Source organism: Haliotis rufescens, unplaced genomic scaffold (genome assembly GCF_023055435.1).
Source record: "Haliotis rufescens isolate VD_foot unplaced genomic scaffold, xgHalRufe1.0.p SCAF_30, whole genome shotgun sequence".
NCBI classification, from domain to species: Eukaryota; Metazoa; Mollusca; class Gastropoda; order Lepetellida; family Haliotidae; genus Haliotis; species Haliotis rufescens.
The window spans coordinates 3,964,441-4,086,336 of NW_025964002.1; the positions used below are offsets into that span (position 1 = coordinate 3,964,441).

The 121,896-nt window shown below is 39.9% G+C and overlaps 2 protein-coding genes, 2 long non-coding RNA genes and 1 other non-coding gene across 32 annotated transcripts; 3 read left to right on the forward strand and 2 right to left on the reverse strand.

The window, feature by feature from the left end:
- Window positions 1–22,363: 22,363 nt before the first annotated feature.
- On the reverse strand, window positions 22,364–22,447 carry Trnal-cag. Its single transcript has one exon. It is a non-coding gene; the product is annotated as a tRNA-Leu (tRNA).
- A 417-nt stretch (window positions 22,448–22,864) lies between these two features.
- On the forward strand, window positions 22,865–34,670 carry LOC124147256 (bifunctional coenzyme A synthase-like). The gene is made up of 2 exons (XM_046517918.2): window positions 22,865–23,092; window positions 30,938–34,670. The coding sequence occupies exon 2, from the start codon at window positions 30,946–30,948 to the stop codon at window positions 32,554–32,556; it is 1,611 nt and encodes a 536-aa protein (XP_046373874.2). The 5' UTR covers window positions 22,865–23,092; window positions 30,938–30,945; the 3' UTR covers window positions 32,557–34,670.
- A 1,996-nt stretch (window positions 34,671–36,666) lies between these two features.
- Window positions 36,667–45,894, forward strand: LOC124111618. Of its 22 annotated transcripts, none has more exons than XR_007217730.1 (6): window positions 36,667–36,726; window positions 37,617–37,831; window positions 38,073–38,165; window positions 40,945–40,981; window positions 43,617–43,751; window positions 45,665–45,894. It is a non-coding gene; the product is annotated as an uncharacterized LOC124111618 (long non-coding RNA). The 22 variants fall into 22 exon arrangements; XR_007217738.1 differs by having other exon boundaries at window positions 37,620–37,831; XR_007217736.1 differs by lacking the exon at window positions 36,667–36,726 and adding an exon at window positions 36,753–36,783.
- Window positions 45,895–48,871: 2,977 nt separating this feature from the next.
- Window positions 48,872–58,085, reverse strand: LOC124138724. 5 transcript variants are annotated; one of them, XR_007217748.1, is made up of 6 exons: window positions 58,023–58,085; window positions 57,325–57,375; window positions 56,865–56,931; window positions 56,064–56,144; window positions 52,821–52,887; window positions 48,872–49,359 (listed from the first exon to the last, which is right to left on the reverse strand). It is a non-coding gene; the product is annotated as an uncharacterized LOC124138724 (long non-coding RNA). The 5 variants fall into 5 exon arrangements; XR_006861692.2 differs by lacking the exon at window positions 58,023–58,085 and adding an exon at window positions 57,859–58,016; XR_007217747.1 differs by lacking the exon at window positions 58,023–58,085 and adding an exon at window positions 57,496–57,845 and having other exon boundaries at window positions 57,312–57,375.
- Window positions 58,086–59,568: 1,483 nt separating this feature from the next.
- LOC124147257 (ankyrin repeat domain-containing protein SOWAHB-like) lies at window positions 59,569–103,370 on the forward strand. Of its 3 annotated transcripts, none has more exons than XM_048380427.1 (19): window positions 59,569–59,616; window positions 64,309–64,419; window positions 68,725–68,786; window positions 70,029–70,301; window positions 72,009–72,167; window positions 74,013–74,072; window positions 74,613–74,714; window positions 75,562–75,573; window positions 79,568–79,570; window positions 79,831–79,833; window positions 80,749–80,838; window positions 82,806–82,808; window positions 83,755–83,757; window positions 84,910–84,982; window positions 85,782–85,862; window positions 97,370–97,405; window positions 100,290–100,522; window positions 100,815–100,915; window positions 101,756–103,370. In XM_048380427.1, the coding sequence occupies exons 2-19, from the start codon at window positions 64,416–64,418 to the stop codon at window positions 101,835–101,837; spliced, it is 1,380 nt and encodes a 459-aa protein (XP_048236384.1). In that variant the 5' UTR covers window positions 59,569–59,616; window positions 64,309–64,415; the 3' UTR covers window positions 101,838–103,370. The 3 variants fall into 3 exon arrangements, with proteins under 3 accessions (XP_048236384.1, XP_048236383.1, XP_048236382.1); XM_048380426.1 differs by lacking the exon at window positions 59,569–59,616 and adding an exon at window positions 63,776–63,874; XM_048380425.1 differs by lacking the exons at window positions 59,569–59,616; window positions 64,309–64,419 and adding an exon at window positions 65,266–65,409.
- Window positions 103,371–121,896: the final 18,526 nt, after the last annotated feature.

Below are 121,896 nucleotides of genomic sequence, written 5' to 3' on the forward strand. Positions count from 1 at the left end.
ACATCATCTTGCTCCTTGATCCTTGAGCGCAGCAATATGGCAGCAGAGGTTATAACCCCCTTGTCTTCTGATGACTGACTCTGCTTGGAATGAATATCATCTGTAAGTTTTATATTCTCCTTGGCAAGTTCATAGATACTCAGGTTGTCTGGTATAACAAGAAGTTTGCCTTTATCATCTGGAAATATGTGAATTGCTTGACAGAACTCAGCTTCAAGTTTTCTCCGAATGTGCTTCTTTGTAGATTCCCTGATGTTACTTATTCCAGCCATCTTCATGTGATCCACCAGGACTGTTGTGAGGTCTACCATTTTAACAGTCTTTGGGTTTGAAAACAGGGTGTTTCTGATATAGCTAAACAGATGAAAATATGCATCAGCTTCTGCTTCCTGGTACTGGATGTCATGTTCATCAACTTCTGGAATAGAACAGGGAGTGCAGTCAGGTGCCCTTGTGTACTTTTTATAACATGAGCGATGGTAGTGAGCCTCTGCTGCAACAATATCACGTGCTACAAAACTTAGTACTGCTACATCTTGTTTTTTTATGGCCATGTCCCGTACTCTCCTATCTGCACGGAGATCAACACACTGTATAAGGAGTTCTCGACTTTTCTGGCCCTTCTTATACTTAACCTTCCGGCAAAATAAGCATTGCTTTTCATAAACCCTTGATGAAGTTGGTGATTGCCTGTTCGATCTCCGGTTTTCAACACAAGCATGGCTACCTTCTTCTGTTTTGCTTGACTGTAGTGACTGTAATTCCCGTTTTATTGTAAATCTACAACGACATTTCCGATGGTAGAAAATGTTTGGTATCTCAGATGTACTCTTTGCAAACTCCAGAAGTGGTTTGTGATTTCGTATTTGTGCTGCTTTCAGCAGAGCTTCCCACGATTCAAAGCTATTAGGTTGAACCAAGTGGCTTTCCATATCTTCACCTTCATAGTGAATGATGCAGGATGTACTACTCCTGGGCTTTTTGTATGGCGGTTCATCGGTGACAATGTCTTCCATATTGCAGTCACTACAGCTATCAGCACTTGTCCCATCTTCATATTTGTCCATTAGAAGTAGTAGTAATACTAATGGCAACTTGGTGTTTAATTCATGGTTGAAGAATGAATTTGTAATCTGTAAGATAATGAAACAAAACATTACAAAATATGTTTAATGTATACTGTATAATTGTGAATAGATCATGAATGACTAATAATTTTAAATAAATTTAACATGTAAGGATACTAGTATGTGAACTGAAACAATCTTCATTATTTGCAGTTGGTTTTTTTAGATTTTCTGTTTCTTAATTCAAAAGTAGGCATCATTCATTTTTAGGTATGAGAATAATTTTAATTTTCTCATTTTGGGAATTTTATCATATCATAAAAGAAATAATCAATTACATTCAAATTAACATGTGTTTTAATATTTTACATCTAAGGATACTTGCATGTGAATTGAAACAACCTTCATTAATTGCAGTTGTTATCTGTAGATTTTCTATTTATCAATTTCTAAATTCAAAAGTAGGCATCTTTCATTTTTAGGTCTGTGAATGAGAAAATTTAATTTTCTCATTTTGGGAATTTTATCATCATATCATATACAAATATAATCAATTACATTCAAATTAACATGTGTTTTAACATTTTATTGGAAAATGTAATAATTATGCAGAAAAAAAATAATTTTCCAACAATAGTTCAAATAAAGGTTAAAATAAGATAGTAATGATAATTAGTTGTAAGTAAGTGCCATGTACCATTACATCATTATTACATCAATATTACATCATCATTACCAAATTCAGAGATGCTATTGATGCCATTAACTTTTTTATTGAATTGTTTCATAACATTAGTTAAGAGTCAACACTTCTACAGTGTACCCTACAACTTTGATGAAATAAAAATTACAATTTTATGACATGTTGTCTGACAGTCATTGATAAAAAAAACGTTTGGCACCACTTGGTGCCATTTACTTATATACTGTGTCTGCAAAGCAGTTTTTGGCTCCCTTTTTTATTGGTAAGATGTATAGTAGTATATGCAACAGCCAAAACAGCAACTTACCCCTGATAGGTTGAAATATGATCACTTATGTTCATTAATTACTGTTGCTATGGTCAAATCACCAAGACAGGAAGTAAACAAAGAAGTGAATTAAATACTACTCACCGGACAACATATTGTACTGGCCATTCTTCTGTGCCAACTTTGGAGACCTTCACAAGAACTTAAAAAAACATGCAAAGCTACTCGATTTCAAATGCTATCATATTTATTCTACATATAGATAGCATTACCTTCAATTTTAAACCGGTCACAATTTGCCCCCTGTTTGGTACCGAAATTTTGCCGGGCTGATAGACTATGATGCCCGTATGTTGTTACTACCACAAGTCTATCTTATTTCCGATTTATTGATAAAAGCCATATTCTCAAAGCTAACTGAAGTTATGTAGGCAGTTTTAATCATTTTAGAGTGAGTGAGTCTAATGCCGCTTTGAACGTTTTTACAGTTATATCACGGCATGACAGTTCAAAGGTGGAGTGATGTAGAGTTTATGAATGCCGTAGACCTGTGCCAATGTGGCAAAGCCCATTGGGATGGCCCCTTGCAGGCCAGGCCAGGCTCGGTGATTTTGTTGACGCATGTCATCGTATCCCAGTTGCGTAGATCGATGTTCATGATGTCAATCACTGGATTGTCTGGTCCAGACTCGATTATTTACAGACCGCCGTCATATAGCTGGAATGTTGCTGAGTGTAGCGTTAAACAACAAACAAACAAACAAACTCGGGTTTGGTGCCAACCATATATCTTAGCCTAAGCCAACTTTGTCAATTAGAGTGAGTGAGTTGGGTTTAACGCCGCTTTTAACATTATTCCAGTTATATCACGGCGTGTCAGCTTAATGTGGGAGGAAAGCCCGAAGTGATGCAGGTCTCAGACGTTTACCACTTCGGTGAAACACACGAGCACGGGTATGGTGCTGACAAACCTAGAAACATAATTGGGGCGAACCGGGATTCGAACCCACAATCATAGGTTTCTGGCGTGTCCAAGGGACGCAAATCTGCACAGCGAATCGCGGCGCTTTAGACGACTGGGTCACCCGTGCCCCCTTGCCAATTAGAAAGATGTCAGGTTAAGATAATGTTATACAGTTGAACCCCTGTTATCTCGAACAAAGCAGGACCGTGTTGTACCTTCGAGATATCGGGAAATTCGAGATAATGAGGCATGTTGATCCAGACAGATTAAGTAACAGTATTATAGATCTATAGCAACACAGTTGCATACACATGAAATTAAGAACACAACACGTGCTTGCTGGGACAGATTATGTACAGTGTACATGCACCTCATTAGCCACAGCAACAATCACTTTTCACTTTGTTCATACTTGGATGGCCGCCTCCGTGGTCTTGTGGTAGAGCGTCCGCCCGGAGAGCGGAAGGTCCGGGGTTCGATCCCCGGCCGCGTCATACCAAAAGACGTTAAAAGATGGTACTTGTTGTTACCCTGTCTGGCGCTCGACATTAAGGGGCTCAAACAAGGACTGGTCGGCTCGGAGTCAGTATACTGTGTCTGAGTGGGGTATTCATGTTAAACTGCGGCATGGTATCTCAGTGAGCTAGCACTATAAATCGGCATCAGTCCGGACTAGTACAAGCAGCCACACACACACATACACGTGCATGCACGTCGCTATATAAGTGCAATAATCTTGGACGCGACGTAAAACCCAATTTCACCTCACCTCATACTTGGAAAGAACAGTCGATGCAGGCTGCGTAGTCTGACTGACCGACCCCAAGGCATAAATTTAATAAAATATCGAACCCGGGTCTTCGGCGTGACGAGCGAACGCTTTAGCCATTAGGCCACCCCCCACCGCCCTTATTCCTGTCACTCTATGTTAGCCTGTATTAAATGGAGTAGTATTTATTCCCGTAGTGCAACATCCTCGGGTTCGGACGCGTGAAGCCAAGTTGTGATATTGTTCCGAAGCTATGTCGACCTCAGCTGACCCTCTGTAGCGCGTATACTAGACTTGCACAAGTCTCTAAGGCAATCATTAGTTCTTTAAATCATATTTTATAAATAAATAAGAACAAGTTGTCCCTATAAGAGACTGGGGTCCTAACTGTCCACAAATCTAGACTTGCCTATTAGGAGGATAGAATTACAACACATCCATGGACTTTTCTTTCAGTGCAGCCTTGGAGCAAGTCTGAGCTTATATTCGTGACTTGACCTCAGCGTCAGTCCGTTCACTCCTCCTCTGATATATTCTTCAAAGCACACATTGACACGATGGTGCACGCCATCCCCATGCTACATAAATATATTTTTAAATCCCAAATCTACGTTTTTCATCGGGAACGTGATATTTCACAAAAGGTTGTCATGGCGGTTTTCCCCATGTCTTACTGTTCATTTCTATTTGATATGATACCAGATAAACACCAAACTACAAAAAACTTTTTTTCAATTAAACAAGAAATATGTAGGTTATGATTTTACTCCGATAACCGTGACCTCGCGGGATGAAGTATTCTTCAAAGTTACAACCGTGTTGCGTTTGATTGCGTGGAAGAAAACAGATTACACAAAGTCCAATAAAAACCTGTTCACTTCAAGGGAGAAGGGTAACATTACAAGGCGAGCGGGGACAGCAAGCTAACTGCACTTCATGACTGAGGTAATGTCAAAACAAAACCGGAGAAAACACATGCTTGAATAGGGATTTCCCGACATATTTCTGTAGATTTGGGCAGCTGGCGTTCCGAGCTCGATGGGACACAAGCTACGCTCCACACAAGATAAATAAGCTTGATCTGCGTCTGTGTAGGAGGACAGAAGACGCAGTGAAAGTATCTGCTGGTGAGGTGCTGTTGTGTGGGCAAGAGGTATTGAGAACCTTCTCTCCCAGACGAGGGACACGGGTGGCCCAGTCTTCTAAGGCGCCACAACTTGCTGTGCAGAGTTACATCTGTCGTATTACATCCGTACTAGATTCACTCACTCACTCACTCACTCACACTTATCCACACACACACACTCGCTCATTTACTCACTCACTCACTCATTCATCCACTCACACTCATCCACTCACTCACTCACTCACTCACTCACTCATCCACTCACTCATCCACTCTCACTCACTCACCCACTCACTCACTCATCCACTCACTCGTCCACTCACTCACTCACTCGGTCACTCGCACTCATCCATACACACACACTCACTCATTCATCCAATCACTCACACGCTCATCCACTCACTCACTTACTCATCCACTCACTCATCCACTCTCACTCACTCATCCACTCTCACTCACTCACCCACCCACTCACTCACTCACTCATTCATCCACTCACTCATCCTCTCACTCATCAACTCACTCACTCACTCTTCCACTCACTCACACACTCATCCACTCACTCACTCACTCACTCACTCATCCACTCACACACACTCATCCACTCTCACTCACTCACTCACTCACTCATCAACTCACTCACTCATCCACTCACTCACACACTCATCCACTCACTCACACACACACGCTCGCTCACTCACTGGGATGATCGATGCTCATGATGTCAATCACTGGATTGTCTGGTCCATTATTTACAGACCGCCGTCATGCACCTATAGAACATTGCTAAGAGAGGCGTTAAACAAACAAACACAATTTATACATAACTGTTTTAGGAGACCACATGTTACTCTATGAAAACATGAACGTTTTTGTTCCACTGGCAGGGAAGAGAAGTACGCGTGCTGGTGGAGTCGACTCCGACAACGTTGTACTGACCTAACCAACATCAGCTGTGCCAGTCAGCATCTTCATCTTGATCCAACGCACGCGATCCATATCGGCAACTGTGTGTCTATACCCTGATCTGATTCACCGTGGTTTGCGAGCTCCACGGACATATTGATGCCCGGATTTCAGCCCAGAACCGATGAAGCAACGAAATCCGCCCTTTCCGTTTAAAAATCTCTAACGATAACTCCTTTCTAAGGTTGGATTCTGCCCTCTACCTGCTAAATTGTGGCGGATAATTTCTTTACGGTGTGACAATGGCCGCGATGAACTGACGAGATAGGAAACCTTCAGATTGGACCGGCTCTCATCGTCAAAATATGTCAATCCCAAGTAATCGTTTTGCCACAAGTCGATAGTATACGTAACGCGATACAGTCAAACAGGTTATTTTTCAAGAGTTTAAGATAAAATTCTTGCGATTGAGCCTTATGAGATAAGATTAGGAACCCTCCGCGGCAGGTCCGCTACGCCGAGGCCAAGCGGTGCTGTGAGAAAGTTGCGATTTCTGTTTTTAACCAAAGCACGCTGGGCCGACGCTGCAGACCATGTCAACAGGCTCTAGCACACGTGCATGTCAAATTTTATGAAAAATGAAAAAAAACATATGATTTGTGATGATATGATTTTGAAATATTAGTAGCAAACTTCATGCGACATTTTTGTATGGGTATTGGAATAAAAAAAACGGCCGTGCGTCGATCTCCGCTGGAGTTTATGTCACGATCTTAACATTGCCGCCGGTTTATGTCTTCAGTGTGCAGTTTTTTGTACAGTCTAATTTCCGAAATGACGGCATATGCACTGCATGTATATGGTGTAGTGTATTAGTATTTGATGAAGGTCAGACATAATATGTGCACCTAAAACTTGTTGCCAAGGAAAGTTGGTTGGTTGGTTTGTTGTTTAACGCCGTACTCAGCAATATTCCAGCTATATGACGGCGGTCTGTAAATAATCGAGTTTGGACCAGACAATCCAGTGATTAATATCATGAGCATCGATCCACTCAATTGGTATCGATGACATGCATCAACCAAGTCAGCGAGCCTGACCACCCGATCCTGTTAGTCGCCTTTTACGACAAGCATAGTCACTTTTTACGGCAAGCATGGGTTGCTGAAGACCTATTCTACCCCGGATCTTCACGGGTCTGTTGCCAAGGAAAGATATGTCCTTGAGAGTTTCTGAGTTCGTTGTTTAATGCCGCACTCAGCGATAGTCCAGCTATATGAAGATTGGACCAGGGATTAACATCATGAGCATCGATCCATGCAATTGAGATACCTCTCGAATAGTGTGTACAATATATTAAAACCTGAATAAATAAAAACTGCCGAGCAACAGAAAATATATATATACATGGTACATGGGATTTAAAATTACAAATTTAACACGAAGAAAAAAAATTAAAATCTCTCTCTCTCTCTCTCTCTCTCTCTCTCTCTCTCTCTCTCTGTCTCTCTCTCTCTCTCTGTGTCTCTCTCTCTCTCTCTCTCTCTCTCTTGTTAGGATTGTTAGGAGATAGGGTGGGGGAGATATTGTTCATGGAGTGGTAGTGGAGATATTGTTGTTCGTGGAGGGGTAGGTGAGATATTGTTGTTCATGGAGGGGTAGGAGAGATATTGTTGTTCATGGAGGGGTGGGGGAGATATTGTTCATGGAGGGGTGGAGGGATATTGTTGTTCGTGGAGGGGTAGGAGAGATATTGTTGTTCATGGAGGGGTTGGGGGATATTGTTGTTCGTGTAGGGGTAGGAGACATATTGTTGTTCATGGAGGGGTGGGGGATATTGTTGTTCGTGTACGACGTGTGTAGTGCATGTAGTTGAGGGAATTATTGTAACGAAGCACTTTAATAAAGGAATATTGAAACCGTCTCTCGATTTAAATCCAGTTTAAGAACAGATAAATCTACAGTTCCATCATATTTCTCATCTGGTCTAAGGACAATAAACACAATACATACAAAATGAAGACATGGTGATAGTGAATTAAAAAATGGCTTATCTGGAAAAGGTTTGTACGAGCAACAGAAAATATATATATACATCGTACATTGGATTTAAAATTACAAATTTAACACGAAGAAAAAAAAATTAAAATCTCTCTCTCTCTCTCTCTCTCTCTCTCTCTCTCTCTCTCTCTCTCTCTCTCTCTCTCTCTCTCTCTCTCTCTCTCTCTCTCTTGTTAGGATTGTTAGGAGCCTTTCTGTGACGCACAAAAACAAGTTAACATTCTCACCCATTTCACTGGACCCTCCCAGAAGATATTTGCAACCCTTTCCCTTAACCACGTGTTCTCTAACGATGACTCTTACCCTGTCTCCATGGCCAGCTCGCCTCTACAACCAATTACTGATGGCCCCCTATACACCCACTGCATGCACTAGATACCACAGATGACATATATATTTGATTTCGCCCTATAATGTCAGAGGTCAAACAAATTGATCACTCGCGATATTTGACCACTCGCTGGAAAAACAATGACCAAAACTCTTTGATGTTCATGGATCTTAGAACAAGAGTCTGGTATTGTTTGTATTGGAGATAAGTGGTCGAGTGGTTCCCCAGATAGCAGTGCGTCTGTCCTCACGTGGGGGTAATGGGGAAACCATGGAAGTGGCAGGGGACGCTATAGAGGTAGGGGGTGGGGAGGGGAGGGGAGGGGAGGGGAGGGGAGAGAGAGAGCAGGGAGAGGGGCAGTTGAGGGAAGACGGAAAACGTGAGGTCCTATATGACTATAAAAGCCTTGGTAAATTGAAGACGTAAAACTTTCATGCTCATCACCTTAATTGTTGTCAAAATGTTTCAGTACCCCTCCCCTCCAGACCACGTTGTCATGTTGAGCCTACCAATGCCAATCAAAAACTTTACTTTGAAAAATGTTCGGGGGTTGGCAGGGGAGGATATATTACTATCTGTGGAGGGATGGGCGCGGATGGGTGGGGAGGTATTGTTGTTCGTGGAGAGGTGGATATTGTTGTTCGTGGAGGGGTAGGGGAGATATTGTTTTTAGTGGGGGAGTAGGGGCAAATTGTTGTGCAAGGAGGGGTGGGGGAGATATTGTTGTTCGTGGAGAGAGATATATTGTTGTTCATGGAGGGGTAGGGGGTATTGTTGTTCATGGAGGGACGGGGGAGATGTTGTTCATGGAGAGGTGGGGGGAGATATTGTTTTTAGTGGGGGAGTAGGGGACAAATTCATGTGCAAGGAGGGGTGGGGGAGATATTGTTGTTCGTGGAGAGAGATATATTGTTGTTCATGGAGGGGTAGGGGGTATTGTTGTTCATGGAGGGGTGGGGGAGATATTCTTTTTTATGGAGGGGCCGGGGAGATATTGTTGTTCATAGAGGGGTTGGGGAGATATTGTTGTTCATGGAGGGGTGGGGGAGATATTGTTGTTCATGGAGGGGTGGGGGAGATATTGTTGTTCATAGAGGGGCCGGGGAGATATTGTTGTTCATAGAGGGGTGGGGGAGATATTGTTGTTCATGGAGGGGTAGGGGAGATATTGTTGTTCATGGAGGGGTGGGGGAGATATTGTTGTTCATGGAGGGGTAGGGAATATATTGTTGTTCATGGAGGGGTGGGGGATATATTGTTGTTCATGGAGGGGTGGGGGAGATATTGTTGTTCGTGGAGGGGTGGGGGAGATATTGTTGTTCATGGAGGGGTAGGGGAGATATTGTTGTTCGTAGAGGGGTGGGGGAGATATTGTTGTTCGTAGAGGGGTGGGGGAGATATTGTTGTTCATAGAGGGGCTGGGGAGATATTGTTGTTCGTGGAGGGGTAGGGGAGATATTGTTGTTCATGGAGGGGCCGGGGAGATAGTATTGTTCATGGAGGGGCGGGGGAGATATTGTTGTTCATAGAGGGGTGGGGGAGATATTGTTCATGGAGAGGTGGGGGAGATATTGTTGTTCATAGAGGGGCCGGGGAGATATTGTTGTTCATGGAGGGGTAGGGGACATATTGTTGTTCATGGAGGGGTGGGGGAGATATTGTTGTTCATGGAGGGGAGGGGGAGATATTGTTGTTCATGGAGGGGCCGGGGAGATATTGTTGTTCATGGAGGGGTAGGGGAGATATTGTTGTTCATGGAGGGGTAGGGGAGATATTGTTGTTCATGGAGGGGCCGGGGAGATATTGTTGTTCATGGAGGGGCCGGGGAGATATTGTTGTTCATGGAGGGGCCGGGGAGATATTGTTGTTCATGGAGGGGCCGGGGAGATATTGTTGTTCATGGAGGGTGGGGGAGATATTGTTGTTCATGGAGGGGTAGGGGAGATATTGTTGTTCATGGAGGGGTGGGGGAGATATTGTTGTTCGTGGAGAGAGATATTGCTGTTCATGGAGGGGTAGGGAGATATTGTTGTTCATGGAGGGGTGGGGGAGATATTGTTGTTAATGGAGGGGCCGGGGAGATATTGTTGTTCATGGAGGGGCCGGGGAGATATTGTTGTTCATGGAGGGTGGGGGAGATATTGTTGTTCATGGAGGGGTAGGGGACATATTGTTGTTCATGGAGGGGTAGGGGAGATATTGTTGTTCATGGAGGGGAGGGGGAGATATTGTTGTTCATGGAGGGGCCGGGGAGATATTGTTGTTCATGGAGGGTCCGGGGAGATATTGTTGTTCATGGAGGGTGGGGGAGATATTGTTGTTCATGGAGGGGTAGGGGACATATTGTTGTTCATGGAGGGGTAGGGGAGATATTGTTGTTCATGGAGGGGTGGGGGAGATTTTGTTGTTCATGGAGGGGTGGGGGAGATATTGTTGTTCATGGAGGGCCCGGGGAGATATTGTTGTTCATGGAGGGGTAGGGGAGATATTGTTGTTCGTGTACGACGTGTGTAGTGCATGTAGTTATTGTAACGAAGCACTTTGATAAAGGAATGTTGAAACCGCCTCTCGATTTAAATTCAGTTTAAGAACAGATAAATCTACAGTTCCATAACATTTCTCATCTGGTCTAAGGAAAATAAACACAATACATACAAAATGAAGACATGGTGATTGTGAATTAAAAAATGGCTTGTTTGGAAAAGGTTTGTACGAGGATCCAAAATACCGATGTGGCAGCCCATGTGTAAATTCATATAATTTTTTCAGTGAATGTCCATTTCTTAAATCAGCTGGAACTCACTATTATTATTTGTGAAAGATATTTACGATGTAAATATTGACCTGATGCTAGTTGGCATTGCAATTCAACCTAATCATGTGAAGGAAAACATCTCTAGGAATATATATACCTATATAAAGAAAACAAAAAAGGTTTGAGCGAGCAGTGTGAATGTACATACGTTTCTCTTTTTCTTATATTTCTTTTCTGTCATTTAATTTATCAATTGTAAGTAAGTATCCATGTAAATCTAAGGGAGAGGGCGTTCTAAGTTGTAATAACTTGTGCCCCATCCTGTTCACGAGAATAATATACGTTTAAGCTAACTATAAGATTGGTGGGTGGGGAAACAGGGGGGTGGGAGGGGCGAAAACAAAAGGGTGGGGTGGGAACAAAAGGGTGTGGTAAGTTGAGGGGTCTGGATGTATATTGTGGAGGTGGTTGTGCAGCCAGATGACATAAGGACTGAAATGTGCTTCCTAAACGAACGGGGAATATGTGAAACAAAGGACATCGGGATATAGAAATAATTTCACGGGGCTGTTCACTTAACAGCCGAGGCCACTGAACCACTGTGATCATTCTTCAACAGAAGGTGATCGGAAGAACTGATGGCGAGGTGCTGGGTGAAAGAATATGATAGAAAATTGGTCGACAGTTGAAACGAGGTTAGGAGGGGGCGTTAATGAACCCTGAAAGTGTGTGTGTGTGTGTGTGGGGGGTGGGGGTGGTAAAGTAGGTGTAAATAAGGTTAGAGTTACAGCCACGGACAGGCACCGACCACTGTCAGCTGGAAGATGAATGACGGACATCAGTAAGCCGTGACACTGTTTGATCAGCCGGCAACCATTACAAGTTTAAGACTATACGTCTTGACGCGGAAGTAAACAGGCTGTCCTGAAAGGAGTTAAATTTTACAAACAAACAACTCTATTCCGGTACTGGATTGGTTTCTTAATGTTATATCCTTACTGACCAAAATACAATAAATAGAATAGAATAGAATAGAATAGAATTTTTATTGTACTGAACACCCTCACAGGGCAGGGTACAGACTATCTACATATGAACATGTATATAATTATAGATATGACAGGTATATGTATATGATGTACATTATGTATAGAGGTATTATTTCATTTACATCATATAAACAGTTATGTGTATTAGGTTATTGCTGGCAGCGTACACTTAATTGTAATGAATATAATAGAATTTTCTTATGGCCTCAGCTTGAACATGTGGTATATAGTCCGGGCAACAAGACTTGACCATTCTTTTGGTGGATTCATAAAGTGTTTTAAGAGGTTGGTTTTATCGGTTACCTATGACTATTAGGTGGAAATTATCATTTGTATGGAATGGGGTTTAAAACGTTATTTTTGTTGACTTACAACGAACCATGATATTTTTTGCATCTCTTGATTAACATACAAAAAAGTGTTTGTTTAAAGTAAATGTAGAACGTCCATCGTGATGCGGATACATTGATGAGAGGTTTGCAGCAAGACATGTGTCTATAAGCGCATCGTTTTCACGACATCTTTCAAGTAAAATGTTGAACTTCCCTTGTAATTCAAGCACTTTTACAACATGGCTCCAGCGATTTCACAGTGAAATGTAGTCTTACTGACTAGCCACCATTCATCTTGACCCTCTAATGGTGGGCATAAGTTGGACAACAGGTGTTGCCACGTGAACACCCTGGCCAGACAAACACATGGTCTGAATCTGCCTAATGACCGTAGCCGACCACTTGACTGGGCCCTGTCTACAGTGATATACGTTTTGAACGCGCCATGGATGGCACACATAGCAGCTAGAAAGCTCGTTACATTCATCACCCGATACAAGAAGGGGGATATATAGTGGTCTAAGTGGTGTATGGTGGAGAAACTCGACACAGTCGGTGAGAGTTATGACAGGTTATTCGAGTCAGGCGGGGTGTGAAGAAAGTCAAAATTTGGCACTCCGAAATGATCCAGCCCGAAATGTATATGACTTCCTAAAAACCCATATACATAACAATAACACACAATAACATACACACATTTAATTATACAGCTGGTTCAACTCGTTTAAAAGATCAAATATTGTTTAACCTTTTTCCGCCATACTGGCCAACGCAGACAATACAACAAAATCTTAAAGCCTGTTCAGGGAAATGTTAAAAAAGAGACACGTTTAATTAACAATCGCCCTCTCAAAATTAAATATCGTCTAATGTCTTGCTTTTGACTTTCAGAACTATGTCTTTTGTATACAGAGCGAGTGAAGCGGTTGTATTCGTCACACAAATCATGTGTGAGTTAAGCCAAGCAGAGTTATCTCTCTTTCATTAACCTTACAATCGTTGCAAACTTGACCATAAATTGCAAGATAAATGTTTTCAAAGCTTGAAATTTGCAGTTTTCTATCTTTTATTATAAACAGAATTTATTATTCGTATCAATAAAGAGATAGTCACCCTAGAATCAGTTGACATACCTTAAATATTTTCACAACCACAAGATTTTATACTTCATACTACATAGATCTACATGTGTCGGAGAAAAGGGTTAAAGTTTGTTGGACACGTTTTCACATGTTCACAGATAAGTTCCGTTTTTTGTACGGATTCAAAACATAGTTGACCAAATGTATCATCCCAATTTTTAAATTGAGTGACGCATACACCGATTTTATGTGTATACAATCTTTTCAAATTACAGGGAGAATATTCATGCTATCGCCACCCCAGGGGTAAGCGGCCCATAGGGAGAAAACAGATAATCGGTCAGATAGAGGAGATAACTCTTCAGTTGCAGATCTGACTCACCGCTATCAAAAGACGATATGGGGCTGCCCCATGTTGAGTTATAGCGATATAACGCCGACATTGGCTCATGACTGAGTCAGCACGTGTGTCGTTTATGACAGAGAGGACTTTAAGCTGTTCTGTCTCCATCTTTATCAAGTAATAATTTTTACAAATATTTTACAAGTTTAATGTATTTTGAGTGCGTGGATTGGGTCTTACACGCAGCTTTCTACAGTATTTGTGTCAACAACGCGTCAACTTTACGTGATCGCGTATGGTGTCTCCAGTGCCCCATGCGTGTCAAACATCCTTGTTAGACCATATTTACTCATAAACATCATGTGAGAGGAAAGCCCAAAATGATGCATGCCGTTGACGTCTACCAATTGTGTGCAATCAAGAGCCGGAATATTATGACGACAGACTCACATCATGATCAACACAAATCAGCGGATCATGACCAGACTAAGGGATGTAACTCTGCACTGCAAATTCCGGCGCTGGGACAAGCGTTCCCCTTAATGAAATGCGTTAATAAATACAAATAAAAGTAGAACATTAGAACAATGGTGCGGCTTTAGACAATATCAGTTCGAAGACATTTCTTCCGAATGCGGACCGCCTCCGTGGTCTAGTGGTGGAGCGTCCTCCCGGAGAGCGGAAGGTCCGGGGTTCGATCCCCGACCGCGTCATACCAAAACACGTTAAAAGATGGTACTTGTTGTTACCCTGTCTGGCGCTCGGCATTAAGGGACTAAAACAAGGACTGGTCGGCTCGGAGTCAGTATACTGTGTCTGAGTGGAGTATTCATGTTAAACTGCGGCATGGTATCTCAGTGAGCTAGCACTATAAATCGGCATCAGTCCGGATTAGTACAAACAGCCACACAAACACACACACGTACATGCACGTCGCTATATAAGTGCAATAATCTTGGACGCGACGTTAAACCCCATTTCACCTCACTTCACCTCTTCAGGATGCTGGGGGCCAAGGGACGCACGAGAACTGTTCCCCAAACACATGTCAACTATCACATATGTCCAAGGGACGTGCACGTTCAATGCAGTTCATTCTGAAGTGTGCTATGACTCCTGCACGCGTTTAGTCTTGTGTAACATGTGGAACGACTTGCGTTTACATCATGGCGTCTCCTCTATATAAAGCTTAGTCTAAATTTGTCGCTAAAAAAGCACGAGACTAAGTTGGAATGGACAGATTTTTTTCGTTTGGCCGCAGGACCCTTTCAGACATTATAAATCTACTTGAAAAGAAATTGGATTTTAAATTGTTTCAGATTCAGATTAGGTCATGGAAAACGAATCTATAAATAGAACATACATGTGGCGCTTGTTGTGATAGTCAGCGTCATTTTAGTTTATTGATTGGAACTAGAATTAGTAATTGCAGTCCTAGTAAGATTTGCATTGTGTCATTTAAACATCTAGCTTCCTCGTATTCCATGTGACACATGTTGTCCCACTTTCCCTTTTGCGTTGATCGATGCTCATGATGTCAATCACTGGATTGTCTGGTCCTGATTCGATTATTCACCGATCGCCGTCATATATCTGGAATATTGCTGAATGCGGCGTTAAACAACAAACAAACAAATATCCATGAAACTTCATATATTCAAAATGCTTGGTGTATTGTGGCCCACTGGAAACTCTTAGAGCCCGAATTAACCCCAGAATCGGGTGGTCTTGCCGTGACAAATCTTGTATTAAGTCACAGGTGGGTCCGGTCCAGAGACGCTTATTTACAGACCGCCGTGGAATAGAATTATGGAATAGTGGTGACTGCGGCGTCAAATAACATTCACTCACTCCTTGACTGAATCTATAACACACCGCAGTGTACGGAGTTGGGCACACCTGACGTAAAAGGTGATACGTCGGGTCAAAGATGTGTGTGTTTGTTTGTTTGTTGTTTAACGCCGCACTCGGCAATATTCCCGCCATATGACAGCGGTCTGTAAATAATCGAGTCTGGACCAGACAATCCAGTGATTGATGTCATGAGCATCGATCCACGCAATTGGGATCAATGACATGCATCAACCAAGTCAGCGAGCCTGAACACCCGATCCCGTTAGACGCCTCTTACGACAAGCATGTTGCTGAAGACCTATCCTAACCCAGAACTTCACGGGTAGATGTGATGTTGAAGGGAGGTACCCCTGGCAGTGGCACATAAATCCGAGTATACTCAAAGTATTTAAAACAACTTTGATCACAATGGGTACTTTTAGTTTTTAAACACTGGTTTCATTGTATTGCAGACACAAGTACGTAGAGTGATGGGGGGGGGGGGGGTGGGGGGTGGGGGGGGCTTCGTGTAGGAAGACGGCGGACTGTGAGTACTATGACACCATGTGGCCTCGATTATTACTGTGGGTGTGCTATGACACCAGGTGGTCTAGCTGATGGACTGCCAGAACAGACACCGGGTGGTTTAGCCGATGGACTGCCAGAACAGACACCGGGTGGTTTAGCTGATGGACTGCCGGAACTAGGACACCGGGTGGTTTAGCCGATTGACTGTCAGAACTAGGACACCGGGTGGTTTAGCCGATGGACTGTCGGAGCTAGGACACCGGGTGGTTTAGCTGATGGACTGTCAGAACTAGGACACCAGGTGGTCTACCTGGTGGACCGTCAGAACTATGACACCAGGTGGTTTAGCCGATGGACTGTCGGAGCTAGGACACCGGGTGGTTTAGCTGATGGACTGTCAGAACTAGGACACCAGGTGGTCTACCTGATGGACCGTCAGAACCAGGACACCAGGTGGTCTAGCTGATGGGCTGTCAGAACTAGGACATCGGTTGGTTTAGCCGATTGACTGTCAGAACTATGACACCAGGTGGTCTAGCTGATTGACTGTCAGAATCAGGACACCGGGTGGTTTAGCCGATTGACTGTTAGAACTAGTACACTAGGTGATTTAGCTGATTGGCTGGAAGAACTATGACACCAGGTGGTCTAGCTGATGGACCGTCAGAACCAGGACACCAGGTGGTCTAGCTGATGGACCGTCAGAACCAGGACACCAGGTGGTCTAGCTGATGGACCGTCATAATCAGGACACCAGGTGGTCTAGCTGATTGACCGTCAGAATCAGGACACCAGGTGGTCTAGCTGATGGACCGTCAGAACCAGGACACCAGGTGGTCTAGCTGATTGGCTGGAAGAACTATGACACCAGGTGGTCTAGCTGATGGACTGTCAGAACCAGGACACCAGGTGGTCTAGCTGATTGACTGTCAGAACCAGGACACCAGGTGGTCTAGCTGATGGACTGTCAGAATCAGGACACCACGTTAGGTGGTTGGGCGTTGTAACAAACGTGGTATGGTTTCAGCAATACATGGCAGGAACATGGTCAAAGTCACTCACAATTCAATAACTCACTGGCCCTTTGACAGTGAGTGAGTTTTATTGAACGCCGCTGTAGCCAGTATTTAATTTGTGCATGGTGTGTTAATGTACAGCACAAAACATCGAATTGATGCAGGTTTGAAATGTTTACCACTTTAATGAATCCATAAAATCAAATATCGTTTTGACTGACTATGGATCATTATGAGGGTTAATCCAGGATTCGAACCAACGTTAATTGGTTCCTGGCACGTCCAAGGGACGCAACTCCGCGTAGTGAACTACGAGGTGGTAGGGTGAAATGGGGTTCAAAATTATTGCACTTCTGGACTTTCGCGACTGACCTCAGTTTATTTCAATGATAGTTTGCTAAATTAACAAAAATCAATTACATGCGTAAAATTAATATGATGAAGCAAACAGTGCGTCCATCACGCTAGGTGACACAAACACCGGCTGTGTTGATATATAGATGAAAATATTTTTTTTGTATTGCACAGATGTTGGCTATTAGTGCTGTGTTTGATTATCACACATCCACATGTTGGCGTGGTACTGGGAGGTGAGGATGTTTTATACAGTGAACTACGGTACGTACTATCGTGTTGGCAATATTGTGATAAGTTGTGCTTTTAGCTTCAGTAGTACGGTGGCGAATATGTTAAGGATTAAGATCTTGTGGTACATACTGTGAGATATCTCGACAGTATACACCCAACGAGACATTTCCTAAATTTTCATCTCGGTTAAATCGCCAACTCGAATTGTAATGTATTGCAATATAGCGAAGCATTGAAGTGTATTGCTTAAGTCGGTATGTGTGCAGGATGTAGTGTGTCAAAAGCTTCCGTGTTCAACGTGCATCGCTTACCGAGTTGGTTTGACTGTAGCGACGACACGGAAGCACTGTATTGTACGTGCGAAATGCCACTCGTCATGAACCGATATCGGTTTGTTTATCACGTGACTACGACACAATATCAATCCGATAGCTTGTCAGACAGGGAAGATAAAATACGAACATTGGACATCTCGGGAGATATTTCCTTGCCGAGATTTCAGCTCTTGACAACAAGGTCGCCATCTTGAAATTCAACATTTGTCTTTCAAAAGGATATCAAAGATGTCGTCTGCTCTGAGAGCGGCCTTGACGAAGTTGGGACAGCCCTTGAAGACCCAGGTGTGGCAGAAAGCAACAATTGTCTCAGGTCCCCCGAATGTCCGAGTGTCGTTTGCTGAGAAGGTGACCTTGGGGGGCGTCATGGTCGCTGCCATCCTGGCCCCTGGCGCGTATATTCTGACGACCGTCAAGGACAACCCAGGACGAGAGATCCACTAGGCGTAGTGACACGGAGGTACCCGAGGACAGCGCTGGTCATGGAGGGTTTAGTCGGGGAGCATCTGTGTGACGGATTGACAAGAATGTTGCACCAGCATCCGTGACAAAAAATTCTAGATCAACTGTTTGGATAATCGCAAGGTTGACTGTCCGAGTGTATAATTATATAAACACGTTGGGCAATGACGTGTTTCATTAATGGTCGTTTAAACAGGATAATTATTAGACACGTGACCTGTGGATGCTCAGACGCTCGTTCGTTATCATGAAATCTGTATACCTGACATTTTTGTACCCAATGGTTTCATCATTGTGATTGCCGAAATCATGAACCTGACTTTCATTGACCAAAGTCACTCACCAACACGTCACTCCTGTGACCTCCGCTAGAATTTGTTGTCTTGTTAGGACGCATCTGTGTCGTTATGTGAATAAAACTCACACTGGATCAACCCTGTTTTTCTTTGGATGTTTCCATGTTGCCTCTCCATATCTCTCATTTGATAATTAAGTTGATGAAGTAATATTATACACAGTACATACAGAGGTGAATGACCTTTGTGTTATCTAATGGGCTAATCTAGATGCCGCGACACGCCTGCAACTGGTGGATACCTCGAATTCTATTTGAAACCATATTTTTTCTTCATATTTGTACATAGATGACTGTTTCTGTTGCGACTGATTGTTTATCAAACCTAGCCACGGAGATGCAACGTAGGGAAAGCTAATGTATTTGTAACGTTATTTCTGATGAATTTCCACATGTTTTAATGCAAATATTTATTTTTATTTTGAATTTCAAATCTTGAAGTGTTTTGACATATGTTTTCCTATTCCCATAGTGATAAGCACATATACCTCAGATATCTGCGCTGTGCACTATCGGTTGATGTGACGGGTACATCTGCAACCACATATTATGAGGTGTGGGGACATACTTTATCAAAAAGAAAAATTTACATTTATTTGCAATAAATATTCACTTGAAGGCGGCTAAAAAAGAAGATGATTATTCTAAGTAATATATGTCGTATTCATCAGATCGTGAGTACAGTAGATACCCGGTAGATACTGAGTACATTACTCCTATGTACTATATGTACTATTTAGCCATATCCCCAGGTCCGTAAGTGTGTAACATTATGAATAACACCAAGTGACCAAGCGTAATCACTTAGGCGTGCTAAAATATCAATACACTATGAAAAGTAAATTATGTTAATCCTTGAATGTGTAAATGCGATAACTAAAAACACATCGAAATGGCTAGTGATAGCATAATTACATATTAACATTTTGATAGAAGAAGAAGCCTTATACAAAATAAAACAAGGGTCGTGTTTGTTAAATCAACCTAAAACCTGTTCGTGCTTATATATATATATATATATATATATATATATATATATATATATATATATATATATATATATATTTATATATATATAAAATAAAATAATAAAGTCCACGTAAGTCCATCATCTTCTTTATATCAGTTTCAGACATAGTACTTTCGCTGTCTCATGACAGCTCTTCAGTGTAACTGACAATGACATATAATATGACGTCATACTTATATATATATATATATATATATATATATATGGAAACGCTTGAAGTTGCGATGTACTGTGGTTTAGTTTCATTCTCTGCGTCTTCTATGTCCTGTTGTGGTCGCTAATGACCATTATCTATCTAAACAGGAATGAGCAGAGAGTTTGGTTTAAACTCGTGTGTATACCCCGCCTCGGTGAGTATTTTGTGGCGAGTCGGCTCAATCACGGACTCCAGTCAGATCGTAATGTAAATCAATAGCTCATAGTTGGGGACACAAACGCATTCATAGAGGTGCGAGACGCACAATGCTGGAAACTCCGACATCAGGGTTTGTGATTACAGACCAAGGATCATAATCAGGGATTCGAACCAATGACAAGCGCATCTTGGTAGCTAAGGGAGGCTACTCATGCCAAAAGTGTGTGTGAGTTGGTCTTAACGACGCTTTGACAAATATTTCAGATTTATTCTCAAGAATCTGGGAGACATACTAAATTGTCAGAAGCTCCCCGAAAACAAGGTTTCGGTATTTAGAGTTATCTCCCTTACATCACCGTCTGGGATTATGTTAAACTGTACTTTAGATAAAGATCTGAACAGAACGCAAACGCTTCATACTTAAAGATAAAAACAAACAATATTGTTATGTATGGCAATAAAGCACCACTGTACAAGTATGTAGCAAACTGTCATGTAGGGTTGGTATTTTGAAATAATTAAAAAAGTTCACAGCATTTTAAGAAATGTGTATTTCATATTAAGATTGCAGGAGAGCTTTTACATCAAAATTATAATGTTCATCACATGTGATGTTTCTTAAAGCAGACATGATATTGAATTAACATTTCATCACGTTTCTGTCACCATCCCATACATTGTGGGCAGTGTAAATACTTATTTAGATGTTCACTGTTCGCTGTAGGTTTGTTGTGGTGTTCATTCTCGTATAAAACCCATATGTACCTACATGTGTTGTGCATCTTCCATGTCGCATGCAACCTCATGTGTTATGTCACATTGATAATAAGCTAACAACTTTCGATCTGAATCTTCAACTTATAAAATATAAGATATCCATCGGCACTTGTGTATTGTGCGACAAAGTCTTTTTTTTAATTTTTTTTTTTTTAAATAACAATGTATTTAAAAAATTAATTCCATGTAGAATTATTTTTAAAGTGGCAGTAAAGACAAGATATTTTATTGATGACAAATTCTTTATTCTATTATGATGCGACGTTTCGGTATAGATAATATAATAAAGAAGTTGTCATCCATAAGATATCTTAACTTTGCTTTTACTTACCAACTCCTAAAATGCCAATGAAACGGTTCATATTCCTCGAATGCTGAATACGCGCCAGTACAGGTCATGTATTGGATATATTATCGTTTACATAGATATTTTCAATTGGAAATCAAAAATGTGATCAAATCAACTGAGAGGTATAGTTTTTTTCTCTCTCAGTTTATGCTCCAGCTCAGTTTAGTGAAGAGATTGGCTGGGATTGTATCACGGATCATTGGTCATACTTGGATCATAATCGGTTGCTATTTTTTCACACACAAAAAATGGATGTTGGCGAGCCTTACAATGATTTTTATAATAAAATTCTTATTCATCAGGGGGGTCGGGTGGGCGGGGTGGATTTGCAGACATGATATTTGAATACGACAAGAGATACCGTAAATCTTATAATTTGATATTACAGTTGATTGGGTACAATTGATTATGAACACAGGAGTGCAGGTTGGCCGATTAATCGTTACTTTATTTTATCGCATCGGAGCATCGACAACTTATACTATAGGTCTAGTACCAGCTGGAATACGTCAATATGTTCACCTGTTATTTTTAAAAAAAAACACCATCCTAATGAGGCGGTGGGGTAGCCATGGATTTAAAACGTCATCTCAGCACACTGAAATCCTGGGTTCGACAGACGGTACTGTAATGTGCACCCCTCGTTTTTCAAAATCCTGGATCGCCTCTGGTATGTATACACTAAATCCACTCACTCACTCACTCCCACTGTTAAACTAGTATATGTTAATATATAAGGGATGTCAAAAATCTCTGGGAGTATTTCAGCGATAACAATTGCGACTAGTACCATAGCCTTTGCCAAACTGCCGAATGGTTATGGTATCATAAGCGATTAGAAATTTTTAAAGCGTTTTGCTATATGTTATCATTATAAGGACTAGTGGACCAAAATTGTTAGTTTCTATCGCTATATTTTGAATAAACGAGTTCGTATAATCCAGATTGCCATACACATTAAACGAAAAGAAAAAGTTTGTGTCAGAAGTGGGATTCGAACCCACGCCTGGAGAACCAGACTGCGACCTGAACGCAGCGCCTTAGACCGCTCGGCCATCCTGACATGAAAGACCTAGAGAGAATTTTACAATTTCAATAACAGAAATGTCAATCGATGTGCTCAAGTGCGTGTTTTTCAGTGTATATTTTTAAGGATATGTAGATTCTTGATTTATTTCTTGTGTAAGCTTGATATCGACACAAACTACTCCATAATACCAGTTTACGTGACCATTAAACTCCGGACAGCGTTACTACGGTAGGGGGTATTGCTCAATAGATACATGAACCCAAACTGGCGTAGCATGCGCTGCTGTTGAGCGTACATAAACATGTGCGTTTGACTGGAACCCAGTCATTGTCATTGGATTCTACTTATTGAGAAAGGGGATTGCGCATCCTATCCCAGGTACCAGTTAAAGTACCACCCGGACTCGCCCGTTCACATTTCTATGGACGCGAGAAATAAAGTTCCTGTACTCTGTAAAGTTGAATATTACACTGATACACGTGTGTCTTCTCCTGATCCTACCCTCTCCGCCAATTCTAAGAAAAGGTGACGAATAGGAATCATTTTAGAAAAGTGTTTTACAACCACCAACGAAATCATCCGGATTTTAAGAAAACCATTTCCTGTTCATTATGTGAACTTTGAACGCTAGGGCTTGAGCTGAATCTTGCCGAAGTGGATTTATCTGCAGATAAAAAGGTATACAATATATCTAGGTCTTTCCTCCTTGGGGTATCTCATCGTAATTTGTTTCACAATGATAACGATGTTACACTAAATGACATTCACTTCAAACACAGAAACGAATCCGTTTTCAAACGACAGACCCTGAAAGTTTCAGTGAAACAATCAACTGACCTAATAAATGCTTGCAGTGATTTAGTAAGCTGCGCCAGGTGGGTGCAGGCTAAAAAACGTCGTCTTGGTAGGGGTGTCACGATAAATCGAAATATCGATATATTGCTATTGGTAAGCACTTAAAGTCAATAAATCGATTGTATATCCGTTTCCGATCAATAATATCGATTTCACTTCAGAATATCGATAGTTTCGACTGTATTTCCAATATTAATAAAATACGATAAAAACGATTTATGTAGTTGTATTTATACTTTATTAATTGGTAACATTGATTCTACTTTTGTCACCATACTATCATCACTATAGGCTTACATATATAGGTATATGATTTCATCTATTAATTTTATTATTGTCATTCTGTTTTAACCATATTTCAGCGTAGCATCACATGATACTGGGTGTTGATTTTACCTGACTGTCTTCTCACATACAACATATGTCCTGCATCAGTTTGACATTGAGCTAAATTGAAAACTGTTGAATGAGATGTTTTTGGAATATGTTTAATTTCGTCTCCCAATCGGCAAGTAAAGTGGAGTACAGTCTAATTTCTAATGTAAACATGTTTAAAAGCAATTAAGATGTTGCAATTATATGTGTTTGCATGTGAATCTGTGAATTTAATTTCATCAATTGTTTTTTTTTTAGAAAAAAAAACAGATTGAAAAATTAATAATCGGTACCATTTTAACTCATTCATTTTTAGCTGAGGTGCTGTTTAAGCTTTCAGTGTTTCACTCCGCATTGCTAGGCAAATGAGGTTTCCCATACTAAATCCTGCTTGTTCCCTTTCAATTAGGACAGACACTTGAGTGCCAGCCTCATGTCACTGGTTGTTAAGATGTCACTGTCACTAAATGGTTTAAGTTTTTTTATTCCCTTCTCAGCAAAAAGTAGGGATCTGCAAAATTCATGTTTCCCTCTCCAGCACACTGAAATTGAAGAAACCTTCAACCTGTATACAGTATGCAGTATACAGTCAGTGCATTAACATTTTATCAGAGATCACTATTTATCACAACAATAACTTTCGTCATAAGATGCTTCTTAATTGATAAACATCATAAGATACTAAACTGTTCTTTATTTGATCATGTAGTAGTATAGGTATTGATGGTTCTGCCACAACCCCACTGGAGCCGGATTTATATACCTATACCACCACTACAGGTGGCATTTTTTATGCCAAAATGATTATGCGATTCAACGATAGTCATGAGATTGACTCTAGCTCACCACCACCTGGAGTCTATGATATAAATTTTTATAGGTAATGGTGATTCTGCCGCAACCCCACTGGAGCCGGATTTATATACCTACTACAGGGGGAATTTTTTATGCCAAAATGATTATGTTCAACGATCGCATGATAAATTGGCTCTAGCTCACCACTACCTGGAGCCAATCAATGCTACTATGATACTACATTTATACAAAAATATTCTCTACTATTTTACAAGTAGGCCAGATTATATACTCTTCTTGGTAATTGATGATCGTATTTGTTTGGTTTACTGATATAATATATTGTACTCGGGTTCGAAATAAAAAATACTGATAGTTAGCCACTAAACAATCCAATGACATATATACATGTATGTTTTATTTAAACCATCCTTTGAGAAATGACAAATTTTAATTCTAGCATGAAAATAACATTCTCTACAGACAAGAAGATAGGGATACATCATACAATGTTATACATATTATTATGAAATATGAAACCAGGTTTCTTTTGATAAATCTATGAAGAATTTGACTCAGTTCTCACAGATCATCAAAGTCGGACAGTTTTGCCATTTCACTTTTTGTCTTATTGTCAAACTGTATCATCGTCATCAGTTCCACAAAGAAATTTGTACCTGTGAAGATCCGGGGTAGAATAGGTCTTCAGTAACCCATGCTTGCCATAAAAGGTGACTATGCTTGTTGTAAAAGGCGACTAACGGGATCGGGTGGTCAGGCTCACTGACTTGGTTGATGCATGTCATCGATCCCAATTGCGTGGATCGATGCTCATGATATTAATCACTCGATTGTCTTGTCAAGACTCGATTATTTACAGACCGCCGTCATATAGCTGGAATATTGCTGAGTGCGGCGTTAAACAACCAACCAACCAACCAACAAAGAAATTTGGTCAGGAATAAGGCAATCATTCACATAACATTCAGTGATTTTGACTCAAAATGTGTCAATGAATTGGACCCAATATATGTAACAAGTCAATGGCAAAAGTTAATAAGTCAGTATTGTGGGGCATGCAGCAGATGTGATGCCTTTAAAAATAAAAACATAAAAATGTGCAAAATGTATTTGTTCAAACAGCATGTTTAAAAATGATGGCAGCTTCTGTGGATCTGTCAGTGTGGGTTACTGCCCTAGAAATTCAAAGTTAAATCGATACTTTTAAGAAATCGGGCATAGCTTCTGGGCACCCGGCTGCCTCCTGGGTCTGGGGGCAATTCTGCCTTAAACTTCATCCTCCATCCCCCAGACACAAGGACAACTGTCACAAATGTGCAATGTCTAACCCATGTTGAAGCATATTGAAAAAAAACTTACCGCATATTAACTTACCTTTTGTTGAAAAAACAAGACAACATTGCCAACATAAGACAATAATACAAATAAAGTATCATTGTGTTATGAACAATAATAAAGGCATGACGCCGAAAAGTTTGATCGAAAATAGGACAATATTGTGTTGTACATTTTCAGAATGACACAAAACTTTATGAGAGCATTTCATTGGTCATTGAAATGATACTGTAAGTAGGAATAACTTTCTAATCATGAAGTCATGAAAGCTTGTGATGCATTTCTCAGCATTTCTATCGGTCAAAAGTTCAACAATTTAAACAAACCACCTGACATTTGAAATATTATCGGTCTGTGACCGACGGCCATCTGAAACCCTGTAACACAGGACTTAATTGAGTTTTCATCCCAAATACTGAATTGCTATAGACTATGTTGGCCACTATTTGCATTCAAGAGCTATGGGTACCCAAACCCTAACACAACTAACCCTAAGGATTGAATGGTCACGTTTAAATATGTATTTTCAGACCTCATTTTCTTGTGTTATAGCTAGTTTTTGTGATTCTTTTGGTTGGCGAACAGACTCTATAATCCCACCCAAAATATACTCACCTCCAAAAGGAACATGAAAACCATACCTGTTGGTTAATAGATGAAGACGTACTCATTCAAGAGATTAGAATGGTTTGATACTCAAAAAACATATTGAACCGACGCTCATGAACGCATCACATGTGACATCACAGATCCATGACTCCAGATGCACCATTTGTCTCGTGCAGGATTAGTGTGTAAAGTTTGGAAACACGTGCATCATATCATGATAAGAATAAAGACACTCTATGGTAACACTTGATTGATTGTTAGTTTTGTCATTTAGTGGTACACATTAGAAACATCTCTTCTTGATGTACATACTTCTCTATAGGGGTGACTATTGAGGCATTTTTGACTATTGCGATACTATTGCGATAGTTAAAACAACTATTGCAATACTATTGCGATAGTGGCCCTACTATTGCAATACTATTGCGATAGTTTTCACTTGCAATTATAGCAGGCTTTAGCAGCATATATTTCAGCATTTTGACTGACACCATCAAAATAATTATAACTTTCTGATACTATTTGTAAAGAAAACAAGAAATGAGAAGAAAACAAGTTCAAATTGACCTCTCAAAAACATTTTAATACAAAATTTCACTTCATGTAACTTGTAAAGTCTAAGGTTACTGCAGTGTTTTAGCACCAATGTGAATGAATGTGATTGAATGACTAGTATTTGACTATACAAACTGTCAAACTAATTGTCACATTGGCAATCACTGAATGACTAAATGCGATTCAACATATCAATTAGGAAACAAAGTTGACAAAAACTGATATGTGGCGTCCGCCATCTTGTCAATGTTGCCTAGCGACGAGTAGCTAAGGGACGTAATTCTAAATCAAGCAGATAAAGTAGTGCAATCCAAAGGAAAGCACAACAGAGGTTAGATGATCATAGGAGGTGTTTCTATGTTTTTTAAGAAAGTAAATGTACCAAACAAATTAACTATCGAAACTATCGATAGTTAGACAAACTATCGCCAATAGTATCGATTGTTTCAAGTTGCAATCGATAGTGTACTATCGTGAGACAAGCAATCGCAATCAATCGATAGTTTTAATGTATCGTTACACCACTACTTCTCTACGTGTTTCTATTGTTCGCTTTTCTTTTGGCGGTAAGTATACTTGTAATCGTGATCATATGTTTTATTTGGGATGACACTTTCCCAGTTAAGTACAGATTCTTGTACTTTTGGGGTTGAATCCCATACAGGATTCGAACCCCAAAAAGTATGAGAATCTGTACATTACCAATTACTAAGAAAGTTTTATCCCAAATATAACATTTGTTACATTTGACCACTTTCTAAATGGCATTGTGTGTTCATAGCTTTTGGCCGTGGTAGCTGTGCCAATTAACACTTGTCAGAGGGGTACACAAGGTACATGATCTAGACTACCAATTGTCGGACATTCATTTTTGTGGAATCCTTGGTGGCTGAGTGGGTTAAACCGCTGACTTTATGTGCTGGCGATTAGGTGCCTCACCCTGGCAGTGTGGGTTCAAATCCCAGATGGGACTCAACCCCAAAAAGTATGAGAATCTGTACTTTACTAAGAAAGTTTTATCCCAAATATAACATTTGTTACATTTGACCACTTTCTAAATGGCATTGTGTGTTTATAGCTTTCGGCCATGGGAGCTGTGCCAATTTACACTTGTCAGAGTTGGTACATAAACATAAATAAAAATCTTTCTTCCTTGAAATAATATCATGGAGACTAAAAGTTAAATTCAAGCATGATTATTGTGATTATGATGAAACAATGTTTTTATCTTGGTTCAGAATAACCCTAGGCTGTATATATATTTCATCCATATTTTTCATCATATGATATTATCATTATTATTTATGTAAAAGTAATTTCGATGATAAAAACTGTCAATTAATCAGCCGTTTGAGTGCTGTTCAGGTGGAGGGTGAGGGTAGCAGGATACCCTGTGGAGTATGTTTGTATCCTTAGCAGTCACCTGGTTAACAAATAACATTATTAACAATGGTGACGGTTTGAATGTTTTTGTGGGTTGTGTGTGTTGATTCCTGTTCATAGATATCAATAGAGGCCTCACCCAGGCCTAGTTGTGCAATTCACTGTGTAGAGTTGCATCCCTATCCATTGATCCTGAGCTTGAATTTCTAGTCTCTATCCTTGGTTTGTTACCTTGTTGGTTTCGCCAGAGTGAAATGCCTCTGCTACATACACTTATGTGTTCTTGTCATCATCATCATCATCATCATCACCATAATCGGGGCGGTCGGGTAGCCTAGAGGTTAAAGCGTTCGCTCGTCACGCCAAAGACCCGGGTTCGAATCCCGACATGGGTACAATGTGTGAAGCCCATTTCTGGTGTCCCCCGCCGTGATATTGCTGGAATATTGCTAAAAGCGGCGTAAAACCATACTCACTCACTCACTCACTCATCACCATAATCAACCAGGTATCATTCCAATTATAATGCATGTTTATAATTCACCCAAGCCACTTAAAGCGTGCTCAAAGCGCTACATTATTACACTGTCAATGGATCAGTGTGTCCTCCATTTTCATTCTTATCTCCCTGCAGAGACAACAACCCAAGCTGCCTATGAGGCGCTAGAAGGTTAACCATGTTAGCAGCCACATTACATCTCTTCCTACTAGGTACCCTTTCACTGCTCTGTGAACAGAGGCACATTTACAAACACAGTCCATCACTTGCCTGAAGACACACATGCTACATGTGCTGTGGGGCAGGATCGATGCCCCCAAAACTCTCGGGAGTATAGCTGCCATACACAGTCACCCATCCATCTACTTTCCGCCACCGTCTTTGGTTAGCTTCACCTGATTATTAGCAGGGCACGATTTAGCTATAATAAAAAATGCACCAGTGCAACATATTATTGAAAAATGCAACCAAATATTTATGTCTTAGTGACATGTCAGACAATCCAGTGATTGACATCATGAGCATCAATCCACACGATTGGGATACTATTATGGTTCTGTTCTGATGTACAAAACCTTCCAAATGGCGTGCTGGTTTTCTTGTAAATAGCCTGAGTCAAAGGAGACAATTACAATTTTATTTGTAAGAAACGTGAACAATGAACAATATCCTAACTTTAGCTGTGGATACCGCAGAGAGTCAGTACAACCCTCCGAGCTGTGGGAGAGGGGTCTGACCACCTTAATATGACCAGTTTATACGTTTCAACTGTGATAAATTTATGGGACCAGGGTGTAACCTGGTTTTATCTGGTGCATCTAGCTGTTCCTTGAACCGAGCCCTGATAACTGTATGCTGAAGTAAACATCTAAGGCATTGCTGACATGCTGTGATATAACGGGAATATGAACAATATGTAAGACACGAAACATTATTTTATAACTTCTTTATTGAATTGTTTGACAGGCATTTCTTAGAGTAAGTGAGTGAGTATGGTTTTACGCTGCTTTTAGCAATATTCCAGCGATATCACGGCGGGGGACACCTTAAATGGGCTTCACACATTGTTCCCATGTCAGAAATCGAACCCGGGTCTTCGGCGTGACGAGCAAACGCTTTAACCACTAGGCTACCCGACCGCCCCGCATTACTTAGAAGAGGACAATGTAGACACAATTTATAGAACTTCTTTATTTACTGTAAAGGCGACATTTCGATATAGATCCTTATACTGTTGTCAAGCAAGGCTGGGTGTGATAACAAAGAGCTGACTAGATTAACAATCCAGATGGCCAATGAGGTTTCTGGTTATGGAGGGGCGGTCGGGTAGCCTAGTGGTTAAAGCGTTCGCTCGTCACGCCGAAGACCCGGGTTCGATTCCTGACATGGGTACAATGTGTGAAGCCCATTTATGGTGTCCCCCGCCGTGATATTGCTGGAATATTGCTAAAAGCGGCGTAAAATCATACTCACTCACTCACTCTGGTTGTGTAAGAGGTCCTGAAATGTTGTTACAAGCAATATAGTTGTTATCCCAAACGATCTTGTGTTCTTCCAGCTTCTAAATATCCATCGGGACGGTCGGGTAGCCTAGTGGTTAAAGCGTTAGCTCGTCACGCCGAAGACCCGGGTTCGATTCCCGACATGGGTACAATGTGTGAAGCCCATTTCTGGATTCCCCCGCCGTGATATTGCTGGAATATTGCTGAAAGCGGCGTTAAACCATACACACTCACTCACTAAATATCCATCAAAAGCCGTGTTAAATCCAAAGACCATGTGGATAGAGCATAGATGCCAAGAGAGCTGAATCTCGTTCGATCTCTGGCCTCATCATACCAAAAATATAAAATATGGTACTTGTTATTATCCTGCTCACAAGAACATGTCGGCTCGGAGTCAGTATACTGTATCTGAGTGGGGTATTCATGTTGAACTACAGTATGGTATCTCAGTAGGCTAGCACCATAAAACAGGCAATAGTTCATACACAAGCACACATACACATCGCTTTATCCATGTAATAATCTGTATCTCACCTCACCAGTAAACCAAACGTCGTTCACTCATGATACGCCTCATCTTTCTACTTTCAGACCGAAGCATGGTGTCAAGTGGTCTGCTTATCCTGACACAGCCCCTCACAGCTCTGCGAGGACAGATTCCCTCGCTACTCCAACGCGTGTCCCAAGTGGTGTCCGATACACTCTACGTTCACCTCCAGCCAATCAAGACAAGGAACTCCAACACCAAGTTCCTTCTCTCCCCAGTCCCTGTTACCTCAGAGATAAGGAAAGTTGTGAAGGACATCTATTCCATTGGTTCCACAGTCTGCCGACAGTTAGACATCCGGGTCCTGCTGAGTCATATCACAAACCATGATCTGAAGTTAGCAAAATATCCTTTACTGAGGGAATACAGCCTAGTTATCCTAGACAACACCCCAACATCAAATGAGTTGTCTGAGGACAAAGGATTTCTGTTGGAACAGGTCAAGTCATTGTTTTTGACAGATGCAGATGTGGACTTCCATATACTTGACCCACAAATTAGTTCTAGTTCCAGTTCTGATCTCTCGGATGATCCTGTTCTTACAACATATAAAAATGTTGTATTAGGCGGAACCTTTGATAGACTGCATGTTGGTCACAAGATTCTACTGAGTGAAGGCTGCATGTTTGCTAACAAGAAGCTAACTGTAGGTATCTCTGAAGGTAAGATGAACGACAAGAAGGTTGTTGCAGAGCTTATGGAACCCCTGTCTGTGCGGACTTCAGCCGTGGAAGATTTCATAAAGGACATAAAACCGACAATTGAACCTGATGCGGTGACCATATTTGATGCCTATGGACCAACTGTCACGGACCCTGACTTTCAGTGCATCATTCTGAGTGATGAGACCCGGAAGGGTGGTGCTATGGTTAATACCGAGCGAGAGAAACAAGGGATGAACAGACTTGAACAGGTAGTGATTGATCTCGTGGCCGACAACAGCCACACCCCGGATGAAGATGATAAAGTCAGCTCCTCCTCTTTAAGGAAACGTCTTCTTGGAGCTCTGCTGAAACCTGTTGTCAACTCCAACGTGCCCAAATCACCGTACAGGATTGGCCTGACTGGGGGAACAGCTAGTGGGAAATCCTCCATCTGTAGAAGACTTGAAGGATTAGGAGCAGGAGTAGTGGATTGTGATAAACTTGGACACAAAGCTTATAAACCTGGGACACTTGCCTATGATAAGATCAAACAAACCTTTGGGGAAGATATTGTGGGCTCAGATGGGGAGATTGATCGGAAGAAGCTGGGCGGTATTGTGTTTTCAGACCGGAGTAAACTTGATGAATTAAACAAAATTGTTTGGCCAGAAATTATGAAACTAGCCGAGGCAGAAATTAGTAGGTTTCAGGAGAGCGGGAAGGAGGTTGTGATCTTAGATGCAGCTGTGTTGCTGGAGGCTGGATGGAACAGCAGGGTGCATGAGGTCTGGTCAGCGTTTGTACCTCGCGTTGAAGCCACCAAGAGGTTGATGGAGAGGAATAGCTTGTCGGAAGAAGAAGCAGTAAAGAGACTTGATGCCCAGCTGACCAATCAGGACCGCCTTGCACAAGCTAATGTGACCCTGTGTACGATGTGGGAGTATGACTGCACACAGAGACAGTGTGAGAAGGCATGGAGACTGCTCCAAGACAGGATCAGCAGAGGGGCAAAGCTCTAGTTGATATCACAACAGGATTACAATAGTGTCACCAGCCCATTTCCAGATTTAAACGCAGGGGTTAATCCAAATGGGTTTGTACAGAAATAGAAATATACGGTAAATTACAACACAAGATCAATGAATGATTTTAATAATAATTTAATGAATAATTTTATAGAAGCTCAAAGTTTTAATTTTACAGTGAGTGAATAGGTGACATCACCAATAAGGCAACAAGCCCCCAAAAATGTCACATGTACACGTTTGTATCATTTCGTTCTGATACTTTGATATTGATGCACCAAACTTTATATGTAGACAAATTGAAGACTGACTGGGTCATCATGAAGAGTACAAATAAATAAATTTTCACATATTTTTCTAAGGTTCACTCACTTATCAGCTGATTTGTTTTCCTGATCTAGCATTACTCCAGAACTGACACCCAAGGTGTTTCCGATGTAATTGTAATCACTACCAACCTTTTTTTCAGGAGTGCATTCTTTTTTTATTTTTAATGGGTTGCATGTTGGTTTTTTCAGTGATTGAATTTTGATTTTTGTGCTGCATGGGATGCAGGATTCTGATAACAAACTACAATATTTACACAGAGAAGTACCCAGTGTGATAAACTGTGATGTGTGTGGACAATACTTGCTGCTATTTACTTTCTCCTTAGGTCACAGGGTAGGCTCATCACTAGATTCGTCAGTGTATGCATGATGAGCATCCTCCAGTTAGTGTTATCTTTTCTATTATCATGATAATGATAATTCTCTCGACCCATTCACCATCATACCTCTTATTTTCAAATGACACAACTCTAAGAGTATATGTCCAGTCACATTACATCCTAATCCTTCTTCATGATTGAAACCAGTGGGATACCACTTGTACTTGAGGCCACTGTCAGGTGCCATGTCCAAAACAACATCAACACCCAGGGGGATGGGTCTTTACTCTATCTTTTTACTCAGGAAAATATTTTCCTTTTTTTTTCAGAAGAGGCATTTTGTAGGATAAAACGTTTTATGAAATTTTAGTTAATAAGTTAGATGAAACACTTCCCCTCAGGTTTTTATGAGATTTAAGAACATAATCCAAGGGATATAACCCCGGGGCGTTATCCCCAGGGTTTTATCCGGAGGATGAGGGTTTTAAATCTCATAAAAACCTGAGGGGAAGTGTTTTGTCTAACTTATAAACCGAAGAAAAACTTTAAAAAATCAATATTTTTATGTTTCAAACATACTTTCCAAGATCCTTAAGAAACGGGCGTAAAATATCTGTTGCTAGCGTGCGGTTACTTGGAAAGGAATTATTAAAAGCATTATGATTTATCAGCGCCTCTCTAGCTTATTGTAACACTCAATGGGCTACAGATACGTAGGTTGCGTGTTCGATCCGCGGGAATATAACGAAAAAAAATAGATTTGATGTTACATTTCATAACATTGTGTTAAAATCCAAAATAATTGTCTTTCTAGAAACCTGCATATGCATATGTTACAATATAAGCGGAAGTTGTATTAATAAAATCCCGGTGATATTTTAACATATTATATAGCAAATATCCCCCGGATAGTATAACATCCATATACATGAGATTTAACCCCTCTGGAGGAAAATAGGATGACGTCACTGGAGATTTATGATTCAAGCTAAAGAATGATAGATCATGTGCTAAGAGGGATTTACAAACGAAGCTATGTTGGTTAATGGGTCCAGGGGATTTAATCTATTAGAATGGAGATGTTATTCCCTGGACGATCAAGGATGAGCTGAAAACAATCTTGTTCACAGACTGCTTTTTCTCTTTGCCCGATTCATAGTTTATTTTTTATCAGGGACAGATGTTTGTTTATGTGTGTTGATTGTTGATCATGTTAATTGTTACAGATATTTTAGTGATATTAATGTTGGCTACTGCACGTGTGTGAGTGAAACAATGTGACACAACCCAGGTAAATTGTTTGTTTGTTGTCCTGGTGTAAGGCTTATTATGAATCTTGGTTGACAGTGATATTGAGCTGTGTGTATATGTCATAATGTTTGTATAATGGATAATAAAAACAGTTGCCACAAGTATCCAGAGTGGATGGTGGGTAAAATGAAATAAACTGAAATGTAAACTGTGTGTTTTCTTTTTTCCCCCGTTTCTAGGGGACATGGGTTGTCATGGAGTTGCGTACATTAGGCTCACCAGAAACCTGTGGTATTGGTTTCGAATCTGGGTTTTAAGAAACCTGTGCTCGTGGGTTTCCTCAAATGGTAAATGTCTAATACCTTCATCACGTCAAGTCTACCATGAAATAGGAAATTACCCGATTCTGATTGGTTAATCTGGTGTTAATCATGTTCAACCATGAAAGTGAAATGTGATCTATGCCTCAGATTAACCAACCACAATCGAATAGTTTCCTTGGAAACAACCACAGGACGAAACCGCGCTAAATTTAACCTTTTTACAAAAAAGACCGCGGGTGCGAATACATCAATAGCCTATGCATAAATAATGGCCGCCGACAACCCATCAGGCTGCATACGTTCTATATTGCAAAATTATCGGATGTCTTTGACGTCCTTGACCTTAACCCCGACTGCTGCGATGAGGTTACAAGGCTTAACGAAGGCATATAGTCTGCAGACAAATGATAACGTTTATAGTGAGTTGGGATAATTGCCGTTTTGAACATTATGCAAGTTATGTAACGTTATATATATATATATATATATATAGTTATATATAGTTATATATAGTTATAGTTATATATATATATATGTTGATCAATATTTCAATACTCTAACTTAACTGAAAATACAAAAAAACACAATGAATATTGACCCGTTTCACCAAAAAATCCTTATTTGAAGCATATTTACCGATACCCTAAAAGCTCTTTTAATAGAACATAATTATGTACCTTTTCAATGTCGTCATTATACTTCATTTCCCAAATTATAAACCATACAATGAAATTGGTGCAACTTGACATCAGAAATTCATTCATTCATTCAATAAATGGAATAAAAGGCGGCGACTATGCTTGTCGTAAGAGGCGAGTAACGGGATCGGGTGGTCGAGCTCCCTGACTTGGTTGATGCATGTCATCGTATCCCAATATTGCGTAGATCGATGCTCATAGTGTCAATCACTGGTCGCTCGTCACACCGAAGACCCGGGTTCGATTCCCGACATGGGTACAATGAGTGAAACCCATTTCTGGTGTCCCTCGCCGTGATATTGCTGGAATATTGCTAAAAGCGGCGTAAAACCATACTCACTCACTCAATCAATCACTGGATTGTCTGGTCCAGACTCGATTATTTACAGTCCGCCGCCAGGTAGCCGGAATACTGCTAAGTGTGGCGTTAAACAACAAACAAACATTTAATAAATAGTCCTTACTTTAGATGTTTTTGCTGCAAGTGCTTTCAATCCATGCCGTTCGCTTTTATAACTCTGATCAAACTTTGAACCCAAGTATTAATAAGTTACATATTTTACCCTGGATCAATATAATATCCAGTTTACATTTTTAGATATAATGCCATCGTTTCTGATACAAACATGTTGTATTTATGATTAAAAGTGGAATGAACTCGGAGATGTATTCATGAATTTGTATGGTCAAGTCTGTTTCTACTGATTTTCACTACTTTTGATTTACTTATCTCGTGTACATATCAGTGAGACCTTCCCAAATTATGTTATTTGTCTGATATTATGTAACTCTCAACAGAAAATAAGCTAACCAACACCTACATCATCCACGAAGCTCGATAAATAATGAATATGTATATACAAGGAGTCGGTGTCTTAGATGTAAGGGCTAAGGACGACAATTGGGCTTGACCAATGAGATTTAAGCTCATAATCCACTGCTTATTTGGGCCATTGCCCTGTGTTATCTAAGCGATATCGCAACAAAGCGATAGTTCGACACGACATTGCGATACGTCGATATTGTGATATGGTGCCGCCAAACGGCGACATGGAGTAGACACCCTCTATCTAACCGTAGCTCAGTTGTAATTCTAAGACAAATTATTCCATCCTAGCCGCAAGATGTGTGTTTGTTATTCAATTAGACTAACAAGAAACGCGTCATCTAGTCCAGACCACCCGATCCAGGAAATATTACCTACTACTAGCACAGAGTTGTTAGCAACTATGACCTGCTACTAGTAGGTACAAAGACGGTCTCTACGTCTCTGGAGACTAACATTTACTGCTACTACTAGGTAACGGCAAAGGCGCATGTCTAAAATGATTTTCATTGGTCAACGAGTCTACGTCGATGGTATGCAAGCCAGGCTCTGTCTCAACAGAAAAATAAATAGATTACCGCAGAGCAACTTCAGCCTGTAACCAGCTAGCTTTCTAGATGTAGAAGTAGCTTCGTAATGGTGAAATGCGCCATGCAAACCTTTCAACCACCATTCCAGTATGTTCCCAGTCACCTGGAATTACAAATAGAATCTACATTATCATGAAGAAAATTATACGGTAACCATTGATAATATTACATCACCAGCTGGTCACATGACCTCGTCATGCATCATCATCCGCCGCCATTTTGTGTAAGGTCACGTCATTTGTTCCACTCAACTTAGGCCTAGTTTAGGCTAGTTAATTGTGTCTTTTCTCTAAATAGAGCACAACAAACGTGGGTGTTTTCATACCAATAAATACTCTTCAATATTCCTACCATTGCCACAAATGGGAACGTAATGTCGTGCGTGTTTTCTACAGGTAGCCTTGCATTCTTTGCGTCCCTAGAAACAACGTCGACGTGCACAAGCAAGGTCACGCATCATAAATGCCGTTTATTCTAAAACAAAGAGTGCTTTACCGAAACAGTATGTCCTACAGTACTACCTATCGTATATTGTATTGGAGTTGTTGCCTGGTATCAAGCGCCCATGTTTTGACGCGAATCACTTGCATCCAAAGACGATTGGGTCACGTTCCTTTTCAGAATCGCTCGTTTCTTTTAGTCCAACTGGTAGTAATTACTAGTAATAAGTACTTACATATATATACTATTATATGTCGTATTTTGTTTACATTTCAGCAGTATGCATCGGAGGCAGAAAATTTATTCAAGCTCTGAAGTCCCAAACAACTGAAAATGCTCCAAAACACCATCACGTGACCCTGGTATTCTCAAAGTGCTGGTGAAAGTGTTTGTTTTGTAGGCCTAAATGTTTGTTGATAGTAGAGAGGCGGACTGATAGACTTTATAACAAGTCATGATCAACATTCCCCAACTGTTAGTTAATTACACTGGTCAGTCTACATCTGTATTGTTTCTTTGCAACCTGTCAACAAACTCAAATTTATCCATTTATACCTGAATAATTGTGTTGTCATATTTTAAGATGATGACTAGGCCTACAGCATCTAACTAACTGTAATCCTCTGATAACTAAATGTCTGAAGGCAAAATACCATTTTATTGATGAATATATCTCCATTTAACTCATACAGATTAGTGTAGGGTGTAATGTTGGAATGTTTTTGTTGACAGTAGCAGGCACTACATCTGCCTATGAGCAATGGACAGAACTGAGAATACCTTATCATGAACCGTAGTGAACACTGCTGGAAACATCCTGTTTTAGTAAGTATAATTGAATCCCCAATTATAATGTCATTGTACATACAAAAAATGACATAGTGTTGTTTTTAAATAGTGATCTGTTTGGTAGTGTTTTATATATTGTATATTTTTCTTTTCACTTTGTCTACTGGCCTGCATTTGTCCTTGTCATTTTCCTGTTATTTCTGATACATTCCAAAATAAGATTTGTCTGTACAGTACCAGCACACTTTAATAAGGACTAAGAGCAAATGTGCCTAGTTCTCAGTGTTCTAGACAATTTGTGTTGTACCCAAATAGAGGGAATATTGTTACTGTAGTTCTTGTCATTGTCTTGGCAGCAAGTGCCACATGTTCATGGGCACTACTTCAGCATGTTTAGTTGTACACATTTACCAGTGAAGATCAGGGTCAGAAAAGGTCTTCAGCAAACCATGCTTGCTTTAAGAGGCGACTATCCTTGTCATAACGTGGTTGAGGGGTCAGGCTCAGAGACCATGTTGATGCATGTCATCGTATCCCATTTGCATGGATTGATGCTCATGATGTCAATTACTGGATTGTCAGGTCCAGATTTGATTATTTACAGGCAGCTGTCAAAGCATGAATATTGCTTAGTACAGCATTAAACAACAAACAAACAAAGTTATACAGTTCAATTTTTTAAAGTATCTTATACTCTAGTATTATAATGTGCTATTTTTATTGATTATTATGAATACAGACTGTTTGTATCAGTTTGTAAGAGACACAAACCAAGGTTCCCACAACTATCTGCACATGCTTTGTCGTAACACAATTAATACGGTATCTTCAGGTTATGTATGTTTGTAAAATGTGCTAGAAAGTGTCCACTTTAGTTGTAAAATCAGTATCTTCCTCACAACAGAGCTAATGTGCACTACCTTGTTGTGGTATTTTTTGTTGAACTCGTCTCTGTCTTTCTCAAGTTATGTTTGTGCAAGGTGCCTACCTGGTGTATTGATAATATTACCTGACAAGAGTCAAGTTTGCTCATCATATTCTGAAATAAGTGTCTCCAATCTAATAGAAATGGGAAAAGTAATACAAGCGAGTCACCATCATTTTAACCGGTGCTAGGGATGTCAGCATAAAGTATATGTTTTTTTATTAATATTATAAATATTAAAACTCTTTGCACCTGGATTGGAAGAATTGAACATTATAAGAAAACTTCTATGTTCCTTTTCAGCTGACAGGCTGTTTGTGGAAGATGTAAGGTCAAGTGCTAGGGCCCCCTGTTTATTTTAGACCTACATTGTAAATGTTGTGCACTGGACCATGGAGCCTGGTCACTACAGGGTTTACCCAAGCCTCTTAAAACTGGGGACAAATTCAATTTCTAATCTTAAAAATATCATCTTGATTCTCTAATCATACTGTTAAAATTATGTTTTACATACTTATCTAATCTCTGTGGAATTCCTAATCCAATTAAATAGTAATGTCCAATATTTTTAAATATATTTGCAGATAACAAATTGCTGTAGACTAATAAGGCAACTGCCATATTATATTCTGACTCTTTACTGGACTCAGCAGACTCTGCACTGTATACTACTGAACACAATGAAGTATCAACGTCTTTTCATTTCGGAATTCAAGTAGCAAGCGGTAGCCTGTTGTCTGGTACTTTAAAGTATACTATAATGCATGTACTAATTCTTTATACTGTAAACACATAACATGTTTTGCTTGAGCAATTCTTCCTGAAAAGACCCCAAATTTGAAACGCAAGTCTAGTAAAATTGTGCTCGATGTAGTAAGTCCAATTAATAATAGTCAATATGACAACACTAAAATCCTGTTCGGGCTAGTTGACCCATCATTTTGGGGCACAGACTGCTCATGTAATTCAATATATGGTGACAATGTTGCACGAGGTTCTGTTGTGTGTATTTCAATAACTTGCACATTTATGAACTTTAACTTTAATGTAATCCTTGAATCCATTGATGCTTTATTTTTACATTTCTTTAATAACCTACAATTGTTATGAAGCTGTCATTTTTTGTGTGGTTCCAGGAATAAAGTCACCAGAAATGTATTCAAAAATTTTATCTGAGTTTGAGCATAACGAACATGGCAGATATGTTTCAAATGTTGTTTTCTTCCACTACTCAGACATGTAAGTTATTGTACAATAAGTCATCTATAGTGTAAAAACATGTTGATTCTTTTGTTTGCATATTTAGCTATTCCAGAACTGTTAGATGATATTAAATTGCTGTAGAAGGTATTTATTTCCATCTACATGTATAATGTCATTATGGTATACCAGTGTGTATGACAATTGTTTTGAAATTCATCAATATCTTCAAATATGATCTATTGTATCCAGTGAATGATATGTAAGAAAGAAGGAAGTTAGGCAGCACCCAAGCAGAGAGCGTACCATTAGACACATGTGATCAAAGGGGTTCCAATTCAACACATTGCCCTTACGTATGATGGTCACTGTCAAACGTTTTTCATGGATCTCTGTGTTTGAAAACCAACTCATCCTGATAATAGGTTTCTGATTATATTGCCTATTCACTTACACAAGATACACAATTTTGAGTAATAAACAGCTGAATGTAGAAATCTGTTAATGTTGACAGGAAGAGAACAATCATTACCTTAGGGTTATGTTAAATATCATTAACATGATTAAGGCTTTAATGACTTATTGATAAATAAGAAATATACGCAGCAAATTCTGTCATTGTCATTGTAGTATTTGTCTATACTATTACTTAAACGCTACATTAATAGCCATAATCACATTCAATTACAGGGATCGTTTTCTTCACATACAAGCCCCACCAGTGCAGGTAAAAACATTGCTGGGTCCACTTGCACAGAACAATCTTAGCACTTCAATTATTGTAAATCCTTAAGATCACGATCTTAGGCTTCGGCTACAATCGCTGTCCAATTGATCAAAGGGATTGTAGGCTATGATCATTGTAAGCTACAAGCGAAACTTACAATTGGTCCAAACCAATCTTAAGTAGCTAAGATCGTTGTGGTCCCTGAATAAACTTGACAAAATGGCGTGCAGGACCTCATCTAATTCACATAAATATTCTGCCTTATGTTCAAATATTGCCTCGTTATTTTGTTAACTTTATGATTCAAATCAACACTTTAATTTAAGATTTAACGTCAGAAATATCGTTAATTGCAATAGTGAACCACTTAACTATCGAATCAATAGCTAAAAGTAAAAGTACTATACCCACCGGACTCAATGCTGAAAGAAGTGTGAAACAACATACCTTTTCACTAATCAAGGGAAGGATAAAAAGTTGTATGCAAGCGATTAGTAACGTCCGTGACCTTTTCGATAACTCAAGGGCAGCTAATCATAGTTTATACTCTCTATGAGAGTGGTTTCCCTTTGTGTAAGCATGTAGCGTAGAATCTACCTTGCCCAGTGTATTAATGTTGTAGAATCGCTGAGCTCCCCATGTTATTCTTTTCGGTCCCATTCGTGTCAGTTATTTTGACTTAAGTTCATCATTAAATTAATTTACAAATTAATATTAGATGAAGTCAAACATGTTTAAATCTAAAATCGAGTTGGCAGGGGACGAGGGATTTTAAAATCTGAATTAAAAAGAAAAGAAACAAGCAAATACACATGATGAGACATTTGAAATTTGTGTAAAATATCCCATAAATAGCAAAAGTAAAATTTACACCTTTTAAAGATAATTATCAATGTAATTAATACCAAGTGAATATATATTAAACAACTGCTTTCTCGAAACATTATTCATTATTATTATTTCCCATGCATTCTTGAAATCCTGCGTCTTCCTGTGTTTTGAAAAAGTACTCATAACATCCTTTGTCACAGCAACGAAATGAAAGCATGAAGGATATATTTAGTATTTTACGAAAAGCTCCCCCGTGTTATGTTATAAGGAAATATTTTTAGTATTATTGTCCCCCGCCGCGCGGAGCGGTGGATATAGTATTCACGACCATCCGTACGTCTGTACGTCCGTCCGTACGTCCCACTTGTTTGTTGCCGCGATATCTCAAGAACTAAACACTGGATTGTCTTCATATTTGGAACTATGGTGTATATACAGACTCCGCAGACACCAGTCGGTTTTGGTGACCTTGACCCCATTTTCAAGGTCACAGCAGGCAAATCTGCTTTTAGAGTTGGAAAACGGTGTTGCCGCTATATCTCAAGAACTAAACACTGGATTGTCTTCATATTTGGAACTATGGTGTATATACAGACTCCGCAGACACCAGTCGGTTTTGGTGACCTTGACCCCATTTTCAAGGTCACAGCAGGCAAATCTGCTTTTGGAGTTGGAAAACGGTGTTGCCTCAATATCTCAAGAACTAATCGCTGGATTGTTTTCATATTTGGTACTATGGTGTATATACAGGCGGGGGACATTTCGTCACTTTGTGACAAATACTTGTTTATTTTAATTTCATAATGATTGTGTCACTAAATAATATATTTATTCGTATTTCAATACTTTTGATAAAAAAACATGAGTAGGTATTTCTCAAGTTGCAACAGATAACTGTTGAATTCCTAAATCATGACACTATTAATGCCAACAAAAATATATGCCATCATTCTAGTAATCGTTTCCTTCAAATAATTGGCACATTTCTTGAAACTGTGCAAGGTGCCATGGAGGGAGGTACATGTTGTGACGTGAACAGTTCCACTTATTGTATACGCAGCAAGTTATGCGCGTTTGCAGACAACTGTAGACAGGAGTCGAGTTTAAGATATTCGTACCTCCACCGTTGAAGATTTCAATCTTAGATGAGCCGTCTTACAATCGCGTTAAGATGGGTTTGTGCAAGTGGAATAGGACAGTTGTATGGTGATTGTAAAATTGATTGTAGCCGCCTAAGATTGATTGTAGCTAAGATTGTTCTGTGCAAGTAGGCCTAGGTGTCGGTAACTTTTAGGTGAGGTTAGGTTGCACCCAGTGCAGGTAACATTTCCAACCATAAGTGGAAAACTGAATTCTTTTAGAACTGGCTGCAAGTCTTTTCGAATCCAGGAAACAAAGGTTCATGAAAATAGTGAAATACACAGGTGGTCTGAATGCATTGAACTTGCAGGACTCATTCTTCACATTTACCAATAGAACAGTCACTCATGAGGTTACAATCACAACAGACACTTTGAGACTTCTGTTTAAGGTTGTTTACTCGATATCATGACATGAAAAGGCATGTACAGATTCACCTCAAAATAAATACTTGAGCACATTCTCAAGGGGTTTTTTCTTTGAATTTATTTAAAATTCAAAATAACAGAAAATTTTGGTGGTGCAACCTGCTTAGTTCACTTTGTTGCACCTGGTGCAGGTGGTAAGACAGAATGAAATTGTACCCTGAATTATAGACCAAGGCCCCAATGACGGTATGACTATGGACTAGCATTGATTATCATCGTCATATTTTTTATTTCAGTTGGCACACAACAGCATCCCTCCTGATCAAGTGAAAAGGAATCCTATGACACCGCTTGATCTTTGTCTGACATGGAAATCTGCAAATCAAATAAGGTGGAAGAATAACATCTGGTTAAAAAATTTATGTGGAAAAGTAAGTTTTTCAACATTTTGGGTAAGATTAAACTTCCAAATTTCATCAGGGGTTTGAAAATTAAAGGATGATAAATTCCTCATGGCTTGTTATGTGTTATTTATCCACTGTTTCCTTTGTTTGGACTTTTATTTTTATAAAATATACATTAAATGTAAAACTAGGCAAAAAGTCAGCAAAATCAGTCAAAATCAAGAAGGTCCGAAATCGCAAACATAACTGCATTGAGGTGGGTGTCTGAGTTGAAGCAAATATTGATCTGAACAATAATCTGTCAGCAGGTCAGAAATCACCCACGTAACTGCTGTTATCTGAACACAGTTCAGGTTTGAGATTCACCATGAACTTTTCAGGTATTGAGGGGCTGTGGGGTCCAAAAGTCATCTGAAAATGATTAAACACATGAATAATGGACATGAAATTTAAATTACAACATAAAATAGAATGGTCATGTGTGTAAAGACAGGTTATGTTCAATAGTCACTTTCAAATTTATCTTCCTTTAAGGTGGGCGAAAATAACATGGCTGCGGAAAAAAGACACAAAACATAGACCAATGTTGATATATTTTAAACAAATTCAGTCTGTAGATGTGTTATGTGTTCAGGTACCAAGTGTTGAAGTCAGCTAATGTTAGCTTGCATCAACCTTCAGTTGTTTAAAACTTTTACTTTAATGACAATCCAAGAAATCCAAGAATCACAAAAATCCGTCCATCGTGGTGATTCTGTGTTAGAATACGTCCACTGCAACATATCCTTGTTATAAGGGACGAGTTAAGTGATTGGGTGGTCAGGTTCGGTGACTTGGTTAGTTGCTTGTTATTGTAACAAGATGACAGTGATAATATCTAGATTCTAAATATGTCCACCATGTCCACCATATTGAATTTGTCGTCGATGCTAAATTATATTACATTGTAATTTGGGGCATAGTATTATTTTTTTAACTGCTGTTACTTTAACTGCACATACTTCACATGTGCCCCCTTATCTACATTTACTGCATTTTCGTTTAGTCCTTTTGGTTTTATGCATGTACTGGTAAATTTGAGTGATGAATGGAAAATATCAACACTGTAAATGGTGACACAGGGGTGTATTAAATGTTATGAATTGATCTAAGTGTTAAAATGAAAATGATATTGAGAAAACAGCCACATAATAAAATATATAAGTACCCTTTATCAGAGCGGCAAATCAGTTCAAGAAATGTGAATTTTATTGGGATTCCAAACTGTATATTTGTTCAAGATAAGGATTTGAAATATCTGATGTTGGTTCTTTTTGCAATGTTGCAACATAAACATAAATACAGTCATCCCTTGCTAAAACACCCTTCATGAAATACCACAGATTGGGTTAAACTTCAGGTAAAATACATGGGTCCCATACATTTAAATACTTCCCCCACAAACGCATTTTTAGGTCATCAGAAATAGCATATCAACAAATCTGCTCTGAAATTATGCACGTTAGTCCTGTTGTAAGGATGTACAGATGTTCTTGAGAAGTGTTCATTGTATACATCTAGACTTAGGACATATGTTTGCAATCTATTTGATTAAGTTTAGTCATATTTTTAATTTGAAACACTATGTGCTTCTTAAAACACTTGCCTTCAACTATTTGTTCTTATGTTTTTGATCATGCAACCTTCTATGTACTTATTGGGTTGGAATTATCAAAAGGGTAGCAGTTTTGGGGCACCATTGCTGAGAAATATGCCAGAAAATAAATCTTGAAAGTGTGCTTTCACTAATTGTTGTTAATAAAGTGTATAAATGGGCTGAGAAATGTGTGCATTTGAAATATTTGAAATATTTTATTTGAGTTTTGAGATAAAATGCAAATTTTACAGTATTTTAACAGAGCTCCAGATAAGATTTTTGATTCAGTTTTTTGTGGTTTCAGATATCTGCTTTAAAGTGATGTCATGAACTGGACGCTGCACTCTTGATTCCAACACTAATATTGTCATGACCAAATGTTAAAGTTCATATTCAGCAAGTTGAAGATAACTGACACCATCTTTAAGTATAAGTTGCACAAATATGGTATTCAGAAGTTTTTTGTTTACACTACTGATGTATATATAGTATAAAAAAATGGATTTCTGTAATAGAATAAAGTATTGGAATACATGTGATACTAGTTGTGTTTCCGTCACCACAATCTCATTAAAATCAGACCTTAGTTCTCGCTACCACTAAACAAAGACCTGAAGACATCCCATTAGGAGTCACGTCAGAACGACCTTTCATTCGACCGATCAGAGCGTCGCTTACCAGATCATGAAAGTGACAGTCAGAATGTGATTTCTAATTATACAACCTCGAAAACCTTTAACACGGGGTATTCCGAAAGATAGTTACAGGTTTAACGACTGAATCCATACAATCTAGACCATCTATTAGACATTCCAGAATGTTCTTTTGTTTAGTTTTCAAATTTGTAATCGAGAATTTGTCCAAATATGTTTCAAAGCGTAGTCGCCAATTTGAAATTAGTGCCGTAAAGCACGAGAAAGCTGCCTTCTGATTGGTCATTCTATTGGTCGGTAAATGTTCGCACAAGGTCGGTCTGACGTGACCCGTACTGGGATGTCCTCAGATCTTTGTTTAGCAGTAGCAAGAACTAAGGTCTGATTTTAAAGAGATTGTCGTCACCATAGTGTGGTTGTTTTATGCTGTTTGAGAGAAAAGTTGGCCTAATGGTCTTAAATGCTTCAACACTGCAGAGTTGTGTCGATTGGTTATGTGAGGATCCATTCTGATCACTGGTTTGGAGAATAGTGACCTTAAGCTGAACAGATGGACATGTGGCAGTGTGATTTGAAAGTGAGACACAAATTTATGCAACCACATGAGGTATTGTGGTGCTGAAACGAAGGTTCATATTCTGGATTTGAACCCATGACCAGTACATCAAGTTCCATCAACCATGACAATTATGACAACTGTGCACCCAAGTTTCTCTCACTCTACTTCATCAAAATTGCAGTACCATAAAGGCAGAAATTAATAAGTAGGGTCTGTGTGACTAATAAAGCAGTTTCTTGTCACTTTTCGGCCCACTTTTATATCACAATTAGACATATATTGGGTAGGAACACTAACCCTAGAACCTTACGATTCTTGTTCTTTTGAGATTCCGTAACAGCTGCGTCTGATTCAAGAATAACCCAGTTTTACATCATTGTCGGACATACATTGGGAAGAAGCCCAAACCCTAGCACCTCACGATTCACGTTTCTGTTGAGATACGATAACATCAGCGTCTGTATCAGGAATAAAAAAGTTTTACATCACAATTAGACAAATATTGGGTAGAAACCCTAACCCTAGCACCTCATGATTCATGTTTCTGTAGAGATACGAGAACATCAGCGTCTGTATCAGGAATAATCCAGTTTTACATCACTGTCGGACATATATTGAGTAGAAACCCTAACCCTAGCACCTCATGATTCATGTTTCTGTTGAGATACGAGAACATCAGCGTTTGTATCAGGAATAATCCAGTTTTACATCACTGTCGGACATATATTGAGTAGAAACCCTAACCCTAGCACCTTATCATTCATGTTTCTGTTGGGATACGAGAACATCAGCGTCTGTATCAGGAATAATCCAGTTTTACATCACAATTAGACATATATTGAGCAGAAACCCTAACCCTAGCACCTTATCATTCATGTTTCTGTAGAGATACGAGAACATCAGCGCCTGTATCAGGAATAATCCAGTTTTACATCACTGTCGGACATATATTGAGTAGAAACCCTAACCCTAGCACCTTATCATTCATGTTTCTGTTGAGATACGAGAATATCAGCGTCTATATCAGGAATAATCCAGTTTTACATCACTGTCGGACATATATTGAGTAGAAACCCTAACCCTAGCACCTTATCATTCATGTTTCTGTTGAGATACGAGAATATCAGCGTCTGTATCAGGAATAATCCAGTTTTACATCACTGTCGGACATATATTGAGTAGAAACCCTAACCCTAGCACCTGATCATTCATGTTTCTGTTGAGATACGAGAACATCAGCGTCTGTATCAGGAATAATCCAGTTTTACATCACTGTCGGACATATATTGAGTAGAAACCCTAACCCTAGCACCTGATCATTCATGCTTCTGTTGAGATACGAGAACATCAGCGTCTGTATCAGGAATAATCCAGTTTTACATCACTGTCGGACATATATTGAGTAGAAACCCTAACCCTAGCACCTTATCATTCATGTTTCTGTTGAGATACGAGAACATCAGCGTCTGTATCAGGAATAATCCAGTTTTACATCACAATTAGACATATATTAGGTAGAAACCCTAACCCTAGCCCCTTATCATTCATGTTTCTGTTGAGATACGAGAACAGCAGCGTCTGTATCAGGAATAACCCAGTTTTACATCTATGTTGGACATAAATTGAGTAGAAACCCTAACCCTAGAACCTCATGATTCATGTTTATGTAGAGATTTCGTGATATCTGCGTCTGATTCAAGAATAATCCAGTTTTACATCACTGTTGGACACATATTGGGTGGAAACTCTAACCCTAGCACCTCATGATTCATGAAATACGATAACATCAGCGTCTGTATCAGGAATAACCCAGTTTCACATCACCGTTGGACATATATTGGGCAGAAACCCTAACCCTAGAACCATGTGATTCATGTTTCTGTTGATATTTAGCGACATTAGCGTCCGATTCAAGAATAACGCAGCTTTATGTCACTGTCGGACAAATATTGGGTAGTAACCATTACCAAAGCACCTCGCGATTCATGTTTCTGTTGAGATAATATGGTGACATCATTATTTTGGTACTGTCTAACTTACCATCTGTTTGGATGTAAAATCATAACCCGTAGCATGGATTGCCAGGATTGTAATGTAAGCTATAGCATGGTGGCTGGTAAATGTATTGTGGACAAGGCAAATCAGTGGCTGACAAGATCAGCAAAACCCATGCAATTGGGCACATTAACACAATCAGCCATTTGACATCATGTCGTTCGGTGATGAATACATGAACACATTCATGCCTACATAATACTGTTTATCCTTGTCATAATCAATCAACTACAAACAAAATTCATCATTTTGCTAGTTCTTTATTGTTGAGGAAACAATAAACATAAATGTAACACATGAAAAGAGTTTTGCCTCAAAATGCTGAAAACAGTGTCAGTGAAGAAATTCCATGCACAGTATATTTGTAAGATGCTAAATTCACCATATATGATAATTGATATTTTGAATGAAAAAAACACACCTCACATTATGAAACAATATATAATATGAATCATATGTTTAGATGTACAGTACTGTCCATGAGTATAGGGAGAAACACTGTCCCACCACACAGTAGCGAACTGATGCTACTCCCTGCTGATCTTTTCACTACTCAGGATGTCAATGCTGACTTCAACACAGAACTCTTCTTCTCAACACTTCTTCTTTCCAGAAACGTACAGGGCATAGTTGCTCTCCCTTCTCAAAGCACACTGTATTGGGAGCTGTATATGTAGTTTAGCGTTGGTGTAAACTGATACCATCAAGTTTCATTACAGCATGGTAGTTGCCCTGAAAAGGTTGAAAATATTCACATAAGTGATGTCATCACCATTGATTGAACATTTTTCATGGAAAAATAACTTATGATTTAACTTCAATATAAATAAATCCACGTAGTACACCTTATTTTTACATTTATACCCACATTAATTTAAAATTATATTGGAGTCAATTCTTTTAAATAAATATGTCAATTTTAACAACTTCATAGACTCCTTCTTTAATTACTTACATAAACAAACAGGAAGACAACAATAGAAAATCAGTGACATTGTTAAACCCAATATAATGAAAAACAAGCCCCTCCCATTCTATTATCAGCCAATCAGGAAACAGTTGACCGTTTGTGGGTATAGCATACATTTATTTTAGGTTCATGGCAACATCAAGTTATGTTCCATTAAAAATGCCTGTAAAGATATTATAGTTTAATATCATGTTGTCTCACTTAAATTCAAAACTTAATGGGAAGTTATAATTTGCAGTTATCTCAACTGGCAAGGAATTTTTCTCAAGCCCGTTAAATGTGTCCAGGATACAAAATTAAGATGGTGTTATTACCACAAATATTTTCTTGAACAAAAATGAAAATATCTGATGATAATTTGTGTACTTTTTGTAATTCACATCCAGAAACTGATATGCATTTATTTTTTGGTAAAAGATTTCTGGCTTCTGGACACAGACTCATAATTTGTATCTGGATATTCGTGTGAAGGAAAATGTGATAACAGATGATAATTATAACTGATTTTGTTATTTTCAAAGTATGGAAGTGTAAGGTTCTTAAAATACAACCAAATTTCTAACATTTTGTGAGGGAGATGACTGATACAGTTAGACATGAATTTTCGAAAAAATATATACTTCAACAAAAACCTGCAAAACAAATTTTATACACAGTATACTGACTCCGAGTGGACCATTCCTTCTTTTAGCCCTTACTACCGAGAGCAAGACAGGGTAACAACAAGTACCATCTTTTAACGTCTTTTGGAATGATGCTTCAAGGGATCGAATTTCTGACCTTCCACTCTCCGAGCAGACACTCTACCAGTACACCATAGAGGCAGTCAATCAGACTTGGAATTTGATGAATTTCAATGAGTTAAAGTAACTAAGTTGACAATCCATCAGTTTATTGTTATTTTCTGAGAACTAACAATCAACAGTACTTTTCTTATGTTCACCATTTTGTTACTTTTGTTCATTAGTGTAGAAAATTCTGGACGGGAAGCATTTTATCTGGACAGGAATATTTGCAAAGTTGCCCTTCCGGGAATTTTATACGCTGCTGTTACATAGCGACATGCTTAACATCAAATCACAATTCTGACATCATTGCTGGGATGATTCATGCCAAGTTTCAGCTTCATAGGCTTTGTAGCTCTAGAGGAGATGTTGAAAGTGAAATCGTTAACGACATACATACTAGCAGAAAAAGGTAACTTTTCTTAATAAAAAGTCCAACATAACTCAATCTCATTAAAATCACATCTTAGTTCTCGCTACCACTAAAAAATGATCTGAGGACATCCCATTATGGATCACGTCAGCATGACCTTTCATCCAACCAATCAGAGCATCACTTACCAGATCCTGAAAGTGACAGTCAAAATGTGTTTTCTAATCATGCATCCTCGAAATATTTAACAGAGGGTATTCCGAACGACAGTTACAGGTTTTATGATTATATCCATACAATTTAGGCCATCTATAAGTCATTCCAGAATGTTGTTTTGGTCAGTTTTAAATTTATTTAATCGAGAATACGTCAAAATATGTTTCGAGGCGTAGTTGCCAGTTTGAAACTAGTGCAGTAAAGCTCGAGATAGCTGTCCTCAGATCTTTGGTTAGCGGTAGCGAAAACTAAGATCAGATTTTAATGAGATTGAACAAAACTAAGTTTAATCTGAAATTAAATAATGCATCTTTCAATATGCATATTGATGAAGACATCTCAGTTTTAAGGTCGTGATTCACAATTCGCATGTAAATGTTTATGGACTGCGCATAATTTGTGTGTTTGCATGTTTGTTGGGAGCAAGGTATTTACACACGTTTTCATAATGTAAACAGCACACAATGATTGTTTAGCTCTCTGGGTCTAATAAAATCTTTTTTCTTTTTGTTCAACCGTAATTAATAATGCTGTCACGGCTTGCAAATACAAAATGCGCAAAACGAAGTTGCCAAACATTTATAATGTTCATCGAATCACAAATATCATCTGCCACATTAATAATCGGACAATTCTTGGGTTAAGACGAATTAGTGGCAGAACTGTACATTACCGGTTGTGAGAGCACAACATCCGGTCCCAACATTCAGCAATATGCCTAATTTTGCTTACACAGGACTATCAGTCACACTTGGTGTAGACAGCATCTGAGGTTCAGAAGAAAAAAAGGGACAGTACACTGTTCACAAATGAGTGAGGGTTTCATCTGAACAGCTCTGATGGTCGTGCAAAGGTCTACATGTCATACATGCATACATGTTTTAGCAACTCTTGCATTACTTATCATAATCAGTTTTGGGGTGGAAGTGTAATGGTATGGGGTGGCATCACAACTCATGGGAAAACACAACTCATCATTGTTATGAGGACATCATTTGAGATAATGTTCTTGCCTTTTTTTCCATTAGTATAGATGAACACAGCCATGACATAAGCTTATTTGAACCTTCGCTTTGTGTAAGCTACAAATGATCATCATCATTTCTACAAAGTTAAGTTTCAGTTTCCTGGAGAGTGTAGTTTCTCTTCTTTTATTTTCATTCTTAATTGTTTTTCAAGAAGCAATTTCAGCCCCTCCATTTCTCCAATTTGAATCCCCACCATTGGAGAATTGATTCCAACCAAATATGGTTGATATCTATCTCTTAGTTCCAGAGAGGAAGTCGTTTAAAGCAATATAGCCAAATTACTCCTATTTGGCCATGACCCTTGGGGGGTCAGCCCTCTCCATTTGTACAATTTTTAATCCCCAGCATTGGAGAATGCTTCCAACCAAATATGGTTGATATCTATCTCTTAGTTCCAATAAAGAAGTTGTTTAAAGCAATATAGCCAAATTACCCCCATTTGGCCCCGCCACCCAGCCCTTTGGGGGGTCAGCCCCACCATTTGTACAATTTTGAATCCTCACCACCTAGGGATGCTTCCAGTCAAATTTCGTTAATTGTCAATTTGTGGTCCCCCCCTAAAATTTTTGGGAAAAATTGTTGTCATACGGACGACGGACCCCACGGTATGCCATAAGCTCACCTTGGTGAGCTAATAGTTGTGTCAGGATGACAAACACCAGACAAGCAGGCCATGTTGTTTGTATTCAAAAAGTATTTTGTTTTATTTTGTATATTTGTCTTATCTGGAAAAATAGTCTATGCTATATTACCATGATTACAACCAGTTTGTTTAACGACATGCAGACATGAATCCTACGTTTCGAGGCGATCAATGTTACCTTTGTTGGGTGCAACTGGACCAAACAAGCTATTTACACCAGGCTTCTTGTAACTGGACAGGGAAACCTGTGAACATGGTATACGAAGAATGAAAATCTTCATAAGAATAAACACAACACATGACACCACAGAACTGAATGAACAAATTGTAAAATAAAACACTGGGACAACCACATAACTTAATCCGAGTCCCATTGTGGTGCTACACATGCCAGGTGTCATTAAGTTTTAGTTTCCTTGGTTTCTGAGAAGAAAGTTCTTAAAGTTGAACAAATCACAATTGGAAGCTACAAAAATACCTTTGCAAATGAAGGTTAAAAAAGTGTAATAAACATCCATCAACCTCTTCACGACAACATTGCTAAGGTTATCTAGGATAAACAAAAATATGCCTCACTACGAACCGTTTGAATGGGCCTGAAACTGATAAGAATTTATTTTTAGGGAATTTAATACTGGTAAAGGTCATCATAAATAGATTAACAAGATTATGCAGAAATAAGTAACAAATGTTCAGATACACCAAATGATATGAATATTTAATAATGATTGACAAATGAGGAAAAACAAGTGAATTGTTTATGACCACTTAAATTAATGGTGCTTGGTCCAGGCAGGCAAGAGGTTGATAGCACTAACAACTATCCATGTAATTGGGGTGTAATGTCACCAAATCAGCCAGGTCACACATAACTGACATTCCATATAGTTGCCCTTTGGGAATGTTAAGAATCAAATTCTGTGACTACGTTTGTGAGACTGAATTACTTGGATCATGTCCTTAACAATCCAAACAGTGTTAGTATACCTGTAATCTAGATACAAGGGTGCATGCAAAGGGTATGACCATGGCATGATAATCTGAACCTGAAATCTGAAAAGAACAGTAGATCTATTTTATACCATTGTTGGAGTGCATGATAACACACATATATAACCAATCATAGATTCACTTCCAAAAAGATTCATAGGAAATATTGCAGGTACAAGGTTATTACACTTACTGGTACATTCCATTATTAGGACACAAAAAGGTGAAAGATGATGACATGACCAAATGGAACATATGATCACTGAAACATAGCACATTGGAGATTGAAATATAGTATCAGAGCCTGTTAAATGAATAACACCATGATACATGAGTACCTGGTCAAAATAACATTCAATATGGCTGCAATGTCGTCACCCCAAAAAATCACAGACACAGTTTACCAGATTTAACCTAATTGAGGCCAGATGTGCCCATTGTATTGGTGCCATTAAACTGACTCATGTAACAGAGCTCCAGATAACTTTTTGAGCAATTCAGTTTTTACTTTAGGGTTTCTATTTTAATTGGGTTATTACACTTTTCATTGGGTTACCAATATTTTTTCACTCATCTATTCATCACTCTCTTGGGTCTTTCCCAAAATTAGTGAACATTTTAAGATTTCAAAAAAATGAAATAATGTTCTAAATACATAGGTTTGACTCAGAAAGTAAATTAACTTGTAATTGTGTTTCAGAAATTAGCTCCTTTGTATGCATGCTGAAAAAGCTTCATTGGGCATTTACGCGAGCTGTTTTAATAATTTGAGTTTTTCATATAATGCATGCGTTTCTGTACACAAGTTAATGGAAAGTAATTGGGTTTTAAATAATTTTGGGGGGGTATTTTACACAAATACGCTGCTTATCTGTAGCTCTGATGTAATAATGTTTCCCTTCATTACCTTTTGGCTGTCCCCTCACATGACTGACAGAAATACTGTTCGAACAAACTACCCTGGGTATAGGTGTTAAAATGGCTCTGTAGCTTATTATTACAACAAAAAGGCAATACAAGGGTATAATAAATAAGCAAAAGAAACAAAACTATTTATCTACAGAACAGACTTTCTCACAGCATCTTGACCAATTAAAAGGATGACAGTATATGCAAGAAGACAAATTCACCATTATCCCCTAAATATTAAATACTTGCTATGGAAACTAAATATCCCAAATTATCAAAAGGCACCAGTTCAACACTAGACCTATCTATGTGCCATGCTTGTTAAGGAAATATTGTAAGTTTTTTCTAATCTGCCCAGAAAGGAGCACTACCCTCATTTTCAGTATGAGTCAAAGTTGTGGCATCTCAAAATATCAATTTTTTAAAAATCCTAAACTACCAAAAGGCACCAGTTCAACACTAGACCTATCTATGTGCCATGCTTGTTAAGGAAATATTGTAAAAAAAATTAATCTGCATAGAAAGGAGCACTACCCTCATTTTCAGTATGAGTCAAAGATGTGGCATCTCAAAATATTAATTTTTAAAAAATCCTAAACTATCAAAAGGCACCAGTTCACCACTAGACCGATCTGTGTGTCAAGTTTGGTGAAGAAATATTGTAGATTTTTAAGGTATGTTCCAAGAACGATCACTACCCTCCTATTTCAGTCAAAGTTGTTGCCATGGAAAATAAAAAGATACATTTTACAAAAATCCAAAACTATCAACAGGCACCAGGTCACCACTAGGCCTATCCATGTACCATGATTGGTGAAGAAAATAGTAAACGTTTTTTCAAAATCTTACACAGAAGTATGAATGCAAGGACTAACCATGTCAATTTTAATACCCCCACAAAACATGTTGTGGGGGATAATAATTGGTAATGAGACAAGTCAAAGAACACATTCATCATGACTGCTGCAGCAGCCCATGAAGACAAAATGTTGCAGTTCCAAATATAAGAAAAACTTGCAAAATATGACCCTGTTGTTGGGTTTACCAAATAATTACTGTATATCAAATTTCATAATGTAAATGCAGAAGTGGCTTTCTAAAGGGTGAAAAGTATATGTTCAATATGGTTGCCATGTCTTGACAGCTTGAAGTTGTATTGGCATCATGTTAGTGGGATCAAATACACAAAATCTCAGCTTATTGAAAATATGATTTTCAGAGAAGATATTGAAAACACAAACAAACTTCATAAGGTATGTGAAAGTTTAAGGCCATAGAAGGCACAGGGGATACAGGCATCCAAGAAGCCACCTCAATTTGCTGGGCAGAGTTGCATCCCTGTCTGTCTCACAGTCCTTGAACCATATTATTTTCCCTTCCGCCCAGCCCATCTCACTGGGTCTACTTTTAAACTAAAATGAATATAAAATGTTTCTATCAATATTTTACATTTTCAGAGACTAAGCTGCATCCCTTTCATATGCCAGAAATCTATGACAATGGGTTCAAATCCCATAATTACCATGATTATTTTCCTTGGCTTGTCAGCACCATTTCCACGCTGGTGGGTCTCATCAAGTGGTAAATATCTAACATGTTCCTCCTAGATCAAGCCAAAAATATACCAATGTAAACCCCATAACACATATCAAGTTTCATAATGCCACATCTGAAATGGCTGTGTAATATGCAAAAGTGATATTTTGTAAATGGCCTCATGTTTTAGAATATCATTGCTGAGATTTCAGTTTCATAGGCCTTGTAGATTCAGAGGAGGTTTTGAAAGTGTACAAGTTAGTTATGGACAGATGACAGATAATGCACCATGACATAAGCTCATTTGACTTCAAATTGGATATTCCTGTATTCATGATAGCCTGTAGTTTGATTACAGTATACCAACTCACACCTCATAACTTAATAAATGGCCCAAGGTCTGAGGGAAAGTAATACTTTCACAATTGCCATAATCAGGTCAGTAAGTTTGCATAGTGAATGGTTGAGTTGGCTTAATGCAACTGAGAACAGTGTTTCAGTAATATCACAGTGTGTCAGCTGATGATCCAGTGAGGAAAGACTGATATAATGAGGTACCGATAATACTACAAATGTGGTATTTCATATCATGACATCCATGATTTAATTTGATGTATGATGATTCCTCTATTGTTATCCCTGACTTTATCATGGGGGTGCATAAAGATAAATGTTCACAGCACCTGTGCTTAGCTTGTGCTAAATCTATACAACAGTAAATTAGCCTTAGTATGATAAAATAAATTAATGTAATTCCCAACATGTATAGGGGTAGAATACAACATACCTGATTTCCTACAAGGGTTGCACCTCAAATTTCCTGAATGTGGCAGGACACAGCCCACTTGGATACCCTGGGAATAAAAAAATGTGTAAATTGGTACTGATATCTTGACATATTGGTTGCAAAGGGAGGTAATCAATGATACATGTATAGTTTACTATAAATTTGCCGGATGCACAATAATCTTTATGATCCTTTATTAATCTCATATGTCTACATATTCCCTCAGTGTTCATCATAACAACAACAAACAAAAAAGAGGGCATGTAGACTAGTGAATTAGAGCGTGGGCCTTATCTGGAGCGAACGCCAGAAATGGACCTCACTTTGAACCCAGAACACAGACCTTTCAGCAAAACAAGTTAATTAACACTAATAATCTAGATGAGATTTGATGCTTCCCCGATAATATATCTATGTTAGTCCTACACTCATTCTAGGCCTACAGACATAGAATACAAACATGCGTCATGTGCAGGGTCAGCAGGCACGTTGACGTTCTCCATCTCAGTATCTGAAAATAAAAAGTACCATAGTGAATGGTTGTAGACTGTAAATTATGTTTGCACAAAGACTAGATAACATTATGACCAACGAACAAGTAAGAACAGATAAACAAAAAGCAAGATCTAACCGATAAATGTTTGATCGAAAACCGATCGCTATGCCGGCCAAGGGGGATAACTCTTTCTGACCACGTCGGGACGATTTTTCCGAAGACAAATTTTGCCAATATATTTTGTAACGATCAGTTCTTATAAATATGTGTAGTTCTATCAAACAAATACACATACAATGGCATGTATTAATGAAAGCCGTAACGATCTTCTATAAGACCGGATTAATATATATCTATAGATCTATCTATTAATTGGTTGTTAAAATTGTAATTAGGTGATGTATAAAATACATATACCGTATTAAGATACTAAATCTAAGTCTAGCCTGTCTAGACCGGAGATAAAAAACAACAACAAAATGATGACAGACATCCTACCATCTGCTGAATGCTGTGTTGGACACTGCATGTTCCAATATGGCGTGAAATGCGCCCCTGTGAACATACATCCTAATATGGTTATGCTATTTAATTGTTACTGTTAGGTAGTAGTAGCAGTAAATGTTAGTCTCCAGAGACGTAGAGACCGTCTTTGTACCTACTAGTAGCAGGTCATAGTTGCTAACAACTCTGTGCTAGTAGTAGGTAATATTTCCTGGATCGGGTGTCCAGACTCGATTATTTACAGACCGCTGTCATATGGCGGGAATATTGCTGAGTGCGGCGTTAAACAACAAACAAACAACCAAACCATTAGGTTAAAATACTTAGCCGTTGTGTCCTAGAATCATTTCATATTCGTGATGTAAAATCATAAATCAGTTAACAATTCAGTTTATGTCAAATCCATATAAGACGTTTGGATGTGTGAAGTAACACATTTATTGGACATCCCAAAACCTATGAGTGGCGACATCAGTGACACAAGACAACACTGGACACGTGCCCAGTGTGAAAACATTATACAGAAATGACTGTCAGGATCATGAGAGTGAGTGAGTTGGGTTAACGCCGCTTTTAACAGTATTCCAGTCATATCTCGGCGTGTCAGCTTAATGTGGGAGGAAAGCCCGAAGTGATGCAGGTCTTAGGCGTTTACCACTTCGGTGAAACCCACGAGCACGGGTATGGTGCTTGCAAACCTAGAAACATAATCGGGGCGAACCGGGATTCGAACCCACAATCATAGGTTTCTGGCGTGCCCAAGGGACGCAACTCTGCATAGCGAATTGCGGCGCCTTAGTCGACTGGGCCCCCCGTGCCCCCCAGGATCATGAGAACTCTGTAGGCCATAGGAATTCCCCAGAATAGCTTTAAGCTTTCACTGTGCCTTGGACTACGTTTGTTCTGAATGCAATCCAAAACAAATTTAGTAGGCATATTAAAAAATCTTACAGTTTTGACAATATTACATTATTATGATTTTTACTTTAAGATATACATTGATGGACATCACATTATTTTTCATAACAGTATCCATATACAAATACACACTCGACCTGGTAAGGTATGAATATTCAGCTAATCCACCATGTGAGAGAGTGTGAGAGAATTTGAATGTCAATATACATGTGTTTCTGTATACGCGCAGTGTTCGGGTATTTCGATGTGCGTTCATACTGTTAATGGACTAGAGGCATACAATATACGTGATGGTCTATTCACAAAGGCCGAACCATTTGAAGTGTAAGTGAAAAGACAGTCAGATATAATCGTATTTGAATCATAACGCTACCTTTAGAAAGTCCGTGATATTCCGAGATGATTTGGTTTTCAGTCAATCATGTCCCACGCCCGGCGATGACACTAACATTATTGTGGTGACATATCGAAGCTCACCCTTTGAAATGTAGCTCGTTTACAACTAAACGCATACCAGTACTTTTCAAAAGATTCATTATTGCGGATATACTTAAAGCTTTTAATATTACTTTTCAATCTGTTGATTATTTGTTTCGGACATTCACTGTATACATGATGTGATGTGACCACACCAAACAATTCAAACACCATAGTTGTATATCTCACATCACAACAGATTTGTGTGTGCTGATATTTGTATGAGATCGAAAAGTCAGCACGCTTTTTCCTTTAGTTATATTTGAATATGACCAGAAACCTTCTGAATATAACGAATACTGTATGTCCTTTACCGTGTCGTGCGTGATGTTGTGGAACACCATACTGACGTGACCAGTGGGTACAGTACTTGTAGTAGCTGTAGTGCTAGACATTAACTGGTAGATGGTGTCGTTGTTGTAGTAGTTAAAGTAATAGTAGTAGTTGTTGTTGTTGTTGTAATCATTGTGGTAGTAACAGTAGATTTAGGCACATAAGGAATCCTGACGGACTCCACGATAAGTTGACACAAATTAATATGAATAACTTAACCATCACCAGCCGCACTAAATAGTTATTTGTCAAACGTATTTAAAAAATGTATCCATTAAACAGGTGTTTAACTTCTTCAAAGACAACAGTTTTATTAGCACTTTCCGGTCAGGCTTTATATCAGGCGATTCCACAAGCTGTGAGTTTGGTATTATTTTATTTTAAATAGGAGGTGAGGTGAAATTGGGTTTAACGTCGCGTATTTTAAATAGGAAAAGAAGTAAGGGCAGTGTTTGGTGACAAAAGCAGGGCTTGGATTACTTTATAAATTATCTTCATGTGGAATTCGAAGTTGGTTGGTTGGTTGGTTTGTTGTTTAACGCCGCACTCAGCAATATTCCAGCTATATGACGGCGGTCTGCAAATAATCGAGTCTGGGTCCAGACTCGATTATTTGCAGACCGCGGTCATATAGCTGGAATATTGCTGTGTGCGACGGAATTCGAAGTAAATTGTTGACATTGATAGTTTGATAGTTATCTGTTGAAGGGATTCCAGAACAGTTAAAATCTGTCATGACAGGTATTGCATGAGGATCGGTCCTAGGACCATTATTATTTTCCATTATTATGACCAGGTTGATGATATAGACAGTGACATTGAAGTGAATTTTCCTTTTAAATGTAATTGGCAAACTTCTTAAAAAATATAAGAGGAAAGAATGATAGCTTGTGCATAGTTGAGGTAAATTATGTGAGGAGCAAGCTGGCTTTAGAAAGGGTTATAGAACCAGCCATAGTATCTATATTTTTTAAATCTGTTATTCAAAAGTATTCATCTAAGAAGAAAGGCTATAAGTATGTAATTGTTATTGATTTTTCCAAAGCTGTGGACTCAGGACAGCACTTATTGTTTGTATGTATTATTAAAAAATGGTATATCAGGTAAAGTATATCATGTCTGGAAGGCAATGTATTCGCACCTACGTTCTTGTAAATACACGTTATGGTTTAAGTGATTTCTTTGACTGCAGTGTTAGAACAAGACAGGGTTGTACGGTAAGTCCTACATTATTTATTTTCTTTTGAAATGACGTTTTTGGAAATGATCAAACAGTCTGACTGCAGAGGTATATATATGTTGGTAATTCTTCTAGAAAACTTTACCACCTAGTTTTTTGCTGATGACTTGGTAAATGCTGCAGATGGCGTGTATAGATTACAGCAAACAAATCGATGTTTAAGTACGTTTTGAAATAATTGTGGCATAAAAATGAACAGATAAAAGACAATGATCGTGGTATTCAGAGGAGACGGACAGCTTAAAACAACTGTAAAATGTAACTATGACGGACGTGTTTCAGAATATGTAATATCTGAATACAAATATCTCGGTATCCCTTTACACCTGCTCTGAGTTTGGGGAACATCCGTCAACAAGCTAAGAAAGCCATTGTGTTTTGCGGTTTATTAAGCGTTATAAACTCAATGTAAATACATCATTGTTCTTGTTCGACAGAACAAAACAAACAAACGAAAAGACAGATAGACTGTAACATAAGTCTCTTTGCAGACGATACGTAACTTCATATAATTGTCGATGATACAAAAACAGCAGCAAATAAATTAAATTCTGACCTAGAAAGAATTTCCATACAGGCGCATACATGGCAAGTAGTAACCTTTATCCCAGACAAACCTAGAACCATAATGTCAAGAAGAATTGACACAAGTAAAAGTTCTTGAAATGAAAGTACTCCAATAGCAGAGGTCTCATCGCACAAACACCTAGGTCTAATTTCACAGCAAGAGACTACTGGTCAAATCATATAGATAATATTGTACATAAAGTGAGTCCCATGATTAACTGCTTCAGAACTTTCAAATACCGCCTGTCAAGAAGTGAACGTTAGAGAATATACACATCGTTTATGTTACCAATATTGACTATCGAGACAGGTATGGGGTAATTGTTCTCAAGGACAAGTATGGGTATTGGAAAAGCTACTTTTAGACTCACTGAGAGCAATATGTAGATCTGCTCGTGGTACCAGTCACCATCCAGTCTCTGTACTCTGAAACTAACCCGAGATTCAGATACAGATTCAGTTTATTCAGAATTCCAGGCTATCTGGCCCTTAGTACATGACATATATGTCTGACATGTATAGGTGCACCTAACATCGCCCTTTGTCACAAATTTTGACAATTAAAGCATTTTTTAAAAATTTAAAGTTGTACATAATTTTGCTGAATACAATACAGAATTAGAAAACAGGTTTTACACAATTCTTCATGGTCATATAAATCCCATTTACTTTACATCCTTATCCAAAGGAAAGCAATCTCTGAATAAGAAACAGTTTCCAAATGGTTAACAAGTATGTCTGTAATCTTGTTCTTCCTAATGTCTCAGTGGACGCTCGTTAACAACTACAGATCATTCTTTAGAAGTTGTTGATCAAAGTCATAAAATCCAAGGCCTCAGTAAAGCTTTCAAAAAGTTTTATGGTTGACATGTGGAGGACATTTCCATATTTGGCGCATCAGTGACAAAAATGATGTCCCATGCAATTCCCTGTTTTGACTTGTACCATATATGTTCACGTGTTGTTTTTTTTCAGGTGAACAGTTAACATGCCTTTGCGTGTGTTTGTGACGGGTGCCACCGGTGGGGCAGGATACGCTCACCTTTTCGCGAATACCTGATATCATTACTATTTGATAGTGATTCATAATCACATGTTCATGATATAGTCGGAATCGTACAATCGACTCTGCTTTATGCAGAGAATCGACCATTGGATATGGAAAGGGTTTTGTCGCTTTGTTTACCTGATACTGCGCAAATGTGGAATGATTTACCAGTTCATATTCGGTAAATAAATACTGTATATTGTTTCACTAAAGGTATCACCACAACTGCGCAGATATAACAAAAGAAGATATCACTGTATCGCCATATCGCGTGACCATATCGCCATATTGCCTTGTCGCTTTGTCGCCATATTGTGTCGTACGATTGCTTTGTCGCGTACACGTGTCTCAGGGCGATATGGCCCTAATCCGCCACCATATGTTTCGATGTTTTTAGAAGAAAAAATAACAACTTAATTCATATGCCAAATATTTCACCCTGTACTTCATCTTGACCTACATTCAGGGGCCCGTGGGGATGCCGGGTAAGAATATTGGTCCCCAGCTCGCTGACTTGGTAGATGCATGTCACCAGATCCCAACTGCGTCGACCGATGCTCATGACGTCAATCACTGCACGGGTCGTCTGGTCCAGACTGGATTATTTACAGACCGCCGTCGTATAGGTGGAATATTGATGAGTGCGGCGTTAAACAAACTAAAACAAAAGACAAAACATTAAGGGAGACTTGCCTCGGGCCATGTGACAATCACAGCAAATTTGATCATGTTGGTTGAAGTCGGTCAAAACCCACTGTTTGCCTGATAAGTCAACCTGCGGATGTATATCAATCGATCAGCTGATTCACCAACACGCCCTCCCACTCTCAGTTTGACACACGTCTACAACGTCTAGATACAGACCACGTAGACGGTGAATAGGCACCAGCTAGGGCAGCAACCAATCACATTAAAATCAGATCTTAGTTCTCGCTATCGAAGACAAAGAGGGGCGGTCGGGTAGCCTAGTGGTTAAAGCATTCGCTCGTCACGTCGAAGACCCGGGTTCGATACCCGACATGGGTACAATGTGTGAAGCCCATTTCTGGTGTCCCCCGCCGTGATATTGCTGGACTATTGCTAAAAGCGGCGTAAAACCATCCTCACTCACTCGAAGACTAAGATCGGATTTTAATTGGGGCAGCAACTCACGGGGATTTCGGAGATTTAGATAACTCAAGTACGTTCTCTGTGCCCGGGATCTTTTTCGTCGAGTGAATGTTTTGACTTCAAATCTAAACACAGTTTTATTTCGTGGCGTTAAGTTCGCCAGTGCATAGTGACGCCGTGCTTGAGGTGCTCCAGGGAGGTTAGCCTTGTGGGGATGAATCAGATGAAGCAGGATGTGAGTGGAGAGTGGTTGAACCCTTCCTGGTGTAGAGTAACACGCTGGGTTAAGGACACTTCCAGCTTGGCACGTCACTATGGTTAGTAAAAGTATTTCTTTAATGTTGAGCCACAAACTATCGCCCACCCAACTCTATCAGTACATTTGAAAATAGAAAGACTTGTTTAAGGTTATTTTTCTTATTTTAGGGGTATTATATTAATATATTACATCAGAACATCAGATTTATATGGATATCCAATAATAGCCGATTATTAGGATTTCGTCAACTCCTCGCGAAATTACTTCAGCAACAACAAAAATAACTACTACTACTACTACTACTACTACTACTACTACTACTACAACTACAACTACAACTACTACTACTACTACTACTATTACTACTACTACTACTACTACTTTTACTATTGCTGATACATGTGGATACATATATGTGTAACTGACTAATAAGTATATACAAAAAAAACGAGGTGAACATAATTGACTTGAAGCATCTATTTCCTGATTCAGATTACACTCCATGGGGTCTAGACGTGGTTGTCGCCGAGAAGGAGTTGTGTGTTTTTTCAGCACGAGACGTTGTGTGGATACCATATCTGTGAATTCTTCCCTCTAACATGGGTAAGTGAGATCACGCTATGAACGCTGCGCGGTCCTCAGTTGAAGATAGGGTGTTCGAGTCAGATTGATACACCCGAGAACGGCGACTGTCAAAAATGGCTATAAATGACCGGATAATTATCACATTAAAATTCATGCGCAGTGGTGACGTGTAAACACTTATGAAAACTTAATTTCTGATGTTTTATTATCATTCTGCCCGCTATCAGGCCTCCATAATATATATAGATCTATATATAAAAATGTAAACGATAAAAAGTGATTATGAAAATACGTTGCCGTTTTCGTTTCTGATCTATATTAAAAGCAGATGCCGTTTTCGGAACAAAAAGTGTTTTGCTTTTTGCCACGTCTGCTGATGGAACATCTAGTCCAAATTAAGCCCCACTGCTATTCAAAGACTGACGTTATGTTAAATATACATTACGCATATGAATATAATACATTGTAAAATATACTTGTTCACGAAGAGGTTATGGCTTTTATAAACCTGATAATACGTGTGTTTTTTTTAATGGAAACTATCTAGATTGCAAATGGGTGTCAATGAAATAAATTGACAATATTTTGGCTCGTGTCCTGACAGAAAAAGAGTGTGTTCCACTCCCTCTAAATACGTTTTTTAGCAGCTCTCGCACTGCACATGATCAGCCTGTCTGATACATGTTCAGTTGTTGAAATATATTAAAACTATGCATCTTTTGTAAGTGAAATATCTAAACTCAGCTTTACATTTTGGTGTGAATATATCTTGAAATGTAAGCTCCGATTAACATGGGGGTTCAAATGAATAAATGATCGGTCCCTTATATGAAAACTCACAGACTGCTCCCCGGGTTTGTAAACTTCCGGTAGAAAAAAGGGAAATGGCGGCCAGAGAATTTACTTTGGCTTCCGTGAAGGATTTTATGATTAATAATGGCGGTAGAGTGAAAAATCATCAGCTGGTTACACACTTTAAGACATTTCTCAACGACCAATCGCACAAAGGTAACTCCTTTTTTAAAACACACCCAATACAAATGTCGGCGCATGATAGATCCTGACCTGCAGTGAAAACTTCATCCGTCCACAAACTGAAATTGACAATTTAAGATCGTGATCCTTCAAATATTGTTCATCATACTTGCAACATTGGGGTCCACGTTGTTAATCGAGCTTAGAACTGTCAAATATCACGCTGCGCTGACATCGCTTGCCTTACCAATATCTTTCACTAGTTTCAGTTCACTGACATATTTACGTTGTTTATCGGGTGAGGAATAATGACAGATCGACGTATTTTTGAAGATCAACCGAAAAAAGGCAACAATGCAGTTTACCGGGCGCAGCCCGTGCTCTACCATCCGCTCAATTACCGCGCAATAGTGCCACCGCTGTCTCGTTATACCGTTACTGTGCCTCACGCTCTGGTGACTCTCGCTTCACGATCCAACACCCGTTTTCGGTCTTAGGGAAACTTACACATCTTTACAATCAAACACCCATTCTCGGTCTTAGGGAAACTTACACATCTTTACGATCAAACACCCGTTCTAGGTCTAAGGGAAACTTACACAACTTTACGATCCAACACCCGTTTTTTGGTCTTAGGGAAACTTACACGTCTTTACGATCCAACACCCATTTTCGGTCTTAGGGAAACTTACACGTCTTTACGATCCTAAACCCCTTTTCGGTCATTAGGGTCAGCTGGCTTTGGGCAAGGGTTAGCCATAAATTCTTACCTTTTCAAGCGTTAATCCAGTTAATCCCATTGGCCAGTCATGTTGACATAAACAATTGCGGGTGTGGTTTCAAGAAAAGATGAATGGGAGAGCGGGCAGTGACGTCACACGCATGCGCAATTCATTGTTTACTGAATTACGCATGCATGTCAATGGGGATTCTAATGACCTGTTAAACGAGCACTGATTACATATGATAGCGCCTGTGGTCCAGTGGTAGAGATTCGGCTAATTAACACATTAATTAGTAGAGCCGTTGAGCCGGCAAAGCGCGTTCGAGCCCCAACAGCCCTAATTGGATCTGAAAAAGTGCGCCCGGTAAAGTGCACTACTCCCCGAAAAAATACCACAATCAACATATAACCCCATTGTTATTGGTACACGGTGTGGCAACAATGCAGTATACCGGACAAAGCGTATTCACTGATATTGCGTGCCTCTTCAATCTTTTATAGGGTTAGCTGTGTTTGGTTGCGGTAATTTCGTGCCCCTAAAAATTAAAACATTTGTCCCTATTTAGTATTTCTAAGTATATCTTTATATATGTGATTAGCAAGATAACTAAGAATGTTTAAGAATTGGAAAACCCATAACACGTCGTTCTGATGTGACCTGTAATGGGATGTCCTCAGATCATTGTTAAGCGGTCGCAACAACTAAGATCTGATTAATGAGATTGATCAAACAATTTATACAGTTATGTTGATCAACTCTTCAATTCAGGTCAGGTCATTCTGTTATTGAGTTCAAGTCTAGATTTATGTTTCATATAACATAATTTATTGCTTGTTGCATAGGGTTATTTCATATAGCGTAATTATTGCATTAGGGTGCGAAATTTCTCATTTTTGGGGGTATGAATTCGTTTTGGGTTCAAAATTACAAACACCCGCTGTGTTAGGGTAGGTTTTCCCAAACCTCATCCTTAGCCCCAGGATGCCCTTTCCTATCAAGCTCTCCTTTACGATCCTAAGAGTTAGGCTTGGGATCTCAATTAGTGCCACACTGAGGAACGAACTCAGGTTGCAAGCTTATACGAATGAGTTAATCCAGTCAGCCAACACTTTACCATGGTACCACAGGCACTATCACAAATGATAAGTGGTTGTTTACCAATTGCCACAAATTCTATAGTCCTTGCCAAACTGCCCAATAGTACGGTATCATTAGGACAAGTAGAAATTTGTATGTCAGTGCACTAAAACCGTTAGTTTCTATCACTGCAAGTAATCACCACCCAATTATTTTCTCCATGAAATTTCTAAGGATACGATACTGATTTTCCTCTAACTACTTTGGATTTCTTCATTAAAAGTGATCACTAACCCTTAGCCTACCCCACAACAAACGCTAAGGATTATAAGGAATGCCTAACCCTAAGGACAAGGGGGTAGTTGATTGGCAAGTGGTAGCAAACCCTTAGGATTGTAAAAGGATGCTTGATTGGAAAGGGCTAAGGAAAGAGTTTCGGGTAAAATACCCTAACCCTAGAAGCACAACTTACCCAAAGGATCGAAGAGGCACTCAAAGTCTGTGAACGTTGAGCCAAATGTTAGCGCTATGTAAGCTGCACCTGGTAAACTGCATTGTAGAGAAATTAGAATGACTCATTAGCACAGTCTATTTGTCCCGTCATTTGTGGTAAACATCTACTCCTTGAATACTACTGAAGCAACGAAGTTAAAACTTCACACACTTCTTCCCATCAGTGATCATTCCTGATTGACTGCCTCCGTGGTCTAGCGGAAGGTCCGGGGTTCAATCCCCGGTTGCATCATACCAAACGACGTTAAAGGATTGGACTTGTTGTTACCCTGTCTGGAGCTCAGCATTAAGGGGCTAAATCAAGGACTGGTCAGCTCGGAGTCAGTATTAAACTGCTGCATGGTATCTCAGTGGGCTAGCACTATAAATCGGCAAATCCGGTCTAGTACATGCAGCCACACACACACGTGCATGCACATCGCTATATAAGTGCAATAATCTTGGACGCGACGTTAAACCCCATTTCACCTCACCTCACCTTATACCTGATTGTGTTCAAGAGGTTTGAATCCAATTTTCAATATGGCCACCTATATATGGCGATTACTCGGCCATTTTCGTACAAAATGAATGCATTTTGGTATTTAATTTAGCTACTGGTGGGTCAAAACAGACATGTTTCCTTTTTTGCTGTATTGTGGTGTTTGATCATGCTCCTAAATACTCTCAAAATACATATTTGCCTCTGTAAACTGCCAGACGGGACCTGGACATGTATGTTTCTCCTTATGACATCATGTGTCATTATATATTGTTCAATTCTTTGTAAGCATGGTTACATTTTAGTCCTGAGAATTTATGCAGAACATATTTGAATATCAATCATCTCAATGCTGACAATTTTTGTTCAATGTCCGTCTTTGTTTTGCAAAATGTTGACTCCTATGATATATTTCTATTTCATGTATAAATTAGCAAACAGATAAACTAGTACTTTAGCTAGATATTTCATGCAAAGAAAAGGATGTCATTTATTTATCATATTTACTGTATGTACATGGTGATGAGTGTTTATTTGTTTTGTTTTTTTCAGCTCACAACAGGGAGAAGTTTAAGGACTATGTCAATGAGCTGGCAACAATAAAAGTTGAAGATGTAAGATATGTCCTGAGTTTCTTTTTCATGAGAAAATATTTACTCTTTATTTTGCTATGGCTTTCATGGTGTTATGCAGTGTTTGAAGTTAGGTGTTATACATCTGTAATCTCCAACGTTCAACACATTTAACTTTCACGCTTAATTCTGAACACTGCCATGTGTTTTATCATTGTTTATCTGATTACTGCGGATTTGCCAGATGTTTATTTACTTCTCTGACCAAATATAATAATGTTCATGATGTGTACATGGAATATCTGATATACAGGAATTCCTCTGACAACAAACATTAAGTTGTGTAATAATAAGCTTGATTGATATTAGGACAAGACAGAAGTTTAGTTGTCCTGAATCAAGGCTAGCAGCTGGAAACAGCAGGCTGTGTTCCAAGGATTTATCTAAACCGGCCCAGAGGCTGATATTCAGTCCCGAATTTGTAGCAAATGTCATTAACTTGATTAAAACTTGCCCAATTCATGTTAATATATTTTACCAGTAACTAATTTAATGCTTAGGTTTTATATTATTGCATTAAATGCAATGTCCAAAAACAATGTTAAAAACCCCTCTGGATTTAGGAAAATAAGAACTTTAGGAAGTCCCATTTTTAGAAATAATAATGATTTGTTCCTAATTTGCATGCCAGGAGGCTGTTGTTTAAAATGCTGGATCCACCTCTGGTTTCTCATCTTCTGTTGGTCCTGTGTTATGTATTACTGTCCTGCACAAACATGTAATCACACGTATCTATATCCACCCAGTAGGAATATCATCCCTCCCTGGAAATTCCTGTTCCATAAAGACATTTGTGCTGGACTTTATTGAAAGGATATTTGACGAAGAAGAGAAATAACTCAACAGATAATTGTCCTTTTTCCTTTAATGTTTTCGTTATTTAAACCCTCAATCTCTTCCATCTTAATAGCTTCCCAGCACCATGTAACAAGACTGCACTTTGAGTATAGCACAATAACAATGATAGGACCTTATGAGCTCATTTGCTTTTGAATTTTGTTAAAGTTCATTACCTGTTTTGAACTCATGGAATCATGACTTCAAATTGTGAACCAGAACAGAACTTATCGATTTAACAAGGCCAGTGCATGTTTTTAAAAAATTAAAAAGAATCTTTTGCCCTCCTGACCCCTTCCTCTGAAGCTTGGAGGAGGAACTCAAAACAGAAAAAAACATGTAGCATGTGTGACCAGCTCTACCATGTGTCTACTGGTGTTGATCCAGGGGGAGAAGGTTCTTGTCCTGAAGAAGAAGTTCCGTCCCGAAGCAGGACCAGTAGCTGCAGTAAAGTCTGTGGGTGATCTCCAGCGGGCACAGTCGGAACCCCCTAGCAAGCCCCCGCCCTACCCCCCAGGCCAGGATGATGTTGATGGGGGCTCCATATCTAAGGGGCGGAGTGAAGGGAGCCTGGATTCCCAGATGAAGGGCTCCGTCCATTCTGCAGACAGCATCAGCATCAGCAGTCTGGCCATGTCTACAACATCCATTGCTTCCACGGTCAGTAGAACATTCATTGCTTCCACCGTCAGTAGAACATTCATTGCCTCCAACAGTCAGTAGAACATTCATTGCCTCCACGGTCAGTAGAACATTCATTGCCTCCACGGTCAGTAGAACATTCATTGCCTCCACGGTCAGTAGAACATTCATTGCCTCCACGATCAGTAGAACTTTTCATTGCCTCCAACAGTCAGTAGAACACTCATTGCCTCCATCAGTCAGTAGAACATCCACTGCTTCCACGGTCAGTAGAACATTCATTGCCTCCATGGTCAGAAGAACATTCATTGCTTCCACGGTCAGTATAACATTCATTGCTTCCACGGTCAGTACAACATTCATTGCTTCCATGGTCAGTATAACATTCATTGCCTCCAACAGTCAGTAGAACATTCATTGCCTCCACAGTCAGTAGAACACCTAGAGCGCATCTATCATTGTGAAAAATGACGACAAGAGTGATTAATTCATTCTGTGCCAAGAACTAGTGAGTCAACTATCCCAAAACCTTTGTTTCTCAAAATCAATTTTACTTTTTATGTGGGCTATTATCTGAGCTTTTTACATGTATTAGACTAAGCAAAATTTGTCTGAGATTTTATCCACTAGTCTGAAGCAGGAGTCAAAGTGAAAGTTTGATTGCCACAGTATGCTTAGCTAAGAAAGTCAATATACTTGTATTAACATATGATTAACCAGGAGAACTTGATAAATACAAAAATCTTCTGAAAATGACGCCAGGAGACAACATTGTTGGGGTAACAGACACTGAAGGGTATGACACAGACTGTACTCTGCCTAGGCTTTGGACTACCACTGACTGTTAGTTGAGAACAAGTTATTAGCAGATAAGCAGTAAGGGATTACTCAAGTTAGTTTGTTAGATATATGATGTAAATATGCTTCTATGATTTGTGATAAATTTTGGTGGTGCTACAAGGTGATTTCCAAATTGAAATGCAAAGGTGAACCCAGAAGTCTGTCCCCAAAGAACTAAATTGTGAAATCTGTAAATGACCACACAGGATCAATGAATAATCAATAAATTATGTTAGGTTTACAATCAACACATGCAATACAATGCAGCCATAAGTAACACGCATTAGAATGAATGTTCAGAATTCTGTCACTGTTGAATGTCTTGAAAGAGGCCCGTGTCCATGCTTGATTCCAGATGAGTGTTGGAAGATGGCAGGAATTTGGTGTGTACAAATAGGTAGCCAAACTGCACTTGGCAAGTAGATTAGCAACAAGTCAAAAAAAGGCATAGAGATGCTGTCTTATTGTCTTAGGTACAGCCAGCGTTCTAGAAACTGTCTCATCCCGAAACATCTTAAACCTTCAAGCCTGCCATGTTTATGTATACAAGGGGCAGATAACTCTAAATTATAGGACCAAACATTCTGGATAGCTAAGCTGGCTGCTGTTCATTGCTGTTCAAACAGGACCAAGACAGCACTTGATATTTTTTAACCAGTAGTTCAATCATTTGTTGCAACTGACAGTTACAACATATTAACAACTTCTATCTACCTCCACAAAAACATTGAAGTAGGCTGGCCAACTGTGTCTGTGATGGACAAGGTTTTGTTCCATGCCACATCCTGGTACTGCATTTATTGGCATGTGTTATTACTGTTAAGAGATGCTTTTGTCTGTTCAGAAAAAGGGAAAAACAGTGAGACTTTTGCTTGATGTTTTCAGGAATCTCAAGGTTCCGGCAAGTCTTCTCAGACGTCCACTGAGGAAGACCAGAACATGTCCGTGCTGAGCGTCAAGGAGCGGGCCAAGCATCTGAACCGCATGCAGTCCGAGAGTGACCTCCTTGTTAACCAGCCTTCCAAGAAGAAGGAACCAAAATATGTAAGGCCATGTGCTTAGAAGGCAAGGGTTCTTTAATAAGAGTTGGACATGCAAGTACAGTTCAATCTCATTAAAATCAGATCTTAGTTCTCGCAAACGCTAAACAAAGATCTGAGGACACCCCATTATAGGTCACGTCAGACCGACCTTACTGACCAATGGAATGACTAACAAGAAGTCGACATTAGCCAATCAGAAGGCAGCTTTCTTGTGCTTTACGACGCTTATTTCAAATTTGCGACTACGCTTCGACACATATTTTGACAAATTCTCGATTACAAATTTGAAACCTGAACAAAAGAACATTCTGGAATGGATAAATAGATGGTCCAGATTGTATGGATTCAGTCGTTATGCCCGTAACTATCGTTCGGAATACCCCATGTTAAAGTTTTCGAGGTTGCATGATCAGCAATCACATTCCGACTGTCACTTTCATGATCTGGTAAGCGAAGCTCTGATTGGTCGGATGAAAGGTTGTTCTGACGTGACCCCTAATGGGATGTCTTCAGATCTTTGTTGAGTGGTAGCAAGAACTAAGATCTGATTATAATGAGATTGAGTACACTTTGTCAGCTTGTCTAGGATTTTCATGTTCAGGCAATGTCCACCTGTAATCACCTTATGCTGAGGAAATGTCTTTGTAGTAGTTTCAGATGACGAAAGTCTGTTGTTAATCATTGGTTAATTGGTACCTCCGCAACCTATCCTGTCCTAACTTGGGGATTCCGTGTTAGAATTGGTACCCCCGCAACCTTTCCCTTTACCGTGGGGATTCCGGGTTAGAATTGGTACCCCCGCAACCTATCCTGTCCTACCCGTGGGGATTCCGGGTTAGAATTGGTACCCCGAAACCTATCCAGTCCTACCCGTGGGGATTCCGGGTTAGAATTGGTACCCCGAAACCTATCCTGTCCTACCTGTGGAGATTCCGGGTTAGAATTGGTACCCCGAAACCTATCCTGTCCTACCTGTGGAGATTCTGGGTTAGAATTGGTACCCTCGTAACCTATCCTGTCCTACCTGTGGAGATTCCGGGGTTAGAATTGGTACCCTTGTAACCTATCCTGTCCTACCCTTGGGGATTCCGGGTTAGAATTGGTTCCCTCGTAACCTATCCTGTCCTACCCTTGGGGATTCCGGGTTAGAATTGGTACCCCGCAACCTATCCTGTCCTACCCTTGGGGATTCCGGGTAAGAATTGGTACCCTCGTAACCTATCCAGTCCTACCTGTGGAGATTCCGGGTTAGAATTGGTACCCTCGTAACCTATCCTGTCCTATCCTTGGGGATTCCTGGTTAGAATTGGTACCCCCGCAACCTTTCCTGTCCTACCCGTGGGGATTCCGGGTTAGAATTGGTACCCTCGTAACCTATCCTGTCCTACCCGTTGGGCTTTCCGGGTTAGAATTGGTACCCTCGTAGCCTATCCTGTCCTACCCGTGGGGATTCTGGGTTAGAATTGGTACCCTCGTAACCTATCCTGTCCTACCCGTTGGGATTCCGGGTTAGAATTGGTACCCTCGTAACCTATCCTGTCCTACCCGTGGGGATTCCGGGTTAGAATTGGTACCCTCGTAACCTATCCTGTCCTACCGGTGGGGATTCTGGGTTAGAATTGGTATGCTGGTCAAAGGAGGTAACTGAATGAATCGGGTGGTCAGGCTTAGTGACTTGGTTGATTGTGTGTCCTGGTACCCCAGTGGCATGGATTGTTGTTCACATACTATGTCCATCAGTGGATTGTCTGGTCCAGACTCAGTTATTTACAGGCCTCTGAGTGCATCTTTAAACAACAAACAAACAAACAATGATGAAACTAACTGTCTGTGCTTGTACCTTCAGGGAAGCCGGGGTTCTGGAGGAGATGATGATGACTCCCAGTCAGGCACATCATTTGTCACGGTGAGTAATACGACACACACCATGTTGACAGCTTGTAGTGGTGGAGAAGCAGTTTAAACTCTACTCCCCACTCTGTATTTGTGTATTGCCTGTTTCAGCTGGAACCTGAGGACAGTATAAACTCTACTCCCCACTCTGTATTTGTGTGTTGCCTGTTTCAGCTGGACCCTGAAGACAGTATAAACTGTACTCCCCACTCTGTATTTGTGTATTGCCTGTTTCAGCTGGACCCTGAGGACAGTATGAACTCTACACTCTCCCTCTGTATTTGTGTATTGCCTGTTTCAGCTGGACCCTGAGGACAGTATAAACTCTACTCCCCACTCTGTATTTGTGCATTGCCTGTTTCAGCTGGACCCTGAGGACAGTATAAACTCTACTCCCCACTCTGTATTTGTGCATTGCCTGTTTCATCTGGACCCTGAGGACAGTATAAACTCTACTCCCCACTCTGTATTTGTGTATTGCCTGTTTCAGCTCGACCCTGAGGACAGTATAAACGCTACTCCCCACTCTGTATTTGTGTATTGCCTGTTTCAGCTGGACCCTGAGGAGAGGGAGTGGATGTTGACGTGCTGCCACTCGGAATACCATGACATGAACAGGCTGCTCAGCAAGAACCCACAGCTGGCCAAACTTAAGGTACGTGTGGAGCACAGCTTCCACTGTTACAGATGAATGTCAGTGTTTTACCTTCCAAACAAATTAAGTTTCATGTGTAGCATCTTCCCGGGGCAAGGGAGTTAACTGACTGTAAAAGTCGAGTTTCCACCCTTGCCGAACTAGGCTGGGCTCAATCGTAGCGCCACCAGCAACTGTTACGAGTCATGTCCCTTCTATGTCCCTCCTATTGACCAATCAGATTCCACCTCTCATATCACTTGCATTTGCATCAAACAAAATGGCGGCGCCGAGTCAAGACAATCTGATCGATAATCAAAATCTGTTTTGTGATAAAACGGGTCTTTTTCGCAAAGTGCATCCAATCAAATCAAATAAAAAAACATGAAAAGATTGGAAAATATCTGTTGATGTTAAGTTGTCGGTACACATGCTTAGCAAATCTTGCAATCAACCGAAACCTGCATGGCAGTTTATGAACCGGATGTCGATTTTGTTTGACTATGCATAGACTTGTTAGTCCAGCCCAAACTCCGTTCCAAACTCAATTCCAGCCTAGTTTGGCATGGGTGGAAACAGGACTTTTATGGTCAGTTATCTCCCTTGCCTCAGAAAGATACATATGTAGCTGTAAGTGTGTGTCGGTGTTGGAGTATTTTTTTTCATTTTCTATGTTTTAAATAATTATGAATTACAAATTCTTGTTTTAGAGAGATATAATGTTTAAATCAGTTTCCCAGATACCAGCTAGAATTACTTTCACGAGTTCCCTGGTACCATCTAGATCATGTTATCATAACTGTTTTGTATTTCATCTATTTTATAAGTATTACACATTTACAAAGTCGTTTCCACATTTATGTTTCAGAATTTCACGAATGTGAGTACAGACCCACATCTCTGTCATCATCCAAACTGTGGCCAGATTATCATTTGTAATGTAGTTATCATCATCAATAAGAGACAGAGCACCAGCCTGCTACATCACCAGTTTGCTACTTCACCCAGCTGCTACATCACCCAGCTGCTACATCACCAGTTAGCTGCATCACCAGTTAGCTACATCACCAGTTAGCTACATCACCAGTTAGCTACATCACCAGTTAGCTACATCACCAGTTTGCTACATCACCAGTTTGCTACATCACCCAGCTACTACATCACCAGTTTGCTACATCACCAGTTGGCAACATCACCAGTTTGCTACATCACCCAGCTACTACATCACCCAGCTGCTACATCACCAGTTTGCTACATCACCCAGCTACTACATCACCCAGCTGCTACATCACCAGTTGGCAACATCACCCAGCTACTACATCACCCAGCTGCTACATCACCAGTTGGCAACATCACCCAGCTACTACATCACCCAGCTACTACATCACCCAGCTGCTACATCACCAGTTGGCAACATCACCCAGCTACTACATCACCCAGCTGCTACATCACCAGTTGGCAACATCACCCAGCTACTACATCACCCAGCTACTACATCACCCAGCTGCTACATCACCAGTTGGCAACATCACCCAGCTACTACATCACCCAGCTGCTACATCACCAGTTGGCAACATCACCCAGCTACTACATCACCCAGCTACTACATCACCCAGCTGCTACATCACCAGTTTGCTACATCACCCAGCTACTACATCACCCAGCTGCTACATCACCAGTTGGCAACATCACCCAGCTACTACATCACCCAGCTGCTACATCACCAGTTAGCTACATCACCCATCTGCTACATCACCAGTTAGCTACATCACCAGTTTGCTACATCACCCAGCTGCTACATCACCAGTTAGCTACATCACCAGTTAGCTACATCACCAGTTTGCTACATCACCCAGCTGCTACATCACCAGTTAGCTACATCACCCAGCTGCTACATCATCAGTTTGCTACATCACCAGTTTGCTGCATCACCAGTTAGCTACATCACCCAGCTGCTACATCACCATATAGATACATCACCAGTTTGCTACATCACCAGTTTGCTACATCACCAGTTAGCTACATCACCCGATAGCTACATTACCAGTTAGCTACATCATCACCCAGCGGCTACATCACCCAGCTGCTACATCACCAGTTGGCAACATCACCCAGCTGCTACATCACCAGTTTGCTACATCACCCAGCTGCTACATCACCATATAGATACATCACCATATAGATACATCACCAGTTTGCTACATCACCAGTTTGCTACATCACCAGTTAGCTACATCACCCGATAGCTACATTACCAGTTAGCTACATCATCACCCAGCGGCTACATCACCCAGCTGCTACATCACCAGTTGGCAACATGACCCAGCTGCTACATCACCAGTTTGCTACATCACAAGTTAGCTACATCACCACTTAGCTACATCAGCAGTTAGTTACATCACCAGTTAGCTGCATCACCAGTTTGCTACATCACCCAGCTGCTACATCACCAGTTGGCAACATCACCCAGCTGCTACATCACCAGTTTGCTACATCACCCAGCTGCTACATCACCAGTTAGCTACATCACCAGTTAGCTACATCGCCAGTTAGCTACATCACCAGTTAGCTACATCACCAGTTAGCTACATCACCAGTTTGCTACATCACCCAGCTGCTACATCACCAGTTAGCTACATCACCAGTTAGCTACATCACCAGTTTGCTACATCACCAGTTAGCTACATCACCAGTTTGCTACATCACCCATCTGCTACATCACCAGTTTGCTACATCACCCATCTGCTACATCACCAGTTAGCTACATCACCAGTTAGCTACATCACCAGTTAGCTATATCACCAGTTTGCTACATCACCCAGCTGCTACATCACCAGTTAGCTACATCACCAGTTTGCTGCATCACCAGTTAGCTACATCACCAGTTAGCTACATCACCAGTTAGCTACATCACCCAGCTGCTACATCACAAGTTTGCTACATCACCAGTTAGCTACATCACCAGTTAGCTACATCACCAGTTAGCTACATCACCCAGCTGCTACATCACCAGTTTGCTACATCACCAGTTAGCTACATCACCAGTTTGCTGCATCACCAGTTAGCTACATCACCAGTTAGCTACATCACCAGTTAGCTACATCACCCAGCTGCTACATCACCAGTTAGCTACATCACCAGTTAGCTACATCACCAGTTTGCTACATCACCCAGCTGCTACATCACCAGTTTGCTACATCACCAGTTAGCTACATCACCAGTTAGCTACATCACCCATCTGCTACATCACCAGCTTGCTACATCACCCAGCTGCTACATCACCAGTTAGCTACATCACCAGTTAGCTACATCACCAGTTTGCTACATCACCAGTTAGCTACATCACCAGTTTGCTACATCACCCATCTGCTACATCACCAGTTTGCTACATCACCCATCTGCTACATCACCAGTTAGCTACATCACCAGTTAGCTACATCACCAGTTAGCTACATCACCCATCTGCTACATCACCAGTTTGCTACATCACCCAGCTGCTACATCACCAGTTAGCTACATCACCAGTTAGCTACATCACCAGTTTGCTACATCACCAGTTTGCTACATCACCCAGCTGCTACATCACCCAGCTGCTACATCACCAGTTTGCTACATCACCAGTTTGCTACATCACCCATCTGCTACATCACCAGTTAGCTACATCACCAGTTAGCTACATCACCAGTTAGCTACATCACCCATCTGCTACATCACCAGTTTGCTACATCACCCAGCTGCTACATCACCAGTTAGCTACATCACCAGTTAGCTACATCACCAGTTTGCTACATCACCAGTTAGCTACATCACCAGTTAGCTACATCACCAGTTTGCTACATCACCCATCTGCTACATCACCAGTTTGCTACATCACCCATCTGCTACATCACCAGTTAGCTACATCACCAGTTAGCTACATCACCCATCTGCTACATCACCAGTTTGCTACATCACCAGTTAGCTCCATCACCAGCTAGCTACATCACCTGATGGCTACATCACCAGTTTGCTACATCACCAGTTAGCTACATCACCAGTTTGCTACATCACCAGTTTGCTACATCACCCAGCTGCTACATCACCAGTTTGCTACATCATCAGTTTGCTACATCACCAGTTTGCTACATCACCAGTTTGCTACATCACCAGTTTGCTACATCACCCAGCTGCTACATCACCCATCTGCTACATCACCAGTTTGCTACATCACCCAGCTGCTACATCACCAGTTTGCTACATCACCAGTTTGCTACATCACCAGTTTGCTACATCACCCAGCTGCTACATCATCAGTTTGCTACATCACCAGTTTGCTACATCACCAGTTTGCTACATCACCAGTTTGCTACATCACCCAGCTGCTACATCACCAGTTAGCTACATCACCCATCTGCTACATTACCAGTTAGCTACATCACCAGTTAGTTACATCACCAGTTAGTTACATCACCAGTTTGCTACATCACCAGTTTGCTACATCACCAGTTAGCTACATCACCAGTTAGCTACATCACCAGTTAGCTACATCACCAGTTAGCTACATCACCAGTTTGCTACATCACCCAGCTGCTACATCACCAGTTTTGTTCATGTAAAATATATCCTCAGGAGAATTTCAAACATTTTGTAGGGCGTGTCCTATATGTCATCACTATTCGGTCTAATAGATGTTTTTCAATTTGTATCCCTATAAATTATTGGTTATGATTTCTCTTTACGTAATTCCAGATTATATGTGGTTATGATAATTGATAATAATGTTTGTTCACGGTGTTCTCTATTGCCTCTCTCACGGATGTGACGTATGTAATGGGAATGTTGATACATTCTAATCAGTGTTTTATTTCTTCCACATATCCACTCAACAACTCCAGGGTGTAAGTATTCAATAATTCAACTCATAGAGAAGGTTAAAGAGAACTAATTAAAGATGATTGTTTTAACGTTTTAACAGGTTCAACCATATGTGATAAAACATTTGATATTATTCTGTGAGTAAATAAGCATCATATGTTTAATGAAAATACTGTATGCTGAACAAGGAAGGAGTGTTTTTAGAAATGTATGTATAACATGGAGAAGTCTAATGTGTTATTCTGTTCATTTCAACTGCTGCTGCCTCTCCTGGATTCCTCAGTATGTAAGTATCAAGTTGCTGGATAATAGTCAAGGCAATGAAATATATAGTTGTGTCAAAGTCTACAAAACCTTTCAAGTTATTAACATTCTATACACTTTTTCAAGACTTCACGACCAGTGAAGATCTGGGCTAGAAAAACTCTTCAGCAACCCATGCTTGTCGTAAGAGGCGAAGATGCTTGTCATAAGAGGTGACTAATGGAATCGGTCGCTGGCTTAGTTGATGCATGTCATCATTTCCAAATTGCTAAGATCGAAGCTCATGATATCAACCACTGGTTTTTCTGGTCCAGACTTGATCATTTACAGACTGACCTCATGTGGCTGGAATAATGCTGAGTGTGGCAAACAAACATAAAAGACTTCACATGACCATTTTAAAAGAGAATAGACATATAGGTTTATATAGATTTTCCTCGTTTGGATTCCGGGTTAGAAAAGGCCCTCAGTAACCTATGCTTGCCGTAACAGGTGAGGGACAGTGGGATAGCCTAGTGATTAAAGTGTTTGCTTGTCACCCCTAAGGCCCGGGTTCTATTCCTTACATGGATATGGTGTGTGAAGCCCATTTCTGGTGTCCATGGCCGTGATGTTGCTGGAATATTTCTAAAATAAAGCATAAAATCATACTTGCTCGTAAGAGGTGACTTGATGGATCAGGTTGTCAGACTCATTGACTTGGTTGATTGTGTGTCATCGTACCCTGAAAATGTGTGTGGCTGCTTATAAAATCGATCACTGGATTGTCTGGTCCAGACTGGACTATTTACAGGAAGCTGTCATACAGTTGGATTATTGCTGTATTAAACAACCAACAGATACTAGAGATGACATGCATCCAGTATCTTGTTGTCAGGGTGATGGTCAAATTTACATCCCGACACACTGTCTCTGAACTCATCTTCTCTGCCTCCAGACGGCGCTGCACTGGGCATGTAAACACGGCAAGGCAGAGGTCGTCAAGCTAGTTGCATCAAAGCCTGGCGTTAGCGTCAACTCCAGGACGGTAAGAGATCTCCTCTCACTTTGTTCTTTCCAATATGTGAGAGGACTAACATGTACCCTTGATGCTGGTTGGTTGGACCCTTGTTTCCGTGTGCCTGAAAACTTAAGTGAAAAAGCTACAGAGTAATACCTTATATATTTGAAAATTACTGATAGTTTTGACATTGGAGTTGAATTCCACTACATCTTCAACATGTTCAAATGTAAATATGTCAATGAACAAAGGGACACATACATCCCATAACACTATTTGAAAAGACCAAATATGTTACAACTCCAGCAATTATTTAACTGTCATAAGATCTCTGTCAAAAAGAAACTATGAAAATGTGTAAACATTATAATGAAAATTGTAAAAACTCCTGGTTAACCTGACGGCCTCCATGGTCTAGAGCGGAAGGTCCGGGGTTCGATCCCCGGCCGCGTCATACCAAAAGACGTTAATAGATGGTACTTGTTGTTACCCTGTCTGGCGCTCTGCATTAAGGGGCTAAAACAAGGACTGGTCGGTTCGGAGTCAGTATACTGTGTCTGAGTGGGGTATTCATGTTAAACTGCGGCATGGTATCTCAGTAAGCTAGCACTATAAATCAGCATCAGTCCGGACTAGTACAAGCAGCCACACAAACACATACATGTACATGCACGTTGCTATATAAGTGCAATAATCTTGGACACGACGTTAAACCCAATTTCACCATTTCACCTGGTTAACCTCTTTGACTGAAATGTAAAATACTGTTTGTACCTCATATGCCGATGTACTCTGCCTGAGAGAAATAAGGTGCTGTTCTGCTCTGTTCTGGTGAATGTCACTGCCAAAATTGGCTGATCTTGGTTAAGTGTCTCACACTCTTATCCATACTTTAACAGTTTGAAATTTTGTTTATTTATATTTGTAGTATTTTCTGATATATGTAATTTTCTACAACTGTACTTAAGATTGTGAATTATGGTTGATAAATAAGTTTTTCATGTGACATGTATCATGAGTGAGAGGAAGACATATGTTGCCCAACAGGCCAGTGTCATTGGTCAGGCAGGCTACACAGGGCTCTCTGGCATGATCTTAGTACACCAACAGCTCCTTGAGGATGCCAGGATTGAAACCAGGCCATGTGGTTACCATGGTTACCTTTGGTCAGTTCCTCGTTTGGAACCAGGGTCTCGTGCCACACACCGCGCGATGACTGTTGTAACTGACTGAGGATCCTATTAGCACTAAGATTGCTTTGAATCCCAGGCCCAGGACATTAAACTAGGGCTGTCGTATATCGCGATATTGATGTTCCCCAATTTCTGTTGTGTATGTACATACTTAATTGATAAATTGATAATTAAGATAACCATGGTATAGATGGACAAAGAATGAGAAGTCAGAAATCATTTCATGGATCGACCTAGTTCATAACTTGTTTCATAGGCATTTAGAAGTTGGTGTGATGAAGAAGACAATTTCTATGGATGAACAACTTCTTTATTACAATAAGTGAGACGTTTCGGTGTAGATCCTAACACCTTTATCAAGTCACTTGCTTGATAAAGGTGTTGGGATCTACACTGAAACGTCGCACTTATTGTAATAAAGCGGTTGTTCATCCATAGAAATTGTCTTCTTAACCTAGTTCATGTTTAGCAGTAAATGGATTACTTAAGGTCTACTTAGGTAACGTTTGTCTATGCATACACACAGTATAATACATTTTATTATTATTTATATATTGATATATGAAGATATTTTTAGTTGATTTTTCAATGCTAAAATTTTAATCAATGACACCCCTAAATGATACCAGAAACTGTGAATAAAGTATTAATATGTGTTATGCATGGTACAAGTAGCTCAAACTTAACTGGCTTCATGATGGGGTTGTCCAAGTTGTACATGGGGAAATCACTATGTGGAACTAATTTGAAGAATTTCTTTTTTTTCTGGATATTGCTACCTGCCTCTGTTTGAATCTACAGCACGTAAGTAGGACGTTTGACTGCCATTTGGTTTAACAAGGACTGTTGATTCACTTCCTTCTGTGTTCTTACTTAAACAACTGTAAACATGATATGTAAACATTGTAGACAGTAAGTAAGAAAACATACAACTTTATGGATAATAACTTCTTGTCAGTGATAATCCGCTGGTTATCACAACATATCATGCATATGATACCTCTCATCACTTGGCTCTTGTCACTCCAGCTTGATAACGGTGTAAGAATCTACATCGAAACATCTCTCTATCCAGAAGTTGTTAGGGGTGACTATTGAGGCATTTTTGACTATTGCGATACTATTGCGATAGTTAAAACAACTATTGCGATACTATTGCGATAGTGGCCCTACTATTGCGATACTATTGCGATAGTTTTCACTTGCAATTATAGCAGGCTTTAGCAGCATATATTTCAGCATTTTGACTGACACCATCAAACTAGATATAACTTTCTGAGGAGTTGTTTCTATGCTTTTTAAGAAAGTATATGTACCAAACAAATTAACTATCGAAACTATCGATAGTTAGACAAACTATCGCTAATAGTATCGATTGTTTCAAGTTGCAATCGATAGTGTACTATCGTGAGACAAGCAATCGCAATCAATCGATAGTTCGATGTATCGTTACACCACTAGAAGTTGTTGTCCATAAGGTAGTATGTTTTCTGACTTACTGACCAACTAGTAGAATGCCATTCAAACAATTGTAGACAGTAACTTAAAACTCTTTGTTCTGTGCTTGACTGATACTGATAAATACATTGAGGTAGTCATGGTAGTTGTCGGCTGTTGTGTTGACTGATACTGATACATACATTGGGGTGGTCATGGTAGTTGATGGCTGTTGTGTGTTGACGATTTCATTGTGTATAAGATGTCCTGTTCATGTATGTCATTTCTCTCTTTTCCATACTGGACCATCTAGGGGGTAAGTACAGACATGTAATACAATATATCTAAGGTCTGGTCATATATGATATAGCAGCATAATTTGCTGAGAAAATCATATTGACAGTTTACAAGTTTTTTTTATCATATTGTCTGAGATATAGTTCGTGCATGTTCAGTATGTGGTATTGGTCCTCTTAGTATGCTTAGTCTATGATAGAAATATCTACCAGGTACTTATGATAGTGAGGTCATGGCTTACATATGTGTTTGACATGAAAGCCCCATCGGCAGAACAAGTACCTCATTCTTGTATTAACTTGTAACGAGTGTCAAGTGGTTACAATATGAGACCTGCCCAACTTCTGTTTGTTCATATCCTGATTACATTGATTATTGCTCCTGCTATCAACCACTGGTTATTTAAAGGAGCTATTATACAACCGTTGTTTCTCCAGCTACAGGAGAAGACAACATTCAATACAGCACTCTGACACATCAACTATGTTAAACGCACATATGAATCTAGATATGTTATGTAGTTTGTTGTAACGTCAAAGAAAGAAACATGGTGGGGTTTTTCTTATCTGGTTCCTGTTGTCTGATCGCCTCTGTGGTCGGAGCGTCTGCCTGGAGAGCGGAAGGTCGGTTGTTCGGTCCATGGCCATGTCATACCGAAAGACGAAAAAGATGGTACTTGTTGTTCAGCCTGGTGCTCAGCATTAGGGGGATAAAACAAGGACTGGTCGCCTCCGAGTCGGTATTAGATGGTATAGTGTGCTCATGTTCACAACAAAATTCATGTTCAACTGCAGCATGGTATCTCAGTGGGCTAGCCCTATAAAACCAGTATTAGTCTGGACTAGTACAAGCAGCTGCTCACACACACCTGTCGCTGTATAAGTGCAATAATCTTGGACGCAACGTTACACCCCATCCCACCTCTCCTCCTAATGTCCTGAGGGTGGTCGGGTAGCCTAGTGGTTAAAGAGTTCGCTCGTCACGCCAAAGACCTGGGTTCGATTCCCGACATGGGTACAATGTGTGAAGCCCATTTCTGGGGTCCCCTGCCGTGATATTGCTGGAATATTGCTAAAAGCGGCGTAAAATCATACTCACTCACTCACTACACCCCATCCCACCTCTCCTCATAATGTCCTGAGTACTTTATGCAGTGTTTTGTCCTCCCCAGGGTTACACGCCTCTCCACATGGCAGCCATCCATGGTCATGAAGACATCATATCTCTCCTGGTGCAGACATACAGTAAGTCTTATCTATACTGAAAACATGAGTGTCATAGCCATGTAATATAACAATACTGGTTGCTATTATATAGAATGTCTGTCTATCATTGATGTCTCCACAAAGTGACTTCATCATCACCAGCCTATGTGATTCATTGTTATGAGTGAATTCTTTGATAATGTGTTAAGTTTCAATTATCCATTCTCATGACGTTACCGTCTCAGTTCATAAAGATTAAACTGAGACGGTAACGTCATAAGAAGGGATAATTGAAATTTAACACATTATCAGTTCATAAACATTATACCCGTGAAGATTCCAGGGTAGAATAGGTCTTCAGCAACCCATGCTTGCCGTAAAAGGTGACTATGCTTGTCGTAAAAGGCAACTAACAGGATCGGGGGGTCAGGCTCACTGACTTGGTTGATGCATGTCATCGATCCCAATTGCGTGGAATGATGCTCATGATGTCAATCACTGGATTGTCTGGTCCAGACTCGATTATTTACAGACCACCTATAGCTGGAATAATGCTGAGTGCGGCGTTAAACAACAAACCAACCAACCAACCAAATCATAAACATTATGAAGCCCATTTGTGATGAATGAGTCAGATTGTGGGCAAACCCAGCAGTTGAACATAGATTTCAGTAGCTCGCTCGCTCGCTCGCTCGCCCACCCACCCACCCACCCACCCACTCACTCACTCACTCACTCACTCACTCACTCACTCACTCACTCACTCACTCACTCACTCACTCACTCACTCACTCACTCACTCACTCACTCACTCACTCACTCACTCACCATGTTCCAGGAGCTGATGCCAACATGAGGGACTTCAGCGGCAAGAAGGCCAAGCAGTATCTGAAGAACTCCGCCTCTACAAAAGCACAACGTAAGCGAATATCCTCCTATTCAGGACCCTATGATTCACAGACAATCACAATCAGTCTCCCCACGCTCCCCCAGGGTAGCCAATCACGGCGCTCCATACTGCACCTGTCCCTCAGCGATATGCCCAATCAAACGTCAGCTTAGATCAGCGGGTGCAGGAGTCACTGCACCATTCAGTGTGGCTCCTCTTGATTGGCTGAACTGACATCACAGGACTATGATGCCATGTTCTCTCCTATAACCATGGTAACAAAGTGTACCTTTGTAGAAGACAAGCTGTGCTGGTTCTAGTGCCTTCATGATGAAAGCTGACATTCAGATCTTGGCTCACTGAAGACTTGCTGGCACAAGATGTAGATATGAAGTGTTTCTAACATATACTACTCAAAACAAGTTAAAGAACACCCCATTCTTTCATATGCAATGACAGAGTAACTATTGTGATATGACAGCATCAGGTGTTCCTTAACTTCTTCTGAGTAGCATATGAAAACAGTGAAACTATATAATTATCAGATTTGCCGATATGTTGCTACAAAATCTATATCATTTGCAATCAGGCTTTTGAAAACAGTATAAATGGATATGTATAAATGAACAATTATTTGCTAGCCTTTACTTGCAAGATGATTTTATGCAGTGTTAGAAATTGGGACTAGTCCTATAGTTCTTGTCAAACTGCCCAATAGTTAAGATATCAAAAGGCCTTTTTTGAGGGTTTTGCTATATGTTATCATTATAAGAACTTGTGGACTAACAAAGTTAGTTTCTATCACTGTTATGGATGGCTGCCAGGTTAGATTAACACAGAGCAAGTTAGTTACTGACTCCTTTTAATGGCAGTTGATGATCTCAGGATTAAAAGACAACTTGAGACCTGTTAGGTGTGTGTTTAGTTTGAGAATATTGAAATATCTTTCTCACCTCACATGTGTAAAATCAGGGACCATTGAAACATATCTCGATGAACGTGATGAAAGGGTTGTATGTTTAATATAACTGACAATTGCACAGATACTACTATAGTAAGCAGATAAAAGCAGCCTTTGTTGGACAATTGTGATGATGCTGCACAGAAGTTGGCACTAACAAGTGTCTGTGCCTTGATGAACCAGATTATTTTACATTCACCAAACATACTTACATCTGATATTTATAACGACATGGCATATCATTATGATATTATCAGACAAGAAGGCATTTAGAATATGTTTTATGAGAATACCCCACATAACTTACATTGTGATGAACATTATGTGTTGAACATTCTGGACCCTGTCCTACTTTCATGTAGATAGTAGAATCTGCAGACTTCATCAATAATCTCACAGCACTGTTTGACATTTTCTGCAGTTACTCAGCTGGATGAAATTGCATGTTTCAATATTGATTGATAACATTTATGCATATTTTTGTGAAGTATGACTACATATATGACTATGTACATTATGCTCCTTGCATATCAACATTTATATTTTTGTAATTTTGATAAACACTGATATATCAGTTTAGCTTTGACATATATCAGGGTAGGAAGCATTCCATACCCCAGAACAAGCTGCCCTCATCACCTCTGCATTCAGTTGAGCGGGGCGTTCCTCCTTGGTTGAGTGGGGCATTCCTCTCTGATTGAGTGTTGCGTTCCTCTCTGATTGAGTGGGGCGTTCCTCTCTGATTGAGGGGGCGTTCCTCTCTGATTGAGTGGGGCGTTCCTCTCTGATTGAGCGGGGCGTTCCTCTCTGATTGAGCAGGGCGTTCCTCTTTGGTTGAGTGGGGCGTCCCTCTTTGGTTGAGTGGGGCTTCCCTCTTTGGTTGAGTGGGGCGTTCCTCTTTGGTTGAGTGGGGCATTCCTCTCTGATTGAGTGTTGCGTTCCTCTCTGATTGAGTGGGGCGTTCCTCTCTGATTGAGTGGGGCGTTCCTCTTTGGTTGAGTGGGGCGTTCCTCTTTGGTTGAGTAGGGCGTTCCTCTTTGGTTGAGTGGGGCGTTCCTCTTTGGTTGAATGGGGCGTTCCTCTTTGGTTGAGTGGGGCGTTCCTCTCTGATTGAGTGGGGCGTTCCTCTCTGATTGAGTGGGGTGTTCCTCTTTGGATGAGTGGGGCGTTCCTCTTTGGATGAGTGGGACGTTCCTCTTTGGTTGAGTGGGGCGATCCTCTCCAATTTTTCCAAATTTGCCTGCCAAGGAAACTTACTTTGGAAGCTTAGATAAACCTCTGTTTATAAGTTTTTATATGTGTGAAGTAAGCCTTAATTGGCATACAAACAAAGAATTTTAATATCTGTAAGAAACGGATTTGTTCTCATCAGCCTAAAGTTGCCATGGTTACTACCTCCCCTATATATCTCTACTGTCTTAGTTGAGGAACACATTAACATAGGAGATGTATTACGGTATGCCTTTTATGATAACTGCTTGAAGTAATATTATTTATTTATTTTATTATTTTTTTATCATGTCAACAAATTGCATTTTTTTTTTAAATAACCATGATATCTTTTCTAACACATTGGAAACTTATAACTGATAGAAAATATGTGAAAGCACTCTCCACTACTGAATGCAGAGCTGATATGTGGTTGTGTGTGTGTGTGTGTGGGGGGGGAGTAGCAAGGATATATAGGGGGAGACAACTCTGTATGTCATGCTACTTGTACTTATCGCTTATTGTTTCATAATGCTATTAGTATAGATCGTTCTGCTTTTTCATATTCACATATACTCTTTATGAACGTGGTTTATGAACATGATGAATGTGGTTCTCTTAGAAACTCTCTGCTTGTACAAACTTTACAATGAATTGTACTTGTATTCATTCATTCCATATGCTTGAGATCGGATGTTATGTTATTAATGAAGGCTTGGAATGTAAGTAGTTTTAGTCCTAATTTGGTTTTGTTGGAAGTCATGAATCGGAGGTTATTAAGGGTTTGTTTGCTGTGATATTTCTGTTCGTCAGATCTGTTATATGTAGGTTGTAGTTTATTAACGGTATTGTTTTGCAGACTTACTGCTTTGCATTTTACATTTTACATTTTACAGATTTGTTGGTTGTTGAGTGGAATTATTTTTAAGTAATGTATGGAGTATGAAAGATCCTGGTTCCATGTCTGTGGCTTTCATATGATGGATGGGGTAAATGCAGAATAAGATTGTAAGAAATTTTAACACCAAACCATCAACATGATCAAGCCTGAAAATGGTGTCTTGTATATAGCTTAAGTATCAGATGGGAAAATGTCCTAAAAATAAGGACATTGAAGCTTTTGAGTTGAGAGGCAGATTTAGACATTTATGGGTCTTTTAATGGGACATGACTTATTGTCGATATTGTGTGATGTAGAGTAAGATTGAGTAAAATTATGATCGGTCTGAAAGATTATTGAAACAATTATGACCGGTCTTTTAATGGGACATGACTTATTGTCCATATTGTGTGATGTAGAGTAAGATTGAGTAAAATTATGATCGGTCTGAAAGATTATTGAAACAATTATGACCGGTCTTTTAATGGGACATGACTTATTGTCCATATTGTGTGATGTAGAGTAAGACTGAGTAAAATTATGACCGGTCTGAACAATTATTGAAACAATTATGACCGGTCTGAACAATTATTGGAACAATTATGACCGGTCTGAAGAATTATTAAAAATTATCAAATAGTGTTGAGGCCCCAGAAGGAAATTTTTCTATTACTCACAGATGGGCGTTATCTTAACTTGAAGATTCAGTCAGCTGCTTGTAGTGTTTTGACAACTTGATCAGGGCTTATATTTCCTTGCCAGTTTGGAATGTTCAACAAAGTTAGCCATGTCACATGGCGTGAAATAAAATACATATTCAAAACTACCATATTACATGTGTCTAAACCTAGAGAACAAATGTAGTATAATTTGTTGATAAACTGGGTCATTTGGATTCAGAGCGTATTGTCTCAAAATGAGATTCAATGCCGTGAGCACTAAACTGTGCATCTGAAAAGCACTTATGGTGTATCCCTTAGGGCCTGTATTAGACTAAGTAGTATGCATCAGTTGGGCAGTCCCGCTTCATTGATGGAGACAGCCCACCTTTAAAGCCAAGGTTTGATCTGTATGCTGTAGGCCAGACTGTTGATCTGTGTGCTGTAGGCCAGACTGTTGATCTGTATGCTGTTGGTCTGTATGTCTTTTATAGCTGTATGACAAAGATGATATGCAAAGGTTTCATCTTCAGCGTGTTCAGGCACTGGAGAATTACGTATTGTATACTTGTAAGTTGCCCCTCCAACCAACACAATGTCGGCATGGTGTGACATTGGCATGGATCTCTGTTGGACCTCTGCTGGACCTTCTTCACACTTACATAGGACCAAACTTCAACCAAGACCACGCTCTCTCTGTGTCCAGTCACAAGTGTAGGGGACTCTCTCGAAACAGGCAGTACTGAAGTCCAGCATCCTTGTCCAGAGTTGAACCTGGCACTAGTCCTATTGTCCTTGTCAAACCGCCCAATAGTAAAGGTATCTTAACGAGTAGTAGAAATTTGCCATTTTTAAGAGTTTCACCATATGTTATCATAATAAGGACCAGTGGACTAAAACTTTGTTTCTACCGCTGATTGTCAGATTCATATAGTATCCTAGTTGTGATAACACTCCATTCCAAAAACTATCAAAAATTAAAAATGTTGTCTATTATTTCAACCTTCGCTGTGGTGGTTCTAGATGTTGAAGCACATTTAAGGCTGAAATACATTCTTGAGTAGCACTGTAAATCAACATTAATTCAACATAACCTGGAGTTTTGTTTTTGTACTTTATTGCTTGAAGTTGAAAGAATTTTTGTCTCACCCTGTATTTATTGACATGGACATAAATGTCAAATTCAACATTCCTTCTAATAGTTGATGTATTGCTTGATTTCTAGACATAGAAGGATTGATCATTATAGGCAAAATGATAGGGCTTTCATCCCAGATCTATCTGACGAGATGTATTAAGGTGGTGTTGAATAACAATATAGACTCTACATTCTCACAAATGTCAAACATGATGACAGTCAAACACTTTTCTTTTGTTAATTTCCTTTTTCTAGCTGTCAAAATGCTTGAATCTTAATACAAGAAAATTTTTTTGGTTAAGAACAGACAAAAATGTTTTTGATTATTGTGGCTTGTGATGGTCGCACACCCATGGTAAGCCCTTGCAGGCCACCAGTACTGTCTGGTTAGAGAGAGGTCCACTGATCTGAGATAACTCCCTGCTTGCCCATCAGCTTACAGTGTAATAACGTCTGGATCATATGTTTCTCGTGTCTATGCTGCATTCTTTACTTCCTCGTGCATAGACCTGTTTTCCATGCAGTCACATGTTGCTTACATGTTTTCATAATATCTATCACTTGTATTATTTTTAGTACTTGACTGAATAAAGAATCTCCAATTTTTGTTAATCCTTCATTGTAGTCCTGCAGCGAATGTAATTTGAAAACGGCTGTAAAAACTCTTCTGTAACAGAATCTGTTTGACAGTGGGCATCATCTTCACCAGCAGAATGCCTGGACACTTTGACAGAGATGATGACGTGTTTGTTGCCATGGTAACACCAATCTCATTAAAATCAGATCTTAGTTCTCGCTACTGCTAAACAAAGATCTGAGGACATCCCATTACGGGTCACGTCAGACCGACCTTGCACGAACTTTGACCGACCAATGGAATGACCAATCAGATGGCAGCTTTCTTGTGCTTTACGGGACAAATTTCAAATTGGCGACTACACTTCGAAACATATTTAACAAATTCTCGATTACAATTTTGAAACCTGAACAAAAAAAACATTCTGGAATGGCTTATAGATAGTCTAGATTGTAAGGATTCAGTCGTTCAACCCGTAATTATCGTTCGGAATACTCAAAGTTTTCGAGATTGCATGATTGGAAATCACATTCCGACTGTCACTTTCATAATCTGGTAAGCGACGCACTGATTGGTCGGATGAAAGGTCGTTCTGACGTGACCACTAATGGGATGTCTTCAGGTCTTTGTTTAGCGGTAGCGAGAACTAAGGTCTGATTTTAATGAGATTGTGGTAACACTATCTGCACAACACATTGGCTAGATATTGATAGACTTGGTGGGATGAAGTTATCTCCAACTGGTGTATATTGTTTATCTCAAGTGGTGCCCACCTGCATTTATCTCCCGCTCTCAGTTCTCCCTTATCTCCAGGATTTCCCCTTGACCCGGGGGCACGAGTGGCCTAGTCGTCTAAGGCGCCGCGATTCGCTGTGCAGAGTCGCATCCCTTGTGCACGCCCAAAACCTATGATTGTGGGTTCGAATCCCGGTTCGCCCCGATTATGTTTCTAGGTTTGTCAGTACTATACCCGTGCTCGTGGGTTTCACCGAAATGGTTAACGTCTTAGACCTGCATCACTTCGGGCTTTCCTCCCACATTAAGCTGACACGCCGTGATATAACTGGAATACTGTTAAAAGCGGCGTTAAACCCAACTCACTCACTCACTCCCCTTGACCTGGAGATAATGGAGTCTGCTGTATGTAGTCGGAGACTCGCGCTCTACATGTATACATGTGATGTTTGGAACTTGGATTGTGTTGGAACATGTGGAATTCTGAATGTTCACACTGTTTCATTTCATGGTTACCATGGTAACAATTTCTTCCTGAGTCATTTTTTGCAAAACTGAAAGCATTAAAAGTCATCATTTGGGTATTATTGCCGAACTTGTCTCGGAGATTTAGCTGGAGATAAATGGCATGTAGACATTTTTGTGAATTTATCGACTTTTGATAAGATATTTTTCAATGTTATTACCAAATTTGAGAAAAACCCGCAGGATATTTGGATGACAATCTATCAGTCTCCAAGAAAATGAACCAAACATGCTGGTTCGGAAGGTGAGTGGATGCTCCCACACAAGACAGAAGATTGTTGTGAAGGCCATATTTTGAGACCTCACACATCCTCTGCATCAGTTTTCTTGGCTTGTCTGAATCTTTACATCTTCAAGCTCTGTTATAACCTGGAAGCATCACGCCAGTCTTCAGCACTGCCCTGGTGGAGCCAGGACAACGTCAGATGCTGTGACATGCACTGCCGAGGATGAACTGCCAAGATAAAGTAGATACATGGAGTTTAATCCCCAGGAACTGGATTATTTATAAGATTTGTAACATGTTGCTCTTCTTACTTAATTTCATATGCTCACTTTGTTCTCATTCTCTCAAGTGATGGATGTGGGACTTATGTTTTTAATTTATTTATCTTAATTGTGGAAACCATTCTTGTTCAGGTAGTTTTATAACAAAGTAAATCACCAGAGCAGTTTTTGAATTTGCCCATAATGGCAAAGATTGATAAGCATTTATAAGGTTTGTTAAAACATTATATATGCTATTCTTGATATTACTTCTGATCTACACCCAACTGCTGCCAGTGCAACTCTATTATATCTTCTATTGATATTAATATTCAGTTCTACAAACTCTTGTTTCCAGCGTCCTCCCATTGCCAAGCCATTAATCTCTGACGCCATCAAGTATCTCAGTCACTTTCAATCAAATCCTCCGTTCCCAAGACCAGCACCAGAGTCTAGGTTGTACTAGGTTCCTGTGTCGACACTATCCGTGGACCTTCACAGTCCAAGTTTCACTTTACCTTACCAAATATTCAGGTTTAAGACTGAAGAAGTTGTCATGACATGTTACCAATTTTACCTCAAGATTTCTAAATTCTTGCATTGCCTTATCCCAATCCTGCTATGATCTAAATGACCCTGACTGTGGACGATTGACCAGTGACCACTAATGATTGACCATTGACTCCTGACCATTGATATCCGTTAAGATTCGGGTTCGAATTGGTCTTCCGGAACCAACACTTGTTGTAAGAGGCGACTGACAGAATCAGAGGGCCAGATTCGCTGACTTGGTTCATGCATGTCATCACATCCCAACTGCGTACATCGATGCTCATGATGTCAATCACTGGATTGTCTGGTCCTGACTGGATAATTTAGTATTTACAGACCGCCATCACATAGCTGAAAAATGGCTGAGGGCAGCGTCAAACAACAAACAAACAGACCATTGACTACTGACCATCCCTGTTTAACTTCATGTCTATTGAAAATATAGAATACTGCTGGCTCTTATTTTTAAAATGTTAAATAATTTTTTTTGTGTTTTTAATTTAGACATTCTTTCATCATTTTATTTTATCACCTGATTTGGATCAGGACGCTAATCCTTGCAGGAGGCTGTCAGAGATTTGGGTGGTCTGGCACTGTGAGGATTGTACCTGACTTGAACTTTTCAATATTCCACCTCTTCTGAAGATTTTCATCTCAATGAATTCCAACATCACAGATTACAATGTTTAAGAATCATTAAAATTTTAACTCCACAAAGGAGTTCTATCAGAAAGACATTTATAAAAATTATCTTTTCATTAATTATTTATTTTAATTCAACTCTTATTTTTTATGTTAAATTGACACAAGACACTATTTGATATAAACATTTATATTGTGTGTGTCTTTATGTACATGTGTGATTTAGTATGGCTTAAATAGAAGGCTAGTTTCAATTCCTCTTGCAAAGATATTTTCCACCTGCTATGGTAAACATCTTTGTTGGAAAATCTTAGGCAGTATCTATTTGTTTGTCATATGTAACTCTATACTAAACTTGTTAATCATACTAAATATGAACTTTGAGAATCAAACCAATTTTCCAGTAATTCTATCAGTAAACAGTGATTTTTTAATATGTTAAACCTTTTATGGAATACATTAGAATATTAACTGATAATGCTCCTAAGTGCTTCATGGTACAAGTGACCTGTGTGATTTTTGTTGTTGTACTAATAGTAATATGACAGTAGTTATGGCATTGCTGTGAGTGAAAGTACTGTTATATGGAAGTACTGTTATAATACTGTGTGGATGTACTGTTATAATACTGTATATAAGTACTGTTATACGCCAGGTAGTGTTTGACTATGAATTGCCCTCGAATCAAACATTTTGACAGGGACGGTGTAAGCTGTCAGTTATGTATTTTTGTTTGAAATAGACAACTTTCAGCCGAGTGAAAATATGCATTTGATGTGATGGTAAGTTGTTGCAACTTATTTCCCACTTTGACATGTGAAGGGACATGTGCATGATATTCCCACCTGGGTGGTCACTGTGCTTGTGCCTTCTGTTGTAATGAAATAGACATTGACATCACATCTTTAGCGACAAATCACTGAACTTATAACAACACGGTACATAGATGATTGAAGGGGGCACCTGTCACAGGAGTTATTTATAATCTCATATCATCATCATCATCATCATCGTTGTCATCGTCGTCGTCACCATCATGATTCTTCATCATCATCATCGTTGTCATCGTCGTCGTCACCATCATGATTCTTCATCATCATCATCATCATCATCATCGTTGTCATCATCGTCATCATCATCATCATCCACCTCATGACCATGCACTGCATCAGGAACTAATCACGTATCCTATTCACTGACATTTGAATGAGGAGACCAGCCTGCATCAGTATGTTAGGCATGAAATGATATTAACAGATTAGGAAATTAATCAATATTAATACCTTTATGTACCTCAACTCGTCTGCATATTTGAGAGCATTTGAGACTAAAATCGAGTTATTCACAAAGATAAACATTATTTACTTGTCATGAAGTCCGCTGTTACTGTGTTTGATAAATACCGGCAATGCTAAAATCTTGCAACTTAACATTCAGAACGTTTGAATGTTCCTTTCTGGGTTTATTACTTCATCATTTACTTTTGCCTCTCAGTTGTTTTTTTAGCAATGTCCTTGCACTATAGTGGCAGGGGACACCAGAAAAGGGGTTCCCACACATTCTACCCATGTAGGGAATAGAACCAAGACGTACCTGGCAAATTCTTGAATCACTTGACTGCCCCACCGTTATACATAAATAGCTCTACCTAACATTTGGACTGATTAATATAAGGGTAACGCTATTTTTCAGGGCATTATCATTTACAGAAGCCTGAGGTCTTCCATTAACTACCCGACGAAGGAGGGCAGTTGAAAAGACAGAGGGCTTCTGCAAATGATAATGCCCTGAAAAATAGCGTTACCGTTATTAAAGCTGATATGGATAGAATTTGTTATCAAATAAAAACATTTTAAACATTTAGTGCAATGAATACAAATTTCACTGACCCACTTTTAGAAATACATGTATAGAAACATCATAGAACAAACCAGATGACGTCACTAATGAACGTGACGCCACCTTTCCCTATTCCAATGACGTCACCTAACAGGCGTGACAATAGCCCGTCGTCAAGCAATATGAGGGCATTATCAAGTTACAGTGGCCCACTCATTTCAGATGACTAGCGGGCAGTTTAATGATAATGCTATTCATTCTAGTTATAATGGGTTCCCATGACCCCTCCTGGATGCAATGTGCATGAGATGCAAGGAAAGCCCAAGGAGGAGATAGTCAATGTTCCTGGAACTCTCAGATTAACGCAGACAGATGCTAAAGCTGTGTTAGAGGAAGTTGCAATGCCTCTGGTTGCCTCATCACGGGGAGTAGGGAAGTGCTGCTTGTGCATCATGGTGACAAGGGCTGCAGTTTTCATAGTCGGTGCCCCAGATGATTGAGTTCTTGCAGGATTTAGTATCATATGACATGAGGGTGACGATTTAGCTGATTTTCAACAGGAAGTGACTTCATCATTCAATGATAACATCTCACATCAGAATCACAGCACACAAAACACTAATCCGCATAGACACATAACAAACATCATCTAGATACACTTATTCATACCAAGCAGGGGACAGCATATGTTGTATATGTAAATCTACTTTATGTATTTTTCCTACAATGAGAAAAAAATCAAATTTGTTGTTTTTCCTTTTAAGATGAAGCATGTACAAGTTAAAGTGCTATTGATTTGTTTCCTTCGCATGGTATTGATTTGTGAATTATTTCAACATTTTGATTTCCCATTTGACCTCTGCTTTGAGTTGCTGAGAATAGAAAGGTGATGGTTAAGATGTTGATCTGTACGATGATATTCAGTTTCTTGTGACCTGCCTGGCATGTGTCTTATGATCATGCATGTTCCTCCGTTGGTTTCCCTGTGGTGTAGGAACGTGTGATAATTTGAACTAGTGTTGTTATTTGTTATATTGTAAACGTGACAATCATAGTGTTGTATAGTGTTGTTTTAGTGTTGTGTAATAGCAACCATTTCATGTTGATTATGAATCATTGTCAAAGTGATTAGCAATATATAAATTTAATAATTAAATATTTTATCATATCAGGGATGAAATTGTGTGATGGTAATTTAATTGTGTTCTGAATAATGATGTAATTATTAACACATGGAATACAGACTTTCTATACCTTTTTTTCAGAAACTCTTTTATTTGTATAAATTATTTCTTTTCCTTTCAATTTTAAATTTATCTTCTTTCAATTTACAGAATTACTTCTAAGCCGAACACTACAATCAAATCTGGGTATGTAACCAGTAGCCTAGCCGATGGCACTCTTACTAACGCCACATATAGCTTCTTTCAGTGTCCGTGGTTATGTTTGGAATGAATGAAAATATCAGAGACGTAGACTGCTTTGTACACAGTATACCAAACACATTGTGTCATCCCAAGTCTTGTGTCGACCTGTAAAGATCCGGGGTAGAAAAGGCCTTCAGCAACCCATGCTTGCCGTAAAAGGTGACTATGCTTGCTACTAACGGGATCGGGTTGTCAGGATCGCTGACTTGGTTGATGCATTTCATTGTATCCCAATTGCATGGATCGATGCTCATGACGTCAATCACTGGATTGTCTGGTCCAGACTCGATTATTTACATAACGCCGTCTTTTAGCAGGAATATTGCCAAGTGCGGTGTTAAACAACAAACAAACAAACAAAAACAAACATCCCATGCCTCCTTCAAAGAGTTCTGAGGACTTTACATGGACTCCAAGGCCCACGTGCACAAAGCAGTCTTAGCATTAAGACTATCATATGTTTATGATAAAGGATTGGTGTTACTATTATTGTTGTGCTAAGATCACTTTGTGCAAGTGGACCCTTGGGCTTATTTCATACAACAGTCCCAGTGATGACTTGTTTAAGTTAACTATGACTGTTGATCTTCATGGTGCTTCTGTTCCTTTGTGAATGGGTGCTCGACCTGCTTGTATATATTCATTCATTGCATTTTGTACACTAAGGACAACTATTCTTGAATGCTTTTTATGAGCTGTACATGACAGAAACAATACTTGCAGTGACAAAACATATTCTACTCAAAAAAGTTAAGGAACACCCACAATTGGAAGGCTGTGTCACAGTGTGTGTTGCAAGACCCACCAGCCATGAATTATCTAGAGTCATACGAAAAAATAGAGTCTTCTTTAACTTCTTTTGAGTAGTATATGTTAAATAATAACACTTGCAACAGTTACAGCCTTAGAAATTCATGCTTGTCTCCTGGCCTGTGACTATTGAATTGTGCTGTGACAAGTAAAAATCCAATGATGGTAGTCCTCAGACAAGTAGCATTTGAGGGCTGTAGTTCTGAACAAGTTCTTTATGCTTCAATTTTGGTACAATTCAGAAGCGAATGAAACTGACAGAATATAAGCATAGTAAATAAACAATGTAAACATGTTTGTCTTGTTCAAGCAGAACTCCCCAATAAGTCTTCAGAACTTGTGAAAAAAGTTTACATTCGACACATTTCTAAGGCTGCTGTTAGTAAGTACCCCCATGGTATTCTTGCTTAAAGAACATGATGTCCTCAGTGACGCCATCTCCAGACTACAAGAACTGATGTGACATTCCATCAGTTTGTTGTATCTGGACTTATCACATCACAGGAGTGCATGGCTTGAAACTGGTGTCACACTTACATCCTGTATGTTGTTAGGCCAAATAAACATATCTGTGTTTCAGGTTTCCTTGTATCACGCATATGTTTTCATCACAGAAGTAGTCGATAAAAATCAGATGTTTCTACATGTTATCTATCGTTTCTTGTTGAATATTGACCTACGAATTTGAGAAACATTGCAACCAACTGGCCTAAACAAGCCACTGGTGTTGAGCTTTCTTTAAAAATATATCAAATTTCAAAAAGAACCCAAGCTGCTGACCCATACTTGTTGGCTTGGAACCAGAAACAAAAATGTGTTTTTTGTTTGGCCTCCTGCTGATCTGTACCTGTAGAACTATAGAAGACTGCTTCTTTCTCTGTGTGGTTGACGGATTGGTTTGTTCCTATAGCAGTTAAACAAATTCCATGCTAACAGTCTGTCACTTCAGCCAAGTGTCTGAAGTCCGAGTTATGAATAATTTTGATTGGTCTGGTACACTTTGCCAATGACAACCTACATTTTAACCAAAATCTGCTGGAGAGTGTCAAGCTACAATTTTGGGCCTGTTTTTGATACACCTTTGCTTGTACAGTTCTAGAATGTGTTTTGTTGGCCTGTAATCAGGTAATCGCACTGCTTGAAACTAAACTTGAAAGTGGAGGGGTCTTCATCCTAACCCTGATGTTAAACAGTAAAGATCTATGTGTCCCTAGATTCATTCCCCTTGATTTCAATTGATCAAGTGTCAATTGTAGAAGTATATGCCAGTGAGCACATTGGTAAACCCCTGCTGTGTAACACATCCATGAGTGATGGCAGACAATAGATGCAGCAGTGCTGTAAGTAAACAGGCATTCATCCACACATCCAGCGTTATGTGTCCCTCTGACACTGTATCAACACAGACTGGTACTGTATCAACACCGACTGACACTGTCGAGTAGAGCAGGTATTGTGTCTAGTGCTGAAATCAACATACGTCAATTTCCTGTATTGATAATGTAAACAACGTAGGTTAAGTTGTGCTTGTGTTATGTGTCAACTGTGGAGGGTAGTCATCTGTGTATTTACTTGTGTTAGTCATGGTCATCTGTGGGCATCACAGACTGTTGGAACTGCATTCAAAACATACAAAAAATATACGTCTGACATGAGTTTCTTCATATTTTTTGTAAAACATTTTGTTTGAAATACCAAGAATACTGACTATGGTATATCACATTCAGGACTTCAATGACTTGACATCTGAAAAAAATGTAAAAAAGTAATGTCAATTATGTCTCAGTGGCTAAAATAAATAATTATTGATTGACAATTCAATAACGGAATTTGTTAAGACATAGCCATAAGATCTAGATTCTATCAAACCAAGCTGATCGAAGTGTTAGGATAAGGGACAGGCAAGGAGGAACTGCAGACAGTGTGTACACAGTAAGGTAAGTAGATGTACGAATCACGAGAAGTGATCGAGATAATCACGGGTAAGGATTGAACAAATATTTGGGTTACTTCTCAGGTTCTGGGCGTTCTCTGGATGACTCCTTCATGAGGACGATGTCGTTCAGGAAAAGTCACCGCGCCAGGGCGATCTCCTCGCTACTTCAAGCCACCTCCAGCATCACCCGCACCCAGACGTTCAGGTCCAGCTGGGATGGGTCGTCCGAGAACCTGAGGGGGGAGAAGTCCACGCCTGATTCCTCCCCACCCGGCAGCAATACGTCCTCCCCGTCCTCGTCCAGGAAGGGATCGGTATGTTCACAGTGGGAAGCTACTTACTTACTTATATTGGAGATTTCACATGCGCTTTCCGACTGCAGCGTATTTCGCACACGGGCCCGGCCAGGCCATTTAATGTGTTTCTGAAAAGGGGAAAAAGTTGTTTGGCAATCCAGTAGGGGTGTTTCTTCAACTACTGGCTACATACCAGTAATTGTAGGAATTTATGTCAGGCTTATTAAATAACTCTTTGTTTCTTTTGAATGTGAATATTTTGCCCTGAAGAAGGTTCCCTGTAATGAGTATTGCTACAATTTTCCCCCAGTTCTCCAAACCAGATCGTGACATGATGCCGCCTCCCTCAGCTCCGACTCGCAGGAAGAGAATGCCAGCGTCTGGCAGCGGAGATAATTTGTCCATGGGCAGGTGAGTTTTGGAAAAACTGTCACTTCGGAAGGAGCCATGAACACTGTGGCAGCTGAAGCCTTTCACAGTGGCTTCAGAAGAAAAAACATTTGAAAGACAAGTGTAGATGCAACTTATGCTGTCCTTCAAAGCCAAAAGTCCACCTCCATGGTCTAGTGGTAGAGCGTCCGCTCGGAGAGTCGAAGGTCTGGGGTTCTATCCCCGGCCGCGTCATACCAAAAGACTTAAAAGAGGGCACTTGTTGTAAGGAGCTAAAACAAGGACTGGTCGGCTCGGAGTCAGTATACTGTGTCTGAGTGAGGTATTCATGTTAAACTGCGGCATGGTGTCTCTGTGCTAACACTATAAATTGGCATCAGTCCGGACTAGTACAAGCAGCCACACACACACACGTGCATGCACGTCGCTGTATAAGTGCAATAATCTTGGACGCGACGTTAAACCCAATTTCACCTCACCTTACCTACATAACCAAAAATTGTTTTTGAATTACAGATATCAGTGTTGAAAATGTAAGATTGGGAGTTAATGCTAAGCCCAACATTTTATCAGCTATAAAAAACAAATGCAAATCTGATTCTGTATCGTAGGCTCTAGACCAAAATCTATCTGCTGTCATATAGCTTGAATATTACTCGGTGCGGCGTTAAACAACAAACAAAATCCTAAACTTGAATGAGGGTTCAGATAACCCTGTGGTAAAAAATTTTTTTCCTTCTGCCTTCAAATGGGTACATTTGTGTGTGCAAAACCAGGAATATTGTTAAAAGTGGCATGAAAACTTACTCACTCACCCATTCACTTGAATTCATGCTCTTGTAATTTTCCATGCTCTTGCAGTCCGTCTGAGAAAAGTCTAGGGTCAAGATCGGAGTCTGACCCTTCACTGACCACACATTCAGCCAAGATGACCTTCATCTAGATGCAATACACTGCCGCCGCCAGAAGTGCCAAGCTACTACAATATCAAACACAGACTTGTATCTGTATCGTTTACTTGCAAGTTCGTGGGGCTGTGTATTGCCAATGTCATACTACAATATGTTGCAAGAATTACGTCTGGGTTGTGATATGTATTGCAATATATCATCATTAACATACGAGTATGTTTTCTTACACTTTCGTACTGCCCTTCGTTATAAAACCAAATTTTTACCTTACAGAGGCTTATGATTGAGTAGTCAAGAGGCATGGAAACCATGGCACCCATTTGTAAAGCTTAATCAATGGAGGTAACACAGTGAATGTAGTGGCAGATAACAAAATTATTATCGTTTCGCTGTATGAGAAAGATTTTAATGTATATCATTATTCTTTCAATTTAGCATCATAAACATCCTCAGTGGAATATACTTATAGTTGAGAACTTGTTCCTCAAGTGCATTGAGATAAAGCTTGTTATATAATGGGAATATAAACTAATATGAAATACTTGCATCTGTTTAGTGCTGACTTGAATGAATATTAGGCATACATGCAGCTGTAACAAAGCTATAGTTTCCTATTCTAGGAGGAACTTTCAAACGTCCATTAAAATTAAGCAAATCGTCATGTGAATCAGTTTAATCAGAAATCAAAATCACATTCTCACCTTCAGCCTTTGCGAAATGTATATATATATCGTACATATGAAATTATCTTTTAGTTTTACATTATGAGATTGCTAGGGTCATTTTGTATAGTTATTTGACGTTACTTTATGTTTGATAAAGTCAACTAGTGTTCAGATATGGAAAAGTTGTATATACATATGGACTTGTACATGAATGTGTTCATTAGCTGAGAATTGCTGTAGAAAATTGGTGATTATTTATGATGTTTACACAAACAATATTTGTATGAATATATATATGTGCCTGTGTGATAATCCTTTTGTGATCATGTTAGGGCATTTGTTTACATGTGATTATCAATTTGTGGTACTCACAGCTATTGAAATGTTTTGTTAAATACATTGTGGCATGGTTACCTTTGTACTGCTGAAAATTGCCGATACTTTTGACAAGGTTTAGACAAATCTTCCTTGTATTTCTTGGATCACAGATTTGCTTGGTCAAATCTGATGAAAAAATAAAAATAAATTTCTTTCAAATTTGCTTTTATTTCAGCTATTTGTAAACCTAAGCATGGCATGGTTTGGATAAATAGCAAATGGATGTGATTGTGACTGAAGGCGTATGCTGTTGTACTGTCCAGTTAAAAACAACAGTTCATTGTTCACTGCCACCATGAGGCCATTATTATTATTATTATTATTATTATTATTATTATTATTATTATTATTATTATTATTATATTCGACATAAAAAGCACCCAGGGCGTTCTCAAAAATAGAAATAGGGGGCTCTTATTACAATATTATTTTGGTGAAAAACAACAGAGTTGAAAGATCGTAAATTTCATGGTTTATACTGACAACCTGAAATGTTAATATACGACAGATATATTTTTTCCAGGATTTAATTGCCCTAAATAAGGATGCATATAAGACACATATTATACACGAATAAATACATCTTTTGTACATTGATCAATCGGAAGGGGTGCTAATTGGGATTGTTCACTAGCCAGTATATATTCAAATATCACTGTGGGCGCTAATTAGAGCAGGGCGCTTATTACGTCGAATACGGTATTATTATTATTATTAATCCAACTGAATATGTGATTCCAATAATTTAAGATGGTCCTCATGAAATAAAGCTTATTTCGACCAGTGATGTCTTTGTGAGCTCATTTGACACTATGCTGCAAAGTACGGTTATAGTGAACTCAAGGGGACCACTAATTGTAGTCTGTTATATCCATCAGTTCATTATAAGGGTGTTCGTTATTACCATAGTTTACTGTAGTTCTTTTATAGATTGAACCCAAATATGGTCTTCATGATGTTATTGTGTGCATGAATGCTACCTATGAATACCAAATGATTAAGAGTAATGACAGTCATGCAGGATACACTGGGTATGGTGAACAAAGCCATGGTTGTATTCTGATGGCTGAGGGACCATGCTGGTGTACATGTACACATATATATATAGTGTGCCACTCAGTTTGTTTGTTTGTTTGTTGTTAAACACGGCCCTCAGCAGCAATATTCCAGCTATATAGGCAGTCTGTCAAAATGCAGTCTGGACCAGATGATCCAGTGATTGACATCATGAAAATCGATCCACACAATTGGGAGGATACAATGACATGCATCAACCAAGTCAGCGAGCCTGGCCACCTAATCCCGTTAGTCGCCTCTGACAACAAGCATGGGTTGCTGAAGACCTATTCTTCACGGGGGGTGCCACTGAGACTAACAATGGACTTATCAACAGTTGACAGCAGCAACACCTGTTCTAGATGTTTTGTTTGCATCACACCACACTATAGACCAGACAATCCAGTGATTGACACCATGAGCATCTACTCAACTGGGATACGATGACATGTATCATCCACGTCAAGAAGCCACACCACCCGATCCCTCTAGTCGTCTTTTACCACAAGCATGGGTTGCTGAAGGGCAATGCTTACCTAGATCTTCACAGGGGTATGGAAGTCGTACATCATGCAGCAACCTTATAGCTGCTACACTGGTCAGCTGAGCCAGGAATGTGCTGTGTGGCGTTTTGCGGGGGTATGATATTTCTTCACCAAACCTGGCACATAGATAGATCTAGTGGTGAACTGGTGCTTTTGTAAAGTTTGGGATGTTTTAAACAGACATTTTCATTGGAACAAGTTTCATAGATTTATTCACAAGTATTTATCATTGCAGTTGTTATTGATGACTTTGTCCTCTTGTTTGGAATTAACAAGAAAACTCTGTGGAATCATTTAACCTTGTAAATGAGATTCTGTTACCTTGTAAGGCATGTCTTTGTGGAATGGTTGTCATGTTCTGGAACCAGTCACTGATACGTGTTTGTTTTTCCGTTTGTAATCCATACATATTTAAAGCTCATATATACACGACGTATCACTATGTGGCAGCTTGCTGGTTGCTTGCCACCACACCCAGAGACCTGAAGCTTGGTTCAAGCAGTGTTCAGGCCAATGTAATGTTGAGGACGATTTACCGGGAATGTCTACTGCGACCTGCGTTATTTTTCTCATTAAAAATATCTAGTCAAAGAGTTTTGATCTGAAAATATATTCTTTACAGGTCCTGAAATTAATTGAAGTCTGCAAATGCATGATTCAGAACTCCCCATTCCACCTTCCGCCACCTTCTGGCTTTCCTTCAGTCTGCCTCCTGATGTGGGGCGGTCGGGTAGCCTAGTGGTTAAAGCGTTCGCTCGTCACGCCAAAGACCCTGGTTTGATTCCCAACATGGGTACAATGTGTGAAGCCCATTTGTGTTGTCCCCCCGCCGTGATGTTGCTGGAATGTTGCTAAAAGCGGCGTAAAACCATACTCTCTCACTCACTCCTGCTGATGTTATGGATGGCAGGCAGTCAAGCCAGACAGGTGCCCTCAAGATTGGTTGGTTGGTTTGTTGTTTAACGCCGCACTCAGCAATATTCCAGCTATATGACGGCGGTCTCTAAATAATCGAGTCTGGACCAGACAATCCAGTGATTAATATCATGAGCATCGATCCACGCAATTGGGATCGATGACATGTTAAACCAAGTCAGCGAGCCTGACCACCCGATCCGTTTGTCGCCTTTTACGACAAGCATTGTCGCTTTACGGCAAGCATGTGCCCTCAATAAACCTTGTACAGCTGTCAGCCTGGAATATATATGTATGCAAGTACATAACTCAGCCGTGACTTCGAGTGTATAATATATAATGAATATCCTTTAAGAATTGTTAAAAGACTTTGTCTTCTCCAGAAAATCAAGCATTAGGCTAAACAGATTTTGTTTCTTTTCGAGGGAATCACAATCAAGGTATCAAAATCAAAATTCAGGAGGAAAGGGAACAACTACTGTTAAGATTGGAGTAGATACAAAGGACGAAATGTTAAATTTTTTGTTTAACGCCACACTACCAGTATTCCTACTATATAACTGCGGTCTGTAAATAATCAAGTCTACACCAGACACTCAACCATATACAACCATCCAGGCAATCGGGATGCAATGACAAAATATATCTCTTTTAACAAATATAGGTTACTTGAGACTAATATTCATAACTGGCATCCGCACTGGCGTGAAAGAACCTTAAGAAAATATTCAACCATTCAATATATACACAGTAAAAAAAGTGTTGCACCCCCTATACTTTTTCATGGAGGGGTGTTTTGAAAGGGTGTAAAGATAACCGAATTAATATTATAACCAGGATTTCGTGTATACCAACAAACCAGTGTATTGTCTATACAATGAACTTAAAGGGGGTATTCCATGACCTTATGGCATGTAATAATCTCATGCTGAACTTTTACGAAAAATGAACGAACAACGAAGACGCATTAAGTTTGGTGACATCTCAATAATTTTTAGTGACCAAATTCATCCAATAGGGTAAGAATGTCATATGGAGATTTGACGAACACAGTAAGTCAATATCGAGAACTTCCACCAAGCACTTGGATCACAGCTTGAAGTCTTCGTCTCATACTCCTCACCAGACGTTGGAATCGCTCCATGGGCAGCTGCTGCCACTCCTCGTGTAATGCTGCTTCCAATTCACGCAAGTTCTGTGGAGGAGGGTCCCGACGATAAATCAGGCGTCCCAAAATTTCCCATACATGTTCCAGAGGATTCAGATCTGGACTCATTGCTGGCCATGGAATCTGCGTCAGAGCATTGTTGTGGATAACCTGGGTCACAGCTCGTGAACGATGTGGTCTGGCATTGTCATCCATGAATATCGGTCTGGTGGCCAGTGGATGATTGTCAAAATGGGGCACCACAACTGGATTCAGCACCTCTTGGATGTAGCGCTCCCCTGTCAAGTTGCCTCGTATGGTCACTAAATCAAGCTTACAATCAAATGAGAAGCATCCCCAGACCATAACAGATCCACCTCCATATGGTACAGTTGGCATGATGTTTCTTGCAGTATAAGCTGTTCCAGGACGCCTCCATACTCTCACTCTGCCATCCACAACATGCAGAAGGAACCTGCTTTCGTCCGACCAGTGGACTCTTCTCCAGGACCTCTAGTTCCAGTTCTGTCTCAGTCTACACCAGGCTAGACGTAGTCGTTTGTGGTTGTCTGTGAGTTTAGGTTGCTTGATAACCCTTCTGGACTTCAACCCTGCAGCTTTAAGACGATTTCTCACGGTCTGGGTACTGAACTGTTGACGAGGAAGCCAAAGACGTTTCAAGGTTGTGCTTGTAGCAAATGGATGACGCCTTACCACCCTCAACAACGCTCTGTCATCTCTAACTGTGGTCTTACGTGGTCTGCCAGAGGGTCTGCGATTCCTTACATCATTAGTTTGTGCGTGTTTTCTGACCAAACGGCTTATTGTTGAGTAGTAATGTCCGGTTCTTCTGCCAATCTCCTTGAACGAAAGACCTGCTCCATGAAGGCCAATAATCTGCCACTTGACTGCTTCTGACAATCGTCTACCCGGCATTGTGGGTTACAATAAACTGGGCTGTCAGAGAACATCTTTTATAGGCGATGTTGAGCTTAAGAAGATACTGCAATCTGCAAATGTCATGCACCATGCAATTCACGTGCTGATTGCTACGTTTTGGTGATCATCTTCCCTCCGAAAACATTACACATTTAACATCAGATCCCCAAGGAATACCTACCATTAAAACCAGAGTCGGGCGTTTTAAATGTTGTGATGTATCAAACGTATTAATGTGGGGGTGCAACACTTTTTTTACTGTGTATATGATGCAAAAGAAAATACCTCTCCGCCAAAGAATACGATTTTTAGTAAATAAAAGCCTCAAAACCCTTTCCATATTCATAAGAAATCTCCGCCGAAAGCAGAATCCATTATACAAGTCCGACTATATCATGAGCATGTGTTTATGAATCCCTATCAAATGGTGATGATACCAGGTGTTCGCGAAACGGTGAGCGTATCCTGCCCCACCGGTGGCACCCGTCACAAACACGCACAAAGGCAAGTCAATTGTTCACCTGAAAAAAGCACGGGAATACTAGTATATGGTACACGTCAAAATAGGGAACTGCATAGGACATCATTCTAGGCACTGATGCCTCAAATTTGGTAATGCCCCCTGCATATCTACCATTAATCTTTTTGAAAGCTTTACTGAGGCCTTGAATGTTGTAACCTTGATCAAACTACTTTTCAACAAGAGTCTATGGCGCGCTTTGAAATCTTTGTAGAAAGAGCATGCTAGATTGTACATCAAAAGTTGCGAAATGTAAACACCAAAGGCTGTAGGTGCTTGAATATTGCTCGACATGAAGGAAAGTTGAAATCATCCCACTTGTCAAACAGTCTTGTGGAGAGTGTTTTGTTCAAGCACTGTTCAATACAACACAATGTCTTTTCTAACGGGGGCACGGGTAGCCCAGTCGTCTAAGGTGCCGCGACTCGCTGTGCAGAGTTGCGTCCCTTGTGCATGCCAGAAACCTATGATTGTGGGTTCGAATCCCGGTTCGCCCCGATTATGTTTCATTTCAAAGGGTTTTCCTCCCACATTAAGCTGACACTCCGCGATATAACTAGAATAGAAAGCGGCGTTAAACCAAACTCACTCTTTTCTCACATTTGTGAAAATTGTAAAAGAGGACTCTGGTATTCATTAAATATGAACTGACTGCATCGTCGTATCTGTATTTGGGACCTTCCATCGTAGTCGCTGGTGTGTTTATCTGCTTCAAGCTTGGATACATATTGCGCAGACCCCGTGATTGAAGGAAGAATTGCGGACACGGAATCTGTCCACTCAATCCAACATGATTAGAACACTTTGCGTGTTTATCTGTGGGACCCTCCACCAACAGCTGCAGCTTAAGCTGAGGAGGTGGCGGTTGTGTTTTTAGACTTTCAAAAACACAATCTTCCAAATTAACATAAATACCTTGAAGTTTGTTTTAACTGTTGAAGAATTGCCAGTAGAAAGACGTCGGTCAAAACACGGAGATCCTCTGAACTGAACTAGACGCTCATGGCTGTCGTGTAAACGTGCTTGGGAAAAACCGAAATAAACGACTCCAGTCAAAGGGATCCAAATTGGTTGATTTACGTTGTGTGCTGGATGTTGATGTCTTGTTACTGTCACGTCTGTGGGACACGCGAGTGAGTACACAATAGAGCTATCCTCAAATCATGAAAGTAATTGTGTTTAGTATCAATTCAACAACGCCACCACAATAACACAAATATAGCCAGCGCTGTCTTGTCCTTGGTTTGTCTGGCGATCTCTAAAAAACGTCATTTAATTGAACTAAAGTCGATATTTTGTAACAAGAGTTGGAATTTGTTTTGTGACGTTTCAGAAATTCATGGTGGATCATGTTGATATAATGTAATTAAAATGCGCATATATAAGACAGATTTCTGACTTCACGTGGAGCTTCATTCGCAGCACATTATCAATTAGTACCTTACTTACCTTAATATCCAATATTGGTCTCTATGCCATGTACAGATACGGGTGTTTTATTTTATGCATGGTAATCATCCTCAACACGGGACACAACACACAACGTGACCCACCACACCACGGGACACAACACACAACGTGAAGAAACACACAACTTTAAACAACACTACGTGAAGAGACACAAAGTAAAACAACACTACGTGAAGGGACACAAAGTAAAACAACACTACGTGAAACAACACTCTACGTGAAGAGACACAAAGTAAAACAGCACTACGTGAAGGGACACAAAGTAAAACAACACTACGTGAAACAACACACTACGTGAAGAGACACAAAGTAAAACAACACTACGTGAAGGGACACAAAGTGAAACAACACTACGTGAAACAACACACTACGTGAAGAGACACATAGTAAAACAACACTACGTGAAGGGAAACAAAGTGAAACAACACTACGTGAAACAACACTCTACGTGAAGAGACACAAAGTAAAACAACACTCTACGTGAAACAACACTCTACGTGAAGGGACACAAAGTGAAACAACACTACGTGAAACAACACTCTACGTGAAGGGACACAAAGTAAAATAACACTACGTGAAACAACACTCTACGTGAAGGGACACAAAGTAAACAACACTACATGAAACAACACTTTACGTGAAGGGACACAAAGTAAAACAACACTACGGTAAACAACACTCTACGTGAAGAGACACATAGTAAAACAACACTACGTGAAACAACACTCTACGTGAAGGGACACATAGTAAAACAACACTTCGTGAAACAACACTCTACGTGGTGAGACACATAGTAAAACAATACTACGTGAAACAACACTCTACGTGAAGAGACACATAGTAAATCAACACTACGTGAAACAACACTCTACGTGGAGACACATAGTAAAACAACACTACGTGAAACAACACACTACGTGAAGAGACACATAGTAAAACAACACTACGTGAAACAACACACTACGTGAAGGGACACAAAGTAAAACAACACTCTTCGTGAAGAGACACATAGTAAAACAACACTACGTGAAACAACACACTACGTGAAGAGACACAAAGTAAAACAACACTCTACGTGAAGAGACACATAGTAAAACAACACTACGTGAAACAACACTCTACGTGAAGAGACACATAGTAAAGCAACACTACGTGAAACAATACTCTACGTGAAGAGACACAAAGTAAAACAACACTCTACGTGAAGAGACACATAGTAAAACAACACTACGTGAAACAACACACTACGTGAAGGGACACAAAGTAAAACAACACTCTACGCGAAGAGACACATAGTAAAACAACACTACGTGAAACAACACACTACGTGAAGGGACACAAAGTAAAACAACACTCTACGTGAAGAGACACATAGTAAAACAACACTACGTGAAACAACACACTACGTGAAGGGACACAAAGTAAAACAACACTACGTGAAACAACACTCTACGTGAAGAGACACATAGTAAAACAACACTACGTTTCAATCCCATTAAAATCAGATCTAATTTTCGCTACCGCTAAACAAAGATCTGCGGACATCCCATTACGGGTCACGTCAGAACGACCTTTCGCGAACTTTTACCGACCAATGAAATGACTGACAAGAAATCGCCATTAGCCAATCAGAAGGCAGCTTTCTCGAGTACTACGACACAAGTTTCAAACTTGCGACTACGCTTCGAAACGTGTTTTGACGTATTCTCGATTAAAAATTTTAAAACTGACAAAAAGGACATTCTGGAATGGCTAATAGATGGCCTAGATTGTATGCATATAATCATAAAACCCGTAACTGTCGTTCGGATTACCCTCTGTTACATTTTTCGAGGTTGCATGATTAGAAAACACATTCCGTCCGTCACTTTCATGATGATCTGGTAAGCGACGCTCTGATTGGTTGGATGAAAGATTGTTCTGACGTGACCCGTAATGGGATGTCCTCAGATCTTTGTTTAGCGATAGCGAGAACTAAAATCTGATTTTAATGAGATTCGTTACTTTTATATTGTCTTTGCAGGTACACGGTCGCTCCGTCAGCCAAGGCTGTAATTTCATCCGTCAGGCGTACAAGGATAATATGATCGTGGGTTCGAATCCGCGCTTCGCCCTGAGGATGATACTTGGTTTGTCCCCACCATAACCCCGCTCTTGACTTTCACCGACGTGGTATACGTCTACTATCTGCGGGGGCACGGGTGGCCCAGTCGTCTAAGGCGCCGCGATTCGCTGTGCAGAGTTGCGTCCCTTGGACACGCCAGAAACCTATGATTGTGGGTTCGAATCCCGGTTCGCCCCGATTATGTTTCTAGGTTTGTCAGCACCATACCCGTGCTTGTTGGTTTCACCGAAGTGGTAAACGTCTGAGACCTGCATCACTCCGGGCTTTCCTCCCACATTAAGCTGACACGCCGCGATATAACTGGAATACTGTTAAAAGCGGCGTTAAACCCAACTCACTCACTCACTCACTCTACTATCTGCTTCAGTTTGGCTCTCTCCTACATCTACCGTGATAGAACTGAAAAACTGTTCAAAGCGCCCTTAAGCCCAAATCCACCCCCCCCCCCCCCCCCCCCCCCCCGGAATTATTTCCGGATATTTATTGTAATAGGATGGATGTGAAATACACTGGATAACTGACGTTGATGGTTTGCCTGTATCCGACTCTACTTCACATACTGCCCACGCTGAACATAGTGCTGGATCATCAAATCAGAGATGCAGATAACATGGAGGCCGAGAGCTGATGGCACGATTAGCTTCATCAATCAATTCACCCAATTAATATACGTCTAACGTATTTTACATACGCTTTGTTCTACTGTCACAAAGGTTGCTGGTCATCCGGGGTGTTATATGTGTGCTTCGGAGACCTAAACCAATCAGTGTGCATGGGCCTCCCCTTTGTCGGTATTTCTGTAAAGCTGTTTATGTTCCATCTGAAATGTTACACAACTCCGTAATTGCTATACTATGATTTTATAGATTTCCTCTCGACAAGCATGGCCTATCAAATTCGCATGAATATTAATACTTATTTCCTATTTTGATGAAATAAATCAAGGACAGACCTTGAATAACTAAGCCACAAATACATAATTCATATTTATCGTTTGATAACATATTCAATTCCACAACGCTTTTTCAATATCCACATTGGGTTCAGCAGAATATATAACTACAAAATGAAAACACATTTGCAATGTGATACATGGAAATTAGCAATCCCATGCAGAGTGTATGAGTGGCGGGTTCTGCCGGTAGAGCAGGCCATGCTTACCTTTCTCGCTAACACCTGGGCCCATTTGCACAAAGCGATCTTAGCGCTACGATGATCGTAACCCTATGTTAAAGTATGGGACTTACGATCATCTTAGCGCTAAGATCGCTTTGTGCAAGTGGGCCCTGGTGTCATCACTGACTTTCAGTGATCCATTCATATAGTTTTCACCGCTATATGTACCCAATGAACCCTGTGTTGGCGGAATCGAGACTGGTTTCTCTCTGGCGTTGACGTTTTATATCAATACAAGAAAAGTTTCCGGATTAATGGCGGAACTAGTGGGAGAGCTTTGGACAGTATTCCAGTTGTATCACGGGAGGAAAGTCCGAAGTGGTGCAGTTCTAAGACGTTAAGCATTGTGGTGGAATATATCAGCCTGGGAATGGCGATGCCGTACCTAGAAACAATCAGGGGGGAGCCCGGTAGTAGACATCACGATGGTTTTGTGGCTCGACTAAGGGGGGCAACTCTGTGTAGCAGATGGATCTAACCACTGCATGGCGTAGGTTCATGAGAGAAATACATTGGATTACATTACGCTTTATCATCGCACAACGCAAAATGTCCTGCGTACCGCATTAACTTCCCCGGCGGGACCGACGTGTTGATCGACAGGTCACACGTTAAGTAGCTGTCCTCAATACATGTCCTTAAAGGCCTCTATTTTTAGTCATGTCCATCCGTAAAAGGCGACTAACGGGATCGGGTGGACCGTCTTGCTGACATGGTTGATGCATGTCATCGTATCCCAATTGCGTAGATCGATGCTCATGATGTCTATTTCTAGATTGTCTGGTCCAGATTAGTTACAGACCGCCGTCATATAGATGGAATATTGCTGAGTGCGGCGTTGAACAACAAAACAAAAATTAAGTCGTAAAAACGAAATCATTAATTTTTAGTAGGATAGGATCAAATCGCCTCAAGGGGATTGAAGCATTGGGTTGTCGTGTTGGGTGAAATGTATTTGTAACGCGGATCTGGGATCGGAAGCGCTGAAATGGGTCTTGCAGTGCTGTTTGCTGATATTAGAAAACATATCGATTAACACTAAGGGATTGGAAGCAAGTTCAATGTGTTCTTGATCGTTGTTGGTTAATATGTTGGAATTGCCCTTCCCACGAATAACTTTCAGGCAATTTCCTTCCATGCTAAGGCCAATTTTCTTGAGGAAGTTGAGTGAGTGAGTGAGTGAGTGAGTGAGTGAGAGAGTGAGTGAAATCCAGTTGTCACATATCAAACCCAACCAAAGGATTCTCTGAAAACCTGTGATTCGCAACATATTTGAATAACTTTCAGGCAATTTCCTTCCATGCTAAGGCCAATTTTCTTGAGGAAGTTGAGTGAGTGAGTGAGTGAGTGAGAGAGTGAGTGAGTTCCAGTTGTCACATATCAAAACCAATCTACACCAGACACTCAACCATTTACAACCATCCAGGCAATTGGGGTGCGATAACAAAATATATCTCTTTTGACAAATATAGGTTACTGGAGACTGATATTCATAACTGGCATCCGCACTGGCGTGATAGAACCTTTAGAAAATATTCAACCATTCAATATATGATGTAAAAGAAAATACCTCTCCGCCAAAGAATACGATTTTTAGTAAATAAAAGCCTCAAAACCCTTTCCATATTCATAAGAAATCTCCGCCGAAAGCAGAATCCATTATACAAGTCCGACTACATCATGAGCATGTGTTTATGAATCCCTATCAAATGGTGATGATACCGGGTGTTCGCGAAACGGTAAGCGTATTCTGCCTTACCTGTGGCACCCATCACAAACACATGCAAGGCAAGTCAATTGATCACCTGAAAAAAGCACGGGAATACTAGTACATGGTACACGTCAAAATAGGGAGCTGCATAGGACATCATTCTAGGCACTGATGCCTCAAATTTGGTAATGCCCCCTGCATATCTACCATAAATCTTTTTGAAAGCTTTACTGAGGCCTCGAATTGTACATCAAAAGTTGCGAAATGTAAACACCAAAGGCTGGAGGTGCTTGAATATTGCTCGACATGAAGGAAAGTTGAAATCATCCCTCTTGTCAAACAGTCTTGTGGAGAGTGTTTTGTTCAAGCACTGTTCAATACAACACAATGTCTTTTCCAACGGGGGCACGGGTAGCCCAGTCGTCTAAGGTGCCGCGACTTGCTGTGCAGAGTTGCGTCCCTTGTGCATGCCAGAAACCTATGATTGTGGGTTCGAATCCCGGTTCGCCCCGATTATGTTTCATTTCAAAGGGGTTTCCTCCCACATTAAGCTGACACGCCGCGATATAACTAGAATAATGTTAAAAGCGGCGTTAAACCAAACTCACTCTTTTCTCACATTTGTGAAAATTGTAAAAGAGGACTCTGGTATTCATTAAATATGAACTGACTGCATCGTCGTATCTGTATTTGGGATCTTCCATCATAGTCGCTGGTGTGTTTATCTGCTTCAAGCTTGGATACATATTGCGCAGATTGAATATGTAGGAAGAATTGCACTCAATCCACTCAATCCAACATGATTAGAACACTTTGCGTGTTTATCTGTGGGACCCTCCACCAACAGCTGCAGCTTAAGCTGAGGAGGTGGCGGTTGTGTTTTTAGACTTTCAAAAACACAATCTTCCAAATTAACATAAATACCTTGAAGTTTGTTTTAACTGTTGAAGAATTGCCAGTAGAAAGACGTCGGTCAAAACACGGAGATCCTCTGAACTGAACTAGAAGCTCATGGTTGTCGTGTAAACGTGCTTGGGAAAAACCGAAATAAACACGACTCCAGTCAAAGGGATCCAAATTGGTTGATTTACGTTGTGTGCTGGATGTTGATGTCTTGTTACTGTCACGTCTGTGGGACACGCGAGTGAGTACACAATAGAGCTATCCTCAAATCATGAAAGTAATTGTGTTTAGTATCAATTCAACAACGCCACCACAATAACACAAATATAGCCAGCGCTGTCTTGTCCTTGGTTTGTCTGGCGATCTCTAAAAAACGTCATTTAATTGAACTAAAGTCGATATTTTGTAACAAGAGTTGGAATTTGTTTTTTGACGTTTCAGAAATTCATGGTGGATCATGTTGCGAGTCTGTTGATATAATGTAATTAAAATGCGCATATATAGGACAGATTTCTGACTTCACGTGGAGCTTCATTCGCAGCACATTATCAATAAGTACCTTAATTACCTTAATATCCAATATTGGTCTCTACGCCATGTACAGATACGCGTGTTTTATTTTATGCATGGTAATCATACTCGAATGAAGGCGTAGTCGTGCAGCTACTCCCTCCCTCCCAACTACGTGCCGCACCACACCACGCGACACAACACACAACCTGACGCACCACACCACGGGACACAACACACAACGTGAAGAAACACACAACTTTAAACAACACTACGTGAAGGGACACAAAGTAAAACAACACTACGTGAAACAACACTCTACGTGAAGGGACACAAAGTAAAACAACACTACGTGAAGAGACACAAAGTAAAACAACACTACGTGAAGGGACACAAAGTAAAACAACACTACGTGAAACAACACTTTACCTGAAGAGACAAAGTAAAACAACACTACGTGAAACAACACTTTAGGTGAAGGGACACAAAGTAAAACAACACTACGTGAAACAACACTTTACGTGAAGGGACACAAAGTAAAATAACACTACGTGAAACAACACTTTACGTGAAGGGACACAAAGTAAAATAACACTACGTGAAACAACACTCTACGTGAAGGGACACAAAGTAAAACAACACTACATGAAACAACACTCTACGTGAAGGGACACAAAGTAAAACAACACTACATGAAACAACACTCTACGTGAAGGGACACAAAGTAAAACAACACTACATGAAACAACACTTTACGTGAAGGGACACAAAGTAAAACAACACTACGTGAAACAACACTTTACGTGAAGGGACACATAGTAAAACAACACTACGGTAAACAACACTCTACGTGAAGGGACACAAAGTAAAACAACACTACGTGAAGGGACACAAAGTAAAACAACACTACGTGAAACATCACTCTACGTGAAGAGACACATAGTAAAACAACACACTACGTGAAGAGACACATAGTAAAACAACACTACGTGAAACAACACACTACGTGAAGGGACACAAAGTAAAACAACACTCTACGTGAAGAGACACATAGTAAAACAACACTACGTGAAACAATATCTACATGAAGAGACACAAAGTAAAACAACACTCTACGTGAAGAGACACATAGTAAAACAACACTACGTGAAACAACACACTACGTGAAGGGACACAAAGTAAAACAACACTCTACGTGAAGAGACACATAGTAAAACAACACTACGTGAAACAACACTTTACCTGAAGAGACACAAAGTAAAAGAACACTACGTGAAACAACACTTTACGTGAAGGGACACAAAGTAAAACAACACTACGTGAAAAAACACTTTACGTGAAGGGACACAAAGTAAAATAACACTACGTGAAACAACACTCTACGTGAAGAGACACAAAGTAAAACAACACTTTACGTGAAGGGACACAAAGTAAAACAACACTACGTGAAACAACACTTTACCTGAAGAGATACAAAGTAAAACAACACTACGTGAAACAACACTTTACGTGAAGGGACACAAAGTAAAACAACACTACGTGAAACAACACTTTACGTGAAGGGACACAAAGTAAAATAACACTACGTGAAACAACACTTTGCGTGAAGGGGCACAAAGTAAAACAACACTACGTGAAACAACACTCTACGTGAAGGGACACAAAGTAAAATAACACTACGTGAAACAACACTCTACGTGAAGGGACACAAAGTAAAACAACACTACGTGAAACAACACTCTACGTGAAGGGACACAAAGTAAAATAACACTACGTGAAACAACACTCTACGTGAAGGGACACAAAGTAAAACAACACTACATGAAACAACACTTTACGTGAAGGGACACAAAGTAAAACAACACTACGTGAAACAACACTTTACGTGAAGGGACACAAAGTAAAATAACACTACGTGAAACAACACTCTACGTGAAGGGACACAAAGTAAAACAACACTACGTGAAACAACACTTTACGTGAAGGGACACAAAGTAAAACAACACTACGTGAAACAACACTTTACGTGAAGGGACACAAAGTAAAATAACACTACGTGAAACAACACTTTGCGTGAAGGGACACAAAGTAAAACAACACTACGTGAAACAACACTCTACGTGAAGGGACACAAAGTAAAATAACACTATGTGAAACAACACTCTACGTGAAGGGACACAAAGTAAAACAACACTACGTGAAACAACACTCTACGTGAAGGGACACAAAGTAAAATAACACTACGTGAAACAACACTCTACGTGAAGGGACACAAAGTAAAACAACACTACATGAAACAACACTTTACGTGAAGGGACACAAAGTAAAACAACACTACATGAAACAACACTTCACGTGAAGGGACACATAGTAAAACAACACTACGGTAAACAACACTCTACGTGAAGGGACACAAAGTAAAACAACACTACGTGAAGGGACACAAAGTAAAACAACACTACGTGAAACAACACTCTACGTGAAGAGACACATAGTAAAACAACACTACGTGAAGGGACACAAAGTAAAACAACACTCTACGTGAAGAGACACATAGTTAAACAACACAACGTGAAACAACACTCTACGTGAAGAGACACATAGTAAAACAACACTACGTGAAACAATATCTACGTGAAGAGACACAAAGTAAAACAACACTCTACGTGAAGAGACACATAGTAAAACAACACTACGTGAAACAACACACTACGTGAAGGGACACAAAATAAAACAACACTCTACGTGAAGAGACACATAGTAAAACAACACTACTTGAAGGGACACAAAGTAAAACAACACTACGTGAAACAACACTTTACCTGAAGAGACACAAAGTAAAACAACACTACGTGAAACAACACTTTACGTGAAGGGACACAAAGTAAAACAACACTACGTGAAACAACAATTTACGTGGAGGGACACAAAGTAAAATAACACTACGTGAAACAACACTCTACGTGAAGAGACACAAAGTAAAACAACACTACGTGAAGGGAAACAAAGTAAAACAACACTACGTGAAACAACACTTTACCTGAAGAGACACAAAGTAAAACAACACTACGTGAAACAACACTTTACGTGAAGGGACACAAAGTAAAACAACACTACGTGAAACAACACTTTACGTGAAGGGACACAAAGTAAAATAACACTACGTGAAACAACACTTTACGTGAAGGGACACAAAGTAAAACAACACTACGTGAAACAACACTCTACGTGAGGGGACACAAAGTAAAATAACACTACGGTAAACAACACTCTACGTGAAGGGACACAAAGTAAAATAACACTACGTGAAACAACACTCTACGTGAAGGGACACAAAGTAAAATAACACTACGTGAAACAACACTCTACGTGAAGGGACACAAAGTAAAACAACACTACATGAAACAACACTTTACGTGAAGGGACACAAAGTAAAACAACACTACGTGAAACAACACTTTACGTGAAGGGACACATAGTAAAACAACACTACGGTAAACAACACTCTACGTGAAGAGACACAAAGTAAAACAACACTACGTGAAGGGACACATAGTAAAACAACACTACGTGAAACAACACTCTACGTGAAGAGACACATAGTGAAACAACACTCTACGTGAAGAGACACATAGTAAAACAACACTACGTGAAACAACACACTACGTGAAGGGACACATAGTAAAACAACACTACGTGAAGGGACACAAAGTAAAACAACACTACGTTTCAAAATCAGATCTTAGTTTTCGCTACCGCTAAACAAAGATCTGCGGACATCCCATTACGGGTCACGTCAGAACGACCTTTCGCGAACTTTTACCGACCAATGAAATGACCCGCGGCCGGGTAGCCTAGTGGTTAAAGCGTTCGCTCGTCACGCCGAAGACCCGGGTTCGATTCCCGACATGGGTACAATGTGTGAAGCCCATTTCTGGTGTCCCCCCGCCGTGATATTGCTGGAATATTGCTAAAAGCGGCGTAAAATCAAACTCACTCACTCACTCACTCTGATTGGTTGGATGAAAGATTGTTCTGACGTGACCCGTAATGGGATGTCCTCAGATATTGTTTAGCCATAGCGAGAACTAAGATCTGATTTTAATGAGATTCGTTACTTTTATATTGTCTTTGCAGGTGCACGGTCGCTCAGTCAGGTAAGGCTGTTATTTCATCCGTCAGGCGTACAAGGATCATATGATCGTGGGTTCGAATCCTCGCTTCGCCCTGAGTATGATACTTGGTTTGTCCCCACCATAACCCCGGTCTTGACAATCACCGACGTGGTATACGTCTACTCTCTGCTTCAGCTTGGCTCTCTCCTACATCTAACGTGATACAACTGAAAAACTGTTCAAAGCGCCTTGAAATCCAAATCACTCACGTACTCTCTATGGAATGTCTCGCTGTGACATAAATGAACTATCGCCGAGGGGGAAACAAAGCGAACAAGACAACACCCTCCCAGTGCTTGTGTACTCTGATGGTGCTGATACCAAGGCCATGGTTAGCCATCCTTCGTTTTCAGACCGATTCGAATGTCACATCGCTCAAATAGGCCTCCAAACAAATATTTTTACCCATGTTTGATGGTTGCAAAAAATATAACAACAAATGGTCATTCGATGTTGATGTAACTGATACGGGTAGCATAGTTTTAGAGATTCAGCGACTGTTTTCAGCCCAGTAATGTTTGATAACGTTTGTAATTTTCTTTGTCAAGTTTATACATCTTTTTCCCGACAGTTTATGTTAGCGGTAGGAGCGACGGAGCCAGTGACGTCACTTATGGTTGCGAATTATTTCCGGATATTTATTGTAATAGAATGGATGTGAAATACACTGGATAACTGACGTTGATGGTTTGTCTGTAACCGACTCTACTTCATATACTGCCCACGCTGAACATTGTGCTGGATCATCAAATCAGAGATGCAGATAACATGGAGGCCGAGAGCTGATGGCACGATTAGCTTCATCAATCAATTCACCCAATTAATATACGTCTAACGTATTTTACATACGCTTTGGTCTACTGTCACAAAGGTTGCTGGTCATCCGGGGTGTTATATGTGTGCTTCGGAGACCTAAACCAATCAGTGTGCATGGGCCTCCCCTTTGTCGGTATTTCTGTAAAGCTGTTTATGTTCCATCAGAAATGTTACACAACTCCGTAATTGCTATACTATGATTTTATAGATTTCCTCTCGACAAGCATGGCCTATCAAATTCGCATGAATATTAATACTTATTTCCTATTTTGATGAAATAAATCAAGGACAGACCTTGAATAACTAAGCCACCAATACATAATTCATATTTATCGTTTGATAACATATTCAGTTCCACAACGCTTTTTCAATATCCACATTGGGTTCAGCAGAATATATAACTACAAAATGAAAACACATTTGCAATGTGATACATGGAAATTAGCAATCCCATGCAGAGTGTGTGAGAGGCGGGTGCTGCCGGTAGAGCAGGACATGCTTACCTTTCTCGCGAACACCTGGGCCCACTTGCACAAAGCGATCTTAGCGCTACGATGATCGTAACCCTAGGTTAAAGTATGGGGCTTACGATCATCTTAGCGCTAAGATCGCTTTGTGCAAGTTGGCCCTGGTGTCATCACTGACTTTCAGCGATCCATTCATATAGTTTTCACCGCTATATGTACACAATGAACCCTGTGTTGGCGGAATCGAGACTGGTTTCTCTCTGGCGTTGACGTTTTATATCAATACAAAAAAAGTTTCCGGATTAATGGCGGAACTAGTGGGAGAGCTTTGGGCAGTATTCCAGTTGTATCACGGGAGGAAAGTCCGAAGTGGTGCAGTTCTAAGACGTTAAGCATTGTGGTGAAATAGAACAGCATGGGAATGGCGATGACAAACCTAGAAACAATCAGGGGGAGCCCGGTAGTAGAAATCACGATGGGTTTGTGGCTCGACTAAGGGGGGCAACTCTGTGTAGCAGATGGATCTAACCACTGCATGGCGTAGGTTCATGAGAGAAATACATTGGATTACAT

What these genes read in the sequence shown, in the direction of transcription:
- LOC124147257 (XM_048380425.1), top strand. Translation starts at nt 65,286, where the DNA reads ATGGCGGCCAGAGAATTTACTTTGGCTTCCGTGAAGGATTTTATGATT. An exon ending in CAGGCACATCATTTGTCACG is followed by an intron (nt 74,073 to 74,612) that starts GTGAGTAATACG and finishes TGCCTGTTTCAG; the next exon opens with CTGGACCCTGAGGAGAGGGA. An exon ending in TCTCCTGGTGCAGACATACA is followed by an intron (nt 84,983 to 85,781) that starts GTAAGTCTTATC and finishes ACCATGTTCCAG; the next exon opens with GAGCTGATGCCAACATGAGG.
- LOC124147256 (XM_046517918.2), top strand. Translation starts at nt 30,946, where the DNA reads ATGGTGTCAAGTGGTCTGCTTATCCTGACACAGCCCCTCACAGCTCTG.